We start from the raw sequence: 144,179 nt of genomic DNA on the forward strand, positions 1-144,179 counted from the left end.
GCCTGCTGCTCATTTTTGGCTGCCTAACTCCTGAAGACTTTAGATGTTGGACTCCTGCTTATAAATGCATATTCTCCTCCCTCACCCACTTTAATCTTTCTACTAATACTAGTAGCCCTTGGCATGAGTCCGTGAGCCAGTAGCTCGCTGCTGCCCTCCAGTAGCTCTCCGCCTGATGCCCCACCCTCCTGTAGCTCCCCTGCATCTCCACCCCTCATAGCTTGCTGCCCCACCCTCCTGCTGATCCGTGATCCTGTCCTTACTTGGCCGGTCGTTATGTAATAACCATTTGCATATTACATCTTTATTATATAGGATATTGTAGAGGAGGGCTCCTTTATTGAGACAGAGTTTGAAACATTTTCAGAGTTCCTTCCGATTCTTTTTTTCTGTCACAAAAAGAATAGTGCAGAAATACAACCTTTTATTTTTATTTTTTGCCACCCATTTGTTTATTTATATATTTTTCCACACTCATTGAAGCCTCACACAAACTGAGGCTGAGGCCATGCTTTGCACATTGTACATGCTAAATAAATATCGGTGGCATGACCAGCTGAAGCTACTGATTTCTCCATGGAGCAAATTGCACGTTCCCCTTCTAGTCCTCCGTCTCTCCAAACCTTTATCATCACTGGTTTGAGGGCCAGAGAAGAAGTGCAGGTTGGGGTGAGGCCCACCTCTTCCTTGATGCGAGAAATCTCGATCTTTGGTGTGATCAGGAATGCTAGTTATACACCAATTGAAGCAATCTAGTGCTTTGACCCCCAGATGCCCTCGAAATGGGTCAGTGAGCAAGGGAGGCCTGAGGAAGGAGCATCTGCCGCCCCTCCTTGCCCAGAAGAGAATGTGAACTTGCTTCTGAGCAGGGCTGCAAGCTGCCGGGCCTTGCCATCAGCAGCTTGAAGGATTGGGGGGCAATGGGGAAGGATTAGGAACCCGGCAACATTTCATTTCCTGTTCACCCCCACCCCCAAGTGAGGGAGAAACCACACAGCAAACTGAACAAAGAGGCTCCAGGAGGCAGCTGCAGCTGTGCGCTCTGCTGGCATTCCAGGTCCTGAGAAGTGAACTGGGTTCCTCCTGCCCAGCCAGGCCAGGGAGGGGCAAGGGAGCAGCTCCGGGCAGCCTTCGGCATCTGCTGCACCAAGGCCTGCAGGGAGCCTCTTCCCTTATTTGCTGAGCAGACATGGATGGCGGTGGGTGTGGCTGGTCAGGGCTGCTCCTGGCATCACGGACTTCACCTCCCTGCACTAAGGTGAGTTCCTGACCCTCACTCACCCTGTGAGAGCAACGGCCTTGGGGCAACAGCAACTCCACCCCCATGCGCTGGGGCAGGCCTGGAGGTGAGGAAAGATTTGCTGCTCTGGACCGGCTCCTCTTGATTCTTATCCACTCAAAAGTTTGTCATCTCCAAAGGTCCCAGGAGGGGCACAAACTCTGCCATAGAGCTGAGGAGGGCGCCCCAGGGAAGTAGGAGTGAGCCTTCCCCAAAGTGGAGGCTGAAGCAGCCAGCCGGAGAGGGAACATGCAAGCGTCCAGGGTAGTGGTTCTCAACCTGTGGGTCGCGACTGCTTTGGGGGTCGAACGACCCTTTCTCAGGGGTCACCGAAGACCATTGGAAAACACATATATCATTACATATTGTGTTTGTGATGAATCACTATGCTTTAATTATGTTCAATTTGTAACAATGAAATTGGGGGTCACCACAACATGAGGACCTGTATTAAAGGGTCGCGGCATTAGGAAGGTTGAGAACCACTGGTCCACGGCAAGAGGTCAGGCTGTAAGCCCTGGGACTGCCCGGGTCTGAGTGGGCGCTAAGGAGTGTCCAGCGGGACCGGCCCTGCTGGGGAACTGGAAGAAAAGGCCCTGGGCCCTGGGTCCTTGGTGACATTCCTCGCTTCCTCCAGTTTGTGCCCTCCGTCCGGGGTGTGTCCCAGCCCAGAACATTCCCTCCCCCTTCTGATGTGCACTCAGGGCTGGGACAAGGCGGGGGGGGGGGGAGGGCAGGAAGAAATGTCTGGCAAAGAGACCCCCGTAGCCCCGCGCCACCACTCCCTCCCTTCTCTACCCAGAGCCCCAGAAATACAAACTTTTAAAAGCAATTACCTTACTGTAAAAAAGAAAAAACTCTTACCATTTGCAACAGCATGGATGGAACTGGAGAGCATTATGCTAAGTGAAATAAGCCAGTCAGAGAAAGATAAATATCACATGATCTCACTCATTTGTGGAATATAATGAACAACATAAACTGATGAACAAAAACAGATCCAGAGACAGAGAAGCATCCATCAGACCGTCAAACCTCAGAGGGAAGGCAAGGGAGGGTGGGGGTAAGGAGGAGAGAGCAACCAAAGGACCTGTATGCATGCATATAAGCCTAACCAATGGACACAGACAACAGGGGGTGAGGGCATGAGTGGGGGGTGGGAACGGCAGGGGGAAGTCAGTGGGGGGGGGGGAAGAGACATATGTAATACTTTCAACAATAAAGAATTTAAATTAAAAAAATAAAAGCAATTACCTTACCTAACAGGGACAGTTTCACGGCGATAGCTCCATTCTATGTATAAAACCCAAAGCTCAAGTCCACAACATCCTTTACATGAGAAAGGGCAACATATGTTCTCATAGCCAGTAAAGTGGATGCTGCGGGGGCCTCTCCCTGGGTCCCCAGCTGCTGGGAATACAAGCTGATCTCAGTTCACAGCTGCCGTTCCTCACCCAAAGTAGCACTCCCCCCCTCCCCCAGAGGATGGCTAAGGAAGGGATGTGGAGGCCAGACCCCCTCGCCTCAGTGGGGGATCTGCTGAGGCCTCAGTTGCAACTGTTTTGAAGGTCAACTCCTGTCCAATTCTGCTTCCTCGTCCCTGTACTTGGGAGTTGTCCTCAATAAACTTTCTGCCCTGACTCTATCTCAGAGTCTATTTTCAGGAAACCTAACCTAAGACAAAGGAGTGAACCAAGATACAGGAAGGCAGAGTGACTTGCATAGTCGACTATAGATACTGGTAAGCAACAAATACATAAATCACATGATGCTGCCATGAAAAGAATCATTAGAAGTCAAGTACAGCTCACCCTTTTCCAGATGGGGAAATTTAGAAAGAGAACTAAATTATTATGAGCTAATTAGGTGAGAAAGCTTCTATCAGACTCTACACCAGTGGTTCTCAACCTTCCTAATGCCGCGACCCTTTAATATAATTCCTCATGTTGTGGTGACCCCCACCCATAAAATTGTTTTCGTTGCTACTTCATAACTGTAACATTGCTACTGTTATGAATCGTCATGTAATATCTGATATGCAGGATGTATTTTCATTGTTACAAATTGAACATAATTAAAGCATAGTGATTCATCACAAAAACAATATGTAATTGTATATGTGTTTTCCGATGGTCTTAGGCAACCCCTGTGAAAGGGTTGCTCAACCCCCAAAGGGTCGCGACCCACAGGTTGAGAACCGCTGCTCTACACTGACTGATTATAGCCCAGGCAGACAATATTCTAAATTTTTTTTTTAAATATATTTTATTGATTTTTTACAGAGAGGAAGGGAGAGAGAGAGAGAGCTAAAAGCATCGATGAGAGAGAAACATCGATCAGCTGCCTCCTGCACATCTCCTACTGGGGATGTGCCCGCAACCCTGGTACATGCCCTTGACTGGAATCGAACCTGGGACCTTTCAGTCGGCAGGCCGACGCTCTATCCACTGAGCCAAACCAGTTTCGGCAATATTCTAAAATTTAATCAGCCCCCAGGAAACCTAGATAAAACATGAGAGAAAACCAAACTATGAGAAGTTGTAATCAACACAAAGTGGCTTTTTTAAACCCATTATCCACGGACAATGCCTCATTGTAACCTCCTGCCATAAGAAGCCATTTAATCTTGGGACTATCCACTAAACAGAGAAGCCAGGTCTGAGTCAGGGTGGTAGTGCACTTTATTAAGAAATGAAACAGTACCATACAGGAAAAAAATATTTCAATTGCAAAAAACAACAACCCACACACACATATGCATAGCCCCACAGGTAGCAATGGGGCACATTTCAGACAGAACATTAGACATCAAGTTCACAGCCAAACAAAATGTAGTTTATGATCTTGCAATACTTTTCTTCAGTGTAGTATAAATACTTATTTAATGGTTATGACAAAAAGGATAACATTTAAAATCTAATTATTGATCTTACAATGGAGTAAGGCCAACTCAAGTCTTCAGAACTGTGAAACAGACGCCTTAACAGGGCAACCCACTATCAGCTGCCTGAACTGACTAGTTTCTCTCGTCTCCTAAATTAGCTAAAACACTTTTCAAATGAAAGGCAAAGAGCAGCATAAAAACCCTGCCCTCTGCCCTTAGGATAGGCAAAACAAATACCTTAAGTCCTCACACCAGGGCCATTACTTAATTTTGGACTTATGATAAGGTTAATTATGTAATAAACTTGGGTTGGTTTCCTTTGGCAGTCTTTAATTCCCATTTAATAAAAACTAGATTAGGTTAAGGAGTGTTAGGAGATAACGAGAATATAGGATAAAATGCTGAATATGGGAGAAGAAACAGTCGACTCAACAGCTATAAAACAAACGTGATACTTTGTGGAGGGGCAAACACAATGGTATCACACTGTAATAAAAGCATAAAATAACTGAGGCATATAACTGACCTGATAAAAAATATCTTGAATCTAACTTGTTTAATGTGTGGAAGTATGTTCTTCAATATTTTTATTTAAAATTTTTGGCACATAAAAGAGTGTCAGCTATCATTCACTGATGTGCAGGATGGGGTGTTACTGTATATCCATCACTTGCATACCTGAGTTCACTGAATCTTCTCAACTGCTTTATTTGATCACATGTGTGTTGATATTTTCCCCAGATGTTTATACTAAGAGGTGTCTTGTGGCTGAAACCTTTACATTTCTGACAGATTTTAAATGGGAAAGACAAGAGGTAGGCACTAGTCTGGGCCCACACTACTCCTTAGAGAACTTAGTCTTCATATGTGAAATCACTCCATTTCACGCCTTTTATAAAATTTAATACCTAAGGCAAGTGAACTTATAATAGAGCCCTGATTTCCTTTCTGTATCTTATAGTCTAACAAATAACAACAACAAAAATTCTAATATCTATTTCAGTTACTTGAGAGAAATTATCATGCTAACATTTACTCTAAGCTAACTATGTTAAAGAGATATTTAAGTTAACAGATCTATAATTCTATTATGGTCATAGGAAAAAAGAAAAAAAATATGCCACTATGGGCCAGGGTCTACCTGAAAGAAAAAAAAAAAGAAAAAGAAAAAGAAAAATACTGCTTTCTTGAAATTCGTAGAGAATGTTATCATCAAGGATGAGTAAAGTGATGTCTAGCCATCTTCCAGGAAGGAAAGATGCTTCATGCAGAGCTATTCAGGGAGGCCTCAAGGGGACAACCCTGTCACTAGTTCGCTCTGCTCACCTGGAGAGCTGCACAAAAGTCACAGAAAGTCAATTTAATCATTATGCCTTGGTAAACACTCTCCTCTTTAAGAAGAAAAATGGGAAAACATACAGGCAAGCTAAGACTGAGGCTAGATGTCTAGAAACTCTGCAGGAATTAGAAGTGGTCAGGAGATTCCTGAGGCAACAACCCACAAAATGTATCCCCTGGTCTACCTCCACTGCGTTCATGTCCTATTCCTTCATACTAAGTGGGAGCTGCTCACCCCAGGAAAGTTAAATGTTTCATTTCTGCAATTACCAGGCATTTTATGTTAAAGGGGAGAAAAACAGGTCATAGAAGTTGTTTCTGATGAGCACTTTAACTTGAAACTAAGAAACTGATCACAAGATCTAATACACCAATCAACATGAATTAATCTACACAAATAAGATGGAGCATATTCTCCACTGGCTATTAGGTGGGATTCTATAAGTTGTTTTTACTTTAACACAGACTAAACTAAGGTGTTACAACCAGTGCACTTAACAATAGTAATGAGACACAGCCATTAATTTGTTAACATTTCCCTTCTGATGGTACTGGAAAAGCGTAAGCAGAGAGTGTGCTTCAGGACCGTTCTAGCAGCCTGCACCTGTACACCACAAAACACAGGGCAGACACTGATGTGGAAAACCCAATGAGCTTGAGCAGGCCTGGCACAGAGGGGAGGTTTCTTTCCCAGAAGGTGTGTGTGATTTCAATAGCTGGGACATCCTAGATGAAAGAACACAGTTCATTAGCAGAAGACTTCTGCACTAACAAAGAGGGGCAAAACAAATCTGTAAAATTAGTGCACGAATATGCTTTGGAGAGTGGCACCTACAATTACACCAGAAGCTAGAAGATGAAAGATGCATTTTTCATGTAGTCACTAGTCCAGGGGTGGGCAACCCCTGGCACGCGTGCCAAACATGGCACGCCAGTAACTTTTGCTGGCACGCGAAACCCTCTTATAACCTTCCATTTGCAATTTTTTCCTTAATATCGACTTTTTTATTTTTCAGATAAATTCAGTGTAGGTGCATCTTAGATAGATAAATAATTTTACATAACAAGTTATCTTAAAGACCATAGACATGGATTGACGAGAGGGGAAGAGCAATTTCTATGCCTCTGCCTTAACTCTCCCTGCCTTCCTAGATCCGACCACTGTTTTGGTTTCATCCACATACGCTTGTGAATCTTTGTTCTCAGTGATGAATTTTGTTAAGTCTCGTAATAGGAGTAGCCTGACGGATGAAAGTAGTAGCTCGTGCATATCTCTGAAGGTCACGAAATATAAACCTGATGTAAAATCTCTGTCATCAGTGATGCAGCAGCAAAAGTCCCACTGATAATAGCAAATGGAGTCATAAAGTTTTCTGTCAGACTATCAGTGTACATGTATACATTAAAAAATAAATGTATTTTTCATCATCATATACTGTGTTTTTGTCGCTCGGATGAATTTTATTATTTCTTCAAGGTTCTTCACATACGTATACCTTAAGAGATATCAAGTAGGCATAACATGTTCTCAAAAAATTAGGGTTGGCACGCAGAAGAATTTTGAGTCAGAGATTTTGCTGGTTTTGGCGCGCACTCACAAAAAGGTTGCCCACCCCTGCACTACTCTCTGGTGATGAAGCTGACAAACTTACCTCTGACTCAGGCTCTTCGATGTCTTGATTTGTCTCTTTTCCCAGAGCATTCAAGATCTGAAAGAAAGTGGCAATGGTATTGTGAAATGAGGTTTTGTAGTGTTGACAGATTCAAGGCCCTCCTGGCCACCGATGGGCCCCCTGAGTGGAGTAAGGGGCAGAGAAGTAAACATACAGGTTTATCAGTGTCAAGATCCAGAACGGCCAGATACCAAAAACACTGCTGGACTCAGGAGGGAGGCTCCCTTACCGATCTAGCTTCTCGCTCTCCAGCTTCAACAGCTCCTTCCATGTACCCGCTCCAATGTGTGGCTGTCTCCGTTCCAGCAAAATGAATTCTGTCTACTGGTTCTCGAATTATCCTTCAAGGGAACAGAAAGGTCACACAGTTACCTGAGAAGGCACTGAGGATGAATGAGTCAATTGCTGCCCTCATTTATCCCAGAGAAGGCAGGGTAACTCAAATTGTTTCAAAAAGTCCCATGTGACTCAGCCAAAGGTGAAAGGCTCTTCCTTATTTCCTGGGCCTGCACCCAAGGGTCTAAACTTTCAAGCCAGAGAGAATCAGGCTGTCAGATCATCAATCACTAGAGGTGATGTTGACCTTTTCCTAGCCATCCAGAATTGGAATCTAAGAACATGCATTAAATCCAGTCAGATTTATTTGCTGTATGTTTTGTCTGTAGTCCATTCTGCTCTCTACACCATCTTTCCAAAGGGGTGGATTCTGCATGGGATCACATCTGATGGCACACCCCAACCATGCAGGCACTGCCAGCTTGTCAGGAATAACTATACTGGCAAGTAGGAAGACAGAAAGGTTAAATGATTTCTGGCAAAGAAAAGACCTGAGGGGAGCCCGGCCGGTGTGGCTCAGTGGTTGAGCATCGACCTATGAACCAGGAGGTCATGGTTCGATTCCCGGTCAGGGCACATGCCCAGGCTGCAGGCTCCATCCCCAGTGTGGGGCGTGCAGAAGGCAGCTGATCACTGATTCTCTCTCTCTCCCTCTCCCTTCCTCTCTGAAATCAATAAAAACACTTAAAAAAAAAGACCTGAGGGATTATATGTATGTCTCCTTAAAAAAAGGACACTCATAGACACACTGTACAGTTAGTGTCTATGAATTTATCTGTAGACTGGCTGAGGGCAGGGTAGTGGGCCTTCTCTTACAGAGGTCTTGCCAAAGAGAACCACGGAAGGGCAGAGTTGAATGGACAACTGTCCTCTCCGACCTTGTTGGCTTTGACTCCTACCATGTCTGCAGCCACTTTCAGAAAATCTCCCAAGCTGCCCATTTCTATCCCAAAGTCCTTCACCTCAACCTACTGCCACACCTTTTTCCAGCTTAGGAATCTTTTGCTTCATCTATTGCTGATCCTAGTCCCATCTTATAGACTTTAGAACCACTCCAGTTACTCAATCCTGCTATCACTACCAACGAGTATTTGATTCAATTAATAATAAAAAAACCCACAAATAATAATCTCATGTAAGGAAAGGGTTAATAAATTCTTCTTCCTCGTGACAAATGTGACCTTCAGTTAACTTTCTAGCTCTGTTCCTTTAAAAACCTGATGAAGGTATAATGCCATCTATGTTATCAGGCAATACTGCCCTACAATGATAAATTGCATCTGGGCTGGGAAGATGGGCATGGATTGTAAATACCTCGCAGGAGGCTATCATTTTGAGCTTCATTGAGTGTGGTGCCCCTTGCAGGGACCCTGAACACCATGTCTATGAGGTTGAGACAATGGCTCCTATGGGGCTTCTAAGCCAAGATGGACTCCTCCACCTTGGGTGGCTATCACCTCTTCACACCTTAGCTGTATACAATGGGGATGCCCCCCCTGAAGATGAATATGTCTGTGGGAAGACATGTTTAGCCCATGTCCTTCTATGTAGACTGGTGCCCAGGAACCTGGAGGGGTCGTGTGTGACTAAATGCCTAATTGAGCTCAAGAAGGCCTCTTGGAAGACACTGCAACTTGCAGAATTCTCGCATGTACTGCTGCCATGTGAAATCCTCACCAGTATTCTGCTATTGTTCTATGTGCTGACAGCTATTGTTCTATTGTACCAACATACTTGTTTTTCTATGGATATCTAGAAATATACAAATTGACTACTTAAGACATTAGAAATAGGAATGCTGACTCCTATTTCTAAAATTCCTGTTGAACTTTGCTTATATTGTAAGTTTAGTGTATGTCTTGTATTAATCGATATAGTGTGTGGGTAATACCTTCCATATCGAGTCATAATGCCAGGAGGAAAGTAGGCGGTGTAGCAGCCTCCAGAGTATTGTTCTTCGCACCAATTCTTTTCCTCATAATGCACTGGCTGAAGTTCAATGGGAAGAAAATTCCAAAGGAAAGAGAAAGCTGAAATTCTATCAGTCAACAATGAAGGCTCTTGTGTATTTTACTTGAACAAAAAGTTTACATTTTTTAAAAAGGTGGACCTGTTTTTCTAGCACATTAAGGGAAACATGACAGAACCAAGTAATGATCTTTTGTGAGGTACCATGTATACTTTTGACTTTCTCAACCTCTAGGGGAGACATGACGCATTTCAATAGCTGGGCACGGGACATCTCCAGGCAGATTCTGAACTCTATACCTAAGTCTACAGGAAATCCCATCAATAATCAGGCCCTGGAAAAGTTTGCTCAAATCTCTAAATTCTCTAAATAGAACAGATGGATGCTTCCCCCTCCACCAGCGCATTACTGCTGGGGGGGGGGGGGGAAGGTGGATGGAGAAGGTAGAAGATAAACAGTGTCTGAGAAATACTTTTCTGGAACACTTCTCTAAACTAGAAAAGTGAATGATAGGAATTCTGATAAAAAGGGGAGAATTAAAGATGAAGACGTTTCTCAAGGGACATAAGAGAACCTCCTATGATTTTCCTAACACCTTCTGCAAATTTATTATTTGAACAGTTCAGAGATAATCTCCTAAAAGAGCCCTAAGCTATCTGCTAGGATCTTCAGAAAGAATTACATGCTCATACTTGCTTTCAGTGGTGGATTGAAAGCACTGAAATTCCAAAATGAACTGTGAACTGAGTCTACAAATGGGAAGACAAATTAGCATGACTTTGACCTGAGCAGAGTCTACATTCAGTGACACTGTCAAGTATATACTGCAGTATATAATAATATACAGGCCCTCAGTTCTGGGAACTGATCTGATCTACCCTGGAGATAATACCTGCAGCTCCAGGCTCTGACTACAATTGGTTGCCAATTATTCAGTGAACATTTAAATACTCCAAGGTAGTGGTCGGCAAACTGCGGCTCGCGAGCCATATGCGGCTCTTTGGCCCCTTGAGTGTGGCTCTTCCACAAAATACCACGTGCGGGCGCGCACATACAGTGCAACTGAAACTTCGTGGCCCATGCACAGAAGTCGGTATTTTGTGGGAGAGCCACACTCAAGGGGCCAAAAAGCCGCATGTGGCTCGCAAGCCAGTTTGCTGACCACTGCCCCAAGGCATGACTACATCAGAAACTGCTTGCCCCTGACAGCAGCTTTTAATGAGCTTCTGTAATTGCTGAAGTGACTCCTCCAGTGAGCATATCCCTGTATACTCTCTCCATAAGACTGTCAGAAAACATGAATCTGCTTTGCTTATTCATTGGAGCAAACCGAGAACCACCTGCTGGGTGTTCTTACGTGTAAAGCTTCCTCACTTCCCAGCACTTTGGAGTACAACTCACAGATTATTTTCTTTCTATAAAAAAGAACCAAAATGTTAAGCAAGTAATAGCGTATGGGCATAGAATAAACACTGTTAGTTCCAGGGCTCTTGCCAGCATTTTACCATGGAAGGTTTTAAGGGAGAGATGAATGCCAGTCCTGAGGTGATGTTATACAACATTAGGTGGCTATTTAAGTTCCAGTACAGGCAGGAAACGTTTGTTTTCCCTTTAAGGAGCTGTTTGTACTAATCACAAAGGAAAGGCAGAACTGGAAGTACTCTCAAAACTACTATCCTCTTGCCTGGTATGGTTCAGTGGTTGAGCTTCCACTCATGAATCAAGAGATCACAGTCAGGGCACATGCCTGAGTTGTGTGTGGGCTTGAACCCCAGTAGGAGGCGTGCAGGAGGCAGCTGATCAGTGATTCTCTCATTGATGTTTCTATCTTTCTCTCCTTCTCCCGTCCTCTCTGAAATCAGTAAAAATATTTTTTTAAAAAACCTACTATGCTCTGTCTCTCTCTGTCTAATCCAGCAGTTCTGAACCTGTGGGTCGCGACCCCTTTGGCGGTCGAACGACCCTTTCACAGGGGTCGCCTAAGGCCATCCTGCATATCAGATATTTACATGATGATTGGTAACAGTAGCAACATTACGTTATGAAGTAGCAACAAAAATAATTTTATGGTTGGGTCACAACATGAGGAACTGTACTTAAAGGGCCAGAAGGTTGAGAACCACTGGTCTAATCCAAGCCCCTTATTTCAGACATGAGAAGGTTGGGGCTCAGTGCACTGAAGAGAGTTGTTCCATATCACTCAGCTAATTAATGACAGGGCTGAGGTTCAACTCTCCTAAGTATCCCACCTGTAATAAGTGCTCAATAAAAATGTATTAAAACAAAATCCATCCTCAGCCTAGAATGGTACCCTCTATGATGTAGATATAGATGACTGATACTCACGTACTTCATATGAGGTTACAAGGAATAATGCCAACATTCTGAGTCGATTAGAAAGCAAAAGTATTGATCATCATTCTGAAAAACTTAATGAGGTTTAACTTATTTTTGGGACATATGATAAAATCTTTATTAAAACAGCCCTAGCTGGTTTGGCTCAGTGGATAGAGCATCAGCCTGCAGACAGAAGGGTCCCAGGTTTGATTCTGGTCAAGGGAAACATGCTCGGATTGGGGGCTCGATCCTCAGTGGGGAGGTGTGCAGGAGGCAACCGATCAATGATTCTCTCTCATCATTGATGTTTCTATCTCTCTCTCCCTCTTCCTTCCTCTCTGAAATCAATAAAGAATATTAAAAAATATTAAAACAGAGTGAAACCTAAAATCTAATCAACCGACATTGCCTCTAATTTTTCATTCTTGAGTGATAAATCAGTTATAATAGAAATATGAGTCATTATTTACTGTATTTCATATTATTAGTTGAGTCAAAAATGAATTCAGACAAATATATCAGGAAATTATCTTCCCCATTCCTTGCTCCCATTAAAATTAAAAATTTTTGGAAAAGTATGTACTACAAGGATGTTGGAGCAATGCACTGACTGTTCGTTGGGCTCTAAAAATGAGAGAACATATTTTAATGATGGCCAAGAGAGTTCACTATGTAAATCACTTTGCAGTTGAATTCACCCACTGGTTTCTAAATCTAGCTGCTCATAGCAATTACTTGAAAAGCTTGTTAAAAAATACTCTGGCCCCACCTCTAACCTACTGAATCATAATCTATCATCCTCAGAAAAATATATTTTCCAAACATTTTTACAAATTTAAGTATAGTTATTATATAATCTTATATTGGTTATATTAGTTTCAGGTGTACAATGTAGTGATTTGAAATTTTTATACCGTACAATGTGATCACCTCACTAATTCTAGTAATTATCTGTCATCATGTAAACTTATCACAGTATTAGTGACTATATTCCCCTGCCCCTTTTTATACATCCCACTGCAACTCTTCCCTCTGGCAACCACCCCTTTGTCCTCTGTTTCTATGAGTTTGTTTGGTTTTGTTTTAGATTTCACATATAAGGGAAAGCACATGGTATTTGTCTTTCTCTGTGTGACTTATTCCGCTTAGCATAATAGCCTTTAGGTCCATCCATGTTGTCACAAATGGCAAGATTTCATTCTTTTTTATTGCTGTGTAATATTCATGTGTGTGAGTTGTGTGTGTGTGGGCATACACACAACATCAAACATTCTAAAAAGATTTTGATACAGTGGGTTCTTGAACTGTTGCTCTAGTCAATGCCATATTCAGACTTATAAAGGTTTTGTCATATAAAAACTTTTGAGAAGTTCAGATACCATTTGGAATCATAGCCAAATGTCTACACTCAGACTGATGTTTATTTTACTATTAACAAAGAGGGGAAGCAGGAAATCCAAACGAAAATGTCAAGCTTAGTATGGCATTAGATGCCATTCCTGGCTTTGTGATAAGCTAGATGTGCCTACGCCAAATCATTCCCCATCACTGGGCCCATAATTCTTTCTCTATTGAGGGAGGTGAAACAGGTTGAAACACATATGTATGGATTTTGCTTGTAAAGGGATAACGGTCTTGCAAGGTGATTGGGCCTGAGCCTCTAAAACTTTCTCCACAACTAACATCTTTATGAGTTTTCTCCATCTGTCTTACAGGAAAACCCTGACTTCTTAACTACTGTAAAGTCAACACAAATATGCAAACTAAATTAATATATGCTTATGGGTAAAGACTGTGTTGAGGCACTGTAGCAAAATACAAGAGGTTGATTTATTAAGATTTTGAGAATATTTGTGAATTACTGTTTTCCATAATGCTATGATATTGTTAGCACACAAAGCACAATATAAAGTTAACCTGCTGCATATATTTGAGAAGTAAAATCTTACCTTTGGTCTTTTTGGAGTTTAGCGAGGTGGATAGCTTTTCGAGCAAGAATGAAGCTGGAAAGAGAGGTTACATTTGAACAATTACGTGAGAATGGTTTATCTTAAGAGTTGCCTCTTGTTTTTGCAGTGTTCTTGCCTCCATATACTCAGAATTAACGAAGTCTCCCACATCCTCCTCCTATTTATCTCTACTAGAACAAATGCCATGCTGTCTTCAGTCTGCCTCTGTATCCAAAACCCCTCCTGCTAAGCTGTGGGCTTCTAAATGACAGGTGGTGTCCTATTCAATATTTACACTGAAAGTCTTGCAGTTTTTGGCATACAGTAGGAAATCAAATGACAGAAAAATTAATTTTGCATTAAATTATTATCCTGGTAATAACTATTGCCTTCTGTTGAATACTTTATAAAAGCTGGAAAAATAAATGTAAATAAATTTTGTACTGGATGCCAGAGTGGGTCACCCAGATTCCTCTTCAGGACCAAGCACCCACTGCCTGCAGCTCACAGCTGATTCCACTTTGCAGCAGAAAACTGCCTGCCTCAAGATCCCCTGCCTCTCCCCAGAATGGCTAGCTTGGGAGTACAGTGGGTACCAAGGCCCACCCCCTTGCCTCAGTGCAGGACACCGCTGAAGGGTCTTCCAGCTCCAGAGCTCACGGTGGGATGGCTTAGGCCTCCACCGGTTGTTAACATTAGACAACCGAAGGACTTGTATGCATGCATATAAGCATAACCAATGGACGTAAGACTCTGGGGGGTAGGGGAGGCCAGGGGAATGTCAAGGGGGGGGAGGGGAAAGGAGACATATGTAATACTCTTTGTAATACTTTAAGCAATAAAACAAACAAACAAACAAAAAACAGTCTCTCCCTCTGCCTGATGCAGATTCCTTCCCTTCCCCACAGGTAGAAAGCCCCAGGGCACTTCCCAACACACCTCCTGCACCCAAATCTCCTTCTCTGAGTTGGCTTCCTGGGAAACTCACCTAGCACATTCTCCAAATTTAGTAACTTGGTAAAATTCAGTTACAATCTGTTTGCTTCCCTTTAACCAAACAGATTCTATTTATTATACTGATATTACTAATAGCATGTATATTTAAAAGTGAATGGTGACAAGAAATCCCTAGTTATACTATTAGTAGAAAATAATTTTTAAAAAAAATCCAAATGAGTTAAGGGACAATGATATTATATCTCCATTTTAAAGGGTTTAAAATTGTGTTTTGTTCTAGCCAAAAAGACAAATAGATCAGGACTTAAAATGCAAGGGCTAAAAACAAGTATTTTGCCCTCTCCCTCACCCCTAATTAAATTGTTTCTCAATTTGATTGGCAATTCATTTAGAGCTATTATTTGAGATCATTCTGGGAAGCAAAGATACAAAAACATATTTGTGTTAATCCAGAGAATAGTATTTTAGAAGAAGCTGTAGACTGTTTAGGAAATTTGAACTATTGTACTTTATGGGATATAATCATAATTTTGCTTGACTTAACACCTTATGTTCTGTCTTGCTAGTAATGATTTTAGTTAAATTTTAAGTCTGCAAGAATCTATAATTTTAGACTTATGTAATTATTTCAGTGAAAATCACCAATATCTGATGAAAAATGAAATCATTTAGCTGAAAAAACTGTTTAGATCTTGGGTGCTTTATAGTTTCTTTTTTAAAGGGCAGTTGGTGTTGGTTATTTCTGTTGAATCTCAGATTGAGAATGAAATAACCACTGTGATTACTTCTGTATGGACAACTCTCCTTTACACTTCTTCGGTGCTTTATTGAGGAAATCAAACACATTGGCTTTGGGTTGGGAACATTACACAGTTCTAAAGTACAAGTTCCTTTCTCCTTTCCAAAAGGCGCTAATGATCACAAGCACAATACTGGGCAATGAATACTCCTATCTTCAAGGCTTTCCTTGCCCAGAGCAAAGAGCAGGGTGGAGGCAATACAGTTTCAAGGTAAGAACAGGGTGGAGGCAACAGTCCAGATAAAACGTTTTAGAAACTGTCTAAATAACCCCATTACCACCTGGGAATTGTCAGCTTCTGCTATACATGTCCTTGTTCAGGGGTCCTCAAACTACGGCCCGCGGGCCACATGCAAATACAAATATTGTATTTGTTCCCGTTTTGTTTTACTTCAAAATAAGATATGTGCAGTGTGCATAGGAATTTGTTCATAGTTTTTTTTTAAACTATAGTCCGGCCTCCAACGGTCTGAGGGACAGTGACCTGGCCCCCTGTTTAAAAAGTTTGAGGACCCCTGTACCTTGTTAATAAAGCTGAAGAAAGCCCAGAAGAGCAGATGCTACAATATCTAACTCCCAGGGCAAGAAGAAGACTAATGTTCTTCCATCCACAAGTGGACTAATCTTGACTGAGTCTCCTAAAATCTCTACGTCTACCTCCTGCTTTCCTTTGACATACAGAAGGGGATGCCAAACTGCACAATCTGAAGATGTATTGTTACTGTGGTTATTACGCTGTGAGCACCTGCTGTTCTGAGAGAGGCTGATGCTGTTTCTGATATTTTACAGCCAGAGAACTACGAAATGTTTCGTTGGCAGTCTGGTAGCCCAGCCTGTTCTTTAAGTCCCTTGGATCATGGGTCTGGCTCCTTTTGTTTTTGTCATTTCCCTTCAAAGATGCAATATGCAGGAGCTCACCTCTCCCAGTGGTAAAGGGGAAAATCACTGGTCCCTAAAAGTCACTTGACTGCTATATGAGCTGTTTTCTTTTGTTGCCATGTGGTAGAATAAATAGCCTTCTTCTTTGTATAGCTTTGAAGAGGGCTAAAAGACATGGCAACTGGGAGTCTGTGGCACTCCTTAGTGGTCTATGGCAACCCCCTTCCCTCTCTGGACCCCAAAGGGCAGAGCAGTGATGTATAGGATTGGGAGGAGAGGAGCAGAACTGTCCTCTTCCAGACACAGAACTTCTCCCTGGACCATCCTTGGTGAAGGACAGCCATGGTGTGACCTACTAGGAAAATTGCCATCTACTTGAGGCCTGGCTCTGCTTCAAACTGCACTTTCTAATTAGACATCCATTTTATATCCCAGGGAAACAATGAACATGTTAATAGTTTCTATGTAGCAATGCTTGCAATAGAGAAATGGAGAAATCCCAGAAACCCTAACTTTAGAAGATTTTACAGGATAAAACAGTTCTCATTCCAGAATGGTTGTGGATATTCTATCTCTAGGCAGGGCTATTTACCATACCACCTATTTTGTTGCGTCTTCCACTGCCCCCAATATATGTTTTATGGAGGAAAAAATATATGGGCACAAATTCAAATGGTGTCAATTTGGGTAAAGCTTCCCAGTGTTCTTGTGCTAAGTACAAAATATTACTAGAACATTTTAATACATGGAAACATGATATATTTCTGTAGGGTTATTTATCATTGCTTGAGCTCAATTCCAAAACAATATGCTCTGCCAGTGTCCACAACAGTACACCAACACCATTTGGAAAATGCAGAACACCCAGCTCTAACTTACCCCATGATACAAGGCAGTGATCCATCTGGCTTGGTGTCATCCAGGGTTATTGAAATTGGAGCCTCCTCATCTTCGATGATCATACAACCACAGTAGTCTTAACCAGAAGAAAATCAATAGGCTATTGAGACTCACCTCATCAGCGAATCAAGGGGAAATTTATATATATACATATATATAATCTATTTTGCTAAGGGAAAGGCAAAGCTTAAACTATTGGGCTTTGCCCCAACCCTATAACCTATTTCCTATCAAATACACACACTTGACTATACAAGATGTCTGTTCAACAGTCACATAGAAAATGATGCATCTTGATGGCCTTTACATAAAGGTTATGTATGATAAATGCATGACTAAAATTTTAAGATGATCTTGGAACCCTGGAATACATAGGGAGAGACAGGGGTGTGTTAGAGTGAATTACCCCAATGAACTCATGGAAGAAGTGGCAGTAAAGAATCCTTTGAGTATGAGCAGAAGGCTTATCAACATTAGCCACCATATCTGTCCAGAACCTGCCTCATTTAATCTTCACAATAATCTGACAGTAGGTTTCATTGTTAGCATTTTACATAAAGAGACTGATGCTAAGAGAGGTGAAGTGTCACACCACAGGCCACACAGCTAGTAAGCAAGGGAAGCCTAGGAAAGTGAGATTTCAGAGCAGTGCTTTTCCCATGATGTCCCTTTGTCTCACTCTGCTCATGAAGAGTAAGTGGGAGGACATACGCCAGGAGCCAGGGTAATGGTGGCCATGCAACTAGAGGGATCTCTTCCTTCTCTTTCACTGCCAGCAAGTGTTCTTGGGGTCATTTTGTGTTATGAGGAAATGAACAAACTGGGATTTCTGCTCCTTTCTCTATCAGTTTGAAACCACTTAGCTTTTTTTTCTATTTAGTGTTAAGTATAATGCTCCTTAAAAAATACAGTTTCTTCACTTAATACAATTTAAACATGAATAAATGCAGCCTACCCTTCTTCTTCCAAAAGGCTTCCTTGTAATACATCATACACTTAATAATAGCTCCCATTGGAAGACGCTGCACTAACTGGTTTCTCTCACATGGCAGCTCTGGAATAAAGTGAATCTTGCTCGTCAGAGTCGGAGGGATGGCACTAATAACATATTTGCACTAAAAGACACAAACACAAAATAACACCTCAAACGGAAGTCAGAATATTGCAGAGGGCATGAAACATATTTATCATTTTGAATAATACTGAGCAGTAACAGCATACAAAATGAGGTTACTGTAAGAGAAGAACAACAAAGGCAGGTCAACCAAGGCTGGTCATTTGAAAGAGACTGAGTAGGAAACATGCCAGCTTTAATTATGCCACTGCTGGAATTATATTTGGTTAGAAGTTACAGAAGACATAAGACCTATTTAATATATGCTTCTTTTGACTAGACTGGATTACCTGATAAATTTCATTATTCAACGTCTGTATGATGATGTTGTCACCTGACTGGTCAACAAAGGTGACAGGATGATTTAACTTCACTCTGCCCCCGAGGCGCTCCATTATCCGTTCGCTCACTTGACCAGAGCCACCTACAAACTTCCGTTCCTACAGGGGAAAGCAGGCAGGACACTTTGTAAAAACCCAAGGAAGGAACATCCTGTTTGCCACTGATTAGAAAACTTCCAGTAAGCCAGAAGCCATACCTTCACCCTCTGTACACTTAAATGTTGGAAGAATTCATTAGGTCAGAGGCAAAGTCTAGCAAGAGACCTCTATTATCATGCTCTGCAGTTTCTGGCAATGAAAAGCAGATACTAGTCTATAAAGTCACAGAATCAAAAGAAATGTCCCCTTACACCAGTGGTCCCTTGACTGAATGCAAATATCAACAAGTCTGTGGGCTTCCAATGCCCGAGAGTGCAGTGCATGGAGGGAACCTTGGGCGGTGCTATGCTTCTCCAAAGGGATATGGGTTCTTTTATTTAAAAAATAGTATTTTTTTCTAGATTTATTGAAATGGGGATACAGTTTCTAACTCCCTTTGGTTTCTCAAAGCTCTAGCCAAGGGTTGTTCAGGCAGATTAAAATGTTCTCCCAGAGAACAGGCTCAGAGTGCTCTTGTAAATCATCTGGTCATCAACCAATGACATCCTAAGCATCTAAATCTCAGATATTGAGAAACTGCTTGCAAAAATGTCTGGAAGTTTCCATGCAGGGGCAGACAGGTGAAAGCTAAGCACCTGTCTGTTCCTCCAGACATTGTTAAGAAGTTCCATTGAGCAGCCCTGTAAATGCTCTGCCTCACTGCGATCTGCTGGAAATGGTGCCAGCTTAATCTAAGAAGGTAGGTCCTTAATACAATGCATTTTGTAAGAAGCAGGGGACTATCCTTAGAAGATTCCCTAAGTGTACATGTAGGTAGAAATACATGTAGGTAGACTGAGGCTTGGCCCAACATCTGACAGATACCTCATTCAAGCTCCTCTACAAAACTTTGCATGAGCAGCCACACCGTGATTTTTATGCTTTTATAATTAGCTATTGTTTAAATGACACCACTAAAGTTCTTTATAAAAATTTGCCCACAGTAGTTCAGATCTAAATTCATGATTTGTCTTTCCTCAAGAAACTGGGACCATTTATAATTTGACCTCTGTTTTCCAAGACTTACTTTGAATTTTACTATTGTAGAAATGAAAAGACCATAGACTATTTTCAGCTTGTTCACTGCCTACCTCTCCATGTCTACTATTGGTTGAATTAAATTATTAAATAATAAATCTAAGTTCTTTATACTGTAAACATATGATAATTGTTTGAGAATCATAATATGAATTGTGCTTTTCAAAAGGTTGAGTAGCATTTGGCTAGAAGTTTCTTGGCTCCTCTGAATTAAGATATCCCAGAAAGTAAGATATAGGTTTATAGGAGTAATGTGTTATTTCTGCCCATAAATAAAGACACACAAAAATGCAACTATCTTGCATTTGTTAAAACTAAGGGTCAAATGGACAATAACTCTTGGGGCCACAAGAACAACTTGGGGGCTTCTGAATATTTCCTAAGGAAAGGAATAATGCACTTAGCAGAGACTCTAAACCTTGCACTATGGAACAGAGCAAAGTTAGAAGTAAACTGTTCTTAATTTAAACTCATCCCATTGAGGCATAACATTCCTAGGAAGGAGAGACCCATTTTCTTTGAATAAGGGAGAACCTTGAAACAATCTCAGAGGCTGAAAAACTGGGGAATTATGATTCTGGCCTCCCTACTAGTTTGCTGTGAGTCCATCCAATCAGCTAAAGGGAGTCCCTAATGGAAGTGGTATGGAGCCAGGCAAATTCTAGTTGGCAGTAGAATTTTAGAATCTAAAATGTAGAATTTACTATTGAAAGAGTAGCCATAATCCCTATGAAAATTAGAAGAAAGAACAGTCACTTCCATTCTATAACAGTTAACATAAAAGAATACGATACAGAATGGGACACAAAAGCTTTATGTCTGGAGCTAAGATGACTTTAAGTACAATAATTTTACAAGTACAGTAATCCCCTCCTTGTCTGTGTGGGGTATGTTCTAAGACCCACAGATGCCTGAAACCGTAGATGGAACCAAACCATATATATAGTATGCTTTTCCTATACATATATATACACCCTTTGTGACTTCTCTTTGGCATATATGAATTGCCAGCATCAGTACTCTTGCACTTTGGAGCCATTACTAAGTAAAATAAGGTTATTTGAACAAAAACATTGTGATACCACAGCAGATGAGGTGGCTACTAAGTGATCAACAGGCAGGGAGCATCTATAGCAGTGATGGCGAACCTATGACACGCGTGTCAGAGGTGACACGCAAACTCATTTTTTTGGTTGATTTTTCTTTGTTAAATGGCATTTAAATATATAAAATAAATATAAAAAATATAAGTCTTTGTCTTACTATGGTTGCAAATATCAAAAAATTTCTATGTGACACGACACCAGAGTTAAGTTAGGGTTTTTCAAAATGCTGACACGCCGAGCTCAAAAGGTTCGCCATCACTGATCTACAGTGTGGAGACCCTAGACAAAGGGACAGTTCAAGTCCCAGGCAGAATACAGTAGGAGGATGTGAAATTGCACCTTGCTTCTTAGAACACTGCACAATTTAAATTTATTAGTTGGTTATTTCTGGAATTTTCCATGTAATATTTTCGGACTGCAATTAACTGCAGCTAACTGAAATCACTAAGAGAAAAACCGTGGATGGGGAGGGGGAAGGAGGGAACAGCTGTACTATAAATTTTTGGAAATTAGTTATTACAGTAATTTAGCTCCCCCTTACATAAATAGCCTACTTTTACCTACCTCCAAAAGGAAAGAAATTAATTCCCAAGACCTAATTAATTCAAAATGAAAATTCTTAAGCTGTAAATTTATTTTCAGGAATAAGAAAAAGAGTGAGAAATTTTGTTTTCAGAAAATATTTTTGGGATTATTTCAAGCTTCTAATTATTTGTATTCAAAATGTAGAAGCAATTATTAAGACACTAGAGGCCCTATACACGAAATGCGTGCAAGAGTAGGCCTTCCTTCCCCCGGCTGCCGGCACTGGCTTCCCTCCGGCACCTGGACCTGGGCTTCCCTCACAGCCCCAGCTTCGTCAGGAAGGACATCTGGCCTAATTAGCATATTACGCTTTTATTATTATAGATTGATCTGGGTGAGGGCAAAACTCTCAAATTAAGTTATATTTGCAAAAGAACACTCCATACCTGGCCCCCATTGGTAACCGAGAATATCCGAGTAGTGCCACCACACTGCTTCACATACCACAAGAACCACAGGGCAGACACCTCATGAGGCTCAGAGGTCACATTGATGTTCACAAAGAGAGATGCAAACCGCCTAGCTGTCCTGGTCACAGAACAAGAGCAGATATTAGAGGTAAATACAGATATGCTTCACAGGATATCATGGTTTTAAAACACAGTGCAGTATGGTTACAAAACATTTCTATGGCTATAAAAAACACTCATGAATTCAATATATGAAGGAATGCATATTTTAACTCTTCGGAAAAATAAACTTTCCCCTTGTTTTTAGGAATTATGGGTTAACTCTAAATATGCTAATCCCAGTGGAGTCTAAAGGATCAATATGCTTCTCAAGGATAACTAAGGATATCTGTTCTCACATATTTGAATAACCATCCTCTACTCTCCACCTCCACAGCCCCCACCCTGGTCCAGGCTACCAATGACTATCACCTGGGTTACAATGGTGGCTGCTCATGGTTATCCCTAAATGGTTCTCTTATATTTTCCCCCTTGATGCCTCTCTAAATTATAGCCAACAAATTTTTTTTTTTTTGAGAGAGAGAGAGAGAGAGAGAGAGAGAGAGAGAGAGAGAATGAGAATGAATGAATGGGAGAGGGAGGGAGAGAGGAATATTGATGTGAGAGTGGACCATCCATCAGCTGCTTCTCGAAACCGAGGCATGTGACCTGGTCAGTGTGGCTCAGTTGGTTGGGCATCGTCTTATGCACCAAAGGTTTGCACAGCCTTTATAAAAACTGTTTGCTGTTCTCTTCACCTGGAAGATAACTTCTCCAAACCACCTACCCTTCATAACTCCCACCATTCACTGTGGCTCATTCCTGGAATACACCATGCATCCTTTCAGGTCTGTACCCATCCACAGTATATAATTCTTAGAGTATACCATCCCCTTACACCATCCATGTTTCCCCCACCATACCCCAACTACTGTGGTTCATTCCTGGAAGATACCATCAACAAGCACCATCCATCTTTTATGTCTCCCCTTAGTGCACTGACTCATTCTTGGAAGATATAACCCCTGGCACCATCCTTTCCTGCCTTCCTCATGCACTGTGGCTCATTCCTGGAAGATATCATCCCCCTCAGAATCCCACCTTCTTGTATACCCCCATAAAGTGTGGTTTCTAGCTGGAAGATACCATCCTTCTACATCATATATCCTTCCTGTCTCCCTGCACAGCGACTGCAATCTTTAAACAGAATACCGCCTTTATTCTCTAACATTTCAAGTTCACTGTTACACTCTCCTACACTATGTAACTTTTTCCATACTGCCAGTCTCCTGCTAAAAGAGGGTAGGGGCCTTGTTTGACAAATTCACCACCCTTCCTCAATGATTGGTACAGTGCCATCACATAGCAGGCCCACATGGTGATTGAATAATCTGTAAGTAACCTGGGTAATAACAGATTTTTACTGAAAAAATTATATAGTTTATATTATTTGTTAAATATACTAGTGTCCCTCTAGTTTCACATTTTTATATCTCTGTGGAATTACTTTAACATCTTTCCAAACTGCTTCTATACTCTTATATAATCTGAAAACATTAGTACTTGTTTTATTGCAAATCACAGAACCTTTTTATTTAAAAAAAGTTCTACTTCATTCACCTAACTTTCTACTTATGTCTTAGGTTCATTTTATGTTCAAACCTGCTCTGAAATCCCTAAGGGCCCTCAGTGTTGCTGCTGACTGGAGAATCATTAGGTTTCCTCTTAACTCTTTCCCAATAACTTTTAAAGAAAAATGCTGCAGTTCAAGATAAGAGAGAAAGAATCAGAATGGAATATAGAAGTAAATTTTAAATAATCAAGATTACTGTGTCCAGCAGATTTTATCAATGAGTTCTTTCATCGTAATTCTGTCCCATTCTTCGGCATGTGGGGCATCCCATGGTGCATCCGCTGGAATCTACAGAGAAAGGTGTGATGGTTACTGCCCACTGCTCTGCCAAGATGCCCTAAGAAAAACCTCTGAAAATTGCTAAGTTTGGGATGGATACCCCTTTGGACTCTATGCCCTAATGCAGTTTCAATAATAATAACCACAACAACAATAACCACAATAATAGCTGCATATACATGCATGTATAAATATGTAATAAATTAATATGTAATACATATATAAAATTAATAAATTTTGATGATAATTATTATTTAAAGTTAACACCCATTTTTAAGTCCCCAATTTAAGTTTGACAGAGTGATGTTACAAAGCCTGAGACTAAGGCAAAAACCTTTAGAGAAACAAATATTTCTCTCCTTTAGAGAAACAAATATTTCTCTCCTTTACTACTAAAGTGGCATCACATATGGGTAAGACAACTATAAGCAGGATACCTGGTGAACATAAATCACTAGGTTCTCAGTGACATAGAGTGCAAAGAACACAGGCATTAGCATTAGATGGATGTAGGTTTGAATCCTGGTTCCCTTGCCGTGTGGTCTTGGGGAAATTACATAACCCCTTGGAACTAATTTCCCTCATTTATAAAGTGGAAATACTACCAACTTTGCAGAGCTGTTGGGTGTATTGGAAATGATCTGTATCATTATCCAGAGCAATGTTCCCTGTACTGTGGAAGGATATTAAAGAGCTGCTATTGTTATTTTAGAAACAGGTCATGTGCTGGCTGAACACACAGCTTACCTCCTTTCCCATGTTATCCATTGTCCGCCACAGATTGTTGTAATCCAGATATGCAATGGGGTTCCAGACTGGAGGGAAGGCACCGCGGAATGGGTAAGTTTTCCCCTATAACATAAAAACAAAAGGATAATGCGTTAAGTGAGGCCAGCATTTTAAAAACTCAAAACCAACCAGCCTAAGAGCCATTTTCAAAGTAACAGGATCCTAAAAATAATAGGTCTAGGTAGTTTTTAAGGCCTTATTTCTTAATTCAATTCTTTTTTTCTTTAAAAACAAACATCTTGTAAATCTGCATAAGGTCGCAATATCTACTAGTAAAATTTTGCATGAGATATTGATTTTTTTAATCAAATAAAAACATTAGATATTTTGTAGAAGGCCTACTGTGTGCACTTTACAACATTAATAGCTGTGTTGGATTTTTTTAGAAAGGAATAAAGCAAAACTCTTGACCATCAAGGCAGGGACACAAAACATATGAGCATTTGCATTCATGTGTGCACACTTGCAAGTGTGTGCACACACACTCCAACTGAGTAAAAATATATGCAGCCAGTAAGTGGACAAAGAAATAATTTTCTCCTCCACAGTAACAAATTCAAATAACCTTGGCAGATTACATGATCTGATTTCTTATCTGAAAATACTATGTTGTTATGCTGTAATACTTTTCAAGACTCCAAATTCTTTATCATCATTGCTAACATTTATTAAGATCTTTCTCCATGCCTGGCACTGGCCTAAGCTCTTCATATGCATTATATTATGTAATGTTTACCCCAACCCTGAAGAGGCAAGCACTATTAATATTCCAATTTTATAAATGAGAAAATTAAATCCTGGGGATATTAGCTAGAAAATAGGAGAAAGGAAATTCCCTGTTCCCAAAGCATTTGCTCATAAACATTAAGTTTTCCGGCTTCCCATGTGGTTGATGAAATGTTGAGATAGGCTTGTTCTAGAGACATCTTAAACCTCCCAAGAGAGAACTTTGAAATGTGAAACTTATAAACCTTCCATTCATATTTTTTATAATTCTAAAGAGTCAAAATGGAGACTAAAAAGCTCTGGGGTAAAAGACGATGCTGAGGAAACAAGGTCATCTTTGGAAAATGCCCAACTATATTCTGAGAGAAATGGGCAGAGACATTTTACCCAGAACACAAACATAGCCATGAAAAGGGGAGAGAATGAGATTAAGTAAGCTCACAGGCAGTCTTCACAACAGCTGGTTCTTGTTATAATTCTTCCCTTAATTAAAATTGGGAAATTTACATTTTCCTCTATGAGATGAATTTATATTCAAGTTAATAGTCTCATAAAAACTGATCTTTGCTTTGTAAAATTATTTAAAAAAATTAAATATGCTCAATTGTCTGAGGACATTAAGAAGAGTATTACAAATATAATTCAACAAAACATGTCCCACATTCCTAATGAAGTTCTTCTCAGGGCAATGCCAACCACAGTATGATTTCATGCAAGGTCCTAAAGACCCCATGAGCTTAACCTTGTTGAACAGAAGTGGCAGAAATGAAGAGTTCAGTGAGAGAGAAGAGTCTAGCTTGGCAATCTTTTTAGGAATGGGTGCCATGGAATATTCTAAGAAGATCATAAAGACCCACCATTACATTAATTTTTATCCTGCTGACAGAGGCACCAAGTTGATAAAGGGATTTTGTTAATTTCACTCAGCATTTTCTAGCTTCTCTGTTCTTGTTTCACAGAATAGCAAAATCTGCTAAAGAAATGCATATATGTAGAAACAATCACCTACATATCACCTCTGACAAGCCCCTGGAAGGCTTATTTCCTCGATGGCCTGCTTCTACACTAGATAACTCTTGAGATTACTTTGCGCATGTTTGAATCTCCGAAGTAGTGCAGTGGAGAGGGCTCAGAGATGTCTGTTAGCTGAGAACTGCCTGCTAATCCGATTTACTCAGCCTCTTAAATGTAACGTATAGTTTTCTCACAAAGGTATCAGCAGTTGCTCAATCCTAAATCACTTATCAGCAGAAATGCCTTTACAACCTAAAAGAGTGAGGCAGGAACTTCAGGAATACTTCCATATGTCTGCTGCTCTTTAAACATAAAAGGAAAAAGTCGAACAAAGGTCAAGTTCATTTTGTGCCTGTACTGTACTCTGAAACGCTCAGACCCTTCCAAAGTAGCCTTTAATCTTTAAAGGATAATATCTTTGATGCCGCAGAAATTGTTGATGTCCAGTAGAACACAGTGTCCTGGAAATTGTGCCCAAAACACTTCAGTCCCTTTGAGAAACCACAACCTCAATCTACCAATGTTCATAATAACAGGAGACTGTTGCCAGATGACGGGAGTTTATGGCTCCCACGTTATTTTTTATTGTTGTTCATATAAGATAAGCCAAGTTTATAATAAGTAAGTAACATTTACTGATTGGCATGTTAGAGTTTCATCTCTCTTTATTTTTATATTTTAGTTAAACAAAAGGAAGTGAGTGTTATTAAAGAGTATCATAGGCCACTGAGGAAAGCTGCCAACTATTTTTCTTTAATCATTTTGAAAATAAACAGATATATTCTGGATTGGTTTAGGAACATGTCCGTCCAACCCATTGGAATTACTTGGCTCCCTTCTAGTCCCACTGTTTTGTGACAACACTATAAGGGAAATCTTTTAGTGGTTTCTTTTCTATAGTTCACAATAATGCTTTAAATAAAGAAATAATCTAAAAAGAGATGCACTAAATAGGATGACAGTACTGTGTTGTATTAATAATTAATGCAGGTAGCCAAGGTCTCTTCAAACATGCATAGTTCTCCTCTACCGTGAAAAAGCCATCATAATAGATAAGGAAGAAATCTATCCCATTGGAATGTGCTGGTTCTCCCAAGTCTTCACCTGGTTCCCATTCTTTGCAATACCCTGACTCCCATCTACTGACTCCCCCAGAGCCCAATCCCCAGCTTTTTCCTTTTCCTCCGCCCAGCTGTTTCCCCAGGAACTCACCCACCATCTGGGTTTGTTATTATATTTGCACAACTGTTATGCTTTGCATTCTTCATGCCTCTGCTCCCTCTATGTTTATGAGTGCTGCCAAATTGTTATCTACAACCTTATACACACTTCAAGGGCTGGGAGCATGTTCCTGATGTTTGTTCATGCCCTGGTATTTCATCTTATTCTCAGCCCCTCAGCTAACACAGTGGGCACTTGAGTTGTACAGTCCCATCTTTGGGAAAAGATAACATTAAGCTCAGGTATAAATTATGATACATCGTCAAGAACAAAAGGTTTCAAGTAAATGGTTATGCCATCTTTCCCAAGGGATCCCAGTTATATAGAGAAATTACAAATAAAGGAATTACAATATAAATAATATGAGTTCTTCTGGAGGCTGTTGGGTAGGTAAAGATAATTGACAGAGCATTTTAACAGCTTTAAGTTATCATTCACATGCTCTATAGATCATCCATTTAAACTGCACAATGCAATGGTTTGGGGTATATTCAGAGTTGTGTAACCATCACATCTAATTTTACAACATTTTGTCATAGGAAGAAATCCTTACTCATTAATAATCACTCTCCATTCTCCCCCACCACATTTGAAGAACTTCCAAACTATTTTCCAAGGCAGCTGTACCACTTTACATTACCACCAGCAGTGTGTGAGGCTTCTAATTTCTCCTAATCCTTATAACACTAGTTACGGTCTATCTTTTTTTATTATAGCCATCCTGGTGGGTGCAAAGCAGTATCTTATCATTTTGACTTGCATTTCCCTATGACTAACGATGGCCAAAGTTAAATCAGGCTCAATGAGTGGAACGTCAGGCTGTTGAGCCCATCCTTGCTGTCATGACACTTTGTGTGTGGACCCACTGAGAAAGTGAGAGTGGAAAGCGATGGTGTGATGGCTTTATACTGTGTCAACTTATTCAGGCTGAACTGGATTTCCCAGAATTTTATTTCCTATATATTTCTGGTTAGGGTAGGTCACAAGATAGATTACGGGAGATTTAGAGAGCAAAAGTGAAGCAGCATTCATTTTGTTATTCCATTGTTCCTTGTCGCACAAGGTGGCCTATGGCACCTTGCCATTTTATACACTGTATTAAACTGACTTTCCTGACTAGTCTCAATGTACCTGAGAAGGACTATGCCTCACACATGTTTATCTCCTACAGTGTCTTGTAAATAGCAAGGTTCCAATAAATGCCCCTTAAATGAAGAAATAAAATGGGAGTATGGAATTCTTGCTTTTATAAGCCATCTCATATCACATTTAGCTCTCCCGTTTATGGGTACTACCAAATCGTTACCTACAACCTTTTACATACTTCAAGGGCTAGGAGGACATTCCCAGATGTTTGTATGTTCCTGGATGTTATTCTCAGCCCCTTTTCTCAAGACTTGCACAGCTAACAAAGTGGGCACTTGAGTGATGCAGTCCAATCCTATATTTTTTCTACACAAATGACTTTCTCTTTTCCCAACTCACACAAGACCTTCTAATGAATGCCAATTTAACACTACTTTTTATATCAGTTCCACACACATACTTTTTCTACAACAGCCATAATCAATATTACCTTAAAATTTAGTAGAATTCACTATGTGCAAGATGCTGAAGGGAAAAGAAAAAGATGGAAGACTCGGTTCCCTAGGGAACCTAAACTCTGAAAACATTTCCTATGTTAGCATTTCTCACTCTGATCTTCATGGAGATTATATGAAAACAGGTTCCATGGTCATACATTTGGGAATCCTGGCTTATAGTTAAATAGCTTAAACAAATTTTTTAACTGCCAGTCCTCATAGGACTCCTAATTTGCTAATGAACATCTTGGCCCTCAAAGACAGAATATGGAGTACTTCCAAAATTTATGTGACCAACAAAACCCTTCTTTGGCAAAGAACTTTTGGGATTAATGTTGCTAAGAAAATATTCCCTTAAGCATTCTTTCTTCCTATTCTGGCTGGCGCTGGCTGCAGCCTGGGAGAACATGGGAAAACATGGGCTAGAAAGAGGAGCTGCTAGAAGACTTATTTTCCAAATGCTATACATGGAAATATATTCTCATGTGTATCTCTCCTGGACAAGAGTGTACATCATCCCACAACAAGGAGTTGAATAAGAGACATAAAATGAAATCACCTGTATATTTGCCTAAAACTGAGAGTGCTCTGTGCTGAGTCTCTGGCCTGGACTTCTGCCCCTTGGCACTAGAGCTGGGCAGTACAGAGAGTGAGTGCGTCAGAACAGGTCAAGAGGGTCAAGGGGTGTTAACTGAGTGCCTTCGTCTTGTGCATCCTGGTGACTGGGCAGATGCAGTCCTGACCCTCTGGATGGAGTTATCTCAGACATGGCTCCTGTGATCGTGATGGTGAAGATAAGATGAGGATTTGCAGTGGGAGGGAGGGTGGACCAGGAGCCATCAGAGTCTTAGCACAGTCTTTCCAACATTTATACATCAGAAAAATATTTATTTTTAAATCTATAGATTGGGAAAAGTCACAGATACTCATGACTTCTTTGGTGGGTGCCCAAATAATTATGTAGATTAGCAACTTCACCCAAGTCTGTGCTATTTTTATAAATCACTGCTGGTCAGCAAGTGTGAGCCAATAGTGATTTTTTCCCCCATCGTCTCTAAAGCCTGATGCTTTTACAGAGACATTTATCTGCTGAATATGGCAGTGGAAACTAGGCCATGGGGTACTTTGGCAAACACACAAAATTAAATCTCAGCCTGATGTTTACTGGGTATAATTTGAGCCTGACAAATTACATGAGAGCTATGGGAATGAAATGAAATAGTGGTTCAGTAATTGTTGTGTTTGTTTGAAAAATCTAACAGGCAAAGTCTTTTAAATGGAAAGGACTCAGTTCCACAGCTTTCAGGATCAAAGTGTTCATTACATTTAAGTATAATTTACACTAACAATTTCTGTGATCCCATCTAGAATTATTTTCTTCTGGTTGCATTAAGCTCAAACACAAAGCAAAAAACAAAATGATCGCACCAGTCTGCATTCCCACCAGCAGTGCACAAAGGTTCCTTTTTCTCTGCATTCTCGCCAGCACTTGTCCTTTGATTTGTTGATGATAGCCATTCTGGCAGGTATGAGATGGTACCTCATTGTTGTTTTGATTTGCATCTCTCTGATGATTAGTGACTTTCAGCATGTTTTCATATGTCTATTGGCCTTTCTTCTGTCTTCTTTTGAAAAGAGTCTGTTTAGGTCCGTTTCCCATTTTTTGATTGGGTTATCTTCCTTTTGTTAAGTTGTATGAGTTCCCAGTAAATAATGGAGATTAAACCCTTATCGGTGATAACATTGGCAAATATGTTCTCCCATACAGTGGGCTTTCTGGTTGTTTAGTTGATGGTTTCTTATGCTGGGCAGAAGCCTTTTATTTTGATGTAGCCCCACTTGTTTATTTTCTCTTTAGTTTCCATTGCCCTAGGACAGTGGTTGGCAAACTGTGGCCCCTTCAGTGTGGCTCTTCCACAAAATACCACGTGCGGGAGCACATGCACAGTGCGATTGAAACTTCATGGCCACACTCAAGGGGCCAAAGAGACACATGTGGCTCGCGAGCCACAGTTTGCTGACCACTGCCCTAGGAGGTGAATCGGTGAAGATATTGCTTTGGCATATGTCTGATATTTTGCTGCCTGTGGATTCCTCTAATATTTTTATGGTTTCCCATCTTCTGTTTAAGTCCTTTATCCATTTTGAGTTTATTTTTGTGTATGGTGTAAGTTGGTGGTCTAGTTTCATTTTTTTTGCATGTATCTGTCCAATTTCCCAGCATCATTTATTGAAGAGACTATCTTGACTCCATTGTGCACTGCTGTTGGGAATGCAGACTGGTGCAGCCACTGTGGAGAACAGTATGGAGTTTCCTCAAAAATCTAAAAATGGAACTCCCATTTGACCCAGTGATCCCACTTCTAGGAATATATCCCAAGAAACTAGAAACACCAATCAGAAAGGATATATGCACCCCTATGTTCACTGCAGCACAATTTACCATAGCTAAGATTTGGAAACAGCCTAAGTGCCCATCAGCAGATGAGTGGATTAGAAAACTGTGGTACATCTACACAATGGAATACTATGCCACTATAAAAAGAAGGAATTCTTACCATTTGCAATAGCATGGATGGAACTGGAGAGCATTATGCTAAGCAAAATAAGCCAGTCAGAGAAAGATAAATATCACATGATCTCACTCACTTGTGGAATATAATGAACAATATACACTGATGAACAAAAACAGACCCAGAGACAGTGAAGCATCAATCAGACTGTCAAACCTCAGAGGGAAGGTAGGGGAGGGTGGAGGTAAGGGGGAGAGATCAACCAAATGACTTGTATGCATGCATATAAGCCTAACCAATGGACACAGACACTGGGGGGGGGAGGGTGAGGGCATGAGTGGTGGGGGGTGGGGGCAATGGGGGGATAAGGACACATATGTAATACCTTAATGAATAAAGAAAAAAATAAAACAAAATGAAATGCTATGAAAAAGTACTAGACTGTTCAAATACAAGGTACCAATATTATTATCATTATTTGTCTCTTTGGTTTCAAGTTCTGTGTTCGCTAAGGTTAGTTATCAACTGAATTATCTATCTGTCTGTCTCTCTCACACACACTTCTATAGGACCATAAACCAAATACTTGTACTCCAGTAACTTTCTCCCATCTCTAAAGTAAGGATAACTGTCACTTACTGAAACTCTGTGGTCCACTAGGTTTTCAAGTTATTTGTTCATTGAGTTTGACACAGTAGTGAAAACCCTTGGAGCCTACACCTGAGAGAGAAGGCTATATAGCAGCATCGATCCTGGGAAGTGGCAGGACAGGACTATGACAAAAAAAGATGTTCTGGTTGTGTCAGAGTGAGCTCATAGGACAATGAAACTTCCCTTCTTCCGCAAGTGCCCAGCATGGAGCAGGTATGGAATTCATGGGACATGATACGTTTTTTAAGGTTTCAACAGTTAGAAGGCTCTTCTGCAAAAGTTGGAACATTCTGGACCAATGATTAAGCCTTTTGGTTGAGGGAGTGGGTGCATACTGTGGTAGAGATAGTGGCTTCAGAATAGGGAGGAAGTAGAAAGCAAGAAGTGGGGAGGAAGGAGGAGATGTCAACTTCAAACTGACAACTACATTCCAACCTGAAAGGTCAAAACCTCCAGAAGTTGGGTTATCATGGAAACTAGAGCAACTATTTCTCTTGAGGAATCTGCTTATGTAATGTTTCATTCTGTTCACAAGGTTCTTTTTGCCATTAGCCAAAATGTTGAAGCTCCAGTTGAGGAGGTGATTGCAAAGTTCCACAGCCTAGTGCAGTGATGGCGAACCTATGACACACGTGTCAGAGGTGACACACGAACTCAATTTTTTTGGTTGATTTTTCTTTGTTAAATGGCATTTAAATATATAAAATAAATATCAAAAATATAAGTCTTTGTTTTACTATGGTTGCAAAGATCAAAAAATTTCTATATGTGACACGGCACCAGAGTTAAGTTAGGGTTTTTCAAAATGCTGACACGCCGAGCTCAAAAGGATCGCCATCACTGGCCTAGTGAGAGAAATCCTTTGTCTGGCTTAAACCAAGGCAGGAGGGGGGATTCTAAACTACTACTCAATTTCTGCAGTAATTAACCCCCTATTAAAAATGAATGGCAGATGAAAAGAGTTCTGTGGACTGATTATGGTAGTACAACAGTGTGAATGTACTTAATGTCATTGAAATTTACACCTAAACATGGTTCAGATGGTAATTTTTTTGTGTTACGATGTGCCACAATTATTTAAAAATTAATGGAAGGAAAATCCTATATAATAAAAGGGTAATATGCAAATTGATCGAACAGCAGAATGACTGGTCGCTATGACATGCACTGACCACCAGGGGCAGATGCTCAACACAGGAGCTGCCCCCTGGTGGTCAGTGCACTCCCATAGGGGGAGCACCGCTGAGCCACAAGCCAGGCTGAGGGCTGGTGAGCGCAGCGGGGTGGTGGGAGCTTCTCCTGCCTCCGTGGCAGCACTAAGGGTGTCCGACTGAGGGCTCCCGGACTGAGAAAGGGCTCAGGCTGGGCTGAGGAACTCCTCCCCCCCACCTCCACCCCCAGTGCACAAATGTGCACTGGGCTTCTAGTATTTAATAATTAAGCTGAGTTTGCTACATATTGGGCTGTCACTTCAACTGAATAGAAACTTTATTCTCTTGGAAACTAAATCAGAGGCTTACCCCTAAAAGTTTATAGGGGAATAAAAAAAGTCTTTGAGAGAAAATGGCTAACGCTGACCAAGCTTTCTAAAGAAGGCTTTAAGACTAATTTCTGTCACTAAGCTTTCCTGTGACTACAAGAAGTAAATGAAGTCTTTTAAAAATGGAGGTGAAAAACAAGCTTTTTTACAAGCTACATCAATATACCTTTATACTGAATACTTGATAGATCAAAATGAAAATACATAAACATTTTTAGTCTCTCTGCTTTTGAAAACCTACAGACAATTGTAATTTAGAGAGAAAACAATCCTTCTTGCATTACCTCATTTCTACAATCAAAATTTCTTATCACGAGCACAAGCCCATTACCTTTTGCCTATCCTTACCTAATTGTCCTTTTTCCATCTTTTACCCTGATTTATAAAAATTACTTTAAATCCACTTTTTCTTTCTTTTGTTTTAAACAAGGCAGAGTATAATGGCATACAATAAAATACTATTATCTTGAATACTAGAAGCCCAGTGCACAAAAATTTGTGCACTGGGGGGGAGGGGGTCCCTCAGCCCGGCCTGTGCCCTCTCGCAGTCTGGGACTGCTCCCCAGGGGATTGGGCCTAAGCTGGCAATCAGAGATCCCTCTGGAAGCCTGGGAGCCCTCGGGGATGTCCACTTGCCAGTGGGGAGCAGGCCTAAGCTGCAGTTGGACATCCTTAGCGCTGCTGAGGAGGCGGGAAAGGTTCCCACCACCACTGCTGTACTGGCAGCCATCAGCCTGGCTTGTGGCTGAGCAGAGCTCCCCCTGTGGGAGCACACTGACCACCAGGGGGCAGCTCCTGCATTGAGCGTCTGCCCCCTGGTGGTGTGTGCCATAGTGACCAGTCATTCCCAGTTGTTCTGCTGTTAGGGTCAGTTTGCCTATTACCCTTTTAGTATATAGGATAGAGGCCTGGTGCATGGGTGGGGGCCGGCTGGTTTGCCCTGAAGAGTGTCTGGATCAGGGTGGGGGTCCCACTGGGGTGCCTGGCCTGCCTGGGTGAGGGGCTGATGGCTGTTTGCACCTGGTCACACCCCCTTCAGGGCAATCCATCTGGTAGTCTTCAGCCTGTGAAGTGTAACTGCTCACTGAAGGCCAGTGGGGCTCCAGATCTGGAACTCAGGAACTTCTCAAGAAAAGAGAAGAAGCCTCTCTGGTGAATGGCACCACATAAGGCTCCCAGGCACACATGTCATGCCTCAGGAGCCCCTGCTGCCAAAATGGCAGGTCATTTTTGTCATGTCTTAGAACAGTTCATTAGAGGAGTTCACAAGTTGACTTTCTGCCCATTAAATAAGGAGAAAAGTGGTGTAGCCCACAGAACCCTGAGCTTAAGAGCTGGAAAGCCTCATTTTGGCTCCTAAATTCCCTGAGCCTCTGTTTTCTTATCTTTAATATCGGGAGGGGGGTAGGATAATGTTTATTACTTGGGAAGCTCAAATGAGGTAACTCAGAAGGGGTGAATTTAGGTGATGAATAAAAAGGAGACAAAGACATGATAAGTAGCATCTCTACAAGTACCTAAACACCTTTAAATTCTTGTGTTCCCTACTGAGAGGGATTGAAAGTAAAAGTATAACTTTCTTTAAAGACAAAACAAACACATTCTGTGAACTGGTATGGAAAGGTGGTAAATAAATGTCCCTAGCCCTGGCCATGTGGCTCAGTTGGGTAGAGCGTTGTCCCATACACCAAAAGGTTGTGGATTTGATTCCTGGTCAGGGCTCATACCTAGGTTGCAGGTTTGATCCTGGTCAGGATGTGTATGGGAGGCAACCAATGGATGTTTCTCTCTCACATTTCTCTCTCACATTTCTCTCTCACATTTCTTTCTCTCTCTCTCTCTCTCTCTCTCTCTCTCTCTCTCTCTCTCTCTCTCTCTTCCCCTCCCTCCCTCCCTCCCTCCCTTCTCAGGTGCGGATTAAAAATAATAATAAATAGATAAATAGCTAAATGTCCCTAATCCAAAAGAAACACTATTGTAAGCAAGGGGTCCAACACATACGTGGCAAACATTAAAACAAACAACAACAAAAATAAATACATCTTCTGCTTTCAACAAAGCCTACTGACTAAACAAAAGTTCACCTCTTAGCAATAACAACAAGGAATTACTTAGCATTCCACATTCTGAAAAGCCTTTGATTACAGTTGTTGGCATAGAAACCTGGAGTAAATAGCTATGGGAAGAACAGATTAAGTGCAAGGAAAAAATGCTTGCTGAGTTGTTACTATCAGGAAAGCATTCGTTGTTTCAAATGAATCTTTATCACACCATTCTCTAAAAAAGACTGTGTGGTATACATTTATACTTTCTAATTTTACTTGGAGAGGATGTGAAAAGCAGAGAGAAAGTCAGAATGCACGAATATGCCAATTTATCCTTCAAATCACCTCTGAAAAACGTGTTGCTCCTCCTCTGGTAGTGTTCTCCATCTCCACCCCCTACCTGCACTATAATGCTATAATGATCTGAAGGATCCGATGGGGAAAAAAATCAAGCATTTCCTCCTTTCTCCCCAAGACCTGGCAGTGCAAAACTTAACAGAAAGGTTCCACAACCCAATGAAACTCACTTGTAAAACAATCATAATAATGTGCATTTTATTTACTAATACAAATAATGAATGAATCAATCCAAGAGGTATTCAATTCCATCTGCTCCCCTTACAACATCCAAAGAAAAAGAATCATTACAGAGGACATTTTAAACCTATCTAGCTAATGCCACTTCAAATCCACATTTTAGGTTAAACATACATGATTAATTTATATTAATTTCACAAATCAGAGCTAATCTCCCAAATAAAGCCATATCCAATTCATAATATTCATAAAACCTGTTCACTGTCAATACCAGTCAAGAACCTTTTATATAATAACTAGGAGCCCAGCACACGATTCAAAATCGTGCGGCGCCGCCCACCCTCTAGTCAGGCCCTGACTGGCTCTCTGGTCCCTGCAGCAGCAGCAACCGCAGCCGGTCCAGCCTTGCCTCCCTCTCCAGCCCTTGAAGCAGCCATGGCCATGGCCGCTGCTGATCAGGCCCTCCCCCAGAGCAGGCTCACAGAGGACCCTGCCACCCCACCCCCAACGCTGCACGCGCAACCTCCTCCTGTCTGGTCGACCCGTTACATTACGGCATCCCGGTTAATTAGTATGTATGTGTGTGTGTGTGCGCGTGTGTATGTGTATGTATGTAGGAACTACTAAACCAAAATTAGAATATGGGTTCTCTTCACAAGATTCATGAAGGACAAAGGCAGAAATGCTGGGTATAATTTTTTTAACCCTCACCTGGGGATATGTTTTTATTGACTTGTAGATGGCCAGATCCATGTGAGCAGCAACTTAGATCATGTGCCCACCACTGTGGTTCCAGCCTGGAATGATATCTAGTCCAGAGTAGACTGCTTCAGGGAACCAGATGGTGAGATACCTTCCAATGGACTTGTGTTCAGCCCAAAAATATTGGAAGGCCAGTACACTTCATTCAGGACCCTCGGTGTCATTCCCTAAGCCACATTTTGGAATCACAAAGAGAGTGCAGTCAGGTGGTAGGCAGACTGTTACTAGTTATATAGCCTGTAACATCACTTTACCTTCTGACCCTCTGTCTTCTCCTGTGTAAAAAGTAGATAACCATGTCTGCCCAACAGGGTGGGTGCAAGTGTTTAAGGAGTTGATGTATAAAAAACAATTAAGTGTTTATTGTGAGGCTCACAGAAAAAAAAAATCTCTCAGCACCTGAAAGTTAGGGAGGAAGAGATTATGAGCATGAATCTGCTGCTCAGGTTCTAGGGCAGCGGTTCTCGACCTGTGTGTCGCGACCCCTTTGGCTGTCGAACGACCCTTTCACAGGGGTCTCCTAAGACCATCCTGCATATCAGATATTTACATGACGATTCATCACAGTAGCAACATTACAGTTATGAAGTAGCAACGAAAATAATTTTATGGTTGGGCCACAACATGGGGAACTGTATTTAAAGGGCCAGAAGGTTGAGAACCACTGTTCTAGGATAACCATTAGCTTCATTTGCTTCCCAACTGGACTGGAGAGTAAATGTACATGACTACTTAACTACTAGTTAAGTGCAAAGGATTTGGTCTCTCTTTCTATATTAAATGTACTAATACATATAAAAGTACTCAATATGTTAGCTGCTATTATTCTTACCATTGTCATTACTTACCAGCCCAGAGAAAAGCCATGCCCTGCAGAAAAGAGGAAGTGGAAAGCAACAGGGATTTTTCCTTCTTGATTGTGGCCTATTGAAGCCAGTTTTCCTAAACACTTTTTATACGTTTTTTACTCCTTTGTTGACCTCTGAACCCATAGTTTTTCTAAAAGCTACTGGTTTGTTTGTTTTTCCCATATGTCACTGCCAAGATTCTCCCAAGCATCCCAAACCATGTGGCTATCAGTTTCCCAAGATTCCTGACCTACCTGATTGGGCACTGGTGTGCATACCTCACAAGCATCCCTAACGCCTAGCCCCAAAAGGCCTGGGAGACACTAGTGACTAGACCAGCCGTGGGCAAACTACGGCCCGTGGGCCGGATCCGGCCCGTTTGAAATGAATAAAACTATTGAAAAAAAAGACCATACCTTTTTATGTAATGATGTTCACTTTGAATTTATATTAGTTCACACAAACACTCCATCCATGCTTTTGTTCCGGCCCTCCGGTCCAGTTTAAGAACCCATTGTGGCCCTCGAGTCAAAAAGTTTGCCCACCCCTGGACTAGACTCACCTAATTGCCTGGAGTTTAGTGGGGGGACAGCTGTGTATATTGAGAAGTGATGTGGATGCTGGCATGGGAATCCTGATTTTAGAATGAGTAAGCAACCCCTGCCCTAGTGATGCTAGTTCCAGGATGTGGGCTGCAATGTCAGATTGGAAACCTGCCTTCTCAAGACACAGTTCCAGGCTCCAGCTGCTCTGTTTGGCTTCACTAAGACAGAAAAACACTGGCGACAGCTGCTGCTTCTTGAGTGGATATCAGCATTTAGAGTTTAAACAATCATGTGTTTAAACAGCAGGGAGCTGCACAGCCAAGCTAGACTTTGCCAGAGTCAAGCCTAGGTACAGAGGAAATTATCAAGGTGTGTAAAGAAATGCCAGATAAGAAGAAAAATAAAGCCCCAGCCTAGCTGGTTTGGCACAGTGGATAGAGCGCTGGCCTGCAGACCAAAGGGTCCCAGGTTCAATTCCGGTCAAGGGCACATGCCTGGGTTGCAGCCTCGATGCCCCCGATCCTGCAGGAGGCAGCCAATCAATGATTCTCTCTCATCATTGATGTTTTTATTTCTCTCTCCCTTTCCTTTCCTCTCTGAAATCAATAAAAAATATATTTTAAAAAAGAAGAAGAATGAATAACCTAGTCAAAGTCTTAAAAAGTGGCCTCTGCCAGGCCAATGTGGCTCAGTGGATTGAGCATCATCCCATGCACCAAGAGGTCACTGGTTCGATTCCCAGTTAGGGCACATGCCCCAATAGGGGCATGCAGGAGGCAGCCGATTGATGTTTCTCTCTCATCAATGTTTTTCTCTCTCCCTCTCCCTTCCCCTCTGTCTAAAAAAACTATTAAAAACATGTTTTAAAAAAGTGACCCCAAACTATTGTGTTTCTTGGGACCTTAGAATTGCATCACAGGTGCCTCAAGGGCTTCCAGGGGCTCCGTGTGTGTGTGTGTGTGTGTGTGTGTGTCTATCACAGGCACCCCATACTCCAGAGAGGGGAGGACAGGAAACTGAGAGGTTGGACGGGGGTGGGGGTGAACCCTTCCCGGGCCACACTGGGTGATGTGGAAGAGAGCCAAGCTGAGGCAGCACCTCTTGCAGTAACTCCAGGAGTTCACAGACATTTTTTTAAGGTAAAGAAAACAGAAAAGAAAGGCAGAATACTACTTGAAAGCCAACAACCTATTTTTATGAATGCTTTTAGAAAAAAAGTCAAAAACCAAACCAAACATCTTCCCAAATACAATACTCCCCCATTGGTCCCTTGAGTAAAATATCAGGCTTACCTTGACATATTGTACAACACATTCGTTTACATTCACTTTGTAAGTTTTTAGGCCCAGCTCCTTAGACAACCTCAGGATCCTGTTCTGGGTGGGTCCCACATAAGCCCCGCCAACATCTACGTAATCAACATGTTTATTCTGCAAAGAGAAAAAAGTGTTCAGAAGACTTTAGTTAAAACTTGAAAAAGAAAGTTTGTCTTAAGATAATAAAGCATTTATTTTTTATAACTTAAATGTGCTTGACATCTCTCTGATAAATTGCAACTCAAAAATAGCAGTCCTTTCTCTTCCACTCATAAATCCTGTATGATATTTATCACCAATCAAACCCATTTGCATAGTTATTGGTGAGGCCAATTCAACAATGACATACATAAAGAACAAAGAACACTGTAATATATCCTGCCAATCTAGGATCTTTTTAAAGTGTTCAGGTTACTTTATATGCTTTTCTTTGGGGTATGTTGCTGGAGGAGTCACCCAAGGATTTATTAGGCCCAGTTCTCTGATTTCCAAAGATGAAATCTTAAATCAGCCTACGCTGATGGGCTCTTTAGCTGATTTTAAAACACTTGCAGGGAAGAATGCATCATAGGAAAAAGAGTGCAAAAAGGTATTAAAAAGATTCATATACCTTACAAATTAGTTGATAAGTAGGCAAGGGTTCTTTCTTAAACTGTATTTTACTTTACTCCTCTTAAATGCAGTTCTCCATTTTCCCAGCTTCTTTTTTATTCACACATTCCCCAATGATTTAATCAGTAAATTAAATATTGGTGAGTTATAAGTCCTTCATGTTTTTGTAATAACTTCATATGTGTCTTACTACTTTGTTGTTTATACCAGTTCTTATTCATGTTACCTCTTCTCCTTGTTTGCCTAATTATATTTTATTGCATGCCAGTCATTGAATTTGAAAAACATGGACAAACTTTTAATCCTAGGAGATGATATCTTTCTTAGAAACGATTCATGTCTGCTTCTGCCCAACACCTAGGTTTGCTAACAATACCAGGTAACTTTATTGCATTTTCTGTCCTGAAGGATTTGAAGCTGGGATGAAATGCACACATGGGCTAATACTTGTGCAATTTGCCCTTAGTCCTAGGACACAGTCCAGCCCAAAGCACAAGGAGTTTGCCAACACTTTCCTCCACACACAAACACTTTTCTGAACTCTGGACTTGACCTTCAGTTGCCCTAGCTTTGTAAGACTTTTGAAAGTACTATTCAGCCTCTCACTTGCTTCTTCAGTGGTCAGCAAACTCCTCCCTCTCCACCATACTGGTAGGGGGATAAGTAGGTCAGTCTTTTCCTTCTGGATGTAGAAGGGTTGGGACAATTTACCTACTCTGTTATTTCCATAATATTATCAAGTATTATTCAACCTTGACTTCCTAAAGTAACCCAATCTCATATTATCTTATTATTGCAGGAAATGCTTTGCTAACTTTTTGTTCAAGCTTTTTGTTTATGTTCATAAATGAGATTGGGATCCTCCCATGATTTTTTCTTCTACCGCCCTTGTCTATTTTAATATACAAAATTAATTAATATACAAAATTAATTAAATGATCTCTTTGAACATTAGGTAGGACACACCTATAGAGCTATCTAGGGTTAGTGTTTTCATTGTGGGAAAATAAACTAAAAATTCAATTTATTTTGAGGCAAAAGCACTACTCATACTTTCTATGTCTTCTTAACTCAGTGTTAATTTTAAATTATATTTTTCTTGTGATGTATGCATTTTGTGTATGCTTCAAAACTATTGGTTTAAAGTTCATGACATCTTTTCATTTATTTATTCTTTATTACATCAGTAGTTATATCTTCATTTTTATCCCTTTCATTATTTTTTGATGTCTCTTTTGTCTTTAAAAATATTATGAGTTATCTCTTTTCCATAAATCTCTTCAAAGAATCAACCTTTGTGTCACTGATCCTCTTTAATAGGTATTTATTTTCTTATCATTTATCTATGCTATTTTTTCCCTCTTTAGGATTTATTAGACTCTGAATTTTCTACTTGTATGCTTAGTTTATTCATACTGAGCTTTTTCCCCCATTTCTTTTTAGGCTATAAATTTTCCTCTAAGTATTGTTTTAGTTATATCCATAACTTTATTCTATTATTTCCATTATTGTGCAGTTCTAAGTATTTTCAAATTTCTATTACACTTTCTCTCTGAATCCATGTTTCTAAAAGTCCTATTGTATTTTAATTTCCATAGATGAAACGGTTTTTAATTATGTTTCTGTCATAACTGTATTGTGGTCAAAGAATGTGGTTTATATGATAACAATTCTTGAGGCTCACTTTATGACAATCACATGGTCAATTTTCAAAGATTTTCCCACTTTTACACAACATACAGTCTATAAGCTTTATGCATATTCTATACACATTCATTAGAATAACATTGTGTTCAGCCTTTTTTGTTTGCTTACTTTTTTAGAAATGTATGCTTAAAATCTCTTCTATAGGGCATTTATAATTTATTTTATTTTACTTAATCCCTACACATATTTCACCCAGCCCCGCAACCTTCCACCCCCCCCCACCGCCCCCCCCCCCGTCCCTCTGACAGCTATAAGCTATAGTCTGTTATCTATCTACTAGGGGCCTGGTGCACGAAATTCGTGCACTGGGTGGTGGTGGGGGGAGTGTCCCTCAGCCCAGCCTGCCCCCTCTCACATACTGGGAGCCCTCAGGCGTCGACCCCCATCACCCTCCGATCACCTGATCGGCCCCTTGCCCAAGCCTGACGCCTCCGCCAGAGGTGTCAGGCTTGGACAGGGGACCCCCAACTCCCCCCATCACTGGCTCTGACCCCCGCCCAGGCCTGATGCCTCTGGCCCAGGAATCATGCCTGGGCAGGGGACCCCCATCTCCCTCTGATCGCCGCCCAAGCCTGACGCCTCTGACCCAGGCTTCAGGCCTGGGCAAGGGGACCATCATATCCCCCCAATACCTGGCTCCGCCCCCCACCCAGGGGACCCCCCAACCCCCTCCGATTGCTGGCTCCGCCCCCCCGCCCAGGCCTGATGCCTCGGCCAGAGGAGTTGACCCTCATCACTCTCCAATCGCCGATCACCAGATCGGCCCCTTGCCCAGGCCTGAGGCCTCCAGCAGAGGTGTCAGGCCTGGGCAGGGGACCCCCAGCTCCCCGCGATCTCCTGCTCTGCCCCTGCCCCCCGCAGTTGCAGGCTCCGCACCTGCCCAGGCCTAACACCTCTGGCCGAGGCGTCCGGCCTGGGCAGCGGGGACCCACAGGGCAGCAGCACCACAATCTCCCACTCTGCCCCTGCCCCCCGCAGTTGCAGGCTCCGCCCCTGCCCCCACAGGACGCCTCTGGCTGAGGCGTCCGGCCTGGGCAGCGGGACCCGCAGCGGCCCGCGATCGCTGGCTCCGCTTTAGGCCTGGGCAAGGGACCCCTAGCTCCCGGGACTGCCAGCTTCGACCGTGCCCAGCTCCCATCGCTGGCTCCACCCCTACTTCCTGCTATCACTGGCCAGGGTGGCAAAGGCGCCCGATTCTCCGATCATGGCTGGGGGGCAGGGCAAAGGCGGCCCTGGGGCAAAGAGTCTGCCCCCCCGACTCTTAGCTCCCCCCTGGGTTTCCGATCACTGTCAGTGGCAGGGGGCTTCTTCCTGCTTTCCCTTTCGCCTCCCTGAATTGTGCCTACATATGCAAATTAACCGCCCTCTTTGTTGGTAATTAATTTGCATATCGCCCTGATTAGCCAATGAAAAGGTTATCGGTCGTACGCCAATTACCATGATTCTCTTTTATTAGTGTAGATAAGTCTGCATCTATTTTGTTAGTTTATTTTGTTCATTAACTTCCAAATGTAAGCAAAATAATATGGTATTTGCCTTTCTCTCACTGGCTTATTTCACTCAGCAGGGCATTGTAAGGACACTGGCTTTTACTCTGAGTGAGGAGAGCCATTGAAAGGTCTTCACCAGAAAAGTACCAAGGTCTGATTTAGATTAGGAAGGCTCATTCTAGATGCTGCAATAGGACTTGATTATAAGAAGCAATTGTGAAAGCAGGGAAATCAGTTAGAAGGCTATTGTAGTAATTTGCCCTAGAGATGAATTCTGGGTATATTCTAGATCTATTCTGAAGGCAGAGCTAAAAGAATTTCCTGACAGAATGAATGTTGAGCATGAATCCACATTTTTAAAAAATTTGCCATCCTGATATGAGGAAGGCTGCTGGAATAGCGATGTTGATGAAGATGATCAAAAGTTCAATTTAGGTATGTTAAATTTGAGATATCTGTTCAACGTCTAGGAGACCTGCAAATTTCTAACTTCCTCAACAGAGCAGCATATATATTTTATTCAGCATTTTACTTACTTCAATGGGGAGTTAATCGCGGTTTCCATTAACTCAGTGGTTCTCAACCTTCTGGCCCTTTAAATACAGTTCCTCATGTTGTGACCCAACCATAAAATTATTTTTGTTGCTACTTCATAACTGTCATGTTGCTACTGTATGAATCGTAATGTAAATATCTGATATGCAGGATGGTCTTAGGAGACCCCTGTGAAAGGGTTGTTCGACCACCAAAGGGGTCGCAACACACAGGTTGAGAACCGTTGCATTAACCAGAAATGAAGTGTTCCTTTGACCTTTTATTCTGTCCCTCATATAACTCGTATGTCCCCTCTACTAACTATTGATGCTTTCATCCAAACTCTCTCTAATCTCCAACATCTTTTTTAAGAGATGAAGGAAACTGGCATCAGTGCTCCAATAAATTTCTAGGCTTCAACAAAGACTGCAAGAGAACTCTGAAACATGATGGCTTTAAAACACTGATACTATCCTTACAGTAAATAACTCTAAATGAAGCAGTAAAAAAATATGAAACACTAACAGAATGTTTCTTTATAAAGTTGAAAAATTCAAAAGGAGGTGCTCCAGATTCAGTCTGAAGATACTAGTATTATAATACCACATTCTGCCATGTCGTACCTCAGTCTTTTGGATTTTGATTTCAATATCATTACTGTCTTTGAAGAGGACATGAACATGTAACCCTATTAGAAAACAAGTGTTGTAGCCCTGTAGGCATTTCAACTTCATTAATTTTGTTCTGAAGAGTTATACACGTGTCACTCTAGAAAAAATTGGGAAGTTCTGAATGAACAGAAAATCTATCTTAACCCAGCTGCCAAATGACAATATAAAATTTGACATTTCAGTACTTAAAGATCCAGAGTAATTTTTATGACACCTTCTCACCAAGTAATCCTAATTGATTATGCTATTAGAAAAAATTATAATAATATTCAATTCAGTTTCTTATTAAATGCCATTTCTGTCCCTGTTTCCTAAATCCCTTTTTTCTCCTATTCATTTGAAATCTTATAAATGTTAAATACTAGTTTCCAAGCATTTCAGAGTTACTTTCCCATATACCTAAAGGGAGTTATAATATCATGATCAATACACAATAGTTCTTGTACAGTATTGATATATATAAATTATGCAGCATGAAAAAGCAGCCTGGGGCAATAACATGTTAGAATTCTCATTTCCCTTATACAAATACATTTGTTCTTAACTGAAAATCTCCAGCATGACTGATGCTCCTATTTAATAACCAAAAGGTTTTAGAGATAAGAAAAGTAGGGCTAAGGGACAACTTAATAACTAGCTCTAAAATGAAGAAATAGTTTCCAGAAAATGACACTGGAATCATATCTAATAAGGTCGTACAGGCAGAATATGCAAATATTTTGAACTACAAACACTTGCCTTCAATTACAATTTGAGTTAGAAGGGAACTCCAAATACATATAAATTATATCTCAGTGCTCAGATGAGAAAACTTAGATGTAAAGTGCTAATAGGACTTACCCAGGGTAAGACAATGTATCAAGCCAGTACAGGGACCAGAATCCCAGCCTCTTAACTCTGAGACCAATAGCCTCCCAGTGGGCTACATCTGAGGAAGGACTCAGAAATTCTCCAGATACAATTAATCTGGATTTATAGTAACTTAAAGCAAGCAAGCAAGCAGACATGTATCATAGAGCAGCACTTCTGTAGTATTTCTTGGCAAAATGCAGATTCAGCTTCAGCAGGCCTGAGATTCTGCATTTCTATCAAGCTCTCAGGTGCTTCTGAAACTGCTGGTCTATAGGACACTTTGAGTAGCAAGGCTATAGAGCAGCCGTGGGCAAACTAACTACGGCCCGCGGGCCGGATCCAGCCCGTTTGAAATGAATAAAACTAAAAAAAAAAAAGACCATACCCTTTTATGTAATGATGTTTACTTTGAATTTCTATTAGTTCACACAAACACTCCATCCATGCTTTTGTTCCGGCCCTCCGGTCCAGTTTAAGAACCCATTGTGGCCCTCAAGTCAAAAAGTTTGCCCACCCTTGCTATAGAGCACTCGTAGAGCTGAGCAAAGTGGAAATGGGCCCATGATACATCCCTGTACATCTAAAAAGGTAGGAAGTGAATGACTGAGGGGAGCATAGCATGGTGTGGCAAACTGCTGGTGTAATATCCTAGTTTAGATGTTCTTGGGTGGCTATTCCATATCCATTCATAGTCCCCTTCCCATGCCTGCTTTTATTATGCATCCTGAAAATGTTAAATACGTTCCCAGACTCCCTAGCAGCCGAGGATATCTATGTGCCCCAACTCTGGCTGATGGGACTCAAGCAAATGTCTGCTGGGGTCTTCTGGTAAAGGAAAAACTTAGTTGCAGGTAAGATTTGGACCACCTCTTCATGCTCTTTCCTGCCTTAAAAGAGAATCTGATGCTTAGAGAGGCAGCCCCCATTTGGTTACCATGAGGCAATAGCCAACATATAAAGAAAGACTGAGTTGAAAGACTGAAAGAGCATAGGCTGGCTGACAAAGCTGAACCCCTGCAGTAGCCTGGACTACCTACCACCAGACTTCTTCTTATGTAGAATAACTGAATGTTTGTATTGCTTAAGCCATTCTTATTATCACTGTATAGATATTCTTTATATGTCAGATACATATTCTAATTAGAAGGATGCTTCCTCTCTCCTTCCAGTCATTTCAACAGTTCAGTTTTGTCCTTACAGCCAACCCCCAGCCTTTAACACTGTGTGCTCTAACAAAGAGTCTCATAAATGCTCTTCTAACTGACAAACACAAGGGTCCTTTCAGTCTTCATCGTATATCCAATGCTTATGCTATTTGACTATCATCCCTTCCTCTTTCCTCTACTGATTTGCATGGCACTGCTCTAGTCTGGTCCTCTTCCTCTGCCTCTACTGCTTTCCTCTGACTCCTCTGCCTCTGCCCTCCCACCCCCACTTAAATCTGCATGCTCCCCAAATTTCCATGTTTGGCCCTATTTCCTTCCCACCCGATGTCCTCCCACTGTGTACTTTCATCAGCTCCCACAGATTCAACCACCTGCAACCATTTCATTGAATTAGTAGTAAACAAGTTAGTGTTCATTTTTCCAGAATGGTGCTAGAAGCCCGAGTACAGGCATACCTTGGAGAGACTGTACGTTTGGCTCCAGACCACAGCAATAAAGTGAATATCCAATAAAAGGAGTCACACAATATTTTTGGTATTTCAGTGCATATCAAAGTTATGTTTATACTATACTGCAGTCTATGAAGTGTATAACAGCATTATGTCTAAAAAACAATGTATACACCTTCATTTAAAAAAGAATGTATTGCTAAAGAAATGCTAACCATCATCTGAGCCTTCAGCAAGTCAATCTTTTTGCTGGTAGAGAGTTCTACCTTCAATTTGTAAAATAATGTCTGCAAAGGGCCATAAATCAATGTGCAATAAGACACAGTGTGCCTGTATGAAGAGCAGTGATGTAATGAAAACTGGGTTTCTTCTCATGTCTAGCTGACCCCACCTGAGCAAAAAGTGCCTCTGGCAGCAGCACACCTCTAAGGGAACAAGGACCAAGAAAAAGTTGCACAAAAATATGTTGCATTTGTTTCTCCTTATTGTAGCTACACTTCTTTTAAGTTGTGAACCCTTGGATAAATAAATAAGGAACCTATACTAAGTGCGCATGTGTGTGTATGTGTGTGTGTGCGCGCATGCATGTGTGTTGTGCTGTATAGTTACTTTGAGTCCAGTCAAACCATAACCTCCCCCAAGACACTACAGATTCTATTTAGATCTTTAGGGTGGAAATTATGACGCTGGACTAAAGTTATTTGTCCTCCTTTGTGTACTTCATTAGAATGCAAGCTCCTGAGGGTCAGAGGCTGTTACTCTTTTGGTGAGTGCTTGTTGAAAAGAAGGGACACTGATTCGATGGAGTACTTTAGGGCTATGGAGGACAAATGGCTTTGCTGCATGGACTCTTGAGATCTCTTCTAGCTCTGTGTATTCTAATGACCCCACTTCTAGTTTGTGTGAGATACTATATATAAGTATTTAAATCACTTACTCTTATAGTGTACGTTCTACCTCCAACTCTGTCCCGGGCTTCTAAAACCAAAACATCAACTTCATGTTCAGCTAACAGTTTAGCAGCAGACAATCCTTAAAGGGGAAAAAAAAAAGAAAAACAAAATCAAAGAACATATTAACATGTAAACATGAAACATATAAAATTTAACCAGGTCTACACATAAAATTAATGCAGGGCACAATACACAACCCATTGATTTTGCTGTCTTTCAATAAATTCTGACCACACTGTGATTAATTGGACCACCAATTTTATAATCTGTCATATATATTATACTATCTATCATACTTTTATTATATATCATAAGGTTGGTTGACAAAGTATAATAATTTTAAAAGTACATATTTTTTGTTTTTTGATGATAATCAAATCACATTTAAGAGGACTTAGTGCGAGGTGGGTACTGGAAATATCGGGGTGAGGAGGAATCACTTTGATTTTCTAACCACTATGCTGTACACCTAAACTAATACAAAATAATACTGAATAAAGACTGTAATTGAAAAATAAAATAAAAAAAAGAAGTGGGGAGTTATGTCCCACTTCCTTGAGGGTGAAATATGGACATGAATTATTTAGAATTCTTCAGCTCAGGAGATATTTATTTATTTATTTGCTTATTTATTTATATTAGTATGGACTCATAAATGGCTATTTTATACTTTGAGTTATAATCCAACTAGAGGCCTGGAGCATGACATTCATGCACTGGGGGCTGGGGGTCCCTCAGCCCAGCCTGCACCCTCTTGCAGTCTGGGACCCCTCGGGGGATGTCTGCCTGCCGGCTTACATCTGCAATGAAACCTTCAAGAAAAAGGTTCTTTGCTTCCTGGGATATAAATCTCAATTACCTTGTCACTGTGAAATCTAGTTTGGCGCTTACTCCTGCCTTCTTTACCTCACTAAGGTTTTTCCTTTACCTTGCATCTTTAAGCATAATCACAATGCTCTCTTTCAAAAAAAAGAAAAGAAAAGAAAAGAAATTGGCCCATTTCAGTCATGCCACCCTTTCCAGTTAAATTTCTGGTTTTCCTTCCACAACAAGCAATCTAGTACCTCCACCGCCTCACCAGAACAAACCTTGAAAAGTAGCATAGTCCTCACAAAAAAATGTCCGGTGACCCTACTATTAATATAGATAAGTGATATAATCATCAGTCACACCATCCCTGTTATCCTGTTTTATTTTTCTTCTTAGCACACATTGCCACCTGGCACATTATAAATATTAGAAGTCAGCAGAGTCTAAATACTGACAGTACATTTTTTGATCTTTGGACCAGTACTGAACTTTTTAGCAAAAAACAAGAGAGCATCATGTACACACACATTTATTTGGTCCATTCAACCTTTTCTATCTATCATCTATCTATCTATCTATCTATCTATCTATCTATCTATCTATCTATCTATCTCAGTGGTTCTCAACCTTCCTAATGCCACGACCCTTTAATACATTTCCTTGTGTTGTGGTGACCCCCAATTTCATTGTTATAAATGGAACATAATTAAAGCATAGTGATTAATCACAAAAACAATATGTAATGATATGTGTTTTCCAATGGTCTTAGGCGACCCCTGTGAAAGGGTCGTTTGACCCCCAAAGGGGTCACGACCCACAGGTTGAGAACCGCTGCTCTATCTATTCACCCATCCATACATTCACCCATCCATTCATTCTTACATACATACATACATCTATCTGTGTATCCATCTATATTTTCTGCTTCCTTTCAGAAATAATCTCTGCTTTTGAAAACACCAAATCTTCTAATCCCTTTGATAAGCTCAAAGACAGTGTTGTCTCAAATGATAAATAGATAAAAACAATTAATTTCAATTTGTACTGAATTGGACAGACTGTCTAGACAGCCCTAATCTATTTAATTATTGTTCAGCATTCGTCTTCACTTTAGATAAATGGATCTCACCCAAGTTGGGGAATGCAATTACCCTTTAATTCATTATTTGCTCTATTCTTTCATTGAAACTTAAAATACACCAAGGGTGCTCCACACTGCTCTCCTCAGATTCTGCACACTAAGATGCACTGGGGTTTAAAGCAGTAGATTCCAAAATGTTTTATGGAACACTAGTCTTCAAGATGCTCAAGGGAAAGTATCAATATTCATGGAAGCTGGAATATCTCATGTTGTTTCTCCTTCTGGGAAATGTGTGGTGCGCACTGGCATATTAAAGGCCCTGATAAGTCCTACAGTGAAGACACCTGTTTAACTTAGCATTTCTCTACCCTCTGCCTTTAAAAAAAAAATAAAAAACAAAAAAACTATACCTCAAAACATACTTTTCAAAAGCTGATTTCATATTGTACAACGTTCACATATTTACAGTAATAAAGTCCCCTGAGCAGGTTTTCAGATGAACAATGCCTAGAGCAAAAGCTAAGAGTATTGAAACAAAGTTTTAATGTAGCTCTGGCTAATGCTCTGCTGACTCTCCTAGTTCTTTCTGTTTATTCTTAAAAGTGACACGTTTCTTTAACTTTGACGTTTGTTACCACTTTGGAATGTGTATAATATGCATCATATTGAAATTTTAAAGTTAATGTTCTATTATTCAGTGAAATTGTCTCTGGTAACTACATATTTGGATTCTTGGACCGAATACTCTGAGGACAATAAAAAATATACTCAAACATCAGCTCATACTGAAGTTTCAGAAGCAATATTCCTTAAGCGGGAAAATAGACAGTAAAAACCATAAATTTTGTTCAAGACACATAGTGACCACTCAATCAAGAAATATTTATCAAGTGAATAAACGAATGAATGAACAGATACATGCAAGAAAAAAAGGGCTTTAATTTAAGCCACATGTCACAGTGAATTTGCTTAATCTGGAAATGGTTATATTAAAGGTCATTTTCATTACATTTCAGGATGCACCCAAAATCCATACCACTTCCGTCAAGCATTGTTTCCTCCATGAAATCCTTTCCTTGTCACTCATTTACTGCTCCCTTCTCTGCATCACCACTGAACCCCTGAACCAACCTCAAGCACCTATGTTTCACATGGTCCCTGGAGAGACAAATGAACAGACAGATAAACTAGAGAACTGAACTCTTCCATTTGGGTCCGAATTTTGTCAAATGCTTCAGTGACCAATGATCTTTATAAGTTATTACAAATGCATATTAAATCAGGAATGTATAGTCATGCACGTTATAATGCCATTTTAAAGGTCAATGAGAGGCAGCATATACAATGATGGTATACCATACAGTCTAGGTGTGTAGTGAGCTATACCATCCAGGTTTGTATAAGTACACTCCACAGTATTTGCACAATGACATAATTACCTAAGAATGCATTTCTCAGAACATATCCCCATCCTTAAGCAGCACATGACTGTATTTAACATCAATGGATTCACTTCAATATGTAAGATCTGAAAATACCAGTCTTAGAAAACTACTAAAAAAATCACATCAATCACCAAAGCCTTCCATTTTGTTCACCAGATTATTTCGTTTCAAACCATGTCAGGTTCCCTGTTCTATTTATTATGGTCTTAATGTAGGAAATGCAGATGCCTTATAATTCAACCAGTATGTCTTGACTTTTTGTCACTGTCTATTTATAAATTCATTCCTAGTAACTGTCTAATGACCTAATAAAGCCTTTGAATTCTTGTTTTTCACAGCTTCTGTGAAGTCTCGGTATGAACCCCAAATATTTACACTACAGGGACAATAACACTGAAAAGGTTTCTATAACATCAGATGTTGGCCTGGTATAAAAATACACATATTTTTTGGTGAAAAGGTCCAATAGCTTTCATCAGATGTAAAGGGACATTTGCTCCCAAAGGTTAAGTACCACTTACCTAAAGTAAACAATCATTATGCATTATCTTACACATACTAGGAATGACTTTTTAAAAAAAAGAAGTAAATTCTTTATATAAAGGCCATTTGACTGAATAGGATGCCCCATATTTTAATTTAAATGTTCATTAATCAGTAACACTTCATGTAATATATTTTAAATTATAAGTTACTGTGTAACAACAGTCACTACTAGGTTTTAGACCAGTGGTTCTCAACCTTCTGGCCCTTTAAATACAGTTCTTCATGTTGTGACCCAATCATAAAATTATTTTCATTGCTACTTCATAACTGTAATGTTCCTACTGTTATGAATCATAATGTAAATATCTGATATGCAGGATGGTCTTAGGCAACCCCTGTGAAAGGGTCATTCGACCGCCAAAGGGGTCGCGACCCACAGTTTGAGAACTGCTGTTTTAGAACATCAAACATCAAAGGAAAGCAATAATAAGGTTTACTACAGCTCTATGAATGACCCTATAGCAGTGATGGCGAACCTATGACACGCGTGTCAGAGGTGACAGGCGAACTCATTTTTTTGGTTGATTTTTCTTTGTTAAATGGCATTTACATATATAAAATAAGTATCAAAAATATAAACCTTTGTTTTACTATGGTTGCAAATATCAAAAAATTTCTATATGTGACACGGCACCAGAGTTAAGTTAGGGTTTTTCAAAATGCTGACACGCCGAGCTCAAAAGGTTCGCCATCACTGCCCTATAGAGTACAGGAGCACTGTCCTGACAGTCAATATTTTAGGGGTCCAAAGTGAAGTTATACCACTAAGAATTTTGTGGCATGTGGTAGTTGACCTCTGAGTCTCAGTTTTGGTACTTCTGAGCTTTTATAGGCTGCAATTGTGTGATCCTTGAGCACGGTTAATATGTAAATGATCTCTGAAAGCTTATTATCTGGTTTTCATGTTCTTACTGACACTCTTACCTAATCAATTGATTAAATATTACTACAAAATGGGGTTTTAATTACTCTAGCCTAGCAACAACTAGAATAGGGCTTTTAACTAAGGCTCAAAGGAACTGTGGGGAAAGTGTGAATGAGCACCTGTAAGAAAGACCCAGACACTGATTTAAGTTAGTGTAGGATGTCAAAAATGAGACATGATTCAAACCATTTCCAGAATACCACATGGAAGAAAAAAATGTTGAGAAGGAGTCTGAAAGAGAAAGCTGAAGACTCAGACCTTTAGGAAGCTGCTAATTACTAAAACAATACTGGCAGATATATCATATATAACGGAATCCAATGTTTAATTTTACAAAATGGCAAAACTGTCTTAAGATTTCAAGCAGCCCTAATTCATAATTTTAGACAACATAATGAGGAATACATTAGCTAAGGAAAATACAAATTACTGGTAAAATTATGAAACGTTTTTCAAAATAAACAGTCCTAATAATCAACTTGTCTCAAACCTTACAATATTTCAAAATGTAACTGAACTTCTTTTGATTCATTTTGTGGAGTTCTGAGTAACTCAAAGTTAAAATGAAAAGTAACTGTCATTATGAAATCAATTCATTTTATATATATGAAAGTATAGCCTTCAAACAAGTGCTGGCTAGATGTCTACACTCTTGCAAACCCTTGTATGTGATATAAAACTTATAACTTCATTTTTTCTGGGAGACCCGAATCCAAACACTGGCAAGATTTGTCATATGCAAAATATGTTTGTCACACCTGCACAAAGACTGTATGACCCAATATTTGCCAATAGCAGGCTTCTACATTTCTTTTTCTCAATAATTTGTCTCTGTGATCCAATTACACTACAGTTATACAATTATACTATTGTTATATGTATTTTTCATATTAGCTGAGAATTATGTATAAATTAAAATCAATTAGCATTGGCAAAATGCTAAAAGTGCCCAATAAATGTCAGATCAACCCCAAAGCTCATTCAATCATGAAAATATCAAAATATCAGAACCCAAATAAATGTATTTCTTGTATTCTTTGTTCAACATAAAAATGTTTATAGAGTTAAAGTATCTTAGTTTATTTTTGAGAAAAACTACAAAATAGGGGCAAGAAAGTATCCTAAAAGTCAGAAAGTTAATGCTCAGCCTGCACGGAACCTCAGAGTATCTAAGTAACTAAAGCACCAAAAAGAAGCTGCATTTTTAAAATGTAAGCTTTTCCTTAACGCTAAAAAATCACAGGTATGTGCTACCAAGTTCTGGGTTAAAATGCCTAAAATGCTCTTAGCAGAAATGATTCTTCAGGCTGGAATATTTCAGCAAAAAGGGAAATTGTGGTATGTTGTTGACTCAATTGTCAAAATTCAAAACATTATCAGCAATCTTCTTGCAAAACAGCTTTTCTGCCTCATGACAGAAAGCTTTAATCCCTGCTGACTTTATGCAGCACCAAGTTCAGGGTGACTAGTGCTCTCAAATCTTTTAGTTGAATAGGTTCATAGATAAAAATCTAGGTGAGTTCTCTATCACTTAGACCAGTGGTTCTCAACCTTGGCTGCACATTAGAATCACCTGGGAATCTTTTTAAAATCCTGATTTCTGGGCCTCATCCTCCGGAAATTCTGTTTCTTTGTGACTCATGTTGTGGCCTCACCCCATCACAAAGAAACAGAATTTCCAGAGGATGAGGCCCAGAAATCAGGATTTTAAAAAAAGATTCCCAGGTGATTCTAATGTGCAGCCAAGGTTGAGAACCACTGGCTTAGACACTATTTGAAAATACTTTCTATATGACACTTGGGATTTCCTTTCCAAATATATGGAGAGAAAAAAACACAACACACTTTTTAACCAGCCAGGAGTTTACAGCCTTAGGACTACAGTGTTTTCACTGTGCACTCACTAACCATTCACAACTCACCCAGGTAAAAAAAAACAAAACAAAACATGGGCAGATGTGGCACACAGGGGTGAGCTCAATGGCTACCAGGATCACATTCCTAGAGACACAATAGGCAATTACTTTCCATCCCTGAAACTCTTGCCATGGGCTTAAAATTAAACACTGCTCATGTATGGATCACAGTCTCATGACTCAGTATCTGAGCTCCTCTGGTCTCTCCTTTCTGGTATATCTTTTTTTTCATCCTCCTATCTCTAACTGTTAAAGTCCTACTTACCTTTCCAGGTCCCAGCACTTTGTTCATATTCACAACATTAATCTTTCTCTCACTGAATTCATGTCGATTATTTTCCTACCTGATTACTTCTTGCAAGAGGATGGGGCAGGACACTACTTACCCATTTTTATACACCTCTTTTGTTGTGATCTAACATATGGTAGAGGCTTCCAAATGCTTGGCCTAGTTTAGGCACCAGAGCCACCTCTGCTCATAATGAGCTGCTGTGAGGGATAGACCAGAATCCCCTTTCCTAGATGTATTCAAAGCTACAGAGGATTAAAATTTCAGGTGACTGGACCGAATAAAAACCCCTTTGGCCCAAAGATCTAAAGTATGCAATGTCCCCTGACAGTGAGCTTTTTTTACTCTCTCCCTAAAGAGAGCCAATTCAGAAATTCTGTTAATGGCAGGTTTTTAAATCTTATGTCACTGGGTTTCTATCATGTTACATTTGCATCAACTCATGAGTAAGAACTAGCATCTAAAGTCAGTGACTGACCCATTATACTTAAAATAACATCAAGAAATAGAGATCGAAAATAAGTGTGACTTATTAGATATAGATTATAAGCACTACAAAAGGAGAGAAAAATCAAGGGGGAGCCAGAATTACCAAGGAAAGGATTCTTAATCAGGTACTGAATAATAGATAGAATATAAATGGTCAGAGAAGCATTTCCATGTTAAGAAAAACAAAACCAAGAAATGAAGGGACAAAATAAACCTGGGGTAGCTCTGAGGACAGGAGAACAATGTGATTAAAGCTCAAGTCAGTGTTGGGGATAGTAGGAAATGCTACTTGTCCAACAATGTGGGGCCAGATAATTGGAGGTGTGGAGGAGAGTTGAAGAGCTGGTAATAGGCCATTGAAGGTCTTGTAGAAGAGCGAGGTGATGAAAGAAGTGTTTTAAAAAATTAAATCTGAGAGAACATTGCAGGATGGACATAAGGGGAGAACCCAAAGTAAACAGCAGCCCCTAGGAAGATGGGGACAGAGGTGTCACTGGGAATGGGGAAAAGGAAAAGCCCAAGAGGAGCTAGAAGGATCTGTTGAATAGGTACAGAAGTTATAGAAAAGGATGCGTCAAAAATGATGGAATGGCCCTAGCCGGTTTGGCTCAGTGGATAGAGCGTTGGCCTGCGGACTCGAGGGTCCCAGGTTTGAATCCGGTCAAGGGCATGTACCTTGGTTGCGGGCACATCCCCAGTAGGGAGTGTGCAGGAGGCAGCTGATCGAGTATGCAGGAGGCAGCTGATCGATGTTTCTCTCTCATCGATGTTTCTAACTCTCTATCCCTCTCCCTTCCTCTCTGTAAAAAATCAATAAAATATATTTTTTTAAAAAATGATGGCATGGATATGGTGGTGCCAAAGAGACTGTTAAGGAATTAAAGAAGAGAAGCTGGGTTGGAGAGCAAGGAGGCTTTAGGGCATGTGAAATATGAAGTAAGAACAAGACACTCAACTGTGAAATAGCCAGGAGTATATGAGCTATGAGACTGGAATTTGGAGGAAGAAAGATTCAAACTGGAGACTTGAGAGCTTTCTATAGATAAGGGAAGGTTGAAGTCTTGAAAGGAGAAAGAGGGGGCACAAGAGCCCAAAGGTGAACAGCTGAACCTTGAGGCCATTTCAAAAGTAGAAGTTCACATCACAAGAATATGGGCACAATGGAAGAAGTAGAAAAGGAGCAATCAGTGTGGGAAAACAACTCAGGGTCCAATAGTGTCACAGAAAACATGAAAAGAGTTTCAAAAAGGACTTGATGACAGATGATGGATGATGGATAAGGGCCAGAGCATATAAAAGATACCATCATGCTGCTTACAAACGAGCAGGGGTGTTCCCCCTCTCAACTACTAACATACTATATAATATTATTGAATTGGTGAGTGGACAGAAAAAGAAATTTTGTGGCTGTGAGCTACACTCTGTTTTATGTATCTTAATGACAAAAGAGAGATATATTAATTTGTTGCTATTCTTTGTGCAATCAAAGATATACAAAATGAAAGATAATTCTGCTAATATCGAGTTGATTTTGAGGAATGTCATTGAGAAACTGTGCTCTCCTGGGAGCGATTTTGTTATATAATAGGAGTAATACTGCAGATGAGAAGTACTGGCCATATATTATAAGGGTGTGAGTAATGTATTAAAATATAAGACCTGTCCTGGCCAGTTGCTCAGTGGTTAGAGCATCAGCCCGCAGACCAAAAGGTTGAGGGTTTAATTCCAGGTCAAGGTCATGTACCTTGGTTGCAGGCTCAATCCCTGGGCCTGGTTGGGGCACATGTGGGAGGCAACCAATGGATGTGTCTCTCTTTTATCGATGTTTCTTTCTCTCTCTGTCTCTCCCTCCTCCCTCCTTTCCACTCTCTCCTCTAAAAAAAAAAAAAAAAAAATCAATGGAAAAAATATCCTCGGGTGAGGATAAAAAAAATGTACAAGTCTTGACAAAAATTACAATAAATATCCGAAAGCATTTACAACTGATATAGGGAATATAAAGTCACTCATGAGATACTGCTAAACACCCACAAAAGATGTGTTTGATTTCTCAGGAACCCTTGGGAAGTAATGCCTCTCTCTCATTTGCTTATGAAACACCCATTCTGTGTGCAAAGTTTATCAAGAGCCAAACTTGCAGCTGTGAACTATCTGGGAAGACACAACAGCCACAAGGCAATGTTTCTAGTCAGTTTTGGCATTAAAAAAATCACCCAAATCTGACAGATAGAGATAATATGAGAGGAAGCCTAGTGCCTTTTCCATTGTCACTGATGGACTGAAACTTGGCTTCTGGAATAGGAATCCTGTGCAAGAAATGCCCTTTACTTCCCCTGAATGGAAAAAAAAAACACCCAAATTAATAATAGCAACCATGGACAGATGCGGGTTTCAAAGAATGTGGGTTTTATAGAATGTGGGTGCCGTTCTTAAGAAAAAAGAATGCAAAATTAAAAATATAAGATGCAGCCGAAACCGGTTTGGCTCAGTGGATAGAACGTCGGCCTGCGGACTGAAGGGTCCTGGGTTCGATTCCGGTCAAGGGCATGTACCTGGGTTGCGGGCATATCCCCAGTGGGGGATGTGCAGGAGGCAGCTGATCGATGTTTCTCTCTCATCGATGTTTCTAACTCTATCTCTCTCCCTTCCTCTCTGTAAAAAATCAATAAAATATATTAAAAAAAATATATAAGATGCAGTATGAAGCTGGTTATTTATTTAGAATGAGAACCAAAAGGGACCTGCAGTTCTAAGGACATAAAGCGTAAGGGTCATGACCTGCATGGTAAAGGGAAAAGAGCAGGTAATCAGGCAGAGGAAAAATAAAAAAAATATATTCCTGAAGAAATACTGGAGCACAGAACAGTGAAAAGACAAGAACAATATCTCAGAAAGAACCCTGAATTGTGAAATATGGATGATATGGAGATAGGAGAAGAAACAGAACTAATCAATTTACATTACACATTCTCATATTTGTTTTCCAGTGATCAACAATCATATTGCTTTAGGATTTTGGAAAAGCAGTCTATTGCAGGCACTCAACAAATGTTTGCTGTGTGAGTGAATGAATGAATGAATGAAAGCAAGAGAACTACTCCTTTTTAAATTTTTATTAATTTGAGAGAGAGAGAGATTTGTTGTCCCATGAATAGATGCATTGATTGGTTGGTTCTTCTGGTATGTAGCCTGACCAGGGATCAAACCTGCAACCTTGATTTATCGGGATGACTCTCTAACTAACTGAGCTACCTGTCCAGAGCTGGGAAATATTTCTTTTTCTTACTGTCCACCAGGATCTGCTTTCCTGTGATGCTCCAACATACATGCATGTTTTTGCTGGCACTGGCTGGAGTTGTCAAAGCAACAGCTTATGTCAATCTCTTTTCCGGTGATTAAGACTGTTTATCCTCAACAGGCTAAGTAAAAAGCTATCTTCACCCAAAATTAATTTGTAAGCATGTTGAGAGTCTCCTCAAAAGGCGTATACATAAAAATGGTTTCTGTGGGGCCAGCATACTTACTCCCTGCCTTTCTCCCTCTTTCTAAATCAGATCCTGCAGGTATACTTCAGAATTATTAACACCCTTCTGAGTTGTGGACAGATTAGTGTGGGATTCTTGCTAAAGCTGAAACATAATTTGTAAATTTCAAACATGTATACGAATTATGACAACATAAGTGACAATTTAATATATCAGTCATGATGGGGTTTCCAGGACAATAGTGAAAGGCCTCATGCACCACTCCATTGGTCAGCTACAAACCTAAGGTAGGACCAGGGGAACTCAGGCCCATCAGCTGGCTCAACACAGGACATGATTGGGAGGAGGGGGAGCTCTTATTAAAAGACACAATAGGGCATACCCTGAGTTGACCTTGATCCCAGCTTCACAAAGAGATTCTCTTTGGGCAATAAATGCCCTACATCTTCCTGCAAGCTCTAAAAATATACAGTGGGAGTAGGTTAAAACTAAGAGCCTGCCCCTCTTTTTCTTTTTTTATTGATCTTTCTCATTGAGGTAACATAGGTTAATATTGCATAAGTTTCAGCTATACAGCATTCTAATTTGAAATCTGTATACACTATATTGTGCTCACCACCTAAATTCTAGTTTTCGTCTGTCTGCATATATTTGAACCTTTTTCTTTAGCAATTCTTCCTCCTTCCTGTTCACTTACCAAATTTTCTAAGGAAAGGCACTTTAAAAAGAGGAGGACTGGAATAACACTATTACTACATCAACACTACAAAAATCCGGATACTGATGTCCTTTGCCTGTTGAGGGCAAATGACATGAAATCAGTGAGGCAAAGCAGCCACCTCAGGAATTAGAAGTGAGACCGTTAAATGGGAGAATATCATTTAGCCGCTTCCCCGCTAGGTAATTTGACTCTAACACCTCAGTTTCTTGGTTTTGTAAAATGGAGGCGACTCTATGAACCCCCCGTCAGGCTGCTCAGGATTGAGAAAATCCACATAAAGTGCTAAATAGAACTGCACAGCAAGAGCTAACTGTTAGCATTTAATAGTAGTAACAAATTATTGTTCCAGCTTCTCCCCATGCACACCACCAACAAAACTGGCACAACCCCCAGTTCTGCACTGCTTGGTCTGGGGGCAGCCACTATTGCACTCTTTCAAATGCACCAAAGAGAACCCCCTCCCCAAATGCCAGCCCCTACTCCAGAGCAACCAGGGACCCTCGGGCTACCTGTAAGGTTCACACTGACCTGAGATGCCACCTCCTATCACGACTACGTCGAACAGGTGGCCGGAGACACTCGCCCTCTCCCGACTCGCCATGCTCTGGTTGACAGTCTCCCAGGGAGAGAGGCTGAGGGTGGCCCAGGGTGCGGAGCTCTCTTCTACCCACTCTTCCTCGGAGCCCAGGGGTGGAGCCAGTTCATCCAGGGATTGCCAAGCAGCGTCCCGCCCTGAGGGCGGAGCGGATACTTGTACTGACACCCCGCGGGAGTCCCTGGGCGGGTCTGATGCTTCCATTGGCATTCGACTGACACTGGGCAGCACGCGCTGGGCGGACATTCTTGCCAGCAGTTGGGAGGAGTCCACAGGAAAAGAAGACTGTGGGCCAGAATGCCGAAGGGGGCGGGACTCCGAGGCCAACCCTCTGGAAGAGCCATGCGTCGTGACAGCTTCTTGTGACCAACTACGTGGGGTGCTGAGCACTGAGGACGGGTGGGACCCCTGATCGGCCACTTGCGAGGAGGTCATGGACATGAGCCGATCTTGTGTTGAGCTCCTGGCCGAGCTCAACAACGAGGACGGGGGCGACCCCTGCTCGGCCTCTAGCGAGAAGTTGGAGGAGTCGGTATCTTCTTGCACCGAACTCCTTTCACTGCTGATTGTTGTTTGCGAGGGGGACGCCTGAATCGACTCTAGGAAAGGGCCCTGGAACGGGATAGGTCTTGGTGCAGTTACTTTTGGGTTGTGGATTATTACGGATGACAGGGATTCTTCTGACGACCCCTGGGGGCTGTTATGCGGTACCGTAAGCACTGACCCCGAGTCCTGGATGAAGCCGAGCGATGCGCGCAGGGCGGCGCCATGTATAGATACTTCAGAAGTGCTGCTGGACTCAGGAGATGTCGCCCCTTCTGATTCTCGGTGGAGGCTGGGCGAAGGGGACCGGATGGCTTCTTCCACCGATATTGATACTCTTTTGAGGGTGCTACTGCATGGAGGAGGCTCAATCTCAGTGGCTGTTACCCCGAGGTTGTCGGGGTCATCCCCCTCCGGGCTGGTGGAGCCACTGTCTGAACTGGAGACCCCGCTGGTCTGGTCCAAGGCGAGCGAGCCCGGGAGGCCGGTGTTAGACGCGGTGGCGGGTCCCTGGCCCGAAGAGGGAGTGACCTGAGAAAACATGCTGGAGCTTAAGGAGTCGTCGGCGTCGGGCGTGGAAATGACCGACTGGGTGGTGCTGGAAGGCAAATAAGACACAGTTCGCCACTCAGACACGGTACTGGAGCCCGTGACGGAGGCCGCGGCAGGGTGCTGGGCCGAGGCGGCCATGACACCTGGCGCTGCCGCGGCCTCCGGCCCGCTCCCTCCGCCGCCCGGGCCGCCTCTGCCGCCGTCTTGGCCGCCGCCCTGGGAGGCGTCCGAGGGCTGTGAGCTCATCGTTCACCGTCACGCTGGGTGGGTGATGTCCTCCTCAACTTCGCTCCGCCCCTGAGAGCGCCCGCCTCTCTGACGCAGCCGCCAGCAATCCGCCACCGCCGAGGCCGCTCCCGGAAATGAGGAGTGTAATATCCGGGCGGGCAAGCGGCTGTGGGCGAAACCACCGAGGGAGCGGGGGGGGGTTACCAAGATGGCGCCGGCGGCCGGGTGAGAATATGGGCGTGGCCGCGTGGGAGGGGGCTTCAACCTGGGGCTGTGATTCTTACACTTTAACTGAAAAGAGACCGGGGGCCAAGGTCGACTTCAGAAAGCGGGGACTTTAAGGAAGGGAACCTGGATGGTAGTGTCGCCGGCCCCCCCTCCCCACTTGCCCCACTTGGTTTGGCTCGTTCTGACGTCACAAGGGGCCTGGCGTGGTCACGCGGCCTGGCGCCCTCCCTGGAGAGGGGGCGGGGTGAAGCGCCAACGGTCGCTTGGTGACGTCGATGATTGGTTTTTCTCTTGAGTTTTTCCAAGCCCAGGTGCTTAACCGAAATTGAAGCAAGTAGTCGAGAAAATAACTCGGAGATAACAGATTAAGTGGGGTCTGCAGTTTAAAATCGAAGGTCAGGGGATGGCTACGGTGCAGAAATAAAACAAAGTAAAAAAAAATACACGTGCCCTCCCCCCCCCCCCCCCCCCCCCCGCGCGCCACACACACACACCCCTTACTGAAGAGAGGATTGTCTCTACAGCACATATTTTACTACGCAGTCAGGCTCTTGTCTTGCTACTTTTATCCCTTAAATTTACACTTTTCCCAACAGAGCTGAATTTGTCATCACTAACCCCTCAAAGACAGATGTAATGATGACATGGATTCAAAGTAGATAATGAGAACTCTAGGAAGTTAACCAGTATTGGTTTCCGCCTATAAACATATTTAATACCCACCCCTAACCCCATTCTGTGTCAAACAATATCCTATTGAAGAAACTGTAAGGAAATATAGATTTAGTGTTTTCTTTATCCAGTTTTAATAGCTTTTACTACTAAATAGTTATCATTTTTATCTTGTTAGACTTTGAAGCAGAAGAAATTGATATAAATTCAGCCCTCTGGCCAGCCAGCATGGCTCAGTGATTGAGCATTGGCCCATAACCAGGAGGGCATAGTTCCATTCCCAGTCAGGACACATTCCTGGGTCATGGGCTTGATCCCCAGTGTGGGGCATGCAAGAGGCAGCTGATCAATGATTCTCTCTCATCGTTGATGTTTCTATCTCTCTCCCTCTCTCTCCCTCTCTCTCTTCCTCCCTTCCTTTCTGAAATCAATAAAAATATATATTTTTAAAAAATTAAAAAACAAAAAAGAGAGAAAAAATAAATAAAAAGTTAAAAAATTAAAAAAATTAAAAAATAAAATATATATTTTAAAAAAGAATTCAGCCCTTTAAAATATGATCCTGTCCAAATTTCTCCTTATTCCTGTTGTTTTCATTGAAATATTTTATTTCATACTCTATGCTAGCTACAGGGCAGGGTACAGAGGATACAGAGGTGACACAAGACAGTTGGAGACTTTCATCAATCATGTAGTCATTAGCAGAGCCAATACAAGGACATAGACAACCACAAGCTTTATTGTCAATCCAAACTCTAATCAATCTTATTTTTGGAAAGGTCTATAGTACTAAGAAAGAGTTAGGGTGTCCTGACCACTCTCAAGGTTAACTTTGGGAAGAAGGCTTTAAAAATGTTCCAGAAAGAGGGAACAATGTGGACAAAGGTCCTGGGGTAGCTAGAAGCATTGTTTACTGAAGCCACTGACAGCCAGCCAATGGAGCTATAGCAAGGGGAGAAGCCAGAAACAAAGTTACCGAGATCTGCTGGCCCCAATACGATCTTGGTACATATTCTTTTATATATATTCATATATATTTTAGAGAGAGAGGAAGGGAGAAAGACAGAGAGATAGAAACATTGATAGAGAACCATGGGTCAGCTGCCTCCAGCAAGCCCCCAACTGGGAATGGAGCCTGCAACCAGGGCATGTGGCCTGACTGGGAATCGAACCGGTCACCTCTTGGTTCATGGGTCTCTGTGCTCAACCACTGAGCCACACTGGTCAGGCTTGGTATGTATTCTAAAACAACGCAACGCAAGCCACTACAATTTTTTAAGCAGAGAGCAATGTGACTAGATTGCATTTAGAAAAAGTCTATCTGCCTGCAGTCTGACTAATGGATTGAAGGAGACAAAAATAGAGGGAAACCAAACTTCGGAATTCTTTAAAGAAGAGGTGATCATTAAGGTGGATGGCAGCAGTGGAACTGGACAGATGTGGAACATTAGAGACATTTACATGTCAAATTGACAGGACTTGGTCATGGCTAGGATTTAAAAGATCTTGACCATGTTGAGTTTCAAGTGACTTTGAAACCGCCAGATGAAGGTATAGAGTATTTTTATGGAAATAAAAATATGGAAGTCTCATTAAATGAATGATGGATAAAAATGATGGGTAGAAATAGGAGTGTTTTCTCTATTCACTTTATTGTTTGTATTGTATATTTTGTATGTCTATTGTAATAAAAATAATAAAAATAATTTTAAAATAGATTAATCAAGAAATAATTATGACATCGTACAAGTATTATTTCTTCCCTTGTGTGACCTGGGGCAACTTACTTAACTTCTCTGTGCCTATCTCCTCCCCATACAGTCTCATAAATTGTTCTGTCAGGATTCCAGAAGGAAACAGCAAACTGCAGATCATTTGAAGAGAGTTATCATAAAGGAAGTGTTTTAAAAGATGTGGGTAAAATGGAGAGAAACCACAAGGAATTGTGCTGTTATCCAGACTGGGGACAGCAAGAAAGCATTACTATAGGGGAGAGAGCAGTAATCAGAACCTGGCAATACTGGTTTTTGGAAAGGGCTGCCTGATTCAAGCTGTGTTCTTTAGTTCAGAGAGGCAGTCAGCCCCCAGGAAACCCTCAGGGAGGGAGCCAGGACAGATAAACACCCAATCTTCCTCTCCTCCCTCCCTCCAATCTCCTGCTGGTCCTCTTAACTGACTTCACCTAACCAGAAGCTGGAAGGCAAGGGAGCCTGTAAATGAGTCCTGATAGGTCAACCTTCAGGGGACAGAACAGGCTAGAGCAGGGGTTCTCAACCTGTGGGTCGAGACCCCTTGGGGGGTCGAACGACCCTTTCGCAGGGGTCGCCTAAGACCATCGGAAAACACATATATAATTACATATTGCTTTTGTGCGAATCGCTATGCTTTAATTATGTTCGATTTGTAACAATGAAAATATATCCTGCATATCAGATATTTACATGATGATTCATAACAGCAGCAACATTACAGTTATGAAGTAGCAACGAAAATAATTTTATGGTTGGGGGTCACCACAACATGAGGAGCTGTATTAAAGGTTCTCGGCATTTGGAAGGTTGAGAACCACTGGGCTAGAGAATAGTGTTGGGTGCACCTGGAAGGATCAAGGAAAAATATCCAGTATCATTGTAGTGAGGATTCAATGAGCAAATAAATATAAAATACTTAAGTAATTACACAATACAGACATTTTAATTTAGAAAAACTACATTTTATCCATGTCATGAACTATAATTTACTTAACCATTATCTTCTAACATTAAACATTTAGTACTTTCCATTTTTTATATAATAGATAACATGGCATGAACATTTTTGTGCAGAAAATATTGTACATAGTTCTCAGAATTTCCTTGAGATAGAATCCTAAAAATAGAATTATTGGGTAAGAAAGTAGGAACATTTTTTAAACTCTTTGAAATTACCAATTTATAGTATTTGCCCAAAAGATCATACAAATTTATACCTCACCAGCAATGTCTAAGAATGACTGTCTTCTTACTGCCCTCACTCCAACATTAAGCAAGTTAACTTCTTTTTACCTTTCTTACCTTGACAGGTGAACAATCAGCATGGTGTTGCTCTTCTAGTCAGTGTTTCCTTGATTACTAATGAAATACTTTATCAGTAATCAATATGTTTATCAGTAATATATTTATTAACCATTTCACTTTCTTCTGTTGTGAATGATCAGTTTATACCTTTCTGTAAGTGCTTTAATAATAAGATGTTAACCCCTCATTTGGTATTTTCACTGCAAATAGTTTGTTCCAATTTATATTTTAGTATCATTTGTGGCATTTTAGGTATATAGAAATTTTAAGTTTATGTGCTTATATTTATCCTTCAGTGCTTTCTCCCATTGTTTTTAAACTTAGAAACCTGATGGGTAAAATCTAATCTCCTTTTGTTTTTTTGATGGTTTGATATTTGAAAATTTGATTATTTAATCTGAATCTACTGGTTTGTATTTTGCTATGTGCTCTATTGTGAGGATCTGAATAGTCACCCCCTCACAAACCCAAATATTAACCAATCACAAAACTGTTGAAAAATCCTTCCATTCTCCACAGATGTGTTTTACCTTATCTAATATAAATACTGAGATCTGGTTTTGAACCATCTCCTCTGTTATATTGACCTGCTTATTTTTTTTAAATATATATTTTATTGATTTTTCACAGAGAGGAAAGGAGAGGGATAGAGAGTTAGAAACATCGATGAGAGAAACATCGATCAGCTGCCTCCTGCACACTCCCTACTGGGGATGTGCCCGCAACCAAGGTACATGCCCTTGGCCGGAATCGAACCTGGGACCTTTCAGTCCGCAGGCCGATGCTCTATCCACTGAGCCAAACCAGTTAGGGCTTGACCTGCTTATTCTTGCCACTTTGCCACTGATGCCACATTGACTTACTTATTGTTGTTTTACAGTAAACATTATCCGATGAAAGGATTAGTTACTTCCCAAAACTCTTTACAAATTATTTATAACATTCTTACATATTCTTTCTGTAAATATATTTTTATATATTTAAATGATTTTTAGAATCATTTCACCAATTAAAAACTGTCTTGGTTAATTTAATTAGGGTGATAACTATTCCTAAATATTTATCTAGAAAGTTTATATTTGGCAGTTTTATTCACCATCTTTAAAAGAGATATCTTTATTTCCAGAATACTTGCAGGAAATTGTTTAATTTATCCCTAACTTACACAATTTTGTGTGGATAATATGAGTCTGTGTGTGCATGTAGACACACACACACACACACACACACACACACACACACACAAATGCATGTATGCATATATATCTATCTATCGTGAATCCTTTCAATTTGCGGAGTTTTAATTTTTGGGTATTTATTAATCCCCATGTGCCGGAAGCCAATCCACCCTTGTTGCTTGACGCAGTCGCTGCAGGGAAGAAACATCTGCACAGCTTATGTTACAAGAGACCTGGCGTATATGAATATGTTTGCTCCCCCTCTTAAGCGCTATGTGTTTTAACCAGGACCACCTCCCCGAGAAAGGTTGTTTCCCCAGGTTAGGGGTTAACAGGACTAAGGAAGAGAATAAATCAGTAAGTCCCCCTAGTGTTACAGAAATACCAGGTACTGCTTATGAAGAACTTGGACTAAGACTGTTGGCAATAAATTTGGGACTTGTTGGGACCACGTCCCCAGGGGTCTGCCCACCAGGGAAAGCACCAAAGTCTATACCCCTGGAGATCCACTGACACAGGGCAGTCCCAGGGAAGGCAAGCAGCGAGGCTGGGAGGACATGACCTTTACTGGGTAGGATAATCTCCTTCAGTCACTTCCTAGTAGCCTATCAGTAGAGCAGTGGCCTTGGAATAGCCCCTGTAATGGAACACAGAGATTAACCTAGACAAGATTAAAATCCACAGAACTAGACAGAGACAGGATTATGGAAATGAAACTAGGAACTGTAGAAGGTTCCCTGAAACATACCATCATGTAATTATAGAGGCATGCTTATGGATCAAATAGTATAAATATAGATGTAATAGAACAATAAAAAGAGAACCCAACCATGCTGATCAACTGAATGCTGCCTCTGTGTCATTCATTCTTCTCTGACTCCGTCCACACCTTTGGGAACCCCTGGACCTGCTGGGGCTGGACCCCAACACCCATGTTAAGAAAGTTTTCTTCTACTCTAACATGGATTATCATGTCTATTTTTTAATTCTTATTTTTTCCTTAAATAAGTTAATATTTATTCTTTGTTCCACCCCTTTCCCTTGAGTCTGTTTTAAGAGGTTCTTCCTGAGAAATACCTATAATTATGTTATTAGAGCATCTTCCTATGTCGTTTATCATCTTTTCCTTTTTCCTCTGAATTCTGAGAGAGCTAATCAAATTTGTCCTTCATATTTCTGGTTTATTTCTGGTTTAATTTTTGGCAACTCTAATTGAATTCTTTACTGCTTCTACAGCAGATTTTGATTATGCCATTTCAGTTTAGGATTTGGAACTTTAAGTTCTTTTTTTCCAACTCACTTTTCATTTATGACATGTATATCTCTATGTATTTTCTCCTGTGACTTTCTAATTTTACTTTACACTTAGTTTTAAGCATTTTCTGGGGACAACATCTTCCGTTTTTTAAAATGTTCTTCTTTGTCGACAGACATGCATCACCCTCTCATACACTGCTAGCTCAAGTGGAAAATGGTGCAACATTTTTTGAGAGGAATTTGATAATATCTAACAAAATCACTTATACATTCACCCTTTGACCCAGCAGTCCTACTTCTAGGAATTTAACCTAATGATACACTTCCTCAAAAAGGAAAAACGCATGGGCAAGGTTATTTGCTTTGGAATTATTTTTAATAGCAAAATATTCTAAACAATTTGCATGCCCATCCGTAGGAAAATGTTTGCATAAACTTTGATATGTCTATACAGTGGAACACTATGCAGCCATATAAAACAATGAAGATGATCTCTATGAACTGATATGAGTGATGTTTCAGAATATAAGTGATAAAAGCAAGGTATAAAAGAATATATAACACATATGTATATTTATTTGTGTGTGTCTCTGCCTTCATATAAGAAAAATATGTACTTTTATTTGCAAAAAGAAACAGGAAGGATAAATATTTGGAAATCGGTTGCATTTTTAAAAATTGATTTCAGAGAGAGAGAGAGAGAAAAAAAAAACAGTGATAGGTTGTCGCCCGCACGAGTCCCCACTGGGATCCAACCAGCAACCTGGGTAAGTGCCCTGACTGAGAATCAAACCCAGCACATTTAGGAGCAACGATCCAAACAACTGAACCACACCAGCCAAGGCTTTGTTGCATTTTTAAATACAAACTAGAGTCTGGATGCGTGAAATCTGTGCAAGAGTAGGACTTCCTTCCCCCAGCTGCCGGCAACTGGGACCTGGGCAGCTGGCAGGCACCCAGGACCCCTGCTTCCCTCGCAGCCCCGGCTTCTTCCAGAAGGTTGTCCTGAAGGACCATTCTAATTAGCATATTATGCTTTTATTAGCATAGATAATGAACTATCAGAAAGTGAAACTAAAAAAAATCCAATTTACAATTGCATCCAAAAAAATAAAATAACTAGGAATAAATTTAAACAAGGAGGTAAAAGCACTATACTTGGAAAATTATAAGATACTGAAAAAATTGAAAAAGATACAAATAAATGGAAGCATATACCGTACTCATGGATAAGAAGAATTATTGGAAACATCAGAGGATGGCAGTGACCATGCAGATCTTTGAGACAAAAAAGAAAAAAGGGAAGAAAAGAAAACAAAAGAAAAAAGATATAAATATAATCATTTTAAGAGAAAAAGAAATATAAGTTCATACACAAACACACACCCCTTACCTAAATGGTTTTTCTTCCTTTACATATTTGGTAATATAAATGATCATTTTTTATTACATGGTAATTAGTTATAAACAAAAGTTATTCATGAAAAAAATGTCCATACTGCCCTAGCTGGTTTGGCTCTGTGGATAGAGCGTTGGCCTGCAGACTGAAGGGTTCAGGGTTTGATTCCAGTCAAGGACACATGCCTGGGTTGTGGCTTGATCCCCAGTAGGGGGCATGCAGGAGGCAGCTGATCAATGGTTCTTTCTCATCATTGATGTTTCTAACTCTCTCTTCCTCTCCCTTCCTCTCTGAAATCAATAAAAATATATTTAAAAATAAAATAAACCAAACTTTTGATATAAAAATGTACCTTTATGCATGAAAAAGCAAGAAAATACATTTTAAGCACAGACAAGTTAAAGTTTAAATAATTAAGTATAAAAACTGCTTAGCTTGAATCAGAGTATTAAATTGAGGTTGTCTTTGGGCAAGACAATATACATATCATATTAGACATCCAATCAGTTCTGATTTTGTTTGCTTAATGGATACAAATTGAAAAATTCCAGTTTCACAAATATAGTTTCAAAAGGAATTAAAACTTCCCTAATTCACATTGCAAGGAAAAAAACACTTATTCTCCAAGGTCTTTTGAATTCCAGTTGTATTGCAGTATTCATGCTAAGGTTCATAGGCTATTTTATAACTCAACAACAGAGAAATAACCCAATTTTAAAAATAGGCAAAAGATTTGAATAGGCACTTCTCCCAAGAAGATATACAAATGGCCTGGCCGGCATGGCTCAGTGGTTGAGTATCGACCTAGGAACCAGGAGGTCACTATTCAATTTCCGGTCAGGGCACATGCCCGGGTTGCAGGCTCAGTCACTAGTGGGAGGTGTGCAGGAGGCAGTCAATAAATGATTCTCTCTCAACAATGATGTTTCTATCTCTCTGTCCTTCTCCCTTCCTCTCTGAAATCAATAAAAAAACATTTTCTAAAAACTATATGGAACCCCAAAAGACACCAAATAGCTACAGCAATACTGAAAAATAACAAAATTTGGGGCATCACGTTACCTGATATCAAACTGTACTGCAAGGCCATAGTAGTCAAAACAGCATGGTGTTAGCATAAATACAGACATGGATCAATGGAACAGAATAGAGAGCCCATAAATAAGCCTATCTGATCAATTAATATATGACAAAGGAGTCAAGAACATACAATGGGGTAAAGATAGTCTATTAAATAAATGATGTTGGGAAAATTGGATAGATATAAGCAAAAAAATGAAACTAGACCCTCTTATACCACATATAAGAATAAACTCAAAATGGATTAAAGACATACATGCAAGAATCAAAACCATAAAATTCTTAGTAGAAAACATAGGCATTAAATCTCAGACATTTCTCTTAGTAATATGTTTTTCTGATATATCTCCTCAGGCAAGGGAAGCAAAAGAAAAAAATAAATAAATGGGACTACATCAAACTAAAAAGCTTTTGCACAACAAAAGGAACCATCAACAAAATGAAGAGACAACCCACTGAATGGGAGAACATATTAGTCAATGATACATTTGATAAAGTGTTATTATTCAAAATTTATAAAGAACTCATACAATTAAACACACACAAAACAATCCAACTAAAATGGGTAAAGGACCTGAATAGACAGTTCTCCGAAGAGGACATACAGATGGCCAAGAAACATGTGAAAATATGCTCAATGTCACCTCACACCTCTCAGAATGGCTACCATCAATAAATCAACAAAAAACAAATGTGGCCAAGGATGTGGAGAAAAGGGAACCCTAGTACACTGTTGGTAAGAATGCAGACAATAAGAAATTAATAGGAATATGTCACAAATATACCAATGGAGATCATGCCGTCTTCAAAGATTATATGTTTCTAAGGAATTTTTCATGTCATGAGAAAATTATCGTAAGTTTGAATAGCATGTGGTCTCAATAAAGCAAAATGTATAGGATGGAGAATCACTGAAGCATTAAGCTACAACTTTAAGTTTTTATAGACTCACAGGAAGTTCCAGGCAAAATAATGATAGACTCACAGAGAAGTCCAATGTACCCTTCCTTCAGCTTCCCCCAACAGTACAGTTATCAAGACCAGGGAATGTACACATATAGATTGGTACATGCTCACCAGCATCCCTGAAGTTCTTTCTGAATGATAATCCATATAGGCCCTTAGCAATCACACTTGAATTATATGCATATCACAATTGAAGTGCTACCACTTTTGTTTTTAAAATACCATCATTTGGTAGACTCCAAGGAAGAGCTATTATCTAGTGAATTGTATTGCCAATGTCAATTTCCAGGTTTGGTTCTCCAGTCCCGTCTCTACTCCACCTCCCCCCAGTATCAACACACGCATTCTCTGCACCATCAAGAGCAGCACAATGGCCCTAGCCCAGTGATGGCTAACCTATGACATGCGTGTCAAAGGTGACACGCAAACTCATTTTTTTGATTGATTTTTCTTTGTTAAATGGGGTTTAAATATATAAAATACATATCAAAAATATGCATCTTTGTTTTACTATGGTTGCAAATATCAAAAAATTTCTGTATGTGACACGGCACCAGAGTTAAGTTAGGGTTTTTCAAAATGCTGGCACGCTGAGCTCAAAAGGTTCCCATCACTGCCCTAGCCGGTTTGGCTCAGTGGATAGAGCTTTGGCCTGCAGACTGTAGGGTCCTGTTCTATTCCGGCCAAGGGCACATGCCTGGTTTGTGGGCTCGATACCCAGTAGGGGGCATGCAGGAGTCAGCCAATCAATGATTCTCTCTTATCATTGATGTTTCTATCTTTCTCTCCTTCTGCCTTCCTCTCTGAAATCAATAAAGAAATATATTTTTTTAGAAAAGAGCAGCACAATGTTTCATGATTTTTCACTGTGCTGCTTCCTGGGCTTCATTTTCCTCTACATGAATTTTTGCCTGGAAGCTTTCCAGTTATTCTTCTAGAACAAATCACTACCTCCTCACGAAGATGGTACAGATTGGGTTTTCGGGGATGCAGACATTGCGATGAAACTAGGAATACAAAAGGTTTATTGGGAGTTAGACCTGTGGGAGGGAAAATGCAGAAGCAAGATTGGGCAGGAACTGGCAGGAGGCAAAGAAGTCTCTGCCCTCCCAGTGGGCAAAGGACGCCCATTAAAGAGTCCCGAGTTGGGTGGAAATGGCCAGCTCCGAGTACCAGTATCTTGGTCATTTCCTGGGAGTTGCCCTAAGAAGACTGTCGCTTTGCTTAGTCATTGGCATGCACTTCCCCAGGGGTATTGTGATGTTGGCTCTAAAGCTGATAAAGATCCTGAAGAAAATCACAGCCAGGGGGCTGTCAGCTAACCACACTCCTCACTTCTTGGCCTAGTCCAGTGATGGTGAACCTTTTGAGCTTGGTGAGTCAGCATTTTGAAAAACCCTAACTTGCCCTAACCGGTTTGGCTCAGTGGATAGAGCGTCGGCCTGAGGACTGAAAGGTCCCAGGTTTGATTCCGGCTAAGGGCATGTACTGTACCTTGGTTTCAGGCACAGATCGATGTTTCTGTCTCATCGATGTTTCTAACTCTCTATCCCTCTCCCTTCCTCTCTGTGAAAAATCAATAAAATATGTTTAAAAACAAACAAACAAACAAACAAACAAAAACCCTAACTTATCTCTGGTGCCATGTCACATACAGAAATTTTTTGATATTTGCAACCATAGTAAAACAAAGGTTTATATTTTTGATACTTATTTTATACATTAAATGCCATTTCACAAAGAAAAATCAACCAAAAAAATAAGTTGGCGTGTCCCTTCTGACACGCGTGTCATAGGTTCGCTGTCACTGGCCTAGTCCGTGGTCGGCAAACTTCGCCTCGCGAGCCACATGCGGCTCTTTGGCCCCTTGAGTGTGGCTCTTCCTAAGCCTTAAGAGTACCCTAATTAAGTTAATAACAATGTACCTACCTATACAGTTTAAGTTTAAAAAATTTGGCTCTCAAAAGAAATTTTAAGCATTGTACTGTTGATATTTGGCTCTTTTGACTAATGAGTTTGCTGACCCCTGGTAAGGTCCTTGCCTGAAGGGGGAAAGGAGTGGTATATCCTCCTGCCTGCCACAGCTCCTGGACTAACTCCATGTGCAGTTCCACAGGGCCCCACACTAAGATGGGCCTCACCCTTGTTTTAATACCCTGCTGTCACTGTCTTGGAATTCTTCATAATTTTGTCTTTGAACTTGTGATTTCTAAGTAAAGCCCAATGAGATAATGGAGCATGCTTATGAGCTGAAGAGATAAGCCCAAAATACCTGTACTCCCTTTTTTTTCATTTTCAAAACACTTGACTTTATTAAGGAGTTTACACACAATATTGAAAGCTTAGTGGTATTATTAAATAATCAGTTGTCTTCAAACTACAAGTATGTTTCCACTGCTTTCCAATATGTATCTTGAACACTGCATATCTTTAACTTATCTTGAATCTTCTGGTAGTCTGGCACAACTTCTTTTCACTGCACATCTTAATGAAACTCCTTGGGTTTTTGTTGAAATAGCTTTGATTTGTTTCCTGTGTCTCTATTTTGTTCACCTAACTTGTATTTTTTGGCCATTGTTACAAGAGCTTCTGGGATACTTTGATTTGATCTTTCCAGAATTTTAATCAATTCAGGGGCAGTCTTCCAATCATTTTTAGTCATAAGGGTAATGGAGATTCCAGTCTTCCCTGCTCTTCCAGTACGCCCTACTCTGTGTACATATTCTTCGATGTTTCTTGGGAAATCGTAATTATACACATGTGTGATATCATCAACATCAAGACCTCGGGATGCTAAGTCAGTAGAAATCAGTATTTTCACATTTCCACTTCTAAAGTCATCTAATGCCTGCTCACGGTCACTCTGTTCTCTGTTTCCATGCAAGGATTGTACAGGTAGGCCTTGGAGGCTTAAATCGCTGGATAAGTCATCAGCGACAATTTTCCTACTGACAAACACGATGACTTTGTCTTTGGGTGACAGGCTGTGTAGGAATTCTTTGATAAGAGATCGTTTCTCTCCTTCCGTGGTAACAATTATATTTTGCTTCACTGTATTTACAGCAACTAGATCCAGAGTACCAACATAAACGATCATAGGCTCTTTCAAATAAGTTTGTGAAAGGCGACGAATGGCATCTGGCCAAGTTGCACTTGTCATGATCATTTGCCGATCTGGGCGCACATCTAATAAAATCTTCATTATCTGAGGTTGAAATCCCATGTCTAGCATCTTATCAGCTTCATCTAAGACTAAGTAGGTTATGCTTCTAAGGTTGACAAAATTATTCATTTGCAGATCATTCAGTCGCCCAGGAGTTGCAATAATGATGTCTATGTCTTTGGCAACGTCTTTTATTTGTTGTTGTCTATTTCCGCCACCGTATATGCAAATACTTTTAAGATTTTTATATGAATACTTAGAACATTCATTTGCTACCTGGAGAGCTAATTCTCTAGTCGGTGCAAGGACTAGCATGCCGGGACCATTCCTCTGTTCTCTGGGTGTTGGTTGAGAACTGATGTGAATAAGCCCAGGCAATAAATAAGACAAAGTTTTGCCTGTTCCAGTCTGGGAGACTCCTACAAGATCTATCCCTTGTAGAACAATCGGCCACACCTGTGATTGAATTGGCGTTGGCATTTGAAAGCCTGCTTTTTGAATGTTTTTCATTAATTCAGGATAATTCTGGAAAGCGTCCTCAAATTTAATAGTTGGGTTGGGGATAGACCGTTTTTCACCATCTTTCAAATCATCACAAATTATATTGAAATGTTTCTTCCTCCAAAGGTCTGCCTGCATTTGAGACAGAGAACTTGTTGCTTTGGATTCTATGTAAAAGTCTTTTTTAATGGGTGCTAAGTCTTCCCATCGTCTTTTCTCCCAGTCTGTCGCTTTTGCCCTAATTCGATCCCAGTCTATCAATGGTCGAACTTCTCTAACAGTGTTATCTGTGGTTAAGTCTCTTGCAACAGCTGGTTGGGGTGCAGCATTATTAACAGTGCATTCTGAATATTGGTAGTTGCTTCCTTGCCTTTCAACAATAGTCTCTATAGCTGCTTTGGCCTTTGCTTGCATTTCCTTGCTGCCAAAAATGTTTACGTCTGCTTCGGAATCACCCTGTACCGGGAAGATCTGTATTTTCGTGTTTGTCGTACTCTGGATGTCTCTTATTTTTGATCCTCCATGACCAATCACTGCACCAATCAGGCTGTTTTTTATTTTAAAAACAAGAGGAGGGCCTCGGGGGCCAGGAGCCCTAGGCTCCAGGTAGCTGGAGGAGCTGCCCCAGCCTTGGCCTCTGCCACGTCTGCCCCCCCTGCCATCTCTGTAGGCCCTGCCAGCCCTGGGATCCCTTAGGTTTGTCTCTGCCCACTTCTGCTTTGGGGCCCAGGCCATTGCTACATGGTAGAATTGATACAGACTTATCGCCTACCTCCAGTTGGGAGATGTGGCCTCAGGTCTCTTTCTCTTCAGGCTCTGGAGAAACAGACCATACTGACTGGTAGATAGGTAGTTATATAGCCGTTACCTAGGGAAACATTTAATGTGATGTCACAGAGGGATGACCCGACCAATCACAGGCCTGGGACTAGAGTGAGGTAAGCAGGTATCTCTGAAGAAAATTTAAAGTGACACTCACTCTCAGAGGTTGAGTGTTTAGGCCTTTATAGGACCTTGAGAGTGAGTGTTTCAGCAACATGGGTGTCATAGGTGCCTCCATTGCTCACTTCATGCTAATTCTGGCTCAGTTTGGGAGCAGATTTGAAGCAAGCAATGAACTTATCCACATAGTTGTGACTTTTTTTTTAGTAAGTCAATTATTTCCACAGGGGGAAAAATAGTGGATTTGTTTGTTTCCTTAGATCCTCCTTCTTTTGCCAGTTACATGTTCATGGCATTTTTCTCTCTTCAGCAAAAGTTGAAGTTACACAGAATAGGTTTGATTCTCCTTGTATCCTTGTATATTGTAAGGACCACTGTCAAGTCCCCTTAAGGTTTCTGTTCATCAGGATTAAATTCCTAGTTTTCTAAAATATTTCTTGATATGTCATGGTTTCCAAGATGCACATCATCCTGTTCCTTCTCCTTTGGGAATGATTCATTGAGGAGCTTTTGTGATATGGCACATAGAACTACACAAATTAGCAGAAATGGCCTTAACTTTATACGTATTCATTACTAAGCATGGCAGTTGTACTCATTCTACCTATGAAGTCAAGACACAAAGCCCCTCACTGGAACATGATGGGCATTTGAGTCCATTCTTCCTAATCCTGTACTTACATGATTGATTTTTTATTTCTTTATTTAACTAAAAGTAGGCTATATATTTATCATTTATAGTCACCCTATGGTCAATTGCAGCAGCCCATTAATATAACCTTAATGTGGATTCTCTCATTCATCATAGTATCTTCTAGTTTTAAATCTTTTGCCAGTTACATATTCATGTAATTTTTCTCTCTTCAGCAAAAGTTGCTGATTAAAATTTGAAACTGATCGGATATTGGGTGAAAGTCTGTGCAACACTGGGAAAAACCTTCTCCATGTCAGCATTTTTCTGGAAAACTACTTTCTAAAGAAAGAATAGGTAGCTGGCCAAATATGTTGGTAAATATAACATCCTATATCTCTTATAATCACAATGCATATTAGGTATCTCAGAAAACTTTGATAATTACAGGAATTGAGAAACTCAATTGGGCATTCTTTACTCCAAAGTTTCCAAAGGAATTTGCCAGTAGAACCTGGTCTCAATATTTTAATTAAACTTTGTGTGTGGAAGAATTTTAGACTTATGGAAAAGTTACACAGATTGTACAAGGGGTTCCCATATTCTATTGAACAAGTTTGTTTCCTCCAATCTTATCTCACACTACTATGGCACATTTGTCCAATATAAGAAACACACACTGGTATGTTACTATTAACTAATCTCCAGACTTTATACCATCAGTTTTATGTTAATGTATTTTTTTTGTTTCAGGATCCAGTCTTGGACATTGCATTGAATTTAGTTGTCATGCATGATTTGTGACAGTTTTTCAGCCTTTCCTTATTTTTCATGGCCTTGGCAGTTTTGAGGAGTAATGGTAGGTATTTTTGTAGAATATCCTTCCAATTAGGTACGCCTGATGTAATTTCTCATGATTATACTTGGGTTGTGGGGTTTTTTAGAGCAAGCTTTGAGCTTCTTATACCTTGGCGCTGCTATCTGTAGACTGACATAATAATACCTATCTTATACACACAGACACAAACTCACAGTTACACTACTTGGTTCACAGTAGGAACTTTTTTTTTTTTTTTTTTTTTTTTTTTTTTTTACAGCTGGGGCACAGTGGATCTCCTGTGCCTGAATGAGGACAGAAAAGACCCAGCCTGCAAGCTGTTGCTTTATTTTATAATCTGATTAAAACAAGAGTAGATTAGCATGCATACAAATGTTCTTGTTTTGTTTTTTTTGTGATTTTCTTTATTAAATCTTTATTGTTAAGATTATTACAGTTGTTCCTATTTTTTTCCCCCATAGCTCCCCTCCACCCGGTTCCCACCCCACCCTCTGCCCTTACCCCCACTCCCACTGTCCTCATCCATAGGTGTATGATTTTTGTCCAGTCTCTTCCCTCATCTCTCACACCCCTTTCCCCCCCAAGAATAGTCAGTCCATTCCCTTTCTATGTCCCTGATTCTATTATAATCACCAGTTCATTCTGTTCATCAGATTATTTATTCACTTGATTCTTAGATTCACTTGTTGATAGATGCATATTTGTTGTTCATAATTTGTATCTTTACCTTTTTCTTCCTCTTCCTCTTCTTAAAGGATACCTTTCAGCATTTCATATAATCCTGGTTTGGTGGTGATGAACTCCTTTAGCTTTTCCTTATCTGTGAAGCACTTTATCTGACCTTCAATTCTGAATGATAGCTTTGCTGGATAAAGTAATCTTGGTTGTAGGTTCTTGGTATTCATCACTTTGAATATTTCTTGCCACTCCCTTCTGGCCTGCAAAGTTTCTGTTGAGAAATCAGCTGACAGTCGTATGGGTATTCCCTTGTAGGTAACTGAGTTTCTTTCTCTTGCTGTTTTTAAGATTCTCTCTTTATCTTTTGCTCTTGGCATTTTAATGATGATGTGTCTTGGTGTGGTCCTCTTTGGATTCCTTTTGTTTGGGGTTCTCTGCGCTTCTTGGACCTGTAAGTCCATTTCTTTCACCAGGTGGGGGAAGTTTTCTGTCATTATTTCTTCAAATAGGTTTTCAATATCTTGCTCTCTCTCATCTTCTGGCACCCCTATAATTCTGATGTTGGTACACTTGAAGCTGTCCCAGAGGCCCCTTACACTATCTTCATATTTTTGAATTCTTTTTTCTTTTTGTTTTTCCGGTTGGGCTTTTTATGCTTCTTCATATTTCAAATATTTGACTTGATTCTTGGGATCCTTTAGTCTGCTGTTGGATCTCTGTATAATATTTTTTATTTCAGTCAGTGTATGCTTAATTTCTAGTTGGTCCTTTTTCATATCCTCGAGGGTCTCACTAGATTTATTGGCGGTTTCTATAAAATTCTTGAAAAACCTTATATCCATGGTTTTGAACTCTATATCCAGTAGTTTGCTTTCTTCCATTTCTGTCATTTGTGACCAATTTCTTTGTCTCCACATTTTGGCTGCTTCCCTGTGTTTGTAGAGTGGCTTTGTGTGCTAGGTGTCCTATAGGACCCAGGGCTCAGCCTCCCCAATTACCTGAGGTGGACACTCTTGGTACACCCCTTTGTGGTCTTTGTGCACAGTCTTGCTGTAGTTAAGCTGTGATTGTTATAGGTATCACTGGGAGTAATTGACCTCCAGGCCAATTGGCTGTGAGAATCAGCTGTGGTTATGGTGGGAGAACTTCTGTGCTAAAGACACCCTTCTGGGGCAAGACTTGCTTCAGTGGGGCTTTGGTGCTCACTGAACCTGCCACCTGAGTGTGTCCCTTATGGATCTGAGGAGTTCTAATCTGGATGGTCCACTCTGACCACTGGGTATACTGGCTCTTGGATCTCTAAGGAGGTGGTAATTTAGCCTCTGCCTGAGGCTACCCAGCAGGAGCTATGGAGAGATCTGCAGATTCCTCTTCTTTGTTTGGGGTTTGGAGGTGCCCAGATGAGGCCCAGCTGTGAAGCAATGCAAGCTGCTGTAGGGCCGTGGGCCTTCTTTTGGAAGTTATGGGTCTCTCTGACCCAGCTGCAGTTAGTTAGGTAATTTTCAGATTGCAAAGGGCCAGGCTTTTCATGTGCACAAGCCTCTGCACACAGCTTGGGTGTGGCGGGGTCTCAGGGAACCAACAGGGCAGAGCAAACAGCTATGGCTGATCCTCAGCCCTGCCCTAAGAGGCCCGGGGTCTCACTGTTCTGCGGTAATGGCTGCAAGCACCTCTGAGAGAAAGCCGCCCTCAAGTTCTGCCCGATGCCAGACAGTCAAGTTTCTTCCTGTATAAGTCTGGGTCCCCAGAGACTCACCTGGAAATGGCGTTCAGAGCAGTCAGGAGCTTGTGTCTCCCTCCCGATTGAAAAAGACAACCGTGTCCTCAGTTGCCAGCCCTTGCCGCGTGCGCCTCCCTACCTCTGCACTTTACTTCCGCACCTCCTCTGAGTCTCAGTGTGCTTTTCTCTTTCCTTCTAGTTGTAGAATTTCAACTCAGCCAGCCTTCCTGTTGTTCTGGATGATGTCTGTTTTGTCTTTTAGTTGTATTTTTGAAGTGGTTGTGTGAGGCAGCAATTTCCGATGTTTACCTATGCCGCCATCTTGGTTCCCTGTACTCCCTTTTGTTGCCTCATTTGCATATAGCATTGGTGATGCCCTTTTCAAACAAGGGAATTATTAAGCTGGTTCTGACAGCAGCCCTTCTTGACTTGACTCCAATCCTGAATGAAGGACTATTCCCTGATCCTACATCTTCTATTGCAAGTATTACATTTTTTACTGCAAGTAATGGAACTATTAAAATTTCCTGTTCATAGGCTAGCAGAGTAATAAATGGAAATAGATTTAGACTTCTTTTACAGATACACTTCTTTGTTGCCACCTTATGTGGGTACTGATATTTTTATACTCCACTCTTTTTTTTTAAATATATTTTATTGACTTTTTACAGAGAGGAAGGGAGAGAGATAGTTAGAAACATCGATGAGAGAGAAACATCGATCAGCTGCCTCCTGCACATCTCCTACTGACGATGTGCCCGCAACCCAGGTACATGCCCTTTACCGGAATCGAACCCGGGACCTTTCAGTCCGCAGGCCGACGCTCTATCCACTGAGCCAAACCGGTTTCAGCTATACTCCACTCTTAAAAAGCCTAAATGCCAAGAACTTATGCATTGTTTCTGTTCTTTTATCTGTCTTTCTTCCTCTAATCTTCTACCCATATTCTACTCCATTGTAAATTGTTAAAAAACAAAATTCAACTGAGTGAATTTTAAAGATATTATTGGCTTTATTCAACAACATGAATTGGGCAGCATCTTATCTAGCAGACAGAAGGGAGCTCTGAGGAGCCGTGCAAAATGGAAAACTTTTATAGGCAGAAGGGAGCAGGCAAAAGGAAGTTGTGCTAAGGACAAAAAGTGGACTGGCTATTGCAAGGGTACTTTTCTTTAGGGGATGACAGGAATCTATATGGCAGATTGCCCAACTAGTGCTGCTCAGACAATTTTTTTGATTGTTTTGTGTAAGATTCAATTTGTGGGAATGCCAGAATTATAATAAAGTCTCAGTGTAGTGACATGGTATTTAGCATAAGTGATTCCATTTGGGGCCTGTTGTCTTGTTTTTAACAAAATGAAAGATCACTCTGATTATCTCCTAATATCTGTTTCCCATTTCTTCCTGAGAAATAGAACCCATGATTTTTGCTGCTCAGAATAAAGGCCATAATTTCCCAGCTTCTCTTGCAGCTAAGTGATCAATTTCTGGCAAATAGATATAATTGGAAATGTCATGTGAAACTCATAGGAAGTTTTCTTAGAGGGAGGGATTGTCCCTTTTCTTTCCTTCCTTCTACTGGAATATAGACTCGAAGGCTAGAATTTATGTTGCCATCTGGGACCATGAGATATAAAGAGGCGGGCAGAGTAATAAATGGAAGGAGATTTAGACTTCTTTTACAGATACACTTCTTTGTTGTTTACACCACTACTATTTGGGGTTTTCTGTAACAAGCAGCTAAACTTAATCCTTGATATAGTTCTTTAAATGCATGTGGAACAGTAAATGTGTCTGCTGTTGCCCTGCTTGAGAAGGACACTTCCAACAGTCCCTATTTAGTTCTACTTACCAAGGGCTGACATTCTCCTTTTATGTCTCCCATCCCCACCTATTAGTCAATAGTAGTGGGGGAAGGGGACTTATAAATGTCCACTATTATTGAAAGGTGGGTTGTTCACAGGTTATGAGCTGGCAGGGGTAAGAGGAGGGGAATCCCTTTTACTTTGCACTCTAGTTATTGTGACAGAATATTCATTCCTCACATCCTTCTATTTGAGTCTCTATTTGGTTATATCTTTACACTCTGTCTAGACTCTGTCTCATCTACTCCCTGGGACAGGAAAAGCTGACACACACGTTTCTGAGACTCTTCATTTGACACAAAAGTTAAAAGCTTATTTGAATATTTTTATGTACCTTTATTTCAACTTCAATGTAGACTGAAAGAATGAAATTGGCCCTCGGTGTACCAGCGAGAATGAAGAGGGGGACCGGGAAAAGCAAAACACAATCAGAATAATAGCTTGAAATATAGCTCCATTGCAAGAAGGAACCACACTGATTATTATGGTGATAACCAGTGATAGTATCACTGAGATATGATATGGTTGGATTGAATTAAAGCGTCAGAAGAGACTGTCAGATACAAGAACACATATGAATGTATGCGGTTGAGTTCCCTAATAAGTCACAGGTGACTAAAGTTCAGAGCAAGTACTGAATGTCGAGATGTGAAATGGGAGCATCATCCCAGCTGCTCAGTAGCTGCAGTTGCAATTTCTATGTTCAGACCACAGGAGCTGCTGGCTCCACTAAAGAGGTTCTGCAGTGGCGGAGGATCAGGGAAAGATACAGTCTTCTAAGCACATCAAAATGATTTCTTTCCCAGACTTCTGGTCAGCAATGATATTGAACCAAGCCCTTTGAATAATTGTTTAATGCTGGCTCTGGCTGTCTGCATCAGTAGCCCCCCCCCCCCCCAGGGGCCATGTCTGACATTTATAAATGCGTTTGCTTGTCCCTTTACCTAAGACAGTCAGATAACCCTCTGATTCACATGGCTCTAGGCAATTTGAAGTCCAGGCTCTTCTTTAAATCATCCCTTTAACTTTCAATATTTCAAGACAAAGTTTGAACAACAGGAATGATTTTTTTAAAAAGCAGGCAGTGCTCTCATTTGAACAGATAAACAATTAAGTTCAAAGGAGCCTCGCTTAAGAGACGCAGCTTCAGGCATTCCCACTGCCTGGGACCAGGAAGGCAAAGTAAAATGGTAAGGTAAACAAGCAATTATCTACACAATTTGATCAATATAGAACCCGAAAGCCAGGCAGAGAAGACCTTCCTTAAAAGCATCATCTTAACAAAAAAAGCATTATCTTAAAAGGGAATTGAATTATATACCAGATACCTACTTTCAATTTCCTCAACTTGTTCTTGTGTAAACACTGTTCAAAAAGAGCTGAGTACATGTGCAGATTATTCTCCACTTCTTGCTCCTCCACATTGATTTTCCACCCTTCTCTGCTCTGCTAGGACTCCCATGGAATACATGGCCTTGGTACCCCTGCCTTTTAGCTTCTGGTTGGGTTGTGCCATGGGTGTATGGGTTGACTGGAGATGAAGGGCAGGAGAGAAAGGTCAGGGCAATTACATCCTCAACATCAACATCCCTCCCCCACCACCCCCTACCTACTTAGATAATGTCATGTCAAGGTTGCCTTTCTCTAACTCCTGTCCGGCCATCTTCCACAGCTCCAGTTCTCATCCAGGATCCCTTAACGTAATTTCTTTCCCATGCTTCCCACCATTACTAAACCCTGCATTCTTCTGCATCTTTTGTTGGTTTCATTAACTGAATTCATAGCTTTGTAAATATTCCCTTCTTTAAAGGTCTAGTCCAAAATCCTATGCTTGTCATGTGTTTTAATCAGAATCCTTATTAATGGTCACTGTCCCCTGAGGATAGAATTTATTCTCTATTAAAGGCCTGGTGCATGGATTTGTGCACTGGTGGGGTCCCTAGGCCTGGCCTGCGAGGATCGGCTAAAACCCAGCAGTCCTACATCCCCCGAGGGATATAGTAGTGCATGAAATGGCAGGCAGCTAGGGAGGAGCCTGAGCCAGCCTCGTGTAGCTCCGTTTTCGCTCATCCCAGCCCCGCTGTGCCTACTGTGGCCACCACTCCATAGGCTCATAGGCTCGCTGCCGCTCTGCTGTGGTCTCCACATGTCTGTCCTAAGGTGATACCAGTGCACCCATGACCAAGAAGTGGCTGTGGGCTCACGCCCAGTCAGTCGGATCCTGGTCTCAGTCCAGATGGGGGAGGGGCGCCCAGGGGGAGTGTGGGTTGGAGAGGTTTGTGCAGCTGCAGCTGTGCTGGCCAGCCATGAGCCTGGCTTGTGGCACCTGTTGGTCAGCTGAGTGGTACTCCCGCTGTGGGAGCGCACTGACCACCAGGGTGCAGCTCCTGCATTGAGCGTCTGCCTCCCTGCGGTCAGTGCGCTTCATATATACTGCTTAGCAGTTGAGCGGTCAAGCAGTTGCTTAGGCTTTTATATATATAGATTACTTTTCCTGTTCCCATTAAAGGGTAGCAGAATATGCCACACCAAAAATAAAAATAAAATAAAAAATAAAAAGAATATGCCACACCAAAATATGCCACTTCGGCATACTTTGAGCTTGAGGCAAATGAGAATCAACAGATGTAAAATGAAACCTTCCAGAGCTTTCCACAGCTGACTAAAAGCAGAAACTTCTGAGAAATGAGAACTGCCATAAATCCTTTCTGCCATTCAAACTTGATGACCATGAAGAAGATGGAAAATTAGCATTAAATGGACCTGTACAAATAATCTTTATTTTTCCTTAGTTTTTGCCATATATCTACCTTCCCACAGTTTGCTGCCCTTGGGAACCTAAGCCCCCTTTCTGTTGTCTTGTCACATAAATAAATACAAATTTATTTATTATTTTGTTAAGGTATTATATAAACCCAAGTTTTAACCACTCCTTTGAGTTACTCATCACTAAATGCTCCTATGTGTATGCATGATGCATATTTTAATAAAGGTCTGCTTGTTTTTTCTTATTAATTTTTTGTTAGTTAATTTGTAAGGCCCCAGCCAGACAACCCAAAATGGGTAAAGGAAAGTCTTTCCCTCCCAACAGCATTTTGAAAACCTCACTTGCCCACAATTGAGGAGCAAATGACAAAATGGACCAGTTTAATTGGTAAAAGTTATGGTTGGCATATAAGTACCTGCTGTCCCAGCGGAAGCAGAAATCAGCCATTTCAACACTTAGACTACATTTTTTGTACCTTATTAACTTTGGCTTCCATGTAGTCACAACTGAAGGAAAATTTCCAGTTGTTACAACAAAACTGCTTTCTCCTTGAACTTTTATTAACAATGGGGGTTGTGTATTTATCTCTATTTGTATTGTCCAGCTTCCCAACTGGATTGCACACTTCTCTATGATGGGCACTGTCTGTGTCTCACACCAGCATCACTGAAGTTATTTCTGAATGATAGTCCCCATAAGCATTAGCAATCATCCCTGACTTATATGCATATCACTATCAAAATATTAACACTTCAATTTTTTTTTTAAAAAAATGTTATCTGGTAAAATCCAAGTAAGAGCTGTAGTTAATTGTATTGCCAATGTCAGTTTCTTGGTTTGGCTCTCCACTCTCCTCTTCACCTGCCCTACTTCCCAACACACACACACACACACACACACACACACACACACACACACACCATTCTATGCACTAGCAACAACAGCATGAGGTTTCATAATGTCATCCCTTTATTTGTCCTGCATCCTGGGCTTTATTCTCCTTCTATATGAATTTCTGCCCAGATTATCTCTATTCATTCTTCTAGGCTAAATTAATCATTATCTCCTGATGAAGCTGTATCTGTTATGTCATGGGGTCCTGGTTGTTTCAAGGGTCTACCTTTCTAGGCAATTCACTTTCCTTTCTTTCCCCAGATGCTCAAATAATCATATGGAGGATCTTTCTTCCCTCCTCTTACCTCTTTTTGTATTCTTTGTCTTTATCCTCATTTTCTTGCCTGTTTCATACTTGTGTTACTTTCCAAAACTTGCCACTGTCTGTGCCAGAACTTTTAAATGTGAGCCTATCCTTTCTATTTACATGAAGGTCAGTAAAGACAAGAGCCAAAGCTCATTTCCATCACAGCATCTCAAAGCCATTTGCCAAGAGGATCCAGAGAATATGTAGGGTGAAATAGCAGTTCCAAAGCAGCCGCAGGGAGAAGATAGAGTTAATAGGATTAATCCCTTGCTTCGAGGAGTACAGCAGATCCAATAGTCCTAACTCACTTAGGATATCTGTTTTCGTAGTTGGCACATCAAATCAGGAATGGCAGAGCCCTCAGGCCTCTGGCCTTTGTCTGCTATCACGCTCTCTCTTTCTCTCTCTCTACTTGGCTCTAACCTAAGTGAAATTCAAAATCTTTCAATTGGGTTTAAGTTTTAAATACTAATGGATGTCTTAGGAAATTGGTCGTTGGTGGAGTTTTATTAACAGAAGAGATTCTGCAGGATGATATGTGTCCTCACATGTACTTCCTAGCCACCCTTTCTTGCCTACTCAACGATCTGCAATTTGTCAGGTGGGTCCCTACTGTGTATTCTAGGGGCTTTGAAATAGTTTATAGCTCTCTGTTTTGGGTGGAGAATTTTAGGTTATATTTGAACCAGGATTTTATTTGCTCGGTATTCTCTGTTTCCCCAAAATCTCTGAGGAAGAGATTGTATTGTTGTTGATATTTTTACAGAATATCTCTATCTCCCTCATGGGTGTTATGACCTAGTGAATAGAAAGTTACTTAGTGACTGTCTCTTCCAAAGGATTCTTCCAACTGCACTGCTACTCCCAGAGCTATTCTTTAAGAAAACGGGTTATGTAAGTTTTATATCCATTTTTAAAGAAACTCGGTCAATATATATAATTGTTGATAGTATTACTCACATCTTATTTTTAAACAACCTTTGTTCTATTGAATATTGTTCCTTTTATCTCATTTATTTATTTTTAAGGGTATTATATAAACCCAAGTTCTAATCACTCCTTTGAGTTACTCATCACTAAATGCTCCTATGTGTATGCATGATGCATATTTTAATAAAGGTCTGCTTGTTTTTTTCTTATTAATTTTTTGTTAGTTTAATTTACAAGGCCCCAGCCAGACAACCCAAAATGGGTAAAGGAAAGTCTTTCCCTCCCAACCGCATTTTGAAAACCTCACTTGCCCACAATTGAGGAGCAAATGACAAAACTGACAAGTTTAATTTGTAAAAGTTAAATTTTATAGAAGTGCCATGGGTGTATGGGGTGACTGGGTGTATGGGGTTGATGTTGATGATGTAACCCCATACACCCAGTCACCCCAGTCATCTCCAGTCAACCCATACAGCCATGGCACTTCTATACCTAGTCAACCCATACACCCATGCATATAATCTTATGATTACATATGATTAGTTAGTGAGGTATAACTAATATACAACAAACTGCACATTTTAAAGAGTATAATTTGATACATTTTAACAGACATCTACACACCTGAAACCATCACCACACTTAAGGAAATGAATATATCCATCCCAAAGTTATTTTGAGCCACTTTGCCATTTTTTTGTCCTGTTCCTCACTACCCTGAATTCCCAAGCAGCCACTGATCTGCTTCCTGGCACTCTAGATGAGTTTGCATTATCTAGAATAGTGTATACATGGAGTCAAACAGAATGTTTGTTTCTTTTAGTCTGGCTTCTTTCACCCAGCATATTATTTTGAAATTTACCCAAGTTGTGTCTATATCAACAATTCATTCTTTTTTTAATGCTGATATATGGCATTTGTGGATAATAGACAATTGTAGATATACCACAATTTGTTTATCCACTCATCTCCTGATGGACATTTGGGTTGATTCTCATTTTGAGCTGTTAAAAATAGAGCTGCTCTGAACATTCACATACAAGTCTTTGTATGGGCATATATTCACATATAAGTCTTTGTATGGGCATCATTTCTCTTGGATAATACCTACAAGTAAAATGGCTATATCTTGCAGTAGAAATATATTTAACTTTTTTTAAAATATATTTTATTGATTTTTTACAGAGAGGAAGGGAGAGGGATAGAGAGTTAGAAACATCGATGAGAAAGAAGCATCGATCAGCTGCCTCCTGCACACTCCCCACTGGGGATGTGCCCGCAACCAAGGTACATGCCCTTGACCGGAATCAAACCCGGGACCCTTGAGTCTGCAGGCCGATGCTCTATCCACTGAGCCAAACCAGTCAGGGCATATTTAACTTTTTAAGAAATGGCCAAACTACCCAACCAGCATGGCTCAGTGATTGAGCATCTACCCATGAACCAGGAGATCATAGTTCAATTCCTGGTCAGGGCACATGCCCTGGTTGCAGGCTCCATCCCCAGTGGGAGGAGTGCAGGGGGCAGCCAATCAATGATTCTCTCTCATCATTGATGTCTCTATCTCTCTCCCTTCTTCTCTGAAATCAATAAAAATATATTTTAAAAAATAAATGTACAAACTGTTTTATGAGTGGTTGTACTGTTTACATCCCTACCACTAATATATGAGAGTTCTAGTTCCTCCATATCCTTGCTATATTCTATTGAATATTAAGACTATCTCTTTGGCAAAATGGACTTGCTATAATTGGACCTACAGAGAACAGATTAAAGGCTTTATTTTTTGGTAGAAGAGTGCATGTAAATCTGTATTTGAGACAACTAATAATTTTGTTCTAATAAATGTTACATGTTTTTAAAATTCATTTTCCTATTACCCTCATATAAAAAAATAATATCCCATTGAGAAGTAAAGGAATAAAATTCAAGTATAAAAATAAGAAAACCATTGACTTCATATTTCAATAGCTAAGGTATTTTAACACATATTAACATATTAGGAATTTTTTTTGCAAGTGGATATGACAAAAGTACATATGGTACATTTCTCACCACACATTTTGGTTTGAAATGTAAAAATAAGCATTCAAAATATATGAAGATAAATACATTTCTTGGTAATATGTAAGTAATTTTTCAAGTTCTCCTCTACTAAAGGGATCAATTTTTATATGTATCAAACTCATCCAAGGCAATAAGGCTTAGGAAGTAAGTCACAGACCAAGCTATCTGATGAGCATTTCTTCCCTCAATAACTGTTCAAAAAAAAAATTTCAGAGAAATACAAAAGAAACATTTTTATGTTTTTATTACCTCACTGTAGGATTTACTCCATAATAGTCATACAAAACGTAAAACCATTACTTTCACATAGCTCAAATACCATGGACTAACTGGTTTATGACAAAGTGTAGCTCTTCCCAACAGAGCTAACACCAGTAGGACACACTTTCCCTGCCAAAAAGTCCCCAGGCTTTCCCGTTAATGGCTTTATGGGTCTAGTCACCTTGAGGCAAAATTCCTTTGGTAGTCTTGTAAGTGAAGTATTTTTACTGCTTTTGCTAGAGCAAATAGAGTAAGGGAAATGATCCAGGGCTTTGGACTGTTTAAAAGCTCTAAATTTCTTGGATGCCATTCCAGAGTGGGGCAATGTTTTAACGTACAACTGTATTATGCTCTAGTGAAAATTTCAATGAACCATTCTTTTGGATTTCTATAGCGAACTGATGTAAATGAATCATGCCCAACATGATAGCGATCATATTAAAATTAAGTAAAACTGATATAGATGATATATTTTCAGTATCTCAAATTGTTGAGAGAAAAAATATTTAAATGTAGAATACAATTATTGAAAAGCAGTATCAGATGAAGAGAAAATTTCTACTTACTAGCCAAGAGGAAATACAGAATGTATGGGTTTTCTTTCACTTAGCATTAAGTTATAAGAATTTTCTAAATTTTACTAATTCTTTGTAATCACTTTTTATGCTTGTATAACATCCCATCAAATGTATATATTAAGTTATTTAATAAGCTTCACATATATTTGTTTTCTTGTTTTTGAAAATTGATTTAATACTGTGATGAAAAATTCAGTAGAACAAAGGTCTTCCCATATTTGGAATTGTGGTGATTTGTTTGTTTGTTTGTTGTTTTTTTTAGAATAGATTTCAAGAAATGAAATTAACAAAGAATATTAATCTCTCCATTTTAATATGAAATGCTGAAGTATTTTCCAAAAAGACTGTGCCAATTTGTACCACATTGGCAGTAAGTAAGAATGTCTTTCAATAAAATCTCAGTAGGGTTAGGCATTTTATAATTTTTTAATGTATGCTAACTTAATAAGGAAAATATTGCTTAGTTTTAATTGCATTTTATATTACTAGAGATCATCTGTTCTTAATAGTTGCTTGCTTTTGAGTTATATACTTATGCAATTAAACATTTATATCTTTTAAAGCACCCATGCTTTTATTTATTTTTGTATACAAGCTTCTTGGACATTACAAATATCAACCTTTGTTGTATCCATGCAAAATTTACCAACACAAAATTTTAACACTTCTGTGTGGGTCTCCAGTTCCAAAATAACCATACACTGAAACATCCCTAAAACTAAAACTAAGTCTAAGTTAAATCATTACTTAAATTGCAGTTTTATATTAACCTTTTTTTAACGTTTTTCATTGTATCACTCCTAAAACAATACTCTAAGGAAGACACTTTTCTGCTACACTCATATTTTAGCTATCTGCACTCAAGGCCTGTCTGTCTCCCAAACTTATAATCTATACTAATAATAGGGTAATATGCAAATTGGTAGGGACGCCATCACAGTAATGACCAATCAGCAGGCTGCATGCGCAGCAGGCACAGGTGGGTGGGGATTTGCATCATCGGGACGGGGGTGGAGCCGCAGCAGAGAGGCCTCTGCCATGGGCCCAGCCAGGGGTCTGCAGGCGCTTGGAGAGGCCTCTCCACCGTGGGCTCAGCCCCAGCTGGGGGTCCGCAGGTGTGCGGAGGTCCACAGGCCTCTGCCACTGCCCAGACTTCTTCTCTGCCATATCTGCTCGTCCACGGGCCTGAGAGGTTGAGTGTGGCTTTGCTCAACCTAATCTGGTCTCAGGTCTTCTCTGAATTCTGAGTCTTAACTAGTGCTTTACCTTAGAACTTTGGAATAAGTTTAGGATCTTCCTTGGGGTTAGAATCCCCATTTATGAGACTCACATGGGAGCTCTGTAGTTATGTAGGCTTTATCTGAATTACACATACCTTATTGACCCAATAAGAGGCCTGCACCAAGTCCTCCAAATCTGATATGATCCTGGGAAAACCGGCTTTCCCAAGACAGCTATATACCAAACTGGGTCTTTTCCTCTAATATCCCATATCCTCACTCAATCTGGACCAGATAGTCCTTGATCGTGTCATAAATCAATTAGTCTTGAATTTGGATATTGAAGGAGTGGTTAACCAGGCATTAGCTTAAATGCTCTGTCAGCCCTAGCCAGTTTTGCTCAGTGGGTCCTGGGTTCGATTCCAGTCAAGCCCAGGTACCTCGGTTGCGGGCCCTGGTCGGGGCATGTGCAGGAGGCAACCAGTTGATGTGTTTCTCTCACATCGATACTTCTCTCTGTTTTTCCCTCTCTTCCACTTTCTCCAAAAATCAATGGAAAGTAGCCTCAAGTGAGGATTAAACAATGCTTCTGTCAGCTCTGAGGTGAAATTTCTAGGCCCCAAAAGAAGATAGTCATTTTTCAGGAAAATTTCTGTTTATATTTGTTACTATCTACAACCAGGAAACAGATATACAGAGGTCCCTAGAAATAACAGATGGCTCTACTCATAGCCTAGCTATACCTATGGTAACACTCAGTGAACACCCATTGAAGAATCATAATTTCATTGCTCAAAAGAATGCCAAGTGCCCCTCAAAGGAGGCGAGGAAGAGTGATGGGAGATGTTAAGGAGAGTCTTGAAACTGGAACCACTCACAGAACCTCTTCTTAGCAGATCCTTCTCTCTGAAATGGCCCAACTGCATTGGCTCTTCCTTCTGGATTGTCATTTGTTCCCATGCTGGGGGGAAGGAGGGGGTGAAAGATAGGTGAGGGAAAGAAAGAAGTTAAGGTTGACTCCTGGGTTTCTTCTAGAAGCAGCTAGATGAATCATAGAATGGTGAGGCCAGCATTTATTGAGAGCGGGGGGACTTGTTTTTTTACTTGCACCTTTTCATAAAATTAAGACAATGTCTTTTTCTTTTTAAAAATATTTTTATTAAAATGTTTATTGTTGACATTAATTGTAGGTGTCCCCTTTTTCCCTGCCCATTGCCCACCTTCACCCACCCGCGCCTCCCCCTCCCTTGGCCTTCTCCAAACAATTGTCTGTATCCATGGGGTATGCATATATGTTCTTTAGCTAATCCCTTCACATGACATATCCTCATAAAACCTATTATAGCACTAGGTGAATGTTTGTTTAAAAAATGAATATCCTTTAAGATCAACTGTTACTTTTATTACTGTCAATGTACTTTTCCCTAATAAATCCACACCTTCTAATCTTATGCAGTCTGGGAAACCAAATAACAAAATCCTCTCAACTCCCTGCAATTAAATCTACAAATCTTTATTAGCATTCGGACTAGTCCTTTCCTTATTCCTTCCAGCTGCAGTAGAACCCGTGCTCTCCTTTATCTCCTTTAGTATTTATATCATTTCTGGCTATTTTCATCCCAGCTCTCTTCCTTTTCTTCTTTGCCTCCCCCTCCCCTTTTATTTTTAACCCCTTCTTTTCTATAGTCACGTTCTCATCACACTGTAAAGGTGACCATTACTCCCATTAAAAAGACAAAAAGGAAAAGCCTTGATGTCCCATCCTGATTAATTTATTGTTTATTCCATTCTCATTTTTTTTTTTGCTCTCCCTCTAGTTCTGTCAAGTCCCTTTCACAACCTAACTTCTAAAATGAGTTGCTATCCTTGATATTTCTCCTAATTTAGCTGCCACTCTTTAATAATCTATATTCTGTCTCTGCCACTCTGCTCAACCTGGTTTTGCCAAGTTTATCAATAAATTGCTTGTTGCGAATCTAATGAGCATTTCTTACTTGTAATTTTATTTGGCTTTCAACAGTGCTCAGTGCTCTCTCTCTCTGTGGAACCTTCTTCCTTTCACTTCTGGAGCTCTAGGATTTCTATTTAATTTTCTGGCATTTCCCTCTTTCTCTCTGATTTTTTTCTACATGTTCCTGGACAGTTTTTCTTTCATATTGCCCTACACATCCTCTCTTTTACTCCATGTCCTCTGACTATGTGAGCACCAGACAAAATTCATTCATCTGCCACCAAAATAGCATAATGTGTGTAGGCGCAATAAGCGTACTCAACAGGTCTAGAATAAAATTCTCTATTTTTACTGCCACACTGTTCCCCTATTTCCTTATCATAATAAATGGCATCATCTTTTACCAGGATGAAAAATCACCTCCTACTTTCTGAAAGCTTTCTTGAATTCATTCACTAGTTTAGGTGTCCTTCCATTATGTTATTTAATTCTTCTCCAATAATGGCACTTACACCATTTTACTAGTCATGTGTCTAATTATCTATATCTCCATATACAATGTAAGATTCGTGAGGGCAGAAGCTGTTTCTGTTTTGTTTTTGTAACAAAACAGCATAAAGATCTGACATATAGTACATGCTCATTATTTGTTTAAAGAATGAATGAGCCCTAGCTGGTTTGACTCAGTAGATAGAGCATCAGCCTGCAGACTGAAGCATCCCGGGTTCGATTTCGGTCAAGGGCAAATACCTCGGTTGCAGGCTCCTGGCCTTAGTCAGGGGCATGAGGAGGACAACCAATTGATGTGTCTCTCTCACATTGGTGTTTATCTCTATCTCTCCCTCTCCCTTCCACTCTCTCTAAAAATCAATGGAAAAATATCCTCGGGTGAGGATAAAAAAAAAAAAACACGAGTGAATAAAATATGTTAAAATTATACATAAACTCAGTGATAGTTGGGTGCTCTCTGGTATGAATAAATTACATGGGATTTAGTGCATGAACTTCCTTTTTTTGTTGTTGAATCCCAGTTTTATATTTTTAAAATTTCTTTATTGATTAAGGTATTACATATGCGTCCTTATTGCCCCATTGCTCCCCCCACCCCCCTACTCATGGTGTCTGTGTCCATTGGTTAGGCCTATATGCGTGCATGAAAGTCCTTTGGTTGATCTCTCCCCCTTCCCCCCGCCCTCCCCTGGCTTCCCTCTGAGGTTTGATGGTCTGATCGATGCTTCTCTGTCTCTGGATCTGTTTTTGTTCATGAGTTTATGTTGTTCATTATATTCCACAAATGAGTGAGATCATGTGGTATTTATCTTTAAATGATTTAAAAGAATGTGGGGGAAATTCAGAACTTAGGTTAGAATGAGATTCTGGTTCTTAGGCAAACATTTCAGAAAAAGCTACTTTACTTAACAATGTGGAAAGTTGGCAAGAAAATCAGGAGTTGTTGTGGTCCCTAGAATTCAGAGGCTTGGTGCTTCCTGCACCTTTTGGGATGCTTTCCAGGGCCAGAAATCACCACTGTGTTCTCTCAGAGATATGGGGTTATCCTCTGGCTATCCTATCCCTAAAGGTATAAAGCATTTTTAGAAAGAGAAATCGGGAGTGGAGATAGAATTTATAAAGTTGTTTCATTTGACTTTTCTTTCCATCGCCTGAAAAATGCACCCAGAAACGTAGGTCTTCCTTTGAAGATGGTCCCCCTTCGCCAGCTTCTCCTAATAGGCTTTCTACCCTTAGGTTAGATTTTTCCTGTTTCCCAACAACACTTTCTTTTGGGTCCCTCAGTCTGAGTACTCTATCCTCCCTGCAAGGAAAACCATATCCTACCCCACAGGAAAAAAATCGATCAGGCTCTGTATTTGACACAGAGATGCAGGACTTGGATCCTTCTTCAAAAAAAAGATATGCTACCCAGCTGTGAAGAGTGCAGTCAGCAGGCAGCCTCTAGCTGTCAGTGCTTTCAGGATCTGCCTCATCTGAAGAGAGTAGCCTTGATGGAGGTCACGCCCTTCTGGGGCAGCTCACATCTAATGACTGAGGAAGGCAGAGATATAAAGGCCCTGATATTTTAGCCTGATTGGAGAAAACTCTAATAGGCAGTCCTATCTTCAGGGATCTCCATTGGCTTGAACTAGGCTGTATTGGGCCTGCACTGTAGTTCAGCTTCTCCCTCTGACCTTCCTTCTTTTCAAACATGTGATCTCTAATAAGCATCTTGTAGCCCAAACTCTATCATAGCATCTGCTTCTAGAGAACTCGGCCTGCAAGAGGCTCTCTGGTTCCTGAAGCCATCACTAACTCTCCTACATTTTTTTCTGAGTAGACCTTGATGTTTGTCACTTGTTCAGCAGGCAGTAATGGAAAAAGGTATGTGTGTGGGTGGAGACCTACTATTGTCTAAGAGAGCTGCCAGCTATTGTAATTCTATTACTCAGAGACCTAATCACCTCTTTTAAATGCCCCTCAAATTAGCAAAGGCTGTCTTTGCTTTTAGGAACAGTGTAAAATGAGACTTTTTTTTGGTATTAATTGAGAATAATACAACTGCTATAATTTATATTTCTGCTATAATTCAATAATTCAATTCTGATATAGAAAAGAAAATTAAATGTGATAGATGAGTCATAAGAAGTGTTAAGCATAAATAGTAAGCTAGAAGCTCATAAGATAAAGGCGAAATTCATAGGGTATATTAAGTACAAACAATGAGTAAGCATATAGCTTGTGAGACAGGCAGAATATATAAGAAATTTCACATTTAGATAATAAGGTAATAACCTAAATGATATGTTATAAGACAGATAGAATAAATGAAATATATAATAGAACAGACAAGAGTGTTCTTATGGATAGAAAGTGATCATGCTACCTCTAGTTATGCCACCTGTAAATTGGCCAGACAATGATGACATCTTTTAGGGTACAATTATGGCTTCATATGTGCTGTACCCAAGAAAAATACATAAACCTCATAGTTGTTTTACAGACTTATTGACAAAATACATCTATGTCTAAGTGTGCTTGTCCCTGCATCTCTCCAGTAGAGTAATTGTATGCCATTGGTCTTAGGAATTTACATTGTGTGTTGGGAACCCACAATAAGTAGTTTTATAACTATACCATTATTGGAGGAGGGTTGATGTGGGAGAGAGAGAGATGATGGGGGAAAGAGAGAAAACATTCTAAGGATTCAGGTATGTGGTCCTTCTACCCTGTTTGCACCCTATCCTAAGTGTATTAAGCTATTGCATCTTTCCCTCTTGCTTCTCACTGTGTTTTAATAATCTGTGTTTATTATTTTCATCATAATTTGGTTTGTGAACTTTGTTTTGTACCCTCTGGGATTATTGGATAGCTTGTCTGATAGTGATGATGTCCACCATCAAGCAGCCCTATGGTATGACTGATCTGGAGAAGAACTGAGGCCTCTGGCAAATAGCCATGTGAGTAATCCTGGAGTTGGACCTTCCAGCCCCAGGCTTTTCTTCTCTTCAAGTACAGGAAGACATCAGCCCCGGCCATCATCTTGATTATGACCTCATGGCAGACCTTGACTCAAAACCACCCACTAAGCCACTCTCAAATGACTTTACCACTAGCCAACGTCTTGATTATGACTACTTCGTAGACCCTGAATCAGAACATCCCACTAAGTCACTCTCAAATTGTTTACTCACAGAAACTGTTAGATAAGTATTTATTGTTTTAGACCACAAAGTTTTGGGGGATAAGTGGTTACTCAGCCATAGGTAACTAATACAACCATCCACTGTGATGTGTAGCTGAGGGTGAGGAGTTCTTACATATAAATATTAAAGAGAAAGGGATCCTTCATTTCCTTCAAAAAGTCTGACTTTATCTTGTGACCACAGACAGCAAAGAAGCCAGCAATTTGTAGAAAATAATCAAAATTTCTAAATTTTGTGGAAAGAATTACAGGAAACTCTACATTGTTTAATCTTTATAAGACTGTTCCACTTTTATGATATTAAAACTTGGAGTAATTTGCTTTACCCTTTCTGTGTTGGAATGATGAATGATATCTCCAAGGGAGTCAATACCTCATCATGAGCAAAATCCTCATATGGATGTCTTATCATTGTTCCTCAGATTTGTTTTTCACCTAAAATGTACTTAACAAATCAAAACCCAAACCTACCCTTCTTTTTCCATGGGAAAATATGTTTGCTGAATTTAATAGTAGGCTTTAGTCAAGGTTCAGGGAACCTCAGAGATTCAACACTTGCAGCAAAATTGATTCATAGTCCTGCAGCAGGTTTACTTCACAACATAATGAAGTATTATATGCACTTCATGTTACCATCACTTGCCTATCTTCTGGTAATGCCAAAGTCACATTTTTTTCCTGTGGACGTGATAATAGATCTGAATGTTTGGAGGAAGAAATATTTGGGCTTTCAGCAACTCTCACAGTTTTACTTTCCTATCAAGGATTAGCTGAAAATTTTGAAGGATGAATGTACATTGATTTTCTCTACCAATGCACCCATTGGTTCATTTTAGAACTTTATTTATATACTAGAAGCCAGGTGCACAAAATTTGTGCACAGGGGGTTGTGGGGGGCCCCTCAGCCCGGCCTGTGCCCTCTCACAATCTGGGACCACTCACCCCTAACCGCTCACCTGCCTGCCTACTCAGTGCGTGTCATAGTGACTGGTCATTCCTGTCGTTCCACCGTAATGGTCACTTAGGCTTATATATATATAGATTTTATAGTCCTTATGAACTTAATATATATGTATTGCTAAGGTTCTAATATCCTCACTGGTTTTTAAACCATGTGTGCTATGTAGAGCAAAGAAGAAAGCACAGAAAGGCTTTAGAACCAGACAGATATGAGCTTCAATTTTGGTTCTACTGCTTACTAGCAGCATGACTCAGGTGTGGTACATTATGTCTTTAAACTTTGATTTTCCTCATAATTAATATTAAAACAAGGATTTTAGTCTCATGGTGGTCTTGAAAGGGCTCAGTGAAAAAATGTATGCTAAAAATACTGTCACAGGGTAGGCAAACTTTCTTTTTCCACCTTTATTCATCACTGTAAACCATTACTCATGCTTCCCACCCATACAGACTCCATAACATCTTATGGTGCCTACTGTAGTGTTTCTTAGTGAATATTTATTGAATTTATTATTATTTTATTAATAAAATCAATAACACTTTGAAATACTATAAACTTTGACAATATCAAAAATGTCTGTCACTGACTAACCAAATTATTGTCTGTATGTGTGTATGTGTTTGTATAATTATACTCCTGGATGCATTGTTACCAACATAAAACAAATCAGTCCAGAAAGAGAATCATAGAAATAGATAATTTTCACTTAGAAACTGCTCCTTGTCTTTCCTCTCCCAAGTCATCTGACTTATCTTTTAGAAACATATGTTATTAGAATATTCATGAGTTCTTTAGTACTGTTATCTGAATACTATTTTTATGTTAAGCAGAAATATAGTGGCTTTAGTGACCTTGTAGGTAAATCTGATTCATTGTCTATTTCTTAAAAGAATTTGCTATGCTTGTGCAGCTCATGCTTTTCTCCTTAAACCAGTGAGTCTCAAACTTGTACACGAGAATCCTGAAGGGTTTGTTATAAAAGCAGATGCCTGGACCCTTTGTCCTACTATTTTGATTCAGTATGGGCTGGAGTGGGGCCCAAGCACCTGTATTTTAAGCAAAGAAAGAAGCCTACAAGGGATCCTAAGGCACATCAAAGTTTGAAACACAAACACACAAAACTTTATTTTTAAGAGTTGAGATTATGATCTCTTGAAAAATTAAAATCCAATTTTAAAAACTTTACTTTGTAATGATAATGTGATTGACCCTACTATTGATCAAAATTTGGAGTTATTTTGGTGTCCTTCCTTTCCTCCATCCATACATCTAGTCAACAAGAGAATCTAGTACTTTCTTTCTCTAAGATATACCCTGAATCTGCCTCCTTTTGTCCCTCACCTTTGGCATCATCTTAGTCCAGGTATGGAACACTGCAACAGGCAATAACTGGCTTCTCTGGTCCACCCTTGATCGGCTTTAGTTCATCATTTCAAGTAGCAGAAAAAGTAATCTTCTTAAAGTCTAAAACAAATCATGTCGCCCCCTAACTTAAAGCTCTTTCTTGGCTTCTCTCTGTACCTGGAATAAAGACCAACCTTCCTCCCATGACCTACAAGGCCCTGAATCATTTGTCCCTCTCCAACCCCATGGTGGACCACTTCCTCAAGCTCAGTGGGCTGCAGCCCTCCTCATTTCCACTTGCTCTAACATGTCCAGCTTTCCCATCCTGGGGATTTACATAAGTTGCTGCAGTGCTCTTCTCCTCCAATCTTTGTGGTGCTGGGTCCTTCTCTGTTTAGGTCTTGGCTCAAGTGTCATCTCCCCAGAGTAGCCTCCCCTGACAACCCATTTCAAGGTAGATTTCCCTTTCTTTATCTTCTATCACAGCCGTGGGCAAACTATGGCCCGTGGGCCGGATCCGGCCCGTTTGAAATGAATAAAACTAAAAAAAAAAAAAAGACCGTACCCTTTTATGTAACGATGATTACTTTGAATTTCTATTAGTTCACACAAACACTCCATCCATGCTTTTGTTCCGGCCCTCCGGTCCAGTTTAAGAACCCATTGTGGCCCTCGAGTCAAAAAGTTTGCCCACCCCTGCTCTATCACAACCCTTATTCTCTATCACAACCTTACTCTCTATCACAACCCTTTACTGATCTCTTGTATAGCATCTATGACAAGTTATAATTATCTTCATATTATCTTTTTTCCATCTATACAGTATATGATAGATAAAAAATGATATAAAGTTTTTGATAGATTGAGAACAGTTTATTGATTTAGTCTGAGATATTTACATTTTCAGTAAAAAAACTTTCACTGAGTCACCTGGATAGCTTAGTAAGAGAGCTTACAAATAAGTAAAGTTTAATCAAGAGGCTTTAAAGCTCCTTAGAAAATGAAGAAAATCTATAGTCTATATTGAGGAAGGGGAGCAGAGAATGTTAGCTTTAATACTATATCCCAAAATTGAGGGCAGAAACCCTACAACAGGAGAGGGTAAATAATCTTACCATCTGGAGGGAGTTAGCTGAAAGTCATCTAGCACAAAACATCCCAACCTAGTAAAATATTCACAAAGATCTTTTACGGGATCCTCTCCTTAGATTATCATTATAGATCCTCAGCAGGCGCATTTTAATACAAGGGTATTAAATATGTTATTAAGAACTCCTAGGTCTGCCAGCGAAGCAGACTGCCAACATGTGTCAATGGAGAACTGCCTACAAATCAAACTGGCAGCATTTGTCCCACATGCCAGTGGAATAGCAGATGAGCTTTCTTAATGTTGTTTTTTAATTGATTTCAGAAAGAGGTGGGGGGAGTGGGAGAGGGGATAGAAACATCAATGGTGAGAGAGAATCATCGGTTGGCTGCCTCCTGCACGCCCCCTACTGAGGACTGAGCCAGAAGCCCAGGCATGTGCCCTGGACCAGGAATCTAACCATGACCTCCTTGTTTATAGGTTGACGCTCAACCACTGAGCCACACAAGCCAGGTGCAGATTAGCTTTCTTGAAAGGAGAATTTGCAAGAGGATAGAAAGTGTTAACACTCTGCCCTGTAGTAATAGTTTCTCTGATGTTCTTCCTGAGGCTCTCTAGGTAGATTTCAGAATCTAGTTGATGCTAGAGGGGGCTGGGGCAAGACAGGCAGTGACAAGTCCCTCAGAGCTCTTTGTTCCCCTTACCTCTGCTCCTAGAAATATTCCTCTTCATCATCAAAGAAGCCATTTTCCAGAGCATAAGAGCAGTCTGGGTTGTATACGGCCTTACATTCCTGAATTGACTTGTAGAGTCTGTGCAGGTAGGTGACAGCAAAGACATACCCAGCAGCTGGAGGCCAACCATCATCTTATGGAGGACAGTGCTGGTAAACAGTAGACTTTTTGTTGTTAATACATTAAAATATTTTTTGAAATAACTTTATATTTAGAGAAGAGTTGGGAGGATAACACAGAGAATTCCCATATACATACTCTTTACCTAGCTACCTGTAATGTTAACATTTTATATAACCATGTACATTTATCAAAACTAAAAAATCAAACTGAATATAATATTAACTAAACTATAGACTTTATTAGGATTTCCACAGAAGGCTATTGATGGCTATGATTTTGTAATAGGAATACATCTAAGCAAAATTTAAAAGGGAATATCTGATAAGGTCAAAAAATGAGTTCCAAGTATCAATATTCAACAAGCAGTTCTGGAAGCCAGTCTATATAAAGAGAGTAGCCAAGCATCATTTAAGTTTTCTGACTGTTGTCAAGGTAGGTATTTCTTTTGTTTTCATTGCATTGGTCTTTTGTTTAGGCACTGTAGCTCTTTATCTAGTTAACTTCTATTTGATGTTTTCTTCTCCTGTCAACCCTGCTTTGTGGGAATTAGTGGCCCAGTGGAGTAACAGAGTGGTTTGTTAAGCATGAATTGGAGCAGAGGGCCAATTTTACTTTATCCTAGGTTAAGTTGAAACATGTAAGTTTTGAAATGTAGTTACTATGTGGGAATTGTAACAAATAATTGGAAGTAAGTAGTAGTAAAATGATTTAACAGAGACAACATTTAATCCAGGCTCTTGATTTTTTTCCTACTGGAAATGATCTTATTCTTAAATGAAGTTAAGTTTCTACATCTAAATCAGGCATCGGTTACTCAGTTCTAAACTGAAAGCTCTGGCTGATATTTACTAGTAACTATTGGGACAGATAAGAAACCAGCATCAAAATTTGATTTGAGGTAACTTGTTTTTTAGAGATTACACTGCACGGGACAACCATAGAGCAATGATTTGAGGCCCTCTACATTTTTGTTCATCTCTCTTTTTGGTTCTCTCATATGTTAATTCTCTTCGGAATACAATTAACTTTCAGTGCTGGAGCTGTGATTTTAATCAAAAGAATTTCTCAGGAAACACTCTAACAAATTTTAAAAGTGGTTTATTACTATTTGGAAATTATCCCTGTCATGGTAGGACTTATCTTGAAATTGGTACTACCTGGTTTTCTTCTTGGCATTAAGACTTGCCTGAAAGAAATTAGAGTCTTCGCCCATCAGCAATTATAACTTTACTAGTAGCCCTACGCACAAATCAGTGCACTAGTAGCTCGCCAGTGGCTCACTGCCACCCTCCTGTAGCTCCCCTTACCCCTCCTCTCCCCCGACACCCCTCATAGCTTGCTGCCCTGCCCCCCTATAGCTCTCTGATGCCTGCTTGTAGCCAGTAGCTTGATGCCACCCTCCTGTTGCTCCCTCCGCGCCCCCCCCCCCGTCCCCTCCTTCATAGCTTGCTGCCCTGCCTCCTCCTATAGCTCTCTGCTGCCCGTTGGTAGCTCACTGCCCCAGCCTCCTGCTGATCCGTGATCCAGTCATTATGTGGTCGGTCATTAAGCTTCATGGTGTAATGACCATTTGCATATTACATCTTTATTATATAAGATACTTTGCTATATAAATAAACCTAGAGTCTCATCCCAACTTAGTTACTTACTGGCCCTGTGTCAGTAAGTCATTGTAGCTCAAAAGCTTTTCCATGCCCAGCTGGCGTGGCTCAGTGGTGGATCATCCACCTATGAACCAGGAGGTCGTGGTTCAATTCCTGGTCAGGGCACATGCCCAGGTGGTGGGCTTGATCCCCAGGGTGGGGCGTGCAGGAGGCAGCCAATCAATGATTCTCTCTCATCATTGATGTTTCTATCTCTCTCTCCCTCTCCCTTCCTCTCTGAAATCAATAAAAAATATATAATTTTTTTTAGAAAAAGCTTTTGCACTTTTGTTCTCATTTCATCTTTAGGCAGAACTTCATGACTCAAACAACTGAAACTTTGCATGTGTCGTTGCACAAGGACACAGGGCCAGTAAGCGACTAAGTTGGGATGAGACTCTAGGTTTATTTATGTTTCCTAACCAAGCAAGTTTTTGATCTTTACTCTAAGGAAGCCTAAGATACTGCAGTACTACCCTTCATGCTCCGGGATTTTTTTGTGTGCTTGCTTATCTCTAACAGTAGAAATGACCTCAGATTTCAATAATGTTCAAATGTCAGTGACTCTCAAATGTAATTTGTCTGTGGTTCTGAGATCAGCTGGCCAAAACTAATCTAATAACATGGGGCTCTCTTTATTTAATTAAATCATAAGAGAGAGAGAGTAATAAAGGACTTTCTCAAATTGTCAGCAGGGGTTGTCACTTTTTATTACTTTAGCTGTTTCTAGTGAATTATTTTTCTGCTGTAGAATAACTAGAAAGTCTAGTTCTGTTCTAATATGACTGACCTTGCCTTTTATGGGCTTTTGGTTTACTAACTCTCCCCTCGTCTAGGTTCTGTTCATTTATGAGTTTGCCTTTCTAACATGGTTAGGACTCAAGAGAAAGCTTTTTATATTGGGTTTCCTCATTTGCAAAGCACTAATGATGGCAGTTTTTCCTGCTCTTAGTACTTTTAGGACTCTTATGACCTAATCAGAGTTAGACAAAGTCTTTTATGAAAACACTTGGAAGACAAATCATGGGCAATGGATAGGCCTTCTTAGATGTACAGTAAAAATTAGCCTAGAATGAGAAAGCAAAAATCTGCCTTGCCATTCATCAAATCATGATAACAGATACAGATAAAGCCAGATGCAAATTATCAGGAAACAATATTTCTCTCCAGGTCATCACAGCTGTAACGTATCATAGAAACCTCCTTTTTAAAGAAAGCAAAATATGAAAAATTCTCCAGTTTATTTTATGATTCTAACATTAATATGAAAACCTGACAATCCCATATAATAAAAGGGGAATATACAAATTACCCTAATGGGGGAACAACTTCCCGGTCGCTATGACATGCACTGACCACCAGGGGGCAAACGCTCAAGGCGGGAGCTGCCCCCTAGTGGTCAGTGCGCTCCCACAGGGGGAGCTCCGCTCAGTCACAAGCCTGGCTGAAGGCTGTGAGTGCAGTGGGGGTGGCAAGAGCCTCTTCCGCCTTCTCAGCAGCACTAAGGATGTCCAGCTGTGGCTTAGGCCTGCTCCCTGCTGGCAAGTGGACATCCCCCGAGGGCTCCTGGGCTGCCAGAGGGATGTCTGACTGCCAGCTTGGCCCAATCCCCAAGGAGTGGGTCTAAGCTTGCAAGTGGACATCCCCCAAGAGGTCCTGGACTGTGAGAGGGCACAGGCCAGGCTGGACACATACCTGGGTTGTGGGCTTGGTCCTCAGTAGGGGGCATGCAGGAGGCAGCTGATCCATGATTCTCTCTCATCATTGATGTTTCTATATCTCTCTCCCTTCCTCTCTGAAATCAATAAAAATATATTTTTAAAAAGAATGGGCAACACTCTGATCTTGGTGACATGGCAGAGGTTGAACTTGCCATTAGTTAAGTCCTGGAACAACCCCTGCTATAAGTTGGTATTGGCAAACATAGTCTGTCTGGCTTCCAAAAGGTTGTCTCCTTTTGCCATGGGCTAGCTCCTGGTAACTAGACCAGTTGTACAAGTATGTAAAACTTAGATACAACTTCCTTGTCTCTGTGTTTGAAATATTTGTAGAGATGGAGCTCTTATGACATGAATATGAGGAGCAAGGCACTGTGGGACACATGGAAAGGTCTGGTGACACAGTGGAGAAAATAATTGCTGGATCAGGTTAACAGCTTGAAGAATCCGAATGTGTAAGGCTCAGTAAGGTCAATAAAGTAAAACAGAAGTCTGTTTCACAGGGCTGGTCTTATGAGATATTGCCCCACCCCTAGCACAGGCTATCCATCCACAGGTGGCTTACATTTTCTGCTGAACCAAGTCTTAGTCCACAAATCTGCTAATTTTCTTTAATACACCATCACATAAGACTGGAGACAGGTTTACTTAGCCACACTGTTCAGAGGCAAGAAATGAGCATGGGAATGGAAAATATAATGTCGGATCCTGCTGGTCAGTGTCTACTACTGGGCCAGGGTGCTTCCTAACAACAGGGGCAAAAGCTTTCTGAACCTGGGGCACCACAGTGTGGCAGCCCATCTGTAGGCGTGTCCCTTCTGTGGGTGCTAGTGTTAACGTGGCTGGCTGCAAGATCCCATTTCCGGTCCAGTGGAAGTAATATGTGTGGGGAGGTGAATGTACCTGACCTCCAGCCATTCTCAAATCTACATATTTAGAGGCTGGGCAACCCATTGGGTTTGGTCACTGCCTTACACATCTTCATGAACCTTTTCCTGGGTTTCATAATTGCTTATGTATGCATATGCATGAAGCACATGTCTTACAATGAAAAAGCCCATGGCTTTTCTATGGTTTACCAGATTTTGCTACTAGAGCTATGGATCTGCCTTATTTCCCCCCTCCGTGGTAAGCTGAGACCTGAAGAATGTTGTTGTTCTGTTCTCCATGAATTTTGAATTCTGAGTTTCTATATTTAGTTATAACTGAATAGAACAGTTGGACAAGTTGGTGGACTTAATGGGAAATTGTCTGGCATAGTAGCAACGCGGGCACTACAACATCAGACTGGTCACTACTTAAGATTATGGGGCTGGTGTTTCTGGCCTGGTGGATACTCTGCCTTCATAGTCTTTTAGAGACAGCTGAGTTGCAAAGCTGTACTGTCTTCATAGGAGCCCTAGAATCTGAGAGGTTGGTTTAATCTGACCCAACAGATCAATGAAGGGGCCCTGTAATGGGAAAGGAAACTGTTTCCTAAAGTTGCAACCTTCCTTCAACTCTAATTTGCTCACCAACCAGGGGAAGCTTGTAGAGTTGGAGCTATTTGGGAGGAAGGAGTTTTGGCATCCTGCTCAGACCCTAAGCCTAGGAAATGGCCTGGTCAGTATAATCAGCCTGGACATGAACCAGACTTTGGGTTTAATAGACCATAGTTTGACTATCTCTTGAATTCTTCACTTGATTGACACCAGCGTCTGTCCCCAGAGCAAATCTGCCCTTTGGAAGGTGTGTTCCTCTCTGCAGTTGTAGGTGGGGACTCTGTGGGTGTTTTTGTTTTTTTTTTCCTGCATGGATCATTTTGGTAGTCTGAAATGTGTAGAAAGGTCTAAAATAAAACAGATGAGAGTTCCAAGAAAAGAACTTGAAAGGTATCCATTTAAAAACAAACGTTTGATATAAAAAGTACCTCAATGCATTAAATAACAAGAAAATACATTTTAAGCACAGACAAGCTAAAGTTGAAATACTTAAGTGTAAAAACTGCTTAGCTTGAATCACACAGGGTCCCAACAGAAAGGAGAGAGCACACAAATTAGGATCATTTAAGGAGGGTTTCTTTACAAACGGTTTCATTATAATATATGTGGAGTAAAGAAGACTTGATACAGTGTAGAATCCCATGAATAGACGCTACTGTTAGTATTACTAGATCAAAAGAGATGAAGGAAAGGAGCTGTTACTGGAAACTAGAATGACAGCGAGTCCTCTAGGGCAGACCCCTTAGGACAGCGGTTCTCAACCTGTGGGTCGCGACCCCTTTGGGGGTTGAACGACCCTTTCACAGGGGTCGCCTAAGACCATCGGAAAACACATACATAATTACATATTGTTTTTGTGATTGATCACTATGCTTTATGTTCGATTTGTAACAATGAAATTGGGGGTCACCACCACATGAGGACCTGTATGAAAGGGTCGCCGGCATCAGGAAGGTTGAGAACCACTGTCTTAGGAGAAACAGTGACCTCCTACAACAGAGCAAGCCCAAGGCAACCTCGCAGGGAGGGGGTCATGGGAATAAAAGCCTGAGGGCACCCACCTTTTTTCTTCTGATCTTTCCTCTGAATTCACAGGCTTCTGTGTCCTCCGGCTTCCTGTCTATACGGATCATATTCTGGGGGCAAAAAGCAGTAAAGGAAATGGTAGAACATTGATATGAAAGGCAAAGAAAATGTCCAGCACAGGTATCATTCCAAAACCTTGGGCACTGGTCTGCCTTTTGTTTTTCCTCATGAATACATGCATGTCTGGTGTATATGTCTCACTAGACCAGCGGTTCTCAACCTGTGGGTCGCGACCCTTTTGGGGGTCAAATGACCCTTTCACAGGGGTTGCCTAAGACCATCGGAAAACACATATATAATTACATATTGTTTTTGTGATTAATCACTATGCTTTCATTATGTTCAATTTGTAACCATGAAAATACATCCTGCATATCAGATATTTACATGACGATTCATAACAGTAGCAATGTTACAGTTATGAGGTAGCAACAAAAATAATTTTATGGTTGGGGGTCACCACCACATGAGGAACTGTATTAAAGGGTCGCAGCATGAGGAAGGTTGAGAACCAGTGCACTAGACTGAATGTTTCGGAGGAAAAGATTGCTTCACCCAGCTGTGGATCCAGCAAGCCTAGAAACTAGAAGTTTTCAATGAATTTAACGGAGCAGGTTTACCTTTATCTTCCCCTCTCCTCCCCTTGGCTTTGGAGGTCCCCTTTCTTGAATGGTTGCATCTTGAGGACCCTGTTCCTGGTGTCTCTTCCTTGGCCCCAGGCATGTTACTATAAGTGACAAAACACTAAGCTTAGCCCTCTGTTTCTATCACATTCTTCAGTTTATTTTATTGAGGTGAGGGCCTAGCAATCAGAGCTAACATATACCTCATGGGGCTGTCATGCACAGCATCACGACTATAGTCAACAATATTGTATTGCATATTTGAAAGTTCCTAAGAGAGTAATTCTTAAAGGTTCTCACCACAAGAGAATTTTTGTAAGTTTGTATGTGACAGATGGTAACTAGATTTATTGTGGTAATCATTTTGCAGTGTGTACACATATTGAATCATTATGTTGTACACCTAAGACTAATATATTATTTGTCAATTATACCTCAATAAAAAAGATTTTTGAAATTTTTTTTAATTTTTGTTGTTGACACTACAGATATCTGTGTTCCCCCTCTTTGCCCACCCAGCCCACACCCCTCCCCTTCTTCTGGCCATCACCACACTCTTGTCTGTATCTATTGGTTATGCGTGTATGTTCTTTGGCTAATCCCTTCATTCTTTCATCTGTACTTCCTCCACTCTGACAGCTGTCAGCCTGATCCATCCGTCCATGTTGCTGTTTCTATTTCGTTCATCAGTTTATTTTGTTCCTTAGATTCTACATATCAGTGAGATCAGGTGATATTTGTCCTTCTCTGACTGGCTTATTTCACTTAAGAATAATAATAATAATCTCCAGGTACATGCATGCTGTCACAAAATGTTAGATTTCCTTCTTTTTAATATTTCAAAATTGATTTTAGAGAGAGAAAGGGAGAGGGGTAGAGGGATAGAAACATCGATGAGAGAGAAACATCTATTGGCTGCCTGCTGCATGCCCCACCTTCAGGGATCAAGTTTGCAACCCAGCATGTGCCCTGGCCAGGAACCAAATGGGTGACCTTCTGGCACATGGGTCGATGCTCAGCCACTGAGCCACGGCTGGGAAGATTTCTTTCTTTCTTTCTTTCTTTCTTTCTTTCTTTCTTTCTTTCTTTCTTTCTTTCTTTTCTTCCTTCCTTCCTTCCTTCCTTCCTTCCTTCCTTCCTTCCTTCCTTCTTTCTTTCTTTCTTTCTTTCTTTCTTTCTTTCTTTCTTTCTTTCTTTCTTTCTTTCTTTCGGCTATATACTAGTAGTATTGCAGAAAAAAACACCTTTTCAAATGCTAAGCACATGGTACTTAGCACACTGAATGCTCTCATAAAAAAGTTGACTGTTCTTATCAGGGGGGAGAATCAATATAAAAGGTGGAGTCATGGTCAGAAAAGGTCCTTGTGTTTAAGGCTTTACTAGGCAGAGAGAGAAAAAAAACACACTAAATAAATGTTTCTTGTATAAAAATTTAAACAAGCTAACTTATGCCTTCTTTGGGCAGCTTGCAGACGGACTTTCCCACTACATGGTCCTTTGCTGCCATCTTCTGGTACCCTGTCACCACAAGCAGGACTCCTCAGGAAACTGAATACACAGGCACCTCCACTGCTGAAGTTGGGGCCAGAAGTAGAAAAGTAGACCTTGTTCATGAACAAGCTGCCCCTGCTGGCCCTAGTCCCTTCTTCATCATAAAGCAGGAAAAGCAAGAATTCTTTTTCCTTAATATAGATTTTTAAATTTATTTCAGAGAGGAAGGGAGAGGGAGAGAGAGACAATCATTGATTGACTGCCTCCTGCATGCCCCTCACCGGGGATGGAGCCCGCAACTCAGGCATGTGCCCTGACCTGGAATTGAACCCTGACCTCCAGGTTCATAGGTGGAGGCTCAACCACTGAGCCACACCAGCCGGGTAGAAAAGCAAGTATTCTAAGATGCAGTAAAATAAAATTGTTCTAGTGTTTAATTACAAACCCTAAATCTTGATTTATCCTGTTGTATATAGTATATTTTACAGTATAGATTTAATGAAAGACTAAAGCACTAGCTACAGCCATCTTTTCTCCTCTCTACTGATTACTGTTCTATGACTGCAAGCACAGATATACCACACTTCTCTGCCACACTCAAGTGGTGGCCAAAAGAGCAAGATCTGGCTTATGCTTATTTTTTAATTTTTTATTGTGGTAAAATATACATAACACAAAATCCACCTTCTTAACCATTTTTCAACTGTATAATTCAGTGGCATTTAGTACATTCACATTGTTGTGCAACCATTACTCCATCTACAGAATTTTTTTCATCTCCCCAAACAGAAATTCTGTACCCACTGAACACTAACTCCTCATTCCCTCCTCCCACCAGCCCCTGACAAGCACCATTCTACCTTCCGTCTCTATGAGTCTGACTACTCTAGGCGCCTCATATAAATAGGATCATACAGTGTTTGTTCTTTTTTGTCAAGCTTGCTTATTTCACTTCACATAACATCTCTGTTGGGAAGTGGGGGAGAATTCCCCTCTCTACCCTCTAATTCAGCGGTTCTCAACCTTCCTAATGCCGCGACCCTTTAATACAGTTCCTCATGTTGTGGTGACCCCCAACCATAACATTATTTCCGTTGCTACTTCATAACTGTAATGTTGCTACCGTTATGAATCGTCATGTAAATATCTGATATGCAGGATGTATTTTCATTGTTACCAATTGAACATAATGAAAGCACAGTGATTAATCACAGAAACATCATGTAATTATATATGTGTTTTCCCATGGTCTTAGGCGACCCCTGTGAAAGGGGGTTGCGACCCACAGGTTGAGAACCGCTGCTCTAATGCTTATAGCCAGATTAGTTATAAAGTAATAAAATTGATACAAGACCAGATTAACAGGAGAAAAAATTTAATATGTGTGCATGGGGGAATCACAATATGATGCTCAGATCATAAAATGGGCCTCAAAGAAGGGATGGAACTAGGCACCTCCTAATACTGTTAGATCAAGAAACAAATGTATGAGACATGGACATGCAAAAAAAGTTAGTGCTTATTGGAAAGGGATCTAAGCAGGTTTGGGTATTCGTTAGTGAGGGATCTAAACAGAATGTGTGCTTGGGTTGTAAATTAGTAAAGACGTGACAAAATTTGTTTACGGATGGTTTTTTGACTCTGGATTTTATAAACTCTCAGGTAAGGTTGATCTCAGTCCTTCAGAAGCAGGGAGGGCACCTATCATGAAGATTTGTTCCAGCTTCTAGGGAGACAGAAGAGAGAAACTCTTCATGCTCTTGCTACTTCTCAGGTGATTTTAGTGCAAAATAATCAATATTCCATTGTAGAGTATTAGGGGCAGCCTTCCCTGGGCCCTGATATTCTACAAGGTTCAGCCATGTCGCAGCATGTGTCAGAATCTTATTCCTTTTAGTGGCTGAATAATATTCTATTGTATGCAGAAAATAGAGAGGAATGTGGTCAATTATTATTATTTTGTTTATTTGTTTATTATTTTTAATGTATATTTTTATTGTTGATAGTACTACAGATATCTCCCATGTACCCCCCTTTACGTGATTACTTTTATGTATATAAAAATCCCAGCCCTAGCCGGTTTGGCTCAGTGGATAGAGTGTCGGCCTGCAGACTGAAAGGTCCCAGGTTCGATTCTGGTCAAGGGCATGTACCTTGGTTGCGGGCACATCCCCAGTAGGAGGTGTGCAAGAGGCAACTGGTCGATGTTTCTCTCTCATTGATGTTTCTAACTCTCTATCCCTCTCCCTTCCTCTCTGTAAAAAAATCAATAATATATATATTTAAAAAAGAAAGAAATAAATGATGCTTTGGCCCTAGCCAGTTTTGCTCAGTGGATAGAGCGGACAGAAGGGTCCTGGGTTTGATTAGGGTCAAGGGCACGCATGTACCTGAGTTGCAGCAGCTCCTCCTGGTCGGGGCGTGTGCAGGAGGCAACCAATTGATGTGTTTCTCTCACATCGATATTTCTCTCTGTCTTTCCCTCTCTCTTCCACTCTCTCTAAAAATCAATGGGAAAATATCCCCGGATGAGGATTAAAAAGATAAATAAAAATAAAATAAAGGAAAAATAAAAATAAAAATCCCAAAGAAAATAGGCAATACTAAGAAGTGAAACACTGCAGGTATAGTTCAACTCCCTTTATCCTCCTTCTCAATACCATTCTCTTTCCTCCTTTCCACAGGCAACACTGTGCTGAGGTTGGTGGGTTTTCTTCCACTGTATCTTTTCATAGTTTATTATATACTTAGTTTTCCAGAAACAAAATATGGTATCGTGCTTTTATGTTCACATAAATAGTTTACTGAGGGCATCACTCTGAAGTTTGCTTACTAGTATTTCACTCGATTGGCTTCAGGATTCATTCATGTTACTATATGTAGCTCTTGTCCATTTAGTTTTAATGCTTTATGCTATTTAAGCATATGCATATGACAAATTACCACCCTCTTATTGCTGAACATTTAGGATGCTTCCAGTTTTTGTTGCTCTTACAAGTAATGCTACCATGCCCTAGCCAGTTTGGCTCAGTGGATATAGTGTTGGACTGCGAACCAAAGGGTCCCGGGTTTGATTCCCGTCAAGGGCACATACCTCAGTTGCAGGCTCCTCCCTGGCCCAGACCCTGGTCCTGGTGCAACCAATCGATGTGTTTCTCTCACATCGATATTTTGCTCTGTTTTTCCCTCTCTCTAAAAAACAAAAATCAATGGGAAAATATCCTGGGTGAGGATTTAAAAAAAAAATCAGAAATAAAAACAACAACAAATAATGCTGCCATGAACAGCCTTGGAACATGTTTTCTTGAGCGTAGACATTTCCTTAGGTCTCTAGCATATATGCCCTGGTTCAGAATTGCTGAGCTGTAGACCATACACTTCATCACTTTTACTAGATATTATTAAAATGCTCTTGGTATAGAAAAATATCACTTCAAATTGCAACAGTATTTGTGATTTCCCATTTTTCCATACTCTTGCCACCAATTGGTATCAGACTTTTTAATATTTGGCAATCTGTTGGGAAGTAAATGTGACCTCATTATTTTCATTTTCATGATGCTTAGGGAAGACTAGCACCTTTTTGCATGTTTATTAGTCATTTGGGGTTTCTTTGCTATTATACAAATCCTAGGACTGGTTTATATTTTAGAATTGAAAGGGTTCTAAAGCATAGCAGACCTCTGAAAGCTTGTTTGTGATGGGTGTTGACCTGTTCACTCTCCGCAGTATTGAATAAGAGCACCACAATTCTGTTTAATAGCCTGCTGCCACCAGATGGCAGCACTGCACCGCAGTCTTTAAGTTCTGCTTTTCCTGAAACATTTTCTGTAAGATTCAAGATGGTGGGTCTTAATCACAAGGTAACTGGCTTTCTGGACATTTATGTAAACAGCGTGTAAGAATCAAATATACTTAAGCAACAGCTATTATCTTTGGAACAAAATTTGAAAGCAACTTAAGCTCTAAGTATCTAAGTAAATATTAGATTTGTTTTCTCCTGTGCCAGCCTTAAACGTAGATGATAAAACATCAAAAGCAAACATCCTTTGAGTGATTATGTACCAGGAACTGTGCCAAGCACTTTTCACATGTTTCCATGTAATTCTTACTACAGTTGTGTTGGGGGTCAAGTAAATTGCTCACTAGAACACACATAGTGAAATGTCCCAGCCATGTCTTTCAACAGGAGCAGGCTGGTTCCACAGTTTGTATTCCCTGCTATTATGCTACTCCGGATCTTAACATATGCAATTCTGAAATCAACTCATGTCTGAATCCCCTAAGGCAGGGGTTCTCAACCTTCCTCATGCCGCGACCCTTTAATACAGTTCCTCATGTTGTGGTGACCCCCAACCATCAAATTATTTTCGTTGCTACTTCACAATTGTAATGTTGCTACTGTTATGAATCGTCATGTAATATCTGATATGCAGGATGTATTTTCATGGTTACAAATTGAACATAATGAAAGCATAGTGATTCATCACAAAAACAATATGGAATTATAGATGTGTTTTCCGATGGTCTTAGGCGACCCCTGTGAAAGGGTCGTTCGACCCCCAAAGGGATTGCGACCCACAGGTAGAGAACCGCTGCCCTAAGGAATCTGTGCTTAGGGTAAAAACAAACCGGAGCTAGCAAGGGGGAATCCTTTCTAAAGCTGTTATCTCGTGGTATTGACACATCTGCTTGTTTCTGAAGTCAGCTGTATCTTCTAGTAGCAAGCCTTTAAAAAAAAGATCTTCCTCCTTTCAAAATCAGTTTCTGAAAAGAAATAAACCATGGTTGTCACTCTGCCTCTTCGCAAACTTGCTATGAATGTTGCAGCATCCAGGAAGAAAACACCTGGTTGCTAATGCTGCATGGATTCATGTAGTTTCCAGCAACTCTGTTCCCCTTTTACTCCCCAAAGACTCCAAGTCCTCATTTCCATTCTTTTACTGGATCTGGATATTCAGCTTATAATCATTGTTGCTAATTTTCACTAGTGAATAGGCTTCCTTTAGAAACCTTGTGCTGCTGTGTAGGGGGTGGGGGGGGAGTAATAGTCCCTCTATCCTTCTGAGTGCTTGGCTGAGACCTCCGTAATCAAAGGCAGATGTACAAGAAAATAGCAAACAGAAATGTATTGACCTGTAAACCTCGTGTATACATGGGAGATACCCAGGAAAAATTACTAACTCCCTGAGGTGGCTTAGAATTTAGGCTTAAATCCATCTTTAAAGACTAAAGCTGGGGTGGGCAAACTTTTTGACTCGAGAGCCACAGTGGGTTCTTAAACTGGGCCGGAGGGCCGGAACAAAAGCATGGATGGAGTGTTTGTGTGAACTAATATAAATTCAAAGCAAACATCATTACATAAAAGGGTACGGTCTTTTTTTTTTAGTTTTATTCATTTCAAACGGCTGGATCCTGCCTGCGGGCCATAGTTTGCCCACGGCTGGACTAAAGGAATGAAAGGCATGGAGGGGAGGCCAGTGCTGGGGAGGTGACCCAGAAAAGCACAGGAAATAAGGGTAAGTTTAAGTCCATGTGGACTTAAGACTCTTGTGATTTAGCATCATCCTTCTCCTCCTGGTACAGACAGGGAAACACCATCACAAATGGAAATTTCCTTTATAAATGTAAATGCCCCTTAAGGAAGAGTAACTTCTCTATTTTCAGTTTTTCTTGTGTCTGCTGCTGCTTAAAATAATCAGCTCAAATTAATCCTTATGCTAAAGAGGCATATTTTGAGGTGGCCTATTCTGCTCCCCTTCAGCTGTTTTGACAGACCGGTAATACTACTTCTCGCAGTGAAACTGAAATTTGCCACAAAAGAGACTTCTTGGGCATCACTGTAAATGGTCTTGGCTCTACATCTGGTTCCAGTTACTGTTGTGGTGGCCAGTCCTGACCAGGCTTTGGCTACTTTTCCCAGAGGCCACCAGACAACTCCTGGCCCTGAGCACACACTGAGCCCTTGCTTTCTGCTCTGGGGCTTTTCTGGCTCTGATTCTTATCTGACAAAAGACTTAATACCAGTAGAATGTCTCTTGATCAAAGGAAAAAAACTAATGGGCAAATGGTTTTCTTCCTTAGACAGATAATTCTTAGACACCTTTTGTAAGGTTCCTCAGAAGATCCTGAAGATTAGTCTTCAGTCACCCACTGAGTCACTACTATGTCATCAGTAGTAGTGGCCAACTTGATAATGTATCCTAATACTTTTTAAAAATATATTTTATTGATTTTTTACAGAGAGGAAGAGAGAGGGATAGAGAGTTAGAAACATCGATGAGAGAGAAACATCGATCAGCTGCCTCCTGCACACTCCTACTGGGGATGTGCCCGTAACCAAGGTACATGCCCTTGGCCGGAATTGAACCTGGGACCTTTCAGTCCACAGGCTGACGCTCTATCCACTGAGCCAAACCAGTTAGGGCTGTATCCTAATATTAAATTGCCCTCCTTCCAACCCTTCACCTCTGCTCCTTCACTCATATTCCTGCATAGTATTTCCAAATAAACTGCTGTTAGAAGCCATGACCAAATACCACTAGGCATATATCTTCAATAATAATTTTAAAAGGTTTGTTTATCTTGCAGAGACAAGGGAGAAAGCACTCCAGGAACATCTTGGTAAGAGGGACTAGGGAAAGACTTCTTAAAGGATGTGGGGTTATGTTGGATGATCCTAGGGAGGGTTTAACAAAGTGGGGACCAGTTCTGATTTGGATGTCATGAAGAAGCAGGGTGCAATTCAATTGTTGGTTACTTGTTGGGGAGCACAGGAGACTTGGTTGGAAAGTTTGTAAGGAGGACATTCTGAGAGAAGGGAAGTGTGTGGAAGGCCATCTGCCCTGTTTATCAGAACTCCACCTTAGGGGAGTGCAGAAGGCAGTGCCCCTAATTATTCCTTGATCTTTCCAAACAAGTCTGTGCATGAGCAGATGCCCGGGTGTTTACTGGAATCCTCATGCTTAATCTTTAGGTGTCCTTGCTTAAAAGACACAAAAACACATGTGTCCTCCCAAGATTACTTACCCTGCTGATTATATCTAAAAGATAAACTTTATTTCAAACTGCTGTTACAATAAAAGCCTAACGAAGCAGGCAATTGAGGCTGTCTGGTTACTTTAGCCAGGCAGTCCCTTAGCCCTCTCTTTCACAGCAAACATTGTGTCAGAGTAATCATTCATCCATTGCTTGGGATCTTCTGGTTGGCCCCGGAAGTTACTTTTCATAATTTTTATTCAGAGGGAGGGTGACTAAAGTGGGGCTAGAGTTGTCATTAAAAAGAAGCATCAGTCATTCATGTTAGTCAGAAAAGGGATGTTAACTCATGATGTGTGCATGTGTGTGTATGTAAGTGCATTGTAGAGTGGCCTTGTCCCTATCACACTCCAAATATGTGACTACAGAGTACTTGTGTGTACATTGTTTGAATTTTGCAATCATTGCTTATATTTAGTTAGGAACATTATGGTCTAACCATTAGCAGGTGGTTTTTCACTTTCTCATTACCTACTTACAAACCTTAGCCCAGGTCCCTCCAAATCAGAGCCCAAGAAAATGTAAAACAGGCATTAAGATGGGACTAGTTCCCTTTCTAATCAAGCAATCCTGGTTTCCTCATAGGCCTGGTCTGCCTTTGCACAGATTATTTCTTCTGAGAATGTCGTTTTCTTGTGCCTAGTGAAAGACTGCCTACTCTTCAGTATTTAGCCTAGACATTCTCTGATCCATGTTGCCCTGCTGGATTCCACCAGCCACAACAATGATAAAGAGATTCCACTCTATGCCCAGAAAATGCCATGTCTACCTCTTTGATAGCACTTTTCACATTGTTTTGTAATTTGGGATTCTGTAACAAGGCACGAGAAACAAAGCTGTTTGAGATCAGAGTATATGTCTAGATCATTTGTATGTCAAAATTAAATTGGAAAATCATGTAAACAAATATTCATCAAAATAGGCATTTAATATTTACGAAGTACTAGATATGAATGGTTGTAAGAACCTGACTACAAACTGGACTGTTTGGTTGGGAATCCTGTAAATAAAGATAACATCAAATTTAAATTCAGTAGCTTCGTAGTCAAGAACATCTACCACTTGCCCACAAATTATAATTCTTGGGAAAATTCTTCTATACTTTTCTTATAAGATTATTCTGTGTCACTTCAGCTGGTCAGCCTACTGTCCCTTCAGCATATTTGTCACCTTCTCATGTCAGTACTGTGCTTACAATAGTCCCTTCACTGAGAAAGAAGGCATTTCCCTATCTCTCTTCCTCTTACCTTCTCTAGACAAAACAGATTAGTGCCATGCAGATAACAGATATGAAAGAATGTGATCTAAATACTAAGCAGAAAGAGTCATCTGATCCCAGCTCTCAAATGCGGGGACACTCAGCCCTCACTTTTCACTTCCCATTGTCCAGGCACTGTACTTCATGAAATATGGGACATTGTGATCTGTGCATGTGTAGTGATAATCTCTCTGTGAGCTTCATGCCTCTGCTTAGTGGAGCTATGCGTCACCAAGTTTCTTATTCAGTGAGGGACATAGAAGTCTCTTGAGAAATAACCCCGCAGAGGAAACTGGATTGTCTTAAGTATCCTTTTAAAGAACTGCACCCCTGACTTGAATGGTTGGAATGATTCTGAATATCAACCTGGCTTGCCACTCAGCCAGTCCTCCAGCCCCAACTAATCAACACCTGAGTCCTGAGGTGGTGAGGCTGCAGGTAAAAATGGGCAAAATAGTCACATTGAAATTCCTGGCACTTGGGACTTAAAACAATGCAGCTTTAATTACAAATTAATGTTTAATGCAAAGGTGAGGGGAGAGGAATTGTCTTCTGAGAAAAATATAGCCATGTACGGTGGAACAGAGGTGCTATATAACCTAATGAGTTACCCCATTAAGTTCTTTCAAGGGATGGCAATACCAGGGCCTTCACCAATGATGGCAGGTTTTTATAATCTGAAGGACATTGCCTCTTGAGGACATGAGAAGGCAGACATCTCAGCTACTGGGAAGCACAGCAGAAAGAAAGAGAAATGTCTGATGTCATGGAGTGGCAAAGAGAAATAAATTTATCAGGCGGGGTGTCTCTGAAGACTCCCAGAATAGTGCCTCCCTCTTTTTCTCTACCTCCGCTCAAGCCTGAAGATCCTGTTTTAGCAGGTGTGGGGGAAAGATCTGGCGAAATATTACTGATGATTGTGACTTGTACAATTCTATCTTATATAATAAAAGCCTAATATGCTAAGTATCTGGCCATTTGTTCGACTGTTTGACCAGTCGCTATGACGTGCACTGACCACCAGGGAGCAGATGCTCTGACCGGTAGGTTAGCTTGCTCCTGGGGTCCAGCCAATCAGGACTGGGCAAGAGGGGCAAGACATGCGCTGGAGCCTTCCCAAGGTCCCTTCCCAACTCTGATCTTACACTGGTGGGGTCCCTCGGCCTGGCCTGCACCCTCTTGCAACCTGGGACCCGTCGGGGGATGTCAGAGAGCTGGTTTTGGCCTGATCCTGCAGGCCAGGCTGAGGGACCCCACTGGTGCATGAATCTATGCACTGAGCCTCTAGTATTTAGATAGAATCCTCAGGAATGAGAACAGGTCATTTGAATACAAAATCTGCCTTCAGGGATTATTGTTGGGGTATAAAAACACAGTTTTATATATTAATGTTTTCTGAATCACATTATATGCAGGGGGAAAAATAATGTCCCAAAACACAATGCCCTGAGATTCTCTTGTCTTTCTATATTCATATTAGCAAAGAGTTCAGCCTTTCTCTCTAGATTCCCTTTTTTTGTAGTAACCCCAAGAGCAGTGGCTTAGTTAGTGTTAATGGTCCATCTTATTGTTATTCCTTGAATAATAAAAAAGCAAAGAATCTGCTTGGGACTCTTAAAGGTATCACATGTCTTGCCATGAAATTCAGTTCTGTCTCTATCAAGTGACCTTTGGTGATTGAAGTCTTATTCTTGATCAGATGATAGTACCTCCCATGTTACCCATGGTTACAGACCATCCTAGACTTGTCTAGGTCTCCAAATTATAGTTCTTTATCTACAACTAGGAGCCCAGCGCACGATTTCACGCTGCGCCGCCCACCCACCTGCAGCCCTGTCTTGACACCCGAACCTGTCCACGCAGAGCTCCAGTGTGCCTGGCCCAGCCCCCAAACCCTCTGGCCTCCTCTGGCCACTTCAAGCCCCGACCTCAGTCCCTCCAGTTGCCTCGGGCCAGTCCCGCCTCCTCCGGGCACCTCCCTGCTTCCATCCGTCTCCGGAGCAACGCCCCAGCTAATATGCTAATGACTGGTCATTACCTGTTATGGTGTCCCGCTCATTAGCATATTAGCTCTTTATTAATATAGATGTTTTTGTTATTTCGTATAGGCACTGCCTTGGATCAAATTCCAGAACCAGAAGGAGCTTTGAGGTAGAATCTTCAATTAGCCTTTTCATAAACCCACAACCATAATTCCTTGCAGTGTTTTATATCCCGGCATAGACATCACCATCCTGGTTCAGTCTTTTTCTGCTTGCATGAAGGTTTTACCATCAAGGTGTGACCATCTTTTCTATCATCGGGTCTTAGCCAAAAACACCTCCAATCACCAAATAGGTTTCAATAGTGTTGAGTCTCAGGAAATAGTTTGTAGTCTCAACCTTTTCCCTCACAGAAAGTTTCTAGAAAATTTCTCCATGGCTTTCTCAGAAAACATCAAGTTTTATAATTAATGAGAATGGACAAGAATGGGGGTACAGCTGGGTGATTCTATCCCAACTATCAGAAGAACTCCAAATCTTCTTTCCCAAACACAGAGTTTCTATCTACCTTGCTACTATTCAGCCAGAAGGAAATATTTAATTTATTCTCTACAAAACAAGGAGGGTCTGCTCCAAGGCCATTAATGTCTCCATTACAATACATAGGATTCTTAGAGAAATAATTACTTACGAATTATCAGCAAAAATTTGGCCCTATTAAGTACCCCACATATTTTTTCTTTATTGTTTATGTAGAATAAAGGAGTCTTGGGAAATTTATGAATTAGTTCACTTTTTAAAAATATATATATATTTTATTGATTTCTTACAGAGAGGAAGGGAGAGGGATAGAGAGTTAGAAACATCAATGAGAGAAGTATCGATCAGCTGCCTCCTGCACACCCCCTGCTGGGGATGTGCCTGCAACCAAGGTGCATGCCCTTGACCGGAATTGAACCTGGGACCCTTCAGTCCCTAGGTTGACGCTCTATCCACTGAGCCAAACCAGCTAGGGCTGAATTCACTTTTTGTGTTCATTAGAGTTGTTCGTTTCAGGCTGCCCACTTTCCAGACACATGGTAGGATTGGACTTCCTGTATCTTTGTGGGTAGGTGGGACCATGTGACCTATTTTGGCCAAAGAATTATAGTTATTGGTGTGAAACCTACTAGAGCTATCCTTCTACCACAGCTACTGAGAATGCTCCAAATGGTGGCTTCTTTCTTAAACTTGAGGACAAAATAGAACAACAACCAAAGATTTAATGCGATTGAACAATGACACTTTGCTATTTTTATCATGGTCCTGATAGGTTTGGTTATCAGGGCAATCATGGAGGTATGTTACTTGGATCTCCCTTAAATAAAGAACTTGCTGATCAACTGTGAGGTGAGGGGTGCAGCTCGCTGAAAGCCTCCAGCTGTAGCACCTTTAGGATCCATTGCAGCATTTGAGCCAAGGCTGTGCTCTTTTCCAGTAGCCCCCAGACAGTGACTGAGCATGGTGGGACATATTCGGGCTTGGCTATTTCTTCCCGATGTGAGACTCTGCTAAAGGACAGTCTGCTTCAGTGCTCTCCATTGTGTTAGTCAGACTTGTCACAGGTGCATTGCATTCTGAGGCTCTGTCTACCGGATTCCGCTTTCTTCCTTCTTTCCTTTCACAGGAGTCTTACTGGCATCAGGATCTGAAGTCTTTCTAGGTCTAATCCTGCCTTCTCCCCATTCATCTTTCACAGACATTACTACCCAACACACATCTTATTCTCTGAACTCATGCTCAGTGTCTTTGTACCATAACTAATACCATTATACTCTGGTTAAAGCTAGCTATTTTGTGTACAGTGATTAGGGCACAGGTACATGTATTATAGCATAGACCAGCGGTTCTCAACCTGTGGGTCGCGACCCCTTTGGCGGTCGAATGACCCTTTCACAGGGGTCGCCTAAGACCATCCTGCATATCAGATATTTACATGAGAATTCATAACAGCAGCAACATTACAGTTATGAAGTAGCAACGAAAATAGTTTTATGGTTGGGTCACAACATGAGGAACTGTATTTAAAGGGCCAGAAGGTTGAGAACCACTGGCATAGACGATGCTAGGGAAAGGAAGCTATGAGAAATGGGCAGGGATGAAGCAATATCTTTTAGGGGTAACTGAGAGTTATCATTAAACCATCAGTGCCTGAAACCAGCAGAGCAGCTTAAAAAGACTGAAATTGTTGGTTAGATAGTTGCCCTGTTCCCGAATGTGTTTCCCCCTTTATTTGAAGGGGATTGCTCTACTTTTTCTTATCAAGGTCAAAACAAACCTCTTATCGTGTAATTATTAATGCCTGTTCTGTCTGTGGACTGAACAGTGGGGGTGTCCGCCACTTTCCCCTAACTCTAAGTATGAAGGAGAATCTTTTTCACAGTTAAAACAGAGAATAAAGGAGAAAAGCTCCTGTCCTAAAAGTTTCCTATTTCGAAAGACATACTGTGGACATGTAATGTTTCTTAATAATGAGAAGAATAATTTATTTCCTCCACTCCTGAATAGTTATTATTTAGCTGGGAATGAGACCACAAAATAGGTCAAAAGGACATAATCTGCAGCTTCTGCACACGGTGATAAAAATAATATGCTTTGGGTTTTTATAATCGTCTTAGGTAGCTACTGACTTGTTAAGTATGATATGCCCTACAGGTTGTCCTTACTGACACTGAAGCAGAAGTTATGGCCCCGAGTTTAAGTGTTCCACAATTACCTTCCTTGGGATGTTAATTATCAACTTGGATTTCACTCTCCTGGATGACTCAGTGGGCTATAATAGCCGTGATGGTAAATACCTATGGCAGGGTTGCAAAGCAATCATCTCCATAAAGAGGGACTGGATCACTAAGACAGAAATGGTCCCATAAATCCTAGTGCCTGACAGGTCTCAGGGAGGCACTCCCTCCAGCTAAGAGAAGTCATTTGGCAGATTCAGCACAATCTGCTTTACTGAACTAGAATTATATTGCTTTACCACAGCTGACTTATCTGTAGGAAAATATGTATTGGAAAGAATGATTTTCCCTTGAATTCTGCTTCTCTTGCTCCTTCCCTTACTGTTTAGTGTTTCAGTTGTGTCTTCCAGAAAGCAGAAACTGAGATGGAATTAAAAGTGCAGGTCCTCAAATAACGTGGTCTTGTTTAATGTCGTTTCATTATAACATCGATGAGATGCCATAGGAACTTAACACTTATATCAATTAATCTAAGGTAAAATTGCTTTTGTTATGTCATTTTGCTTAAAGTCACAGAATCTATCGGTGATGTCAAGTGAGGACTTCTGTAGTTTGGGGGGGAATAAATGCCCATAGGAGGTAAGACAGAGGAAGCAGGATTGGGTATGTGAGAATCAACAAGTAATCTTTTCTATCAGAGAAGGGAATTTAGGCAGCTGCCATTTTGGCTCGAGTGACTTGCAGCTCACCTGGGGGCTGTCATTTTTGAAACAGCAAAGGTCAATCCCTTCCTTGAAATTAGCCAATCACACAAGAGCTCTATGACCAATCAAGAGTGAGGGACAGATCACGTGCATCAGAAATAAAAGCCTGAGAAGACTGCCCGCTCAGTGTACATGCTGCCAGACTCTGTGTTGGTGCGTGCCCTCCTGCAGGAGTAAAGATACTGGCCTTGCTGTCTGGCTCCTGAGTACCCTTTGTGTTCTACCAGGACCCCCGATTTAGGGAGCTCACCTTATTCTAACAGGTAGGATGCTGAGTTGATTCCTGGGGACTGAGAAGCAGGACTGAGTAGAAGAGCTTCAGACCATGATGCATGTATGACAAAGTTTGGGCCAACCTAGTGGGGACGTCCAGAGCAAAGGTAGCTCATTAAAGGAGTCTCACATTGGACAGAAATGACCAGCTCTATTGCCCCTGCCATGCTCATTTGGCAGTTGCAGCTTCCTGGGAAGCCTGGCTTTGGCTCAGAAGAGGGAAACGGTCAGCTAATTGCAGTTCTTGCAGCTGAATGACATCCATTGAAAGGGGATCTAAGTGATGCACCTCCATGATTGCTACATGGGGTGTCATCCTTTCCATGAGTGCAAAATGGATTCATTTTTGGGTTCCTCTCATGGAATACTTAATGCAAAAATAACGACAGGGTGGTAAATATGACCTCACAGAGTCTTACGGTCAGGGGTTGAGATAAATGACACTTGGGGGAAGCCTAGTGCTTCGGGATCCTATGTGCTCTACCAGTACTAGTTGGGTAACCGTTCACAAGTCATTTCTTAATGTCTCTGAGACTTGATTTCCTGATCAATGAAATGGAAAAAATTATATTGAAATATAATTGGGAGGGTTAAATTTTTGTTTTAAAAATTCTCTTTGTAAAGCACCTGCCATCATTTTTTAGTGCATCCTCTTTCTCTTTTTTTAGGTGAAAGATGACCTTTAAAAATAGCTCAATTAGCTTGATTAAGACCAGTTTGGGAGCTGGTGGTTCAAGATGAGAAATGCCTGATTATTTTAGGGTTATTAAAATCAGGTGTTTTAATAACTATTCCCATATTGGGTTTCTTCCACTTGCAACCAAAAATTAGATAAGGCACAAGAAGAGTTTACTGGCTTACGTAAGCAATCTGTAAGGCCAGAGTTAATAATGGATTTAGAAATAATTATAACCAGGGGTTAAGATGCCAGAGAACCCTCACTCTTCACCTTCCTTCTCTGCTTCTTTGTTTCAGCTTTATTCTCTCAGGATATCATTCTTTCCAAGGCAAAAAAGCAAGGCTCCTATTTCTGTTGGTGAAGCTGTAAAGATGTATTTATGTGAATCATGGAACTGTGAGTGTGTCTCCTTAATTATAATTTAGAAAATCCTGTTAAGGGCAATTCCCACCCAAATCAGGTAGACTGGGGGGGGGGGGTAGAGAAGTTTATCAAAGAATAGTTTACCCAAAGCCACTGCCTTCAAGGTCAGCACCTCTTAACTAGAGATCTTCACGATACCAGACTGAAGATGAAGCAGGCATAGCTTCTGCATCATCAATTTTCTTTTTCTTTTTTCATTCTAACCTTTAGCAATGAGCTGTAGAATTTATGGTGGTGAGGTGTACAGTTGGACTAGAAGCTATTATGTGATTAAGAACAGTCACATTGTCTTTTAAAAAGACTTTTTTTTTCTTAATTTCTTTCTCCACATATTTTTTTTTCTCCCATAATTTTATTCTCTTTTAACAGAAAGGATGAGGCTCAATGACCTGGTAATATCTTAGGTTGGATTACCCCAGCAGCAGATGGTGAGGCAAGGATTCATTTGGGAGATGATCCCAGTGCTCACAGGAAGGGGAGTGGAGAAGGAAGATGGAGATGGCCTGGAAGCCAACAAAGTGTGCATTAATGGCCAGGTTACTTACCTGTGAGCAGCTGGGTTTCAGCTCTGTTGGGAAACTCTGGAACATGGTGTTCTATATTAAGGGGCACGGAGACTGGAATGTTGACCTAACAAACTGTGTCAGTTGTTGAAGGAGGGCTACTTCTGTGGATGTTGACTCTATTGAAGGAGGGCTACTCCAGGAGGAGTGGGTTTCAGCAGCCAGAGAAATTTCTTAGGCACAGAGTTACAGGTTCCTTCAGTTGGTAGTTGTTGGGTTGGCATGCGTTAGAATAGTGAATATATTATTTATCTATTGTCACATAAATTATCCCCACATTTTGTGAATGAATAAATGTCTATTTTTTTTTCAGTTTTATTAAAATACTAGAGGCCCGGTGCACAAAAATTCGTGCACTCGGCAGGAAGTGGATGTCCCTCAGCCCGGCCTGTGCCCTCTCGCAGTCTGGGACCCTCGGGAGATAATGACCTGCTGGCTTAGGCCTGCTCCCGGGTGGCAGAGGGCAGGCCCAATCCCTAGGTGCAGCCCCTGGTCGGGCTCAGAGCAGGGCTGATTGGGGAGTTGGGGCGCCGCCCCTGTCATGCACAGAGCAGGGCCCGTGGGGGGGGGGTGTTGGGGCACCGCACCCTGTCACACACAGAGCAGGGCCTATCAGGGGTTTGGGGCACGGCACCCTGTCACACACAGAGCCGCAGGGCAATCAGGGGGTTGGGGAACTCCCCCCTATCAGGCACAGAGCAGGGCCGATCAGGGGGTTGGGGCGCCTTCCCCTGTCTCGAACAGAGCAGGGCCGATAGGGAGGTTGGGGCCCCGCCCCTTGTCACACACAGAGCTGCAGGGTGATCAGGGAGTTTGGGCGCTGCCCACTGTCACACTGATCCTGGTGCTGGGAGGTCTCACGGCTCCGCTGATCCCGGTGCTGGGAGGCATATTACCCTTTTACTATATAGGATAGAGGCCCGGTGCACGCGTGGGGGCCGGCTGGTTTGCCCTGAAGGGTGTCCTGGATCAGGGTGGGGGTCCCCACTGGGGTGCCTGGCCAGCCTGGGTGAGGGGCTGATGGCTGTTTGCAGCTGGTCACACACCCTTCAGGGTGGGGGTCCCCACTGGGGTGCCTGGCCAGTCTGGGTGAGGGGCTGAGGGCTGTTTTCAGGTTGGCGGGTGACTGAAGCTCCCAACCGCTCCTTTTTTTCTTTTTCTTTTTTATTCTGGGCCAGCTTTAGCTCTGAGGCTTGGCTCCAGCTCTTAGGCCTCCGCTGCTGAAAGCAGGTGTTTGGCCTTTGTTTACGTTCTGTATTTGAAACAATGTTGTGATCCTGCTGGCTGAAGCCCGGCGACTAAAGCAGGTTTCTGGGCTTTTGTTTAGCTTCTATATTTGTAACATAGTTGCTTAGAGTTGCAGCTCAGAGGCCGGCAGCGGCAGTCGGGGAATGTTGGAGTCCTCCGTCACTGAAGCAAGCAAGCCTCATGTTTGGTTTAAGCTGCCTGGCTGCCGGCCGCCATCTTGGCTGGCAGTTAATTTGCATATCGCCCTGATTAGCCAATGGGAAGGGTAGCAGTCGTATGCTAATTACCATGTTTCTCTTTTATTAGTTAGGATAACTGGCATATAGCACTGTGTATGTTTAAGTAATAGCATGATGGTTTCATTTACATATATTGTGAAATAATTACCCAACTAAGTTAATATCCATCATCTCATATGAATATCAAAAACATATTTTTTTCCTTGCTTTGAGAACTTCTAGGATTTACTTAGCAACTTTCAAATATACTATACAGTACAGCAATATTAACTATAGGGATCATACTATATATTACATCCCAGTACTTATTTATTTTATAGCTGGGAGTTTGTACCTTTTGACCCCCTTCATCCAACTTCCCAACTCCTGCTTCTGATAACCACAAATATTCTCTACTTTCTAAGTTTTTTTTTTAAGATTCCACATTTCAGTAAAATCATACACTGTCTTTTTCTGTCTGACTTATTTCATTTAGTATAATGCCCTCAAGGTCTAGCCATGTTGTCACAAATGGCAAGATTTCCTTCTTTAGTATAGCCAAATGGCATGCTCTTGTGTGCGTGTGTGTGTATCACAACTTTATCCATTCATCTGTTATGAGCACTTAGGTTGTTGTAATTAATGCTGCTGTGAACATGGGGTGCAAATCTCTCTCTGACAGAGTGATTTTGTTTCTTTAGATATATACCCAGTAGTTGAATTGCTAGATCATATGGTAGTTCTATTTTCAGTTTTTTTGAGGGCCCTCCATACTGTTCTCCATAGTGGCTGTACCAATTTACAGTTTCATCAACAGGCACAAAGTTTCCCTTTCCTCCATATCTTCACATCTGTTTTCTCTTTTTTAAAAAAAAATATATTTTTATTGATTTCAGAGAGGAAGGGAGAGGAAGAGAGAGATAGAAACATCAATGATGAGTGGGAATCATGGATCGGCTGCCCCCTGTACGCCCCACACTGGGGATCAAGCCCGCAATCTGGTCATGTGCCCTTAGCCAGAATCAAACCCGGGACCTTTCAGTCGGCAGGCCCACGCTCTATCCACTGAGCCAAACTGGCTGGGGCTCTTATCTTTTTTATGATAGCCATTCTAAGAGGTAATATGTCATCGTGGATTTGATTTGCATTTCCCCAGCGGTTCTCAACCTGTGGGTCGCGACCCCTTTGGTGGTCGAACGACCCTTTCACAGGGGTCGCCTAAGACCATCCTGCATATCAGATATTTACATTATGATTCATCACAGTAGCAACATGACAGTTATGAAGTAGCAACAAAAATAATTTTATGGTTGGGTCACACATGAGGAACTGTATTTAAAGGGCCAGACAGTTGAGAACCACTGCTCTAGAGGCAACTGCAAATTTGCTGTCATCAGCATTTCATGTACCTGCTGGCCATTAGTACATCTTCTTTGACAATACGTCTATTGAGGTAGTTTTCCCATTGTTTTATTGGGACTTATTATTATTATTATTATTATTATTTTGATATTGAGTTGTAAGGGTTCTTTGTATATTTTGGATATTAACCCGTTATCAGATATATGATTTACATATATTTTCTCCCATTCTGCTTGGCATTGTGACTAGAGAATTTGCTTTTAAGATAACTTATTTGCATGGCTGTTGGCAGGAGGCTTCAGTTCCTTGCTGGCTGTTGGCAAAAGGCTGCTTATGTCCTTGCCACATGGGTGATTCCTCATAGCTACTTGAGTAGCCTCAAGACATAGTAACTGACTTCTTCACAGGTAGTGATCAAGAGAGCGCAAGGAGGAAGCCGTAATGTCTTTTATGACCGGGTCTTGGGCAGTCACACACCAAAATCTATTTCTGCCATATTCTATTTTGGTTAGAATCAAATCCCTAATTTCAATCCATACTCAAGAGGAGGGTCATCAGTCTCCACTTTCTGGTATGAAGTGTGTCAAAGAATTTGTGGGCATATTGGAAAACCACCACAGTGAGTATGAAAGGATATGGGCTGAGCAACAATAGCATCTGCTAATGATGGGCCTACATCCTATTTTCTGTCACTAATTTGGGTTCTTACAATTCCTGGCAGAAGGTACTCAGGATCAATTAATCTGTCAACTGCCTATTAACACTCACGTCATCCCTTCCCAAATACATATACTCTTCCTGACTCTCCTCTCTTCTTTAACTTCTGTTCCCCTGAAAAGGTTAATAGTTGATTATTTTCCACTAGACTAATGGATCTAAACCAACGTACTTATCCATGTAAAAGTCTCTATAATATACTACTCCAGAGGCACCATCACATTATAATTTAAAGATTGTAATGCTGAGTACCTTTGGGCCCCTCCTCCCAACCCTTTGCCTAAGAGCTCTAAGTTTATGTATGTGGCCTGCCTGAAAATTGATCCTTTATCTTAAATGATGTTGACAACTTGGGCCTCAGACTTTTCATCCACGTATAACACTCCTAGTTGTGATGAACATCACCACGCCTCTATTTTAATACTACCTCATTGATCTCTATACCCCTCCTTTCTTCCTCTTAAATGTTTGATATTGTTTGGAATATTTTGGAAAGAAAGTCATTTTAGAAGAGAATGTGAAGCATACTATATGACTATCTTAGACTTTGCCTTGGGGGAATCCAAACTGAGATGGTCTTGAATACAGGTGATTCATTTGGGAGATGATTGCATGAAACAAGAGTGGAAAAGTGGGGAAATAAGGCAGGGAAGGTGAAAAACCCAATATAAGGGTACAGATTTGAGGTCATTGTTATGAGGAACAGGGTCTTGATTCCACCTGGGCCTCCTTAGAAGTGTAAAGAAACTGATTGGGAGGTCAGAGCTTTTATCTATTTACCCATCACTCCCTACCCCCTACTGTCTGAGAATTGTCCCTGAGGATATTAATTTCCCATACTTAGGGTCATGCTTACATGCAAGCAGAGCAAACTGTATTAAAGAAGGCCCTAGAGCAGAAAGCTACGAGGTGTGTTTTGAGGTGCAATGAAGGTAGAAAAAGTGGGTCTTTGCACAGAACTGTCCACCATAGCCTTGGCTAAGATCAGAGAAGGGCCCAGGGGATATGATTAGGGTACCAGAAGCATCAGATACAATGGCCAAACTGAGACACCCCTTGGGCTAAATGGAAAAACCCTAATGGCAGATGACTGCCAGGAATTAATATTGATGAAGCAGATGAGGCTGTGAATTTACTTGGAAGGCTGGAAGTCAAAGTCTTTTTTTTTAAAAGAAATTCATGATTTGATTAAGATAGGAGCATGAATAGACAGGCAGGGAGAACTGGAAGGCAGATCTTAACAAGACATAGGTCAGCAAAATTATATATATATATATACACACACACACACATATTTACATATATATTTACATATATATATAATTTTCTACAGGAGTTGGTGTATAAATATGGTTCCCCAGGAGGCCAGGCAGCACACACACACATGCACACACACACACACTTGCACATCACAAGCTAAGCCAGGCCGCCAAATCTGATCACTATCCTCCCCCCACCACCCGCTTTACTTCTCCATTAGATTTACTTTCATAAGTCAGGACAGTGCTCCTGTGTCCACTATTGATTAATCAATTAGGAATGTCTGCCTAGGCCTTGAGATGAGGAAGGGGATCGAGGTTGCACCTGTCAGTTACAAGGTCATACCCATGTAGGCAAAATGGACCTCATCTAGAACAAAGGCCTCAGATAAATAAATATTCGAGATGATAGCATGACATTTTTCTCTTAACCAGGACTACTCGATCTTTCATCTTCACTTGAATCCCCTAGACCAGTGATGGCGAACCTATAACACGCGTGTCAGAGGTGACAGGCGAACTCATTTTTTTGGTTGATTTTTCTTTGTTAAATGCATTTAAATATATAAAATAAATATCAAAAATATAAGTCTTTGTTTTACTATGGTGGCAAAGATCAAAAAATGTCTATATGTGACACGGCACCAGAGTTAAGTTAGGATTTTTCAAAATGCTGACACGCCGAGCTCAAAAGGTTCGCCATCACTGCCCTAGATGTTTGATTAATATGTAAATTCTGATTCAGTCAGCCTGGGCTGAGGTCCCATTTCTGCATTTCTAACCAGCTCCCAGATGATGCTGATACTGTGGGTCCTCAGATATTAGTACCAAGCCCCTAACTTTTCTTTCCCCACCTTATTTTTTCTGATTTACTGCCAAAATATTATGCTTAGAAAAAAATAAAACATTATGCCATTTATAAATAAAAATACCAAACAAAATGATATCTGGCTAAAAAACAAAACAAAACAAAAAAACCCAAAATACTCTGAAGGGCAATGAACTGCAGAATCTGAGTGCGCTTGGCCTGCAGTGTTCAGTAACAGCTCCTGTGCCCCTGCCTCTGACAGACCTGCACTGCGGAGCTGCAAGGAATCCCAGGAACCTTCCCTTCCCACCTTTATTGCTGTTTGCCCCATCATATTGTTTTCTACTTTTGGTTCAATACAAGGTGGGAGCCAAGATGGTAAACAACCTTTGATGACTGATGTCTTTTCCTTGTATCCTTTCTCTCCTTAATAAAATCTACCCTCTGCCAATTGCTGAATGCTTCAAGGCAGGAATAGAAATGTCACTAACATCAGTCAGCAATACTTTGGAACCTATTCTATGAGGGATTCCCTTGGATTACAGCAATAATAAATTTAAATCTGCATCGTCCTCTCCTTCAATCCTTGACTTCCTCTACCTGTGTCTTCCTGCCCTCGGGTTGCCTCTATTCAGTCTTTTCCTAAAAGATGCTCAGTCACCATGGAGTACAGTCAGCTGCAGCAGTGGCAACTCAAACCTGCTTTGCTTTAAGAAATAACAAACAAAAGCAGCCCTTTGCTTTACTGTTTTTCTTCTCCAAAGAATCCAGCTCATAAAATAAATGATGGAACACATTTCTTTCTTCTCTCTCTCTCTCCTCGTCCTCCCTCTGTTCTCTCTTCTTTCCCCCTCACAACTTACCCTCTCCTCTTACCCTTCCTGAGTCACTCTCTTTTTTCCTCCTCCTGCTCCCAGTTCTCTTCCTCTCACCCTCTGGTTTTTCCTTCTCTCTCTCTCTCTCCTCTTCTTTCTTTGTCCACCTCTTTCCCTTCCTCTCTTTTGCCTTCCCCTATTAATGTTTCTGAATGTGTAGGGGTTATAAAAATCTCTCTGCCCATGAAGTTGATGGGTGTATCCAAAGCACATCATGGTGGAGTTCCCTGATCTCGAGCTCTGTGAAGCCTAAAAGGGCTATTTCAGGCTCCGCCTTCAGTAACCAACCTTCAAATGAATGCCCCAATTGTTGGTTTTAAATTAATGAATTGTTACTAACCAACGACCTGAAATCCAATTACAAAATAGAGTGTCCATTAATGTGGAACAAACACAGTATGTTTAAGGTAGCAGGGTGTTTATTGCTTTTTATTTGAAGGGATTAGGTAATGAGGTGGGACATACAGCATCTGCCATTTCTGTTTACAGCTCCCATCCTGTGATGTGAGGCCAAGTGGGTCTGGTCAAGCCAGGAGTGCAGACATTAGCCTCATGTTCACCACCTGGAATGTCTTATTAATATGATGAAAGTGTGAGCTAACGCTTCCTTGACAAATATCCTGAGCCTCTGGGCGCTGCATGGGAGTGTGCATGATGTTATCACAACCCATCTAGACCTGGACTTCTACCAGGTCCGGGACTCTGAAGCCATTCGGCTATATTTTAGCAATACAATGGAGGAGAAACGAACGAGAGCTGTCAGAAACATTCAGTGCCTTCCAACCCTCCCTTACATTCTTTGTCCTCCTCCTACCCTCTTGGCTGGGCTTTCTCCTCCTAAGCTTGCTAGAAGCACTGCCCAGCGCTTTTGTGATTGCATGTGGCTTTAGAGCTACTGTCAGTTGACCAGGAGAAATTACACTTTGTAATCACAGGCTGACTAGAACAGTGGGTGGCAAACTCATTAGTCAACAGAGCCAAATATCAACAGTACAACGATTGAAATTTCTTTTGAGAGCCAAATTTTTTAAACTTAAACTATATAGGTAGGTACATTGTTATTAACTTCATTAGGGTACTCCTAAGGCTTAGGAAGAGCCACACTCAAGGGGCCAAAGAGCCGCATGTGGCTCGCGAGCCGCAGTTTGCTGACCACGGGACTAGAAGCAACACATGGGCAGGAAAGCTGACCAATGTACAATCCTTTGTTCCTTATCATCCACTTTATTTTTCATTACATTTATGAGTCCTTTTGGAAATCCATACACCTTGCCTCATATTATATACAATGCCCTGGCCTTATATGCACATTTAACATACACAAATGTTCCTGTGTGAGTGTGCAGCAAAGAGAGATGGAGAACAATTTAAACACTTCAAGAGATTCTGTTCATTCTTCACTCAATGGGCTTGTACCCGAGATTGAGACTTCCCAAGGGGATAACAGATTCCATGCTTCCATCTGATGTTCCTTACAACTTTTCTTCCCTCACTTAGTATGATTCTAGTATTTAAGATCTTGGTATTTATTTCGGATACAATGTGGACCCCATGTGAAACTGGGCTATATGATAGAATTCTGTTTCTCAACTAGAGTTGTAGTAGAATAATTAAGAAAGAGCATAAGAACTGGAATCAGACTGGCTCTACATCTTGATACTAGTTACTAGCTGTTATTCCCTTAATTTCTCTGTGACTGAATTTCCCATGTGAAAAATGAGGTTGGTGTTGTAGGGGAGGAAAAACTTTTCTTCTCCCCTCATAGGTTGAGTAACTGGGACCTGTGAATTACATTGGCAAAAGACAAATTGACAGGAGAAAATATTTAGTTTGCATGCACTCAAGAGCTTCACAGAAAAGAAGTGAAAATGCAAACCTAGAAGTGTCTCGGTTTGAGAGTTTACATACCATTTTTAACAAAAGGCAATACATTGCAGAGATGTGACTACACACTGGAAAAAGGGTTTGGACCTCTAGGGGCTGTAAATTGTGGGGAGATACATAGTATATGGAGGGAACTAATGAAATATATGGGTTATTTATTTAGTAAGGTTTGGTATGCAGACTCAGCTTGGTGCCATCTCTCTGATGATTAAGAGTCTTCTCTTCCTGGTATGGGAGAGGGGAGGGTGACACCTTCACAAAGAGTAATTTATGCTCTGCTTTCAGGCAGAATGGAAGAGGGCAGAGAGCCCCTTTTATGTCCACCCTTTCTTAATGCCTTCAGCTCAAAATAATCCTTATGCTAAAGTGGCATATTTTGGGGTGGCTTATTCAGATCTCCTTCAGTGTAAAGTGTAAAAAGTAAAAAACTCATAGTGTTGAGAAGTAACTATAGTAAGCATTTTATAAATGTTCTTTTTCCCTCTCAGGGAGATAGTTGATCAGGCTTTACTAGTATGTGCCGAACCAGCTATCCAGGTTCGGTGAGCCTGAGGAGGGCCCGTGAAGGATTAAAGAAAAGCCAGACAAAGAGACTATAGCTGGGGCTTGGTGGATCTCTCATGCCTGGATGAAGACACAGAAAGACCCAGCCTACAAGCCAAGGTTTTATTTTATAGTGAGATCAAAACAAGGGTAGTTGTCAATATGTTTACAATATTCTTGTGAGTTTCACCTTGTTTTGGCAGCACTTGCTGCACCTCCCACAGCCCTTTAGCTACCTAGGAAGGAACTAGGGAGGGCTATAAGGTCAAGCTTAATTATGCTAGGAGGGCTCTGCCCTCCAAGCTGGGACTTGTTTGTGGCCCTGTCACAAGTCAGTTCAAGGCTTAACCCTATAGCTCAGTGGTTCTCAACCTTCCTAATGCCACGACCCTTTAATACAGTTCCTCATGTTGTGGTGACCCCCAATTTCATTGTTACAAATTGAACATAATTACAGCATAGTTATTAATCACAAAAACAATATGTAATTATAGATGTGTTTTCTGATGGTCTTAGGTGACCCCTGTGAAAGGGTCATTCTACCCCCAAAGGGGTCGCGACCCACAGGTTGAGAACCATTGCTATAGCTGTTCCCTGCACTAGTAAACTACATAGCTGGAGAAGTACATATATGTTTTTTGGGGACCACTGGAGAATGGGAGTGCCTTCACCAACCAGCTCCCCACAGAAGCCAAGGAGGGGAATCAAACATGTATGTAGAGCAAGACCTGGCCTTGCTGAAGACCTTCTCTTTGCCATAAGGGCTTGAAGTGGGCTGGTGGTGAGAGGGCTTGGCTAAAGGTTAGGCTGATAAGATATGGAAGGATGGTTTACTAAGTAAGCTCTAATACCCAGTTCTCCTACCCTCCCTGTAGGTATTTCATCATAATATGCATGTATTCTAAAGACTTCCTCCCACAACTGGTTCTTGAGCTAGTCAAGCTAAGGCTCAGGGTCAGCCATAGGCAAAACTGGTTTTCTTTACAGTACTCTATTTTGCTCTCCAGTCAATATTTTCTCCACCCAACCCCAAATATATGCTTCACTTATCAGCATTTTCATGGTAGCCCTAAGCCTCCCAGAAAACTTCTCTTTCAGGTTGGATCCATCTGGAATTCCTTCCCTAGGGGCTCAGCTCTAAATCCAGCCAATATGACAAACTAAGGCCTGCTGAGATGTTAATGGGGGTTAATGAGTTATTCTCACTCAGGCCCAGCTTGAGGTGATATAGTTAACGGTCTACTAAATGATTCCATGGCATAATTTCCCCCTTCTCTTCCTCACCATTCCCACTGGCCTGCTGTAATTCTGAAAAAGTCCAGCATGAATCATTTATTTGAGTTAATAAATGAGTATGTGGCCTGAAAGTTAAGTTCTTAAGCAATAATGTGCTAAAACAACAAGGCGATCTTAGCAAGAACCCTGTGTTCAGACAAAAGCTACCAGTTTGGTTTCCGTGGGCAAGGTGATTCAGGGGTAGGGAAAATACAAATAGTGTCCCCTCTGTACTTAAACAAAGTAACTTGTTTTATTTTTCCCTGAAGCTCATTCCTCTCAAAGCTGCCTATTCATATCAGATCTGGAACATTTGCCAAGTACCCTACCCCAGGGCATATGCTCATGTGAAATATTTGAAATAACTAAGAATGTAACTTGTCAACTGGACTGTTAACATTTAGTCTGTTTTATACTCCTAAATATTAAAAGATCTTTCTTAAATCTTGTTGGTGTGCTCAGCCTGTCATGCTTTTTTTCCCTGGACCTGCTGTATACCTAGCTGTGTCTTAAAAGCAAGTTGGTGCATTCATGGTTCTGAATACTTATTCTGTACAGCAAAAAATAAAAATTAAAAAAAAATTGGATGGCTTTCAGAAACGTCAGGTTTGGGTCCAAATGCCTCGGGATGAGACAAATTGTCCTTTCACTGAGATCATCTTCACAGTGGAGGCTGTGTTGTGTGGAAATCAACAAAGACCACCCGTATGAGAACAAAGGCTATTTATTTCAAAGCTTGCTATGCTAGTAGCAAGGGAGTCAACTGCAATCACCTGTGTTTTGGCAGACTCAAAGTCAGGCAGATGAATGGGAAAGCTTCATAGTGGAAAAAGAGAAAGGCTTTAGGTGTACTCTCATTGGAGGCTGTTGGCATGGGGGAGCTGGAGGTGGGTTAACTGGCAGTAGGGCATTCTATGTGATGGTTAGTGTGCATGTCTGACTTTCTCTGGCTGGTCCTAAGTTGACAGTGGAGACATAAGTTAGGAAAACTGTCAGTTATGAATCACGTCCTGGCCATTGGGGGCTGATTGTTATAAGAGTTATTATTTGGCTTTTTGTATTTTTGCAGAGATAGCAACCTGATTTTCTACAAGTCTGACTTATAGATATCAGGTTGGGCTGGTTACTATAGGTAATGATTCTGTTTCATGGGCTGGTTGCTGTAGGTTGTCGGTGAGAATTCTATTTTTATATATGGTCTGGCCATGTTTTCCATGTAGAATTTTAAAATTCTTATATAGTTAGATGTGTCAATATTTTTCTGTTTTTTTGTTTTTTTGTTTTTTTTAAGAAAAGAAATCATAGAGGAAGAAAAACAGATTTTCCAATTCTATTATGGTAGCTTTCACCTGTATTTTTCTTTAGCACATCTCTTCTAAATAATTGAAAATGTGTTATGACAAAAACTAAGAAAGTTTAAAAATAAGGAATATATATTTTATTTCTAGTCCATCCAAGTTTTAATATTTATAACATATAAGGAGTAGTATAAATCAATAAAAAGACAAAGAACCCAACAGATATATGGACAAAGTATATATAGAGGCAATTTACAGAATATGAATAACCAAATAAACATATGAAAAGATGAGTAACCTCACTAATAATGCAAAAATGCAAATTAAAACAAAAATAAGACCTTTGGCAGCTATTGTTTTGGAAAAAGTTAAAGAAAATGAGGGAACAAGATTCCTGCACTCCTTACCCCATACTTTGCTCAATACTACCTCTAGTATTTTGGAAGCTATTTTTCTTATATTCATGCTAATGTTTGCTTTTTGGTTATGAATTAATGTTTTTCTAGCAACATCTAAAATTTCAGTGTCGGTAACCTACCTTTAATCTTTCATTTTCTGTCTTTTTTCTCCCAATATCCTTTGGCTGAATTAAGTAGTGTACTGGAAGATGGAACAGAGTGATTCTCTCAGGTAATTTTTTCAACTATGTCTATTCTGTTACTCAAACTATTTATTTTTATTACCATAAATCATGTTTTCAATTTCTAGGAACTGGTTTTATCTTTTTCATAGCAATCTGTTTTGCTTTTCTGGGTTAGTTTTTTTCCTTTTTTTGAATCTCATGAGGTGTGGATTTTAAGACACCCCTTTATATTTCAGATGAATCCTCCTGTTTTATCTGCAATTGAAATAATGCTTTACCATGACAGAAGTCTTGAAGATTGTAAGTGGGAAACATCACACCTAGTTAGTTGAATCAGAAAAGGCTTTATGTAGTGGTTTCTAACAATTGCCTTTTCAGATGGGTAAGATTTAAACTACCAAAAATGGGTGAAGCGTTCCTGGTTGAAGGAAGAGCAGTAACAAATGCAGGCCAGTACAACCTTTTCAGAAAACAAGAAGCTGTATAGTTTGGTTGGAATATAGGATGGTAGGATGAGGGAGGAGTAAGTGGGGATGCTGGAAAGGTGTTTGGGGGGCATCATTTGGAGGGCCTGACCTTGAGTGCCAGGGAGAAGACTTTGAACCTAGTCTGACATTGAGGAGATGCTCAAAGGATTTGAATGAAAGCATAGTATAACCGAAGATGTTGTTCTGAAAGATTAATCTGGCTACAGTGTGCAGAATGGATTTGAGTGGAGACTGTAGCAGAAGGACAAGTCAGGGAGACTACTAAATTACTTCAAGTAAGGTGTAATGAGGGTTTGAACATGTGGAAATTGAAATATTTCACACTCTATGAAGAATTTGGGTATCTAGATTAGAAAGTATCTTATGCAAAGAAATAGTTGTATTTTTATGTTCTAAGAATCAAACATAACAGAATATGGTGATAAAATGCAGAGTGGCCAAAAATGTGAACTCTTGCTATATTAACAAGAAATTCACTCTTTCCTCTCTTGAAACATTCATTGAAGTGTTTCTCATATTTCAACAAATGACATTGACAATATGTATGAAATGAGAACTGCATCGTTTGATGAGTTCTTCCAAGACCTAATCTTTAGAAATGTGCTTCTTAAAATGAATTTTTAATTTTTCCTCTGGAATTCTTAACTAAACAGTATTTCTCTTTTACTTTTAGCATGTTTCAGAATAATTGTATCGATCTTGTTTCTTGAGTAGTTTCCAGGAAAATCTGCACTCTGAAGCTTTTCTTAACTTTAGAGACCCAAGGGAACTGAGGCATAGAGAACTTCAATGTAGCCAGCCCCTCCTCTGCTGCTCCCCTCCCAATAAAGCAAGCTGAAGTGAGACTAGGATAAAAGAGTTTAATTTGCTGGGTTATAGCACATCTAACTTAATTTGTTTTACCTCCTGGGGCTAAATATCAGTACTGCAAGAGCTGGAGGTGAGGATTGGAAAAATACATAGATTTTCAGAGTACATTGTATTCCACCTTGTGCCTCCTAGACCCATCTCCTCATCCTTCCAGGACCTATGCACCAATTGCCTTAGCCTCTGGGAGTGCTATCAGCCCTCGCTGGGAAAACTTCCTTGCTCAATGTCATACCTTTTCCTAAGACAAATATGCATCCAGTGGTTTGTCTATTTGAGGGTATGAATGCCCAGCCCATCAGTCCAGTTTGGGACAATTTTGAATGGCCATCCTGACTTCAGAGTTCCTCATGGAATTGGCTGAGGCCTACTGTATGAGTGTCCTATTACTAACTATAACAAATTAATATAAATTTAGGGGCTTAAAACAACCAAAATTTGTTATGTTACAGTTCTGGAGGTCAGACGTCTGAAATTAAACTCACTGGGTTAAAATTAAAATGTCAGCAGAGCTGCCTTCCTTCTGAAAGCTCTTGGGGTAGAATCCATTCCCTTGCCCTTTTCAGCTCTTAGAGGTTTCCTGCATTCTTTGGTCCATGACCCCCTTCTTTCATCTTCAAAGCAGCAGCATAGCATTTTCTCTCCTCTCTGACCTCTGCTTCCATCCTTACTTCTTTTCCGACTCTTAGCCTCCTATCTATTTCTTTTCCTTATAAGGATCCTAGTGATTACATTGGACCCAACTGAATAATCCAGGTTGATCTTCCCATTTCAGGATCCTCAACTACACATGTAAAGCCCCTTTGGCCATCTAAGGTAACATTCACAGGCTACAGGGATGAGATTGTAGATATCTTTGGGGAGGGGTCATTCTGCCAGCCACAACTTTTTGTGGCTGTACCACAGGCAGACTTCTTCTTCTGCCCTCAAATGTCCACAGGTGTCGATCCTAAGAGCATTCCCACTAAACTACCTGCACACATATATCCATCTGTAGTCTGCTCCTCAGTAGACCTAATGCCAGTGGTCGGCAAACTCATTAGTCAACAGAGCCAAATATCAACAGTACAACGACTGAAATTTCTTTTGAGAGCCAAATTTTTTAAACTTAAACTATATGGGTAGGGACATTGTTATTCACTTCATTAGGGTGCTCCTAAGGCTTAGGAAGAGCCACACTCAAGGGGCCAAAGAGCCGTATGTGGCTCGTGAGCCGCAGTTTGCCGACGACGGATTATAGCAATATGGGGGGGGGGGGGACAGGGGGAGAGTGGGACATCTGTAATACTTTCAACAATAAAGATAATTTTTCAAAAATGTAGTGGATGATGTTACGGCTGTTGACTAGCTCCCTATACAGACTGTCCAAACCCCACCTTCTGTGTGTTTTCCTCTTCATGATTTATGCCTGCAGCCTTCCTTATAGAAGTCCCCTTGAACTGTTAGCGTTGCCTCATCTGGAGACATTGAGAGCCTGGCAGTTTATGTGCCCACCAGTGGCCCATAGCCAAGGGCTGACTGGCCCAGCAGTGCAAAAACCCACTCCCCACCCCCCGCCTTGAGGTGGGGCAAACTTTAGTGTGATTCACATTCCAGAATCCCCCAAGACTGTGATTACCTAGAATCTCACTCTTGGTTTGTTTCTTCCCCAACCCTGCTCCACTTGCCTTACTCCCTGATTGCTTCCTACTGGGAGCATTTCCTTCCAGGATAGATCACTGACACATGAATCTTCATCTCAGGTTCTGCTTCTGGGGCCAGGACTAAAATCTGAGGATGTGTCATCAAGGTTGCCCCTGTAGGGAACAGGACTCTTATTCTCCTGGACTTTACAGGAGCACAGGGTGGCGCGGAGGGGAATGAAGATACCCTGCCTTATTTCACCCAGTCGATAACTCATAACAAGGTTTCATACTTTGTCTCTCTAAGAATATGAATATTCAAAAAAATTATAAAGCATTATGGGAAACATTAATCTTTTACAAAGCTCATTTCCTCTGTGCTTTACATTCTCAATAATGAGAATGAGACTGTCTTAGTGTATGTTTTCAGCTATAAGGTTTTAGTGAAAACAGTATTTAATTTATGTGATAAATAAAAGCAGTATTTAATATATGTGATAAAATAACAACAATGTTTTAATTTCCCCAATCCTTTCTGGGTATGTGATATTACATGAGGTGCCTCTGAGTGAAAAAAAATAATAGGAATAATAAATTGCCATTTTATAAAATTCAGTAAAGACTTTTTTTACATACTTCTCAGAAAATGAGAACATGAATGACTAAATTGACTGGATATCAAATCCATTTGGAAATCATGTGCTTTCTAATTCCTTCTTTTGAAGTGATTCAAAGGTGGACCTAATTTAGTTATCAAATTATACATAAAAAATATGGATATATATCTGAAGAAACGCAAAGCACTAACTTGAAAAAATTTATGCACCCCTAAGTTCACTGTTTGTTCTTTACAATAGTCAAGCTATGGAAGAACTCATGTGCCCATCAAATAGACAAGTGGATAAAAAACTAGTGGTACAGCCCTGACCAGTTTGGCTCAGTGGATGGAGCATCGGCTTGCGAACTCAGGGGTCCCAGGTTTGATTCTGGTCAAGGGCATGTACCTTGGTTGTGGGCACATACCCAGTAAGGAGTGTGCAGGAGGCAGCTGATCAATGTTTCTCTCTCGTCGATGTTTCTAACTCTCTATCCCTCTCCCTTCCTCTCTGTAAAAAATCAATAAAATATATTTTTAAAAAAGAAAAGAAAATGTTTAAAAAACAACAATAACAAACAAACAAAAAAAACTAGTGGTGCATATATATAATGGCATGTTATTAAGGCTATAAAAAAAGAACAAAATCTTACCATTTGAAACAGCATGGATGGACCTAGAAGGTATTATGTTAAGTGAAGTTAGTCAGTTGAGAAAGACAAATACCATATGATGTCGCTTATATTTGGAATCTAAAGAACAATATAAATGAACAAAACAAAAGCAGACTCAGATACAGAGAACAGACTGATGGCTGCCAGAGGGGAGGGGACTTAATGAAAAAGATGAAGAGATTGACAAGTACAGATTGGTAGTTACAACATAGTCACAGAGATGTAAAGTACAGCGTAGGAAATATAGTCAATCCTATATAATAAAAGGCTAATATGCAAATCGACCAACTGGTGAAAGGACTGGTCGCTATGATGCGCACTGACCACCAGGGGGCAGACACTCAATGCAGGAGCTGCCCCCTGGTCATCAGTGTGCTCCCACAGGGGGAGCGCCGCTCAGCCAGAAGCCTCCGGGCAGCGCTTAGGATGTCCGACTGTTGGACATACCCCAAGGGCTCCCGGACTGTGAGAGGGTGCAGGCCAGGCTGTGAGACCACCCGCCCCCCCGAGTGTACGAATTTCGTGCACCGGGCCTCTAGTAATGTAATAACTATGTATGGTGCCCGTTGTGTCCTGGAAATATCAGGGGGAACACTTGTAAAGTATATAATTATCTAACCACCTGAAACTAATATAATGTAATATTGAATGTAAACTGTAATTGAAAAAAAATTTTAAAAAGATAAAAAATTCTTTTTGATGATATATCCACCATTGACTTTTAACATATATCTGGCAATGGAATGTTTTTGCGAGAACAGCAATTTCTATTCATTTACTTACCTAGGCAAAAAAGTTTCCTTTTTTTATTTTATTGTTTTAACAAGGCTTCTTAATTCTTACATCTATAAACATAATACAAATTTACTGTAACCTTTTAGAAATACCGAATATATTATTTACTTCATCTCATGAAAGGCTCTTTCTGTGCCCAGGTCTGGCGCACTCTCTGATGACTGCAGTGAAAAGCACCCCTGCACTATACATTTTTGTTTGCTTATTTTTCTTTGCCTTACTGTTAAGCAAGGGAGTGTAACTTGGGTTGTATTTCTCCTAGCTCTGTGTCACAGGGAAACTGGAGACTTGTTTACTAATTAATAAAAAGAAGTGGCAGAGAGTCCTTTTATGACATTCTTTCTGCAGACAAAATAGCATTCGCTCCATTACTTTGGAATGACTTGGCAATATGCTTTCAATTCAAGGCCACAGTGTTTGTTATATAATTAAGGAACTCTAAGACACCAATAAAAATTTAGTAATGCATATATTTCTTTGATGGATTTGATTATCTGACAGTGTTAGCATCTTCAATTATGCATTTTCTAGGAAAGCGATTTTTAAACAACCTATTACCCATGATAACCAGCCCTACATTAATTGGGAGTTAGGATTTTCCAAAACTAACTGAATTTACTGATAATTTTGTTATAGTTCATACAAATGAGAGCTCAACAATATAACTATTGTATTCGTTGTACTAGTTAATATCTTAACATTATTAAAACCAGGAAAAAAAAAACAGTGAAAATTCCTTGTTGTTATAGTAAATTTTTTAAAAAATGTGTTTTTATTTTTTTTCAATTTTTTAATATATATTTTATTGATTTTTTTACAGAGAGGAAGGGAGAGGGATAGAGAGTTAGAAACATCGATGAGACAGAAACATTGACCAGCTGCCTCCTGCACACCTCCCACTGGGGATGTGCCCACAACCAAGGCACATGCCCTTGACCGGAATCAAACCTGGGACCTTTCAGCCCGCAGGCCGGGGCTCTATCCACTGAGCCAAACCGGTTTTGGCAGTTTTGACTCTTAGAGAGAGAGGAAGGGAGAATGACAGAGAGGTCGGAACATTGAGAGAGAAACATTGATTGGCTGTCTCTGCACGCTCCCTACTGGGCATCATACCTGTAACTCTGACATGTGTCCTGACCAGGAATTGAACCAGTGGCCTCCTTGTTAATGGGTTGATTCTAACCACTGAGCTACACCAGCCGGGCTATAGTAAATTTTAATTTTTATAAAAATCTCATAATCATTGCAAAGAAAATGTGAAAATCAAGTTGATGGTGAACTAGACTGTTTGATTTGAAGTGCTCCCGAGGGAATGAAGAAGAGAGAAGGGGGGAAAATAATCATGCCACAATGTACTCCATAAAATAAACAGCTTCATCATACATCAGTGCTTGAAATATATGAGAGTGAACATTAGAATTGCAAATGAATTGGGAGAGGAAAGAACTCTGCTTTTACATGATTTTGTTTTGCATTAGGCTAGGGGATTGTTTTCTACTATAAACTAAGAATTAATTCCCAAGTTCAAGCAGAAGCATGGACAAAAATTACCCTATTAATGGTGTGATAATTAAATAGATGCTTTGTTGAAGGTCTCTTTTTAAATCATGTAAGTGGAACCTACTGAACTTGATTAATTAGAAAAAGAAATAGCATTCATGGCAGCAAAGTACCTTACCACAAACATATGTCTAATTCCTAAAACATGACACTCTGTTTTAAATACGTGCAGGCTCCCCAGTTTTGGGGTTGTACATTTGGATGAAGAAGCAGATACTGCCTGATTAAATGACCTAGTCTTGGGATGCTGACATACATGGTTTGATTGTAAGTGCCCCCGAGAGAATGAACAATAATCAGTAACCCCCTACTTCATGCTGCTTCCCAATTGCTGATTCTTGCTTTTCTAACAGAGGTTAAATGGGTTTTTCCACCTTGATTATTAGTACTATATTTGGGGATTTTTCTACCTAATCTTATTTTGAATGCAAGCATGATGCATTTCCTCCTCTGTCCATAGAGGAGACTGCAATGGGAATTAGATAGATACAAATCTGAATATAGAACATAGTTCTAAATGGGTGATCTCAGGAAATTCACTC

General features: G+C 40.7%; 2 protein-coding genes across 2 annotated transcripts; both read right to left on the reverse strand.

The window, feature by feature from the left end:
* Window positions 1–3,942: 3,942 nt before the first annotated feature.
* On the reverse strand, window positions 3,943–63,151 carry LOC308536139 (amine oxidase [flavin-containing] A-like). The gene is made up of 15 exons (XM_081115188.1): window positions 60,743–63,151; window positions 48,492–48,586; window positions 40,050–40,187; window positions 24,731–24,835; window positions 23,901–23,992; window positions 22,009–22,150; window positions 18,705–18,854; window positions 18,256–18,415; window positions 17,280–17,376; window positions 13,766–13,819; window positions 10,837–10,894; window positions 9,402–9,499; window positions 7,404–7,515; window positions 7,154–7,210; window positions 3,943–6,227 (listed from the first exon to the last, which is right to left on the reverse strand). Exons 1-15 carry the CDS (start codon window positions 62,148–62,150, stop codon window positions 6,081–6,083), a joined length of 2,913 nt encoding a protein of 970 aa, XP_080971314.1. The 5' UTR covers window positions 62,151–63,151; the 3' UTR covers window positions 3,943–6,080.
* An 11,302-nt stretch (window positions 63,152–74,453) lies between these two features.
* On the reverse strand, window positions 74,454–76,367 carry LOC308535993 (putative ATP-dependent RNA helicase DDX53; the record flags this gene model as incomplete). Its single annotated transcript, XM_081115006.1, has 1 exon — window positions 74,454–76,367. One exon carries the CDS (start codon window positions 76,365–76,367, stop codon window positions 74,454–74,456), a length of 1,914 nt encoding a protein of 637 aa, XP_080971132.1.
* Window positions 76,368–144,179: the final 67,812 nt, after the last annotated feature.

Source organism: Myotis nattereri, assembly GCF_964212035.1.
Source record: "Myotis nattereri genome assembly, chromosome: X".
NCBI lineage: Eukaryota > Metazoa > Chordata > Mammalia > Chiroptera > Vespertilionidae > Myotis > Myotis nattereri.

Bases quoted from the DNA above. Each gene is read 5' to 3' on its own strand.
- LOC308536139 (XM_081115188.1), bottom strand. From the start codon at position 62,150: ATGAGCTCACAGCCCTCGGACGCCTCCCAGGGCGGCGGCCAAGACGGC. The intron at 24,836-40,049 runs GTAAGCCTGATA...TTTATGTTATAG, and splicing joins GTGTTGTACAATATGTCAAG to GGGAAAACTTACCCATTCCG. The intron at 18,855-22,008 runs GTATGGAGTGTT...TTTCCCCTGTAG, and splicing joins CGGTTACCAATGGGGGCCAG to GAACGGAAGTTTGTAGGTGG.